The following is a 144179-nucleotide window of genomic DNA, read 5'->3' as shown; positions in this document are numbered from 1 at the left end:
CTACACATGCAGCTACAGGGTCGAGGCTGTGTCTGCTGAAGTTGGCGAGGCAGTGTCAACCCTGGGCGTGAACCTGGTGCCTGGGAAAGCAAGGCCCAAGAGGCACCAACTCTCCCACAACTCTTCTTCCCTGACACGAGAGAGTGAATGCCTAAACCCATGTTGAGGAAGCAGCAGCAAAGTGCGGTTCGCACCGCACTGAAAACCTCTGTGAAAGCTCAGCATTCTCTGGGATATCAGAGTCGGTTCTGTGTGCTGGTGCTGCTTGCCTGAGACTAGTCTGGGCAGCGCTGTGGGAGAAACCCGTATAGAGGGAAACACTCTTTGCGAAGACATCCCCTCTGCTCGAGAGAGAAGCGTGGTCGCGCCTGTGGGAAGAGTCTTAAGGAAAGGGACACGCCAGTCACAGAGCTCCCCAGGAGCATGTCTGGGGAAGATGCAGCACGCTGACCTGGGAGAAGAGAAAAGCAGTTGACACTGCTGTCAGGAAACTGACGCTAAGCAGGAGAGTCTCCCCACTGAGAACAGTGGGCTGGTGGCAAGAAATGTGTTACCCGCTCCCTCTCGGGAGACAGAAGTATGGCTGCTAAGGAGATACGAGGGGAAGACTAGGGCAGGGTTGCGTGCTCCACTCTGAGTAAGGAGTCTTGGCAAAAGGCTGGTCTGTCCTGTTCCTCAGGGCCCAAGTGGAGAGCAGCTTCTTTGCTGCCTGTCCCTAGGGCAGACTTTGGTAGCCACCAGGCTCCTGACCCTGAACTCGCAGAAAAAGTTGCCTGGAGGAACAGACAGTCAGCTACCGTATTCCTCCAGAATGGGGTAGCATTTGCGCAGGCATGAGTGTCCAGGGAAGGGGAGGGGACATTCCCCCACAGGCGGCTTCCCAACCCAGGGCGCTGGCAGTGTGCAGTGCTGCTGTTGCCACTCCTCTCGTCTGGGGAAGGTACAGGCCTGTTCCTGAGTTTGCCTTAATGCCAGAGGAAAAGGCCAGGCCTTGGCTAAGCCGGGAGATGGCCATCTGCGCAGAGTGCCACCCTGGGCGACGCACGCGGAGACAGGGTCGAGGCTGTGTCTGCTGACGTTGGCGAGGCAGTGTGAACCCAGGGCGCAAACCTGGTGCCTGGGAAAGCAATGCCCAAGAGGCAACAAGTCTCCCGCTACTCTTCTTCCCTCACGTGAGAGTGCAATCGCCCAAAGCCTTGTTGAGGAAGCAGCAGTGAAGTGCCATTCACGCCAAGCCGTAAACCTCTGCAAACACTCAGCATTCGCTGGGAAATCAGAGTTGGTTCAGTGTGCTGCTGCTGCTTGCCTGAGACTAGTCTGGGCAGCGCGGTGGGAGAAACCTGCATTGGGAAACACTCTTTGCGAAGACTTCCCCTCTGCCCAAGAGAGAAGCTTGGTCGCGCCTGAAGGAAGAGCTTTAAGGAAAGGGACACGCCAGGAACCACGCTCCACAGGACCATGCTGGGGAAAGCGCAACACTCCACCCGGGGAGAAGAGAAAAGCTGTTGGCATTGCTGTCGGGAAACTGACGTGAAGCAGGAGAGCCTCCACTCTGAGAACAGCAGGCTGGTAGCAAGACAAATGTCACCCGCTCCTTACGTGGAGAGACATAAACCTGGCTTCTAAGGAAAGACAAGGGGACGACTAGGGCAGGGGCACGTGCTCCACTCTGAGAAAGGAGTCTGGGCAGAAGGCACACCTTTCCTGTGCCTTGGGCCCAAGGGAAGAGAGCTTTTGTCAGCCTGTCCTTAGGGCAGACTTCAGGTTGCCACCAGGCTCCCGACACTGAACTTGCAGAAACAGCTCCTTGGAGGAACGGGCAGTCAGCTACTGTCCTCCTCCAGGATGGCTAGCATTTGTGCAGGCATGAGTGTCCGGGCAATTAGAGGGGACATTCCCCCACAGGCTGCTTCCCATCCCAGGGTGCAGGTGGTGTGCAGTGCTGCTGTCTCCTCTCCTTTGTCTGGGGAAGGTACAGGCCTTTTCCGAGTTCGTCTGAACGCCAGAGGAAAAGGCCAGGCCCTGGCTAAGCCAGGAGATGGCCGTATGAGTAGAGTGCCACCCTGGGCGAGGCTCGCAGAGGCATTGTCGAGACTGGATCTGCTGACGTCGGCGATGCAGAGTGAACCCAGGCGCAAAGCTGGTGCCTGGAAAAGCAATGCCCAAGAGGCAACAACTCCCCCGCTACTCTTCCTCCCCAACATAAGAGTGCAATCGCCCAAAGCTTTGGTGAGAAAGCAGCAGTGAAGTGCAGTTCACGCCAAGCCATAAACCTCTGCAAACACTCAGAATTCGTTGGGATATCAGAGTCCGTTCTGTGTGCTGCTGCTGCTTCCCTGAGCCTAGTGTAGGCAGCACAGAGGGAGAAATCCGCATCGAGCAAAACCGTCTTTGGGTGGACATCCCCTCTGCCCGAGAGAGAAGCGTGGTTGCGCCTGTGGTAACAGACTTAAGGTGAACAAAAAGCCTGTCACCGCATTCCCGAGGAGCATGTCTAGGTAAGGCGTACCACACCGCCCCGGGAGAAGAGAGGAGCCCTTGGCATTGCTGTCGGTAAACTGACGCTAAGCAGGAGAGCCTGCCATCTGAGGCACGGCAGGCCAGTGGCAAGACAAGTCTCACTCACACCCTGTGCGGAGAGACAGAAGCCTGGCTGCAAAAGAGAGACAAGGGGACGACTAAGGCAGGGGCGCGTGCTCCACTCTGAGAAAGGAGTCTGGGCAGAAGGCAGGCCTGTTCTGTGCCTTGGGCCCAAGGGGAGAGCAGCTTTTGGCCGCCTGTCCCTAGGCCTGACCTCAGGTTGCCACGAGACTCCCGATACTGAACTCGCAGAAACAGCTACCTGGAGGAACTAGCGGTCAGCTACCGATATCCTCCAGGATGTCGTAGCGTTTGCACAGGCATGAGTGTCCAGGCAAGAAGAGGGGACATTCCCCAACAGGCGGCTTCCCAACCCAGGGCACAGTCACTGTGCAGTGCTGCTATCACCTCTCCTTTCATCTGGGGAAATCACGGACCTTTTCCGAGTTCAACTGAACACCAGAGGGAAAGGCCAGACCCTGGCTAAGCTGGGAGATGGCAGTCTGCAGAGTGCTACCCTGGGCGATACATGCTGCTGCAGGGTCGAGGCTGTGTCTGCTGATGTAGGCGAGGCAGTATGAACACAGGGCAAGAACCTAGTGCCCGGGAAAACAAAGCCCAAGAGGCACCAACTCTCCCACAACTCCTCTTCCCTGACGCGAGAGAGCGAACGCCCAAACCCATGATGAGGAAGCAACAGGGAAGTGCGGTTTCCGCCGCAGTGAACCCCTCAGTGAAAGCTCAGCATTCTGTGGGAAATCAGAGTTGTTTCTGTGTTGCTGCTCTTTGCCTGAGGCTAGTCTGGGCAGCGCGGTGGGAGAAACCCGCATTGGGCGAAACACTCTTTGTGAAGACATCCCCTCTGCCCAAGAGAGAAGCGTGGTCGCGCCTGTGGGAAGAGCTTTAAGGAAAGGGACACGCCAGTCACCACGCTCCCCAGAAGCATGTCTGGGGAAGGTGCAGCACTCCGCCCGAGGAGAAGAGAAAAGCCCTTGGCATTGCTGTGGGAGACTGACGCAAAGCAGAGAGTCTCCCCTCTGAGAAGAGCGGACTGGTGGCAAGACAAGGGTCACCCGCTCCCTACGCGTTTGACAGAAGCCTGGCTGCTAAAGAGAGACAAGGGGACGATTAAGGCAGGGGCGCGTGCTCACTCAGAGAATGGAGTCTGGGCAGAAGGCAGATCTGTCCTGTGCCTTGGGCCCAAGGGGAGAGCAGATTTTGGCCGCCTGTCCCTAGGGCTGACCTCAGGTTGCCACGAGACTCCCGACAATGAACTCGCAGAAACAGCTCCCTGGATGAATGGGCGGTCAGCTACCGACTTCCTCCAGGATGTGGTAGTTTTTGCACAGGCAGGAGTGTCCGGGCAAGATGAGGGGACATTCCCCAACAGGCGGCTTCCCAACCCAGGACGCGGGCGCTGTGCACTGCTGCTGTCACCCACACCCTGTGCGGAGAGACAGAAGCATGGCTGCTAAGGAGATGCGAGGGGATGACTAGAACAGGATCGCGTGCTCCACTCTGAGTAAGGAGTCTTCGCAAAAGGCAGGCCTGTCCTCTTTCTCTGGGCCCAAAAGGGAGAGCAGCTTCTGGGTCTCCTGTCCCTAGGGCAGACTTCGGGTAGCCACCGGGCTCCTGACCCTGAACTCACAGAAACAGCTCCCTGGAGGAACGGGCAGTCAGCTACCGTCTTCCTCCAGGATGTGGTAGCGTTTGCGCAGGCATGAGTGTCCGGGCACGGAGAGGGGACATTCCCCCACAGGCGACTTCCCATCCCAGGGCACAAGCAGTGTGTAGTGCTGCTGTTGCCTCTCCTCTCGTCTGGGGAAGGTACAGCCTGTTCCCGAGTTTTCCTGAATGCCAGAGGAAAATGCCAGGCCCTGGCTAAGCCGGGAGATGGCCGTCTGCGCAGAGTGCCACCCTGGGCGACCCACGTAGCTGCAAGGTCGAGGCTGTGTCTCCTAATGTCGGCCTGGCAGTGTAAACCCAGGGCGCAAACCTGGTGCCTGGGAAAGCAATGCCCAAGAGGAATAACTCTCCCGCTACTCTTCTTCCCTTACACGAGAGTGCAATCGCCCAAAGCCTTGTTGAGGAAGCAGCAGTGAAGTGCAGTTCAAGCCAAGCTGTTAACCTTTGCAAACACTCAGCATTCGTTGGGAAATCAGCATCCCTTCTGTGTGCTGCTGCTTGCCTGAGCCTAGTCTGGGCGGTACGGAGGGAGAAACCCGCATCAAGCAAAACTCTCTTTTGGCGGACATCCCCTCTGTCCAAGAGAGAAGCATGGTTGCGCCTGTGGTAACAGACTTAAGGAGAACAAAACGCCTGTCAGAGAGTTCCCCAGGAGCATGTCTGGGTAAGGTGCACCACGCCACCCCAGGAGAAGAGAGGAGCCCTTGGCATTGCTGTCAGTAAACTGACGCAAGACAGGAGAGCCTGCCATCTGAGGCACAGCGGGCCAGTGGCAAGACAAGTGTCACCCACACCCTGTGCGGAGAGACAGAAGCCTGGCTGCTAGTAGGAGAAGAGGGGGCGACTAGGGCAGGGGCACATGCTCCACTCTGAGAAAGGAGTCTGGGCAGAAGGCAGGTCTGTCCTGTCCCTTAAGCCCAAGGGGAGAGCAGCTTTTGGCCGCCCATTCTTAGGGCTGACCTCAGGTTGCCAGCAGGCTCCTGACCCTGAACTCGCAGAAACAGCTCCCTGGAGGAACTGGCAGTCAGCTTCCATTTTCCTCCAGGATGTGGTAGCGTTTGTGCAGGCATGAGTGTCCGGGCAAGGAGCGGGGACCTTCCCCCACAGGCGGCTTCCCATCCCAGGGCACAGGTGGTCTGCAGTGCTGCTGTTGCCACTCCTCTCGTCTGGGGAAGGCACAGGCCTGTTACCGAGTTCGCCTTAATGCCAGAGGAAAAGGCCAGGCCCTGACTAAGCCGGGAGATGGTGGTCTGCGCAGAGTTCCACCCTGAGTGAAGCACGCAGCTACAGGGTCGAGGCTGTGTCTGCTAACATCGGCGAGGCAGTGTGAACCCAGAGCACAAACCTGGTGCCTGGGAAAGCAATGTTCAAGAGGCAACAACTCTCCAGCTACTCTTCTTCCCTTATGCGAGTGTGCGATCGCCCAAAGCCTTGTTGAGGAAGCAGCAGTGAAGTGACCTTCACGCCAAGCCGTAAACCTCTGCAAAACTCAGCATTCGCTGGGAAATCGAGTCTGTTCTGTGTGTTCCTGCGGCTTGCCTGAGCCTAGTCTAGGTAGCGCGGAGGGAGAAACCTGCATCGAGCGAAACCCTCTTTGGGCAGACAACCCCTCTGCCCGAGAGAGAAGCGTGGTCGCACCTGTTGTAACAGACTAAAGGAGAAGAACAAGCCTGTCACTGCATTACGCAGGAGCATGTCTGGGTAAGGCGCACCACGCAGCCCCGGGAGAAGAGAGGAACCCTTGGCATTGCTGTCAGTAAACTGACGCTAAGCAGGGGAGCCTGCCATCTGAGACCCAGAGGGCCGGTGTTAAGACAAGTGTCACCCATACCCTTTGCAGAGAGACAGAAGCCTGGCTGCTAAGGAGAGACAAGGGGATGACTAGGGCAGGGGCGCGTGCTCCACTCTGAGAAAGGAGTCTGGGCAGAAGGCAGGCATGTCCTGTGCCTTGGGCCCAAGGGGAGAGAGCTTTTGGCCGCCTGTCCCTAGGGCTGACTTCAGGTTGCCACAAGAGTCCCGAACCTGAACTCGCAGAAACAGCTGACAGGCAGTCAGCTACCGTCTTCCTCCAGGATGTGGTAGCCTTTGCACAGGCATGAGTATCCAGGCAGGAAGAAGGGACATTCCGACAAGGGCGGCTTTCTAACCCAGGCTGCGGGCGGTGTGCAGTGCTGCTGTCACCTCTCCTCTCATCTGGTGAAGGCACAGGCCTTTTCCGAGTTCGACTGAATGCCAGAGGAAAAGGCCAGACCCTGGCTAATGTGGGATACGGCAGTCTGTGCAGAGTGCCACCCTGGGTGCCTGGGTGACGCACGCTTCCGCAGGGTCGCGGCTGTGTCTGCTGACCTCGTTGAGGCTGTGTGTACCCAGGGCGGGAACCTAGTGCCCAGGAAAGCAAGGCCCAAGAGGCACCAACTCTCCCACAACCCTTCTTCCCTGACGCGAGAGAGTGAACACCCAAACCCATGTTGAGGAAGCAGCAGCAAAGTGCGGTTCGCGCCACACTGAAAACCTCTGTGAGAGCTCAGCATTAGCTGGGAAATCAGAGTCAGTTCTGTGTGCTGCTGCTGCTTGCCAGAGCCTAGCCTGGGCAGCGCGGTGGGAGAAACCCGCATAGAGCGAAACACTCTTTGCGAAGACATCCCCTCTGTCAGAGAGAGACGCGTGGTTGCACCTTTGGAGAGAGCCTTAAGGAAAGGGACACGCCAGTCACCACGTTCCCCAGGAGCATGTCTGGGGAAGGCACAGCACGCTGCCCAGGGAGAAGAGAGAAGCCGTTGGCATTGCTGTCGGGAAACTGACGTGAAGCATGAAAGCCTCCCGTCTAAGAACAGCAGGCTTGTAGCAAGAAAAGTGTCACCCTCTCCCTGTGCGGAGAGACAGAAGCCTGGCTGCTAAAGAGATCCGAGGGGACGACTAGGGAAGGGGCGCGTGCTCCACTCTGAGAAAGTCCCCGTCCGGGCAGAAGGCAGGCCTGTCCTGTGCCTTGGGCCCAAGGGGACAGCAGATTCTTGGCCGCCTGTATCTAGGGCTGACTTCGGGTTGCCACCAGGCTCCCGACTGTGAACTCCCAGAAACAGCTCCTTGGAGGAACGGACAGTCAGCTACCGTCTTCCTCCAGGATGTGGTAGCGTTTGCAGAAGCAGGAGTGTCCAGGGAGGGGGGGCATTCCCCCACAGGCGGCTTCCCATCCTGGGGCGCGGGCTGTGTGCAGTGTTGCTGTCGCCTCTCCTCTCGTCTGGGGAAGGCACAGGCCTGTTACCGAGTTTGCCTGAGTGCCAGAGGAAAAGGCCAGACCCTGGCTAAGCCGGGAGATGGCAGTCTGCACAGAGTGCCACCCGGGGCGTTGCATGCTGCTACAGAGACGAGGCTGTGTCTGCTGACGTCAGCGAGGCAGTGTGAACCCAGGGCGCCAACCTGCTGCCCAGGAAAGGCCCGAAAGGCACCACCACTCTTCTTCCCTTACGCGAGAGAGCCAACGCCCAAAGCCTTGTTGAGGAAGCAACTGCGAAGTGCAGTTCACACCAAGCCAAAAACCTCTGCAAAAACTTTGCATTCGCTGGGACCTCAGAGTCTGTTCTGTGTGCAGCTGCTGCTTGCCTGAGCCTAGTTGGGGCAGCGCGGTGGGAGAAACCCGCATAGACCGAAACCCTCTTTGTGAGGACATACCCTCTGCCCGAGAGAGAAGTGTGGTCGTCCCTTAAGGTAAGGGACACGCCTGTCACCGCGTTTCCCAGGAGCATGTCTGGGGAAGGTGCAGCATGCCGCCCTGGGAGAGGAGAGGAGCCATTGGCATTGCTGTCGGGAAACGGACGCGAAGCAGGAGAGCCTCCCCTCTGAGAAGAGCGGGCTGGTGGCAAGACAATTGTCACCCGCTTCCTGTGCGGAGAGACAGAAGCCTGGCTGCTAAGGAGACATGAGGGGACGACTAGGGCAGGGGCGCGTGCTCCTCTCTGAGAAAGGATTCTGGGCAGAAGGCAGGCCTGTCCTGGTCCTCTGGGATCAAGGTGACAGCAGCTCCATGGCCGACTGTCCCTAGGGCAGACTTCAGGTTGCCACCAGGCGCCTGACCCTGAACTCGCAGAAATATCTCCCTGGAGGAACGGGCAGTCAGCTACCGTCTTCCTCCAGGATGTGGCAGCATTGGCGGTGGCAGGGGTGTTCAGGGAAGGAGTGGGGACAGTCCGCCACAGGCTCCCCATCCCAGGGCACTGGTGGTGTGCATTGCTCCTGTCGCCTGTCCTCTTGTCTAGGGAAGGCACAGTTCTATTCCCAAGTCCACCTGAATGCGAGAGGAGAAGGCCAGTCCCTAGCTAACCAGGGAGGTGGCATTCTGCGCAGAGTGCCATTCTGGGCGATGCATGCTGCTGCAGGGTTGAGAATGTGTCTCCTGACCTCAGCGAGGCTAGGTAAACACAGGTTGCGAACCTGGTACCCGGGAAAGTAAGGCCCAAGAGGCACCAACTCTCCCACAACTCATCTTCCCTTACGCAAGAAAGTGAACGTCCAAAGCCTTGTTGAGGAAGCAGAAGCGAATTGCAGTTCACACTGCGCCAAAAACCTCGGCGAAAGCTCAGCATTCGCTGGGAGATCAGAGTCAGGTCTCATAGGCTCCTGCTGCTTGCCTGAGCCTAGTGTTCCGCAGCGCGCTGGGAGAAACCAGCGCAGAGTGAAACCCTCTTTGCCCGGACATCCCCTCTGCCCAAGAGAGAAGCATGGTTGCGCCTGTGGTTACAGCCTTAAGGGACACGCCTGTCACCGCACACCCCAGGAGCATGTCTGGGGAGAGCGCAGCACGCCGCCTCGGAAGAAGAGAGGAGCCGTGGGCATTGCTGTTGGGACACTGACACAAAGCAGGAGAGCCTGCCCTCATAGGAACAGCAGGCCGGTGGCAAGACAAGTGTCACCCACTCCCTGGGCGGAGAGACAGAAGCCTGGCTGCTAAGGAGACACGAGGGGATGACTAGTGCAACGCACGTGCTCCATTCTGAGAAAGGAGTCTGGGCAGAAGGCAGGCCTTTCCTGTGCCTCTAGGCCCAAGGTGACAGCAGCTCCTTGGCCACCTGTCCCTAGGGCAGACTTTGGGTTGCCACCAGGGGCCCGACCCTGAACTCGCAGAAATAGCTCCCTGGAGGAAAGGGCAGTCAGCTCCCGTCTTCCTCCAGGATGTGGCAGCATTGGCGATGGCTGGGGTGTCCAGTAAAGCAGCGGGGACAGTCCCCCACAGACTCCCCATCCCAGGGTGCAGGCGGTGTGCAGTGCTGCTGTCGCCTCTCCTCCCATCTGGGGAAGGCACAGGCCTGTTCCCGAGTCTGCCTGAAGGCGAGAGGAAAAGGCCGGTCTCTGGCTAACCTGGACGATGGCAGTCTGTGCAGAGCGCCAGCCTGGGTGACGCACACTGCTACAGGGTTGAGGCTGTGTCTTTTGACATAGGCGAGGCAGTTTGAACCCGGGGCGCGAACCTGGTGCCCAGGAAAGTAAGGCCCAAGAGGCACCAACTCTCCTGCAACTCTTCTTTACTTACGCGAGAGAGCGAATGCCCAAAGCCTTGTTGAGGAAGCAGAAGCGACGTTCTTGAGGAGCCGAAAACCTCTGCAAAAGCTGAGCATTTCTGGGAAATCAGAGTCGGTTCTGTGTGCTGCTGCTGCTTGCCTAAGCTTAGTGCTCCACAGCGCGCTGAGAGAAACCAGCCCAGAGAGAAACCCTCTTTGCCCAGACAGCCCCTCTGCTTGAGAGAGAAGCGTGGTCACGCCTGTGGTAACAGCCTTAAGGAAAGGGACACACCTGTCACCTCGCTCCCTAGGAGCATGTCTGGGGAGAGCGCAGCACGCCGCCCAGGGAGAAGAGAAGAGTCGTGGGCATTGCTGTCCAGAAACTGACACAAAGCATGAGAGCCGGCTTTCTGAGGCACAGAAGGACGGTGGCCAGACAAGTGTCACCCACTCCCTGTGTGGAGAGAGAGAAGCCTGGCTGCTAAGGAGACACGAGGTGATGACTAGTGCAGCGCACGTGCTCCACTCTGAGAAAGGAGTCTGGGCAGAAGGCAGGCCTAAACTGCTTCTAGGCCCAAGGTGACAGCAGCTTCTTGGCCACCTGTCCCTAGGGCAGACTTCGGGTTGCCACCAGGCACCCGGCCCTGAACTCGCAGAAATATCTCCCTGGAGGAACGGGCAGTCAGCTCCTGTCTTCCTCCAGGATGTGGCAGCTCTGGCGGTGGCTGGGGTGTCCGGGGAAGGAGCAGGGACATTCCCCCACGGGCTCCCCATCCCAGGGAGCGTGCAGTGTGCAGTGCTGCTGTCTCCTCTCCTCTCATCTGGGGAAGGCACAGGCCTGTTCCCAAGTCTGCCTGAACGTGAGAGGAAAAGGAGAAACCCTGGCTAAACCGGGAGATGGTAGTCTGTGCAGAGTACCATCCTGGGTGATGCATGCTGCTGCAGGGTTGAGGCTGTGTCTCCTGATGTAGGTGAGGCAGTGTGAACCCAGGGCGCAAACCTGGTGCCCAGGAAAGCAAGTTCCCAGAGGCTCCACCTCTCCTGTAACTCTTCATTTTCGTGAGAGAGCGAAACCCAAAGCCTTGTTGAGGAAGTAGCAGCAAAATATGGTTTGCGCTGCGACGAAAACCTCTGCGGAAGATCAGCATTCACTGGGAAATCAGAGTCGGGTCTGTGGGCTGCTGCTGCTTGCCTGAGCCTAGTGCTCCACAGCATGGTGGGAGAAACCAGCCCAGAGCAAAACCCTCTTTGCCTGGACATCCCCTCTGCCTGAGAGAGAAGTGTGATCCCGCCTGTAGTAACAGCCTTAAGGAAAGGGACACGACTGTCACTGGGCTCCCTAGGAGCATGTCTGGGGAGAGCACAGCACGCCGCCCCGGGAGAACACTGGAGCCGTTGGCACTGCTATTGGGAAACTGACTCGAAGCAGGTGAGCCTTCCCTCTGAGGCACAGCGGGCCGGTGGTAAGCCAAGTGTCACCCACTCCCTGTGTGGAGAGAGAAACCTGGCTGCTAAGGAAACACGAGTGGACAACTAGTGTAGCGCGCGGGCTCCACTCTGAAAAAGGAGTCTGGGCAGAAGGCAGGCCTGTCCTGTGCCTCTAGGCCCAAGGTGACAGCAGCTCCTTAGCCACCTGTCCCTAGGGCAGACTTCGGGTTGCCACCAGGAGCCTGACCCTGAACTCACAGAAACAGCTCCCTGGAGGAACAGGCAGTCAGCTCCTGTCTTCTTCCAGGATGTGGTAGCGTTGGCGGTGGCAGAGGTGTCCGGGGAAGGAGCAGGGACATTCCCCACAGGCTCACCATCCCAGGGCGCAGGCAGTGTGCTGTGGTCCTGTCGCCTCTCCTCCCGTCTCGGGATAGCACAGGCCTGTTCCCGAGTCCGCGTGAATGCGAGAGGAAAAGGCCAGGCCCAGGCTAACCCAGGAGATGGCAGTCTGCGCAGACTGCCACCCTGAGTGACACATGCTGCTGCAGGGTCGAGGCTGTGTCTCCTGATGTCAGCGAGGCAGTGTGAACCCAGGGCGTGAACCTAGTGCCAGGGAAAGCAAGGCCCAAGAGGCACCAACTCTCCCGCAACTCTTCTTCACTTAACGCAAGAGCGAACGCCCAAAGCCTGTTGAGGAAGCAGCTGCGAAGTGCGGTTTGCGCTGCGCCGAAAACCTCTGCAAAAGCTCAGCATTTGCTGGGAAATCAGGTTGGGTCTGTGGGCTGCTGCTGCTTGCCTGAGCCTAGTGCTCCTCAGCGCCATGGGAGAAACCAGCCCAGAGCGAAACCCCTTTTGCCCGGACATCCCCTCTGCCCGAGAGTGAAGCGTGGTCACGCCTGTGGTAACAGCCTTAAGGAAAGGGACATGCCTGTCACTGCGCTCCACAGGAACATGTCTGGGGAGAGCGAAGCACACTGCCCCAGGAGAAGAGAGGAGCTGTTGGCATTGCTGTCGGGAAACTGACGTGAGATCCTGTCCCCTGAGGCACAGTGGGCCGGTGGCAAGAAAAGTGTCACCCACTCCCTGTGCGGAGAGACAGAAGCCTGGCTGCTAACAAGACATGAAGGGATGACTAAGGCAGGGGCTCATGCTCCACTCTGAGAAAGGAGTCTGGGCAGAAGGCAGGCCTGTCCTGTGCCTCTAGGCCCAAGGTAATAGCAGGTCCTTGGCCACCTCTCCCTAGGGCAGACTTTGGGTCGCCACCAGGTGCCCGACCCTGAACTCGCAGAAACAGCTCCCTGGAGGAACGGGCAGTCAGCTACCATCTTCCACCAGAATGCGGCAGCGTTGGCGGTGGCAGGGGTGTCTGAGGAATGATAGGGGACAGTCCCCCACACGTTCCCCATCCCAGGGCGCTGGCGGTGTGTAGTGTTGCTGTCGCCTCTTCTCTCGTCTGGGGAAGGCACAGGCCTTTCTGAACGCAAGAGGAAAAGGCAAGGCCCTGGCTAACCTGAGAGATGGCAGTCTGCACAGAGTCCCACCCTGGCAGTTTCTCGTTTGGGTTCCAGGTCCCTGTGAAACGATGGTGTCTCGCTGAATCCCACTGTCGCACCAATGGCGCTGGCAGCACCCTCAGGTCCCTTGTGTGGTGGCCCATGTCGTCAGGGTGTGTGCACTTTCCTCTGCATCTGAGAGAAGGCTTTGGGCTTTATGGGAATGTGGAGCTGACAGAGTCCCCTCCATGAAGCTCGTTTAAGGAGCTGAGGGGCTGGCACCTTGTTCTGTGCTTCTCGGTGTCATGACCGCTTCTCTCTTCATGGGACAGAGTGGAGCTTGCTGGCCAAATGCTTTGTCCTATTGCAAAGAAGTGAACTGGCTCTGCACTTCAGCGCCCATGTTGGGTAGGCTTCCTGGCTCAGGGAGCCCACAGAGAGGTTGGCCTAAAGGCCTGAGTCGCTCTCACATCGTCGCCGCGAGCTGGGTGTGCAGCAGTGTGCTTTCCTAGCATTTGCTTCTGTGGGGCCGACCGCCAGCATGCTTCAGGCTGAGGGAAGCAGGGCTGCTGTCAGAAGTCCCACCGTTCCCTCAGATCTAGTGTTTTGGTTCGGCTTTGGGTCCTGCATTATGGGCGCAGCAAGAGGCACTTTCAAAGCCCTTGTGTGGGGCTTCCATGAGGCCCAGGGAAGGGTCTGACTTCTTGGATGCCCACGACTCGAGGCCCGGCACGCAGCCTTCCTTAGGCTTCAGCCCCAATCCGCCATGCCTACTCCTTTTCTCTTCATGAAAGAGGCCTGCACAAAAAGGCAGCTCGGCTTCAGGCTTCTTTTTCGGAGGTAAGGCTGTGGTGCTCACTTGAGGTTTCCTGGCTAAGCTTTGGAAAGGCATCCTTCTCCATGGAGCGACATGTGCAGGGATGGTGCTGGCATTCCACCCTGACTTGTTTCTCACAAGGAGGTTGAGGGGCTTCACTACGGGTGTACCCACACCGTCCGAGTCGGCACACAACTTCCCCATGGTCAACGCGAGGCGATGCTGCACAAGAGGTCGACCACATAGCCCGGGAGGGCTCGACTGATTTAAGCAGGTCACCTTCACCCCATTCCAGGTTTCACTCTTCGCACACGTTGTTCGGGGGAGGACCTTTTTCCCCAAGCATGGTATTGCTTTGAATCAGGGCCTCACTGTCTGTTCGGCTTCCAGGTCCCTGCGTGAAATGACCATGACTCCTTTAAGCCCGCTGTTGCACTAAAGGTGCTGGCGGCACTCACAGGTCCCTGGGATGGAGGCCTAAGTCATCACGGTGTGTGCACTTTCCTCCGTGTCTGAAAGAAGGCTTTGGGCTTTAGGGGAATGCGGAGCTAACAGGGCCCCCTACGTGAAGCTTGTTCATGGAGCTCAGGTCTTGGCGCCTTGCTCTGTGGTTCCCGGTGTCACCGCCTTTTCTCTCTTCATGAGATGGAGTGGGGCTTGCTGGGCAAGTGCGTCGTCCTGCAGCAAAGCTGAGGAACTGGCTCTGTGCCTCCACTGCCCATTTCCAGCAGGCCTCCCAGCTCAGGGCGCCCCCTGAGATGTTGGCCTGAAGGTGGGAGTTGCCTTCCTGTCCTCTCTGAGAGCTAGGTGTGCAGCATGGTGCTTTTCTAACACTTGCTTTCGTGGGGCCGACCACTGGCAGTTGTCAGTGTGAGTGAAGGGGGCTGCTGTCAGAAGACCTACCGCGCCTTCAGATCTAGAGTGTTGGTTTTGCCGTGTGTCCTGGGTCATGTTCGCAGCAGGAGGCGCTTTCGACGCCCTTGTGCAGGGCTTCTGCGTGGCTGATGGTATGGGCTGCCTTCTCGGACAGCCCCTGAACCGAGGCCTGGCAGGCAGCTTTCCTTAGGCTTCTGCCCCAACCCGCAGGGCCCACTCTTTCTCTCTTCTCAAAAGATTCCTAGACATGAAAAGCAGCTCAGCTTCAGGCTTGTTTCTTGGAGGTAAGGAGGTGGTGCTCCCTTGAGGGTTTTAGGCTAAGCTTTGGAAAGGCAGCCTTCTCCGTGGAGCGACGTTTGCGGGGGCGGTGCTAGCATTCCATCCTGACTTGTTTCTCACAGGGAGGTCGAGGGGCTTCATCTCAGGCGTTCCCACACTCTTGGAGTCGGCACACTGCTTCCCCGTGGAAGATGCGAAGTGCTGCCCCACGAGAGGCCAGCCCCAAAGCCCGGGCGGTCTCCACTGAGGCAGCGGGTTAGTTTCTCTCTCATCCAGGCTTCAATCTTCACGCAGGTCATTCGGGGGAGGTCGTTTTTCCCGGAGCACGGTGTTGCTTTGAATCAGGGCTGCGCTGTCTCATTTGGCTTCCAGGACCCTGTGTGAATCAACCATGTATCCCTGAAGCCCGCTGTCGCATCAGAGGCGTTAGCAGCACCCACAGGTCCCTGGGGTGGTGGCCCAAGCCATCAGGGTGTGTGCATTGTCCTCTGCATCTGAGAGAAGGCTTTGGGCTTTAGGGGAATGCGGAGTTGACAAGGCCCCCTGCGTGAAGCTCATTCAAGGAGCTGAAGGGCTGGCGCCCTGCTTTGTGCTTCTCGATTTCACCACTACTTCTTTCTTCAGGGGACACAGTGGGGCTTGCTGGGAAATCAGTCATCCTGAAGCATAGCCGTGGCACTGGCTCTGGGCTTCCACCCTCATTTCGGGCAAGCCTCCCGGCTCAGGGCGCCCCCAGAGAGGTTGGCCTGAAGGCCAGCATCACCGTCCTGTTCTCTCCACGAGCCGCGTGTGCAGCATGGTGCTTTCCTAATGCTTGCTTCCGTGGGGACGACCACTGGCGTGCGTCAGGCTGAGCGAACAGGGGCTGCTGTCAAAGTCCTCCCGCACCCTCAGATCTAGAGTGTTGGTTCTGCTGTGGGTCCCGCCTCACGGTCGCAGCAGGAGGTGCTTTCGATGCCCTTGTGTGGGGCTTCTGTGAGTCCGAGGGAAGGGGCCACCTTCTTGGACAGGCCCTGACTGGAGGCCTGGTAGGCAGCCATCCTTAGGCTTACGCCCTTACCCACCAGTCCCACTCTTTCTCTCTTTGTGAAAGAGGCCTGCACGTGAAAGGCAGCTCGGCTTCAGGCTTGTTTCTTGGAGGTAAGGCTGGGTGCTCACTTGAGGTTTCCAGCTAAGCTTTGGAAAGGCATCCTTCTCCGTGGAGTGACGTGTGCGGGGATCGTGCTGGCATTCCATCCTGACTTGTTTCTCACAAGGAGGTCGAGGGGCTTCACCTCGGGCATTCCCACACCCTTTGAGTTGGCACACCACTTCCCCTGGGCGAGGCAAGGCGCTGCCCTGGGACAGGTCGGCCCCACAGCTGGGGCTGTCTCGACTGAGGTAGCGGCCGTCTTTTTCTCTCATCCAGGCTTCACTATTCATGCATGTTGTTCGGGGGAACACGTTTTTCCTGGAGCATGGTGTTGTTTTGAATTCAGGACCATGCTGTCTTGTTTGCCTTCCAGGCCCCTGCGTGAATCGACTGTGGCTCCCTTAAGCCCGCTGTCGCACCAGAGGTGCTGGTGGCAACCACAGGTCTCTGTGGTAGAGGCCCAAACCGTTAGGGTGTGTGCACTTTAGTCCGCGTCTGAGAGACGGCTTTGGGCTTTAGGGAGAGAGGCTTGTACCTCGCGTTGTACATCAGGCAGAGGCTCACAACCTGGACGAATTTCAAGATGTGCACTAGAGGGCCCTCCTCCAGCCACACCAGGGGTTTCCAATTTGAAAAACAGCACATTTCCCTCAGGCTAGAGTCCTGTAAACCTCTGGGGCCCACACAATGGCTACCCAGAGTCCTACCTGAAGGCTGAGTGCAGGGCTAGCGTTCGCCTAAGGGCCAGTTCTTGCATGAAGGCCTTGTGGCCGTGGCGGGGGCGGGGGTTGGGAATATCACCGCATTGCTGAGTTTCAGGTTCAGGGCTCGAGTCCAGAGTCCAGCAACACATGCGGGTCCAAGTGGCAAGGTTTCCGTCTCTGTTCCTGACTGAATGTGTGCAGCTTCGGTCAGGAGCACCAAATCCTTTGTACCCTCAGAACTAGGGTTCAGGCTCGGGAAGTTTCAGAGACACCGAGAAGGGCAGGGTTACACCCCAGGAGGTGGTACGAGTCTATCCGATGCTAGTGCGGAGACCTCCTCTGAGGGCTGTGTGGAGGGCGCCCTAGCATTCGTGTCAGGCCCGGGGCTGAGGTTGAGAGGAGCTCCATTGTCATTCTTGTTCTCCACAGCGCTGTGGTTTAGACTTATGATTGAGTGGAACCAAGCAGCCCGTGTACTATGACTGGATTCTCAGAGTCAAGTCGATGGCCCTTTCTTAGGCTCTCCCTTGGCCTTCCGTAAGTGCTCCCTTCTTCAGGAATGAAGAGGGCAGCAGAAAGACTGGTTTGCTTGCTCCATGGTTGTTTCTTGGGGCTGATGAGATGGCACCTTTAAACGTCCCCATTCCTTTCCAGATGCAAGTATCTTCAGAAAGAAGAGCTTCTGTGAAAGATGCTTCCTGCTTCCTCCACGAACTTGTTTCTCAGGCAAGAGGCTGACCCTGGCCTTACACTTTTAGTCTTTTGCAGGGCTTCCTTCCTCGAGCAGGATCGTGGTCCAGGGACTGTTTCTCAGCACTGCTGTATGTATCTTAGAGTAGGCCTGAAGTCACTTTCCTACAGCTTAGAGGCAGACCTGCATGCACGGGGCTGTCTTCATGACACAGAATGACAGCTATAAATGCACTGGCCACAGGCTGGCTCCTCAGAGCTAAGGGCAGGCCCCTTGAATCCTACTTTCATGCACATTTCTGAGAATGCACCTAGCTTCAGGAAACTACAGACGAGGTCAAAGGTGCATCCTCTGCACACGTGGTGCTCAGAGGTACATCAATGGGGCTTTTCCTTGGGTTTCTTCCCTCCCCCTCTCATTCAGACACTCACGCGCACCTCACATGCACCCCATGCGCATGTGTGTGCATGCGTGCGCGCACACACACACACACACACACACACACAGGTTCATGCTTCTGTCGTCCAGAAGCTATAGGGAAGTTGAAGGATGGTTTGTGTCCAGTGCTGTTAGTTCTAGTGAAATGCACGGCACTTTCCTTAAGCGTGAACACCCATCCCTGAAAACATTTCTATCTTTGGGAATCCAGATGCTGGTTGGGAGGTGCGTTCTCCACACACTTGCTTCTCAGAGTCCAGAATAGGACAATATCCTTACACTCTCAGCCCCGCTTTAGAGCACGGTCCCATCTTGGAGGGCAGAAGACGTTGGTGGACAGACGGTTTCTCCACAGTGCTTCCTAGAGCCGTGTGTACGGCCCTTTCTGTATCCTGTCACACACTTTTGAAAATGCTCCCATCTTCAGGAAAAGTGCCTGTGACCTAGAAAACAAAATGGATGTCCTCCTGGATCCTGATAAATTAGCAAGACTGAAGTTGGAAGAGGTAGAACATCGGAACCTAGCAGGAGCCCAGCAAGGAAATTGGAGCAGTAATCCTAAAGCGCCCTGAAAAGCAGAGTCTGGGTGGCACCGCAGCGGCATTGTTCCAACCATGTGGAAGTGGAAACCAGAACTACTGTAGGATGCAGTTTCCAAAGGGAGAAACATGGAATAAACTCGGTCTTCCGAGGCCAGCCTTATCTTGACCCCCAGACGATGGCAAGAGTCTCCCAGACGGGCCTCCTGGAGGCCTTCATTGATGGGTAGCACTAGGAAGAGCAGCTGGTTTACCAATGTGGCCTGCAGGATAAGCACCTTGGCTTCCCCAGGGGGAGAGTCGTCCCAGGAATCCTGGTCTCCAGGAACATCCCCGTTGATTGCATGTCACACAGCTTGGGATGTGTGGGTTCTTGCCTGATTGCCCTTACATGGCCTGACTGGGCAAAGTCAGTTGGAGCCTCACAATGAGGGTTTGGGTCCGGGCATGACTACTTCCAGGCTCGGGGTTTGGGTGAAATTGCTGAAGATGGAGGGGCTTATGTGATAGCTGTGTAGAATCCTGTTATGAAGGCTGATTGTAGGGCTTCCTTAGGGATAGAAGCTTAGACAATAAGGTAGACATCAGGGGACGGCTCATAGCATTGCTGACTTTCAATATTTAGGCTCTATTCTTGTCATCCAGCCACACCAGGTTGTTTCAGTTTTTGAAAAATAGCACGGTTTTCCTTTGTGTTCTCTACTGATTTCAGGTAGCATACAGGTCAGGGAAATCCATGGCACTCTCTGAACATCGGTTCGGGGAGGTTACTTGCACAGTCGGGTGTAAGGATAGGGTTCCTCTCCAAGCGATGGTAGAGTTTATCCTATAGCAGTGTGGAGAGCTGCCCTGAGGCCTGAGTGGAGGGTGAGCTTTTGGGTGAAGCTCAGGATTAAGGTTTCTACTTAGGCTCTATGTCCACTGTGGCCTCTGGGGTCCAGTTTTCGCCAGAATCCAGTGTGAGCTCTAGCTTGCTGGGTCATCCATGGCCTGGTTAACTTTTTCATTCTTGGGACATTTGTCTGTCAGCAGGCTCGTGTCCTTTTTGTCCATCATTCCTCCGTCTTTAGCATCCAGGTCAAGGAGAAGCAATGGTCATGCCTGGGGTTAGGGTGAGAAACGGGGTGTTGGGGGATGGTACATACCCAATCCAAGTGTGTGTGGAGAAGTGCTCTGATGTATGAGTCAAAGGTTGGCATTCTTTGGGAGCAGCCATCTTTTCATTTGTCCTCTGGGGAGAAGATCTTAGTGTTCCTGAGGTTTAAGGTCTTCGCTAGAGTCACAGCTTTCCTGCAGCACCCAAGAGCATTCCTATCACACAGTTTCAAATGACTTCTTTCTGGCCAGGTTATCCTGAGATAGACCAGCTCTCCAAAGTCCACTGGAGCCTTGCACTCACGGCACGTGTCCAAGCAGGGCTATGTCCATGCCAGTGTTCGGGTTAGAGTTCTGCAGACCTTAGAGGCCTGTAAGATGGCAGTCCAGAGTCCTACCTGAGTGCTGAGTGCAGGGTTGGCATTCGACCAAGGACCAGTTCTCCCATTAGGGCCTTGTAGTTGTTGGTGAGGGGGGGTCAAGGAACATCACAACATTGCTGAATTTTGTGTTTGGGGCTCAAGTCCAGTGGTCCAGCAACACCTGGGGGTTGAAGTGACAAGATTTCCATCTCTATTTCTGATTGTATCTAGTTTTGGTCAGGAATCCCAAATCCTTTCTACCCTCAGAACTAGGGTTCAGGCACAGGTAGTTTTCCAGACATAGAGAGGGTAAGGTTACAACCCAAGAGATGGGTGGAGTCTACCCAATACTATTGTGGAGAAATTGTCTGAGGCCTGAGTTGAGGGTGCACCAGCTTTAGGGTGCAGCTCAGGGTTGGCGTTGAGAGGAGTTCAGTTGGATTTTGGGTTCTCCACAGTGTTATGTCTTAGATGTAGGTTTAAGGCTGTTTCCCTGTGCTTCCTCCACAGGAAAGGCTTTTATCTCTGTGAAACACGATGTGAGTGAAAATATGCAACCTATGTACCACAGCTTGTTTCTCAGTGTCAAGTCTATGGCACTTTCTTATGCTCTCACCTGGCCTTTTGAAACTGCTGCCATCTTCAAGAAAGAAGATGGAAGCTAAAAGATGGCTTCGCTCTCTCCACTGTTGTTTCTTAGAGGTGAAAATATGGCACATTTTAAGCATCTACACTTCTTCTGAAACACAGTTATTTTGAGGAAAGAAGAGGTTAGGTGAAAGATACATTTTCCATGGACTTGTTTCTCAGAGTGAATGTGTGTCACTGTCCTTATGCTTTCAGCCCTTTGATGGGCTTCCTTCCTAGAGAAGGATGTTGGTCCAGGGTCTTTGTCTCAGCACTTCCATATTTTAGAGTTCACTTGAGGTTGCTTTCTTTTGGCTTTAACGCATACCTGTGTACATGGTGCTGTCTTCATGAGACAGGATGTCAGCTGTAAATGCACTGCGCATAGGCTGGTTCCATAGAGCTAAGGGCTGGACACTTGAATCATGCTTTCACGCACAGTTTTGAGATACGCCTAGTTACAGAAAACTATAGATGACTTCAAGGGTGTATTCTCTGCAGACTTGGTCTTTATAGTTATGTGCATTGAGCTTTTCTTTATGTCCCACACACACACACACACTCTTTGGGCCATGCTTCTGTCTTCTGGAAGATACAGGGAAGTTGATGTTTGTGTCCAGCGCTGTTGTTTCAAGTGAATGTATGGCACTTTCCTTAAACGTCAGCACACATCCCTGAAAACGCTTCTCTCTTCATGATCCAGATGTTGGATGGTGTGTTCTCCACACACTTGCTTCTCAGAGTTCAAAATATAGCACTTTCCTTATGCTTTCATCCCCGCTTTTAAACACACTTCCATCTTTGAGTCAGAAGATGTTCATTGAAAGAAGGTTTCACCACAGTGCTTCCTAGAGTTGACTGTACAGTCCTTTCTGTCTCCTGTCACACACACTTTTAAAAATGTTTCCATCTTCGGAAAGAGCGTGTGACGTGTAAGACAAAATGGATGACTTCCTGGAATCTTTTAAACGACCAAGACTGAAGTATGAAGAGGTAGGATATCGGAACTGATCAAGAGCCCAGCAAGAAAATTGGAGCATTAATCCTAAACCGCCCCAAGAACAAGTGTCTGGGGGCAGGTGTCTCTTCAGTGGAATTATACTAACTGTGTAGAAGAGGAAATAATAGCCATTCTACTCATTTGTTTTAAAAGAGAGAGACATGGGATGAACATTGCCAAACTTGTTTTTAGGAGGCCAGCATTACCTTGATCCCCCCAAAATGGCTGGATCTCCTTGGATGTCAGTGTTGAGATTGGCCCTGAGGTCTTCATTGAGGGGCAACATTAGGATGAGCAGCTGGTTTCCCTTGTGGCCTCTGAGAGATGCTCCTAGGCTCCCCCAGGTGTCGAGTCATTGCAAGAACTGTGTTCTCCAGCAACATCCCTGGTGTTTGCATATTGTACTGTTTAGGATGTCAGGGTTCTTTCCTGATTGGCCTGGAAGGGCCCATCTGTGCAAAGTCCATTGGAGCCTTGGAACTAGGTTTCAGGTCCTGGCATGACAATACCCAGGGGCAGAGTTTAGGTTAGATTCTGAAGATGGGAGGGTCCCATGCTATGGCCGTGTAGAGTATGTCCTGAGGCCTGAGTGTAGGGCTGGCTGCAGGGAAAGAAGCTCAGACATCGGTTTGTAAATCATAGGGAAGCTCACAACGTTGCTGAGTTTCAAGGCTTTGCTCGAATCCTGATGGTGGCTGGTTTGAAAAATGGCATGGTTTCCCTTTATTTCCTGGACTGGTTCATTTGGCATTTGACAAGACAGGGAAATCTCAGATTCGGGTGAGGTAAGTTGCACAGCCAGGGCTAAGGATAGGGTTCCTCCCTAGGCAATGACAGGACTCTATCCAACAGCAGTGTGGAGAGCTGCCCTGAGGCCTGAGTGGAGGGGGAGCTTTTGCGTGAAGCTCAGGGTTAGGGTTTGGTCTCAGGGATGAGGTACATTATGGTATTGAGGTCCTCGTTTTCACCAGAATGTGCTCTGAGCTCTATCTTAGTGGTTGTCTGTGGCATGACTAGCTTCTGCATTCTTGGGGAATTTGCCCAGCACCAGTCTTGTGTCTTTTATGTCCATTGTTCCTCAGACTTAGCATTTGGGCCCAGAAAGAGCTGTGGCCATGGCTGGGCTTTGGTTGAAAATCGGGAAGATGGTAAGCACCTATTCCAAGCTGGTGTGGAGAAGCATCCTGTGTGCTGAGTTGAGGGTTGGCATTAGGGTGAGCCTCTGTCTTCCCATTTGGGCTCAAAGGAGATGCTTCTATTGTCCCCAAAGTTTATGGTCTTCACTAGAATCGGGGTCTTTCAGTTACATCCCTGGGGCTTTCCTATCACACAGTTTCAAATGTCTTCCTTCTTTCTGGGTTAGCCAGCATATACCAGCTGTCCAAAGTCCACAGGAACCTTGCAACTAGGGTTTGGGTCAGGACAGGGCCACATCCAGGGCTAGGTTTCAGGTTAGGGTTGATGGGATGATAGTCCAGAGTCCTATCCTGAGTGCTAAGTACAAGGCTGGCATTCACATGAGGTCTGGTTCTCATGTTTGTGCCTCGTGGTTGGGGGTTTCAGAGAAGGTCACAATGTTGCTGAGTTTCAGGTTTGGGGCTCGAATCCTGTGGTCCAGCAACACTTTGAGTTGCAAGTGGCACAGTTTACCTCTGTGTTCCTGACTGATTTTTCTAATATTGGTCAGGGGCCCCAAATCCTTTCCACCCTCAGAACTAGGGTTTCAGGCACAGGAAATTACACAGACACAGAGAGGCATAGAGTTACTCACCTGGAGATGGTAAGGGTCTATCCAACACTAGTGTGGAGACCTCTGGGGCCTGAGTTGAGGGTGAGCTTTAGTGTGAGGCTCGGGGTTGGGGTTTAGAAGAGCTTAGTTGTATTTCAACTAAGGTTGACAAGGTTTTGTTTTACATTTAAGTATATGGCCATTTCCTTTGCTTCCACACATACATAGGAAATGTTTTTGTCTTTATGAGAGTGGAAAGATGCAGCCTATGTACCTTGACTTGTTTCTCAGAGTCAGGTCGATGGCACTTTCCTCATGTTCTCACATGCCCTTTTGAAAATGCTTTAATCTTCAGGAAAGAAGATGGAAACTGGAAGACAGGTACACTCCAGGGTTGTTTCTTAGAGGTAAGTATGTAGCTCTTTCCTTACACATCCACACTCCTTTCTAAACACACCTATCTTCAGGTAAAAAGAGTTTACTTGAAAGATACATTTTCCAAATATCTTCTCCCATTCCGTGGTTGCCTCTTTGTTTTCTTGACTGTTTCCTTTGCTGTGCAGAAGCTTTTGATTTTGATGAAGTCCCAAATGCTTATTTTTGCTTTTGTTTTCTTTCCCTTTGGAGACATAGCTTGAAAGAAGTTGCTGTGACTGATATCGAAGAGATTACTGCCTATGTTCTCCTCTAGGATTCTGATGGATTCCTGTCTCATGCTGAGGTCTTTGCAAATGACAGTACAGACAAAAGGCTGATTTCCAGGATCTATGAAGAACTTCTCATACTCAACACACACAAAACAGAGAATCATATCAAAAAATGGGCAGAAGATATGAAGAGACACTTTTCCAATGAAGACATACAAATGGCTATCAGACACATGAAAAAATGTTTATCATCACTAGCCATCACGGAGTTTCAAATTAAAACCACATTGAGGGGGACAAGATGGCGGGGTACTAGGAAGAGGCGTCTTTTCAGCTGGTACCCCAAAGTGAGCTGATTACCCACCAAAGAACTCTGATCACCCATGAAATCAGCCTGAGATCAGAATTATACACGTCTGGATCTCTACAGGGGCAGAAGACGCCAGTGAGCAGGTAAAGCGGAATGGGAACAGCGGACTGAGATCGGAAGATAAACAAAAGGGGGAGGGAGCCACCAGAGGCGACCGGTGGGAAAGTAATACCCCGATACGAGCGAGAGTGCCCTGCGTCTGGGGACCAGCATTAACTCGGAGACTGGTTGAAAGCACTCCAAAAGAGCAAAGGATCGCGGGGGGCAAACTGTGGGAATCGGGGCGGCTAGGGACAGGGGCTTGAGTCCCCGGTCCCAGACGGCCTCCCCGGCGCGGAGGCAGAGAGAGTGCGGCGGAGAAACCGGCTCCTGGTCCCTAAGCCGCCAGCGCGCCCCAGAGCGCGGGGTTCCGGCTCCTGTGAGGGGATGGGAGCCGGTCTGCAGAACGCGCGCTAGCCCTACCACAAAGCTTGAGATGCGCGTGCACGTCGCTCCAGCTCTCCTGGGTTTCTAAGGCCCTGGGGCGCTTCTAGACCCGGGCCATTGTTTCAAAGTCTAAGCCTCGCGCCCGCGAAACTCTTCCCCGGACAGAGGCGCGCAAAAGCCCAGCCTGCGGCTTACGGACCAGCGCCCCGTTCTCAGTGCCCCAGACGCGCGCCCGACCCACAGCCGCCTCTGAAAAGAGGTGCGCGCAAGCCAGGCACTCCCAGCCCCGGCCAGCGGCAAAATCTCAGTGTGCGATCGCTGCTTGGAACCTCTCTGGCGGTCAGGAGCTCCCAGACAGCCGCCACTGCCTTGGCTTTGGGGACGAGCAAAAGATCCTGCGCCCCCAGGGTCTTTAACTTGGAACCTGCACTGCCAGCATCCAAGGGGGAATTTATTCAGCTTCTGCACCCAGACTGAGGCTTCTGAGACGGAGATCAGGAAGTGTTCCAGGGTGCACCTTGACTGCACCAGAGTTGATACATCCAGCTACATCTGTTCAGTCTTCTCCCACCAAAATGACTAGGAGGAGGAATGCCCAACAGAAGAAAAATACAGAGGATGGACCTTCCGCAACAGAGCTAACGGCTATCAACATAGACAATATGTCGGAAAGAGAATTCAGGCTAACAATTATCCAGGCAATAGCTAGGTTGGAGAAAGCCATGGATGACCAAACAGAATTGATTAGAGCCGAACTGAAAGCGACCAGACAGGATGTTCACAATGTTAGGGCGGAGCTTAAAGCTACCAGGGAGGAGGTCCACAATGCTCTCAATGAGTTCCAATCCAATCTAAACTCTCTCAAAGCTAGGGTAACTGAGACAGAAGATAGAATTAGTGATCTGGAAGACAAACAGATAGAGAGAAAGGATCAGGAGGAAGCCTGGAACAAACAGCTTAGATCCCACGAAAGCAGAATTAGGGAAATAAGTGATGCCATGAAGCGTTCCAACGTCAGAATTATTGGAATTCCTGAAGGGGAGGAGAAAGAAAGAAGTCTAGAAGATGTCGTGGAACAAGTCCTTCATGAAAACTTTCCGAATCTCGCGAATGAAACCAGCGTTCATGTACTAGAGGCTGAACGGTCTCCACCCAAGATTATACACTCCAAAAAAACATCACGACACCTGATAGTCAAATTGAGAAATTATAATTGTAGGTATAATCTCTTGAAAGCTGCCAGGGCAAAGAGGCTCCTTACTTACAGAGGGAAGCCCATCAGAATAACGTCAGACCTGTCCACAGAGACCTGGCAAGCCAGAAGAGGCTGGCAAGATATATTCAGGGCACTAAATGAGAAGAACATGCAGCCAAGAATACTTTATCCAGCAAGACTGACATTCAAAATGGATGGAGAGATAAAGAGTTTCCAAGACCGGCAAGACTTAAAAGACTATGCAACCACCAAGCCGATACTGCAGGAAATATTAAGGGGGGTTCTATAAAAGAGGAAAAATCCCAAGAATAGCATTGAACAGAAATATAGAGACAGTCTACAGAAAGAAAGACTTCAAAGGTAACTCGATGTCAATAAAAACGTATCTATCAATAATCACTCTCAATGTGAATGGCCTCAATGCACCCATAAAACGGCACAGGGTTGCAGATTGGATAAAACGACAGGACCCATCCATATGCTGTCTACAAGAGACCCATTTTGAACCTAAAGATACACGCAGACTGAAAGTGAAGGGGTGGAGAAGCATCTTTCATGCCAATGGGACTCAAAAGAAGGCTGGGGTAGCGATTCTCATATCAGATAAATTAGACTTCAAACTAAAGACTGTAGTCAGAGATACAGAAGGACACTACATAATCCTTAAAGGGACTATCCACCAAGATGATCTAACAATTGTAAATATCTATGCTCCCAATATGGGAGCAGCCAATTACTTAAGAAAACTGTTAATCAAGATAAAGAGTCATATTGATATGAATACACTAATCGTAGGTGATCTTAACACGCCTCTTTCAGAATTAGACAGATCATCGAAGCAGAAAATCAATAAAGAAACAAGAGCATTGAACGACACATTGGACCAGATGGACCTCATAGATATATACAGAACATTCCACCCTAAAACAGCAGAATACTCATTCTTCTCAAGTGCACACGGAACCTTCTCCAGAATAGACCACATACTGGGTCACAAATCAGGACTCAGCCGATACCAAAAGACTGAGATGATTCCCTGCATATTCTCAGATCACAATGCTTTGAAACTGGAGCTCAATCACAAGGAAAAGTTCCGAAGGAACTCAAACACCTGGAAGCTAAAGACCACCTTGCTTAAGAATGCTTGGATCAACCAGGAGATCAAAGAAGAACTGAAACAATTCATGGAAACCAATGAGAATGAAGACACTTCGGTCCAAAACCTATGGGATACAGCAAAGGCGGTCCTAAGGGGAAAATATATAGCCATCCAAGCCTGGCTCAAAAAAATTGAAAAATCCAGAACACACCAGCTGTCTCTACACCTTAAAGAACTGGAGGATCAACAACAAATCAAACCAACTCCACACATAAGAAGGGAAATCATCAAGATTAGAGCTGAGATCAATGAGGGAGAAACCAGAGATACAGTAGAACGTATCAATTAAACTAGAAGCTGGTTTTTTGAAAGAATCAATAAGATCGATAAGCCACTGGCTACACTAATCCAAAAGAAAAGAGAGAAATCCCAAATTCATAAAATTATGAATGAAAGGGGAGAGATCACAACTAACACCAAGGAAGTAGAAACAATCATCAGAAGTTACTACGAACAGTTATATGCCAATAAGCTTAGCAACCTTGATGAAATGGATGCATTCCTGGAAAAATATAAACTACCAAAATTGAACCAGGAAGAAATCAACAACCTGAATAGACCAATATCTAATAACGAGATTGAAGCAGTGATCAAAAATCTCCCAAAAAACAAGAGCCCAGGACCTGACGGATTCCCTGGGGAATTCTACCAAACCTTCCAAGAAGAAATAACACCTATTCTCCTGAAGCTGTTTCAAAAAATTGAAGCAGAAGGAAAACTTCCAGACTCTTTCTATGAAGCCAGCATTACCCTGATCCCCAAACCAGGCAGGGACCCTACGAAAAAGGAGAATTTCAGACCAATATCACTGATGAATATGGATGCTAAGATTCTCAACAAGATCCTAGCCAACAGGATCCAACAACACATTAAAAAGATTATCCACCATGATCAGGTGGGATTCATCCCTGGGCTACAAGGATGGTTCAACATTCACAAATCAATCAATGTGATACAACAAATTAATAGGAGAAGAGAGAAGAACCACATGGTCCTCTCAATTGATGCAGAAAAAGCATTTGACAAAATCCAACATCCGTTCCTGATTAAAACGCTTCAAAGTATAGGGATAGAGGGAACATTCCTGAACCTCATCAAATCTATCTATGAAAGACCCACAGCAAATATCATCCTCAATGGGAAAAAGCTTGCAGCCTTCCCGTTGAGATCAGGAACAAGACAAGGATGCCCACTTTCACCACTCTTGTTCAACATAGTATTAGAAGTCCTAGCAACAGCAATCAGACAACAGAGAGAAATAAAAGGTATCCAAATTGGTAATGAAGAAGTCAAACTCTCTCTCTTCGCAGATGACATGATTCTTTATATGGAAAACCCAAAAGACTCCACCCCCAAACTACTAGAACTCATACAGCAATTCAGCAGCGTGGCAGGATACAAAGTCAATGTGCAGAAATCAGTGGCTTTCTTATACACTAACAAGGAAAATACAGAAAGGGAAATTAGAGAATCGATTCCATTTACTATAGCACCAAGAACCATAAGATACCTGGGAATAAACCTAACTAAAGAGGTAAAGGATCTATACTTGAGGAACTATAGAACACTCATGAAAGAAATTGAAGAAGACACAAAAAGATGGAAGACCATTCCATGCTCTTGGATCGGAAGAATAAACATCGTTAAAATGTCTATACTGCCTAGAGCAATCTATACTTTTAATGCCATTCCGATCAAAATTCCACCGGCATTCTTCAAAGAGCTGGAGCAAATAATCCAAAAATTTGTATGGAATCAGAAGAGACCCCGAATCGCTAAGGAAACGTTGAAAAACAAAAATAAAGCTGGCGGCATCACCTTACCTGATTTCAAGCTTTATTACAAAGCTGTGATCACCAAGACAGCATGGTACTGGCATAAAAACAGACACATAGACCAGTGGAACAGAGTAGAGAGCCCTGATATGGACCCTCAACTCTATGGTCAATTAATCTTCGACAAAACAGGAAAAAATATACAGTGGAAAAAAGACAGTCTCTTCAATAAATGGTGCTGGGAAAACTGGACAGCTATATGTAGAAGAATGAAACTCGACCATTCTCTTACACCGTACACAAAGATCAACTCAAAATGGATAAAAGACCTCAACGTGAGACAGGAATCTATCAGAATCTTAGAGGAGAACATAGGCAGTAATCTCTTCGATATCAGCCACAGCAACTTCTTTCAAGATACGTCTCCAAAGGCAAAGGAAACAAAAGCGAAAATAGACTTCTGGGACTTCATCAAAATCAAAAGCTTCTGCACAGCAAAGGAAACAGTCAAAAAAACAAAGAGGCAACCCACGGAATGGGAGAAGATATTTGCAAATGACAGTACAGACAAAAGGTTGATATCCAGGATCTATAATGAACTCCTCAAACTCAACCCACACGAAACAGACAAACACATCAAAAAATGGGCAGAAGATATGAACAGACACTTCTCCAATCAAGAAATACAAATGGCTATCAGACACATGAAAAAATGCTCATCATCATTAGCCCTCAGGGAGATTCAAATTAAAACCACATTGAGATATCACCTTACACCAGTTAGAATGGCCAAAATTAACAAAACAGGAAACAACATGTGTTGGAGAGGATGTGGAGAAAGGGGAACCCTCTTACACTGTTGGTGGGAATGCAAGTTGGTGCAGCCTCTTTGGAGAACAGTGTGGAGATTCCTCAAGAAATTAAAAATAGAGCTTCCCTACGACCCTGCAATTGCACTCCTGGGTATTTACCCCAAAGATACAGATGTCGTGAAAAGAAGGGCCATCTGTACCCCAATGTTTATAGCAGCAATGGCCACAGTCGCCAAACTATGGAAAGAACCAAGATGCCCTTCAACGGATGAATGGATAAGGAAGATGTGGTCCATATACACTATGGAGTATTATGCCTCCATCAGAAAGGACGAATATCCAACTTTTGTAGCAACATGGACGGGACTGGAAGAGATTATGCTGAGTGAAATAAGTCAAGCAGAGAGAGTCAATTATCATATGGTTTCACTCATTTGTGGAGCATAACCAATAGCATGGAGGACAAGGGGCGTTAGAGAGTAGTAGGGAATTTGGGTAAATTGGAAGGGGAGGTGAACCATGAGAGACTATGGACTCTGAAAAACAGTCTGAGGGGTTTGAAGTGGCGGGGGTGTGGGAGGTTGGGGTACCAGGTGGTGGGTATTATAGAGGGCACAGCTTGCATGGAGCACTGGGTGTGGTGAAAAAATAATGAATACTGTTTTTCTGAAAATAAATAAATTGGGAAAAAAAAAAAAAAAAAAAAACCACATTGAGACTATGGACTCTGAAAAACAATCTGAGGGGTTTGAAGTGGCGGGGGGTGGGAGGTTGGGGTACCAGGTGGTGGGTATTATAGAGGGCACGGCTTGCATGGAGCACTGGGTGTGGTGAAAAAATAACGAATACTGTTTTTCTGAAAATAAATAAATTTTAAAAAACCACATTGAGATAACACATTACAACAGTTAGAATGGCCAAAATTAGCAAGACAGGAAACAACATGTGTTGGAGAGGTTGTGGAGAAAGGGGAACCCTCTTACACTCTTGGTGGGAATGCAAGTTGGTGTAGCCACTTTGGAGAACTGTGTGGAAATTCCTCCAGAAATTAAAAATAGAGCTTTCCTATGACCCTGAAATTGCACTAGTGGGTATTTACCCCAAAGATAGAGATGAAGTGAAAAGAAGGGCTCTCTGTACCCCAATGTTTATAGCGACATAACTGTTGATAATTTCTGATGATTGTTTCTATTTCCTTGGTGTTAGTTGTGATCTCTCCCTTTTCATTCATGATTTTATTAATTTGGGCCATCTCTTTTTTTCTTTTTGATTAGTTTGGCCAATGGTTTATTGATCTTATTGATTACAAAAAAACAGCTTCTAGTTTCATTGATGAATTCTACTATATCTCTCATTTCTATCTCATTGATCTCTGCTCTAATCTCGATTATTTCCCTTCTTGTGTGGAGTTGGCTTAATTTGCTGTTGATTCTCCACTTCTTCACGGTGTAAAGACATCTGGTGTATTCTGGATTTTTCAGTTTTTCTGAGGGAAGTTTGGATGGATATGTATTTTGCACTTAGGACCGCCTTTGCTATATCCCATAGGTTTTGGATGGAAGTGTCTTCATTCTCATTGGTTTCCATGAATTATTTAAGTTTTCTTTTATTTCCTGGTTGATGCAAGCATTCTTAAGCATGGTGGTCTTTAGCTTCTGGGTATTTGAATTCCTTCCAACCTTTTTCTTCTGTTTGATTTCCAGTTTCAAAGCATTGTGATCTGAGAATATGCAGTTAATAATCTCATTCTTTTGGTATTGGTTGAGTCCTGATTTGTGACCCAGTATGTGCTTTATTCTGGAGGAGGATCCATGTGCACTTGAGAAGAATGAGTATTCTGTTCTTTTAGGGTGGAATGTTCTGTATATACCTATGAGGTCCATCTGGTCCAAATTGTCATTCAATGCTCTTGTTTCTTTATTGATTTTCTGCTTGGATGATCTGTCTATTACTGAGAGTGGTGTGTTAAGATCTTCTACTATTAATGTTTTCATATCAATATGACTTTATTTTGATTAACAGTTTTCTTATGTAATTGGTTGCTCGCATATTGGGGGCATAAATATTTACAATTGTTAGATCTTCTTGGTGGATAGTCCCTTTAAGAATTATGTCATATGGACCACATCTTCCTTATCCATTCATCTGTTGAAGGGCATCTTGGTTCTTTCCATAGTTTGGCGACTGTGGCCATTGCTGTGGTCCATATACACTATGGAGTATTATGCCTCCATCAGAAAGGATGAATACCCAACTTTTGTAGCAACATGGATGGGACTGGAAGAGATTATGCTGAGTGAAATAAGTCAAGCAGAGAGAGTCAATTATCATATGGTTTCACTTATTTGTGGAGCATAACAAATAGCATGGAGGACAAGGGGCGTTAGAGAGGAGTAGGGAATTTGGGTAAATTGGAAGGGGAGGTGAACCATGAGAGACTATGGACTCTGAAAAACAATCTGAGTGGTTTGAAGTGGCGGGGGGGTGGGAGGTTGGGGGTACCAGGTGGTGGGTATTATAGAGGGCATGGCTTGCATGGAGCACTGGGTGTGGTGAAAAAATAATGAATAATGCTTTTCTGAAAATAAATAAATTGGGAAAAAAAGAATTATGTCATATCCTTCTGTATCTCTCACTACATTCCTTAGTTGAAAATTTGATTTATCTGATATGAGAATCGCTACCCCAGCCTTCTCTTGAGGCCCATTGCCATGAAAGATGCTTCTCCGTCCCTTCACTTTCAGTCTGGATGTATCCTTAGGTTCAAAATGGGTCTCTTGTAGACAACATGTGGATGGGTCCTGTCGTTTTATCCAGTCTGCAGCCCTATGACATTTTATGGGTGCATTTAGGCCACTCACATTGAGAGTGATTATTGAGAGATACGTTTTTATTGACATCCTGTTACCTGTGAAGTCTTTGTTTCTATAGATTGCCTCCATATATTTCTGTTTAATGATATTATTGGCTTTTCCCCTCTTTTATAAAACCCCCCTTAATATTTCTTGCAGTGCCGGCATGGTAGTCACATACTCTTTTAAACATTGCCAGTCTTGGAAGCTCTTTATCTCTTCATCCATTTTTAATGTCCGTCTTGTGGGATAAAGAATTCTTGGATGCATGTTCTTCTCATTTAGTGCCCTGAATACATCTTGCCAACCTTTTCTGGTTTGCCAGGTCTCTGTGGACAGGTCTGATGTTATTCTGATGGGCTTTCCTTTGTATATAAAGAATCTCTTCCCCCTAGCTTCTTTCAAGATCTCCTGTCTGAAATTATGATTTATAAGTTTCACAATCACGTATCTTGAGGTATTTCTAGATTCTATGATTTTGGGGGCACACCTTTCTGCCTCTCAGACAGAAACGCTGGTTCCATTCCCTAGATTGGGAAAATTTTCATGGAGAATTTGTTCAAACCTACCCTCTAGTCTTCTTTCTTTCTCCTCCCACTCAGGGATTCCAATAATTCTGACTTTGGAACGTTTCTTGGCATCATTTATTTCCCTAATTCTGTTTTCATGGCTTCTAAACTGTTTGTTCCTCCTGATCCTTTTTCTCTATCAGTTTGTCCTCCAGATAACTAATTCTATCTTCTACCTCAGTTATCCTAGCTTTTAGAGAATTTAGATTAGATTGGAACTCATTGAGAGCCTTGTTAACATCATCCCTGTTGGCTTTCACTTCTGCCCTAATCAAGTCCATGTTGTTATTAATGGTTTTCTCCAACCTAGCTATTGCCTGGATAATTGTTAGCCTGAATTCCCTTTGCAACATACTGTTTATGTCCATATCCAAAAACTCTGATGGAGAAGGCCCAGTCTTTAAATTTTTCCTCTGTTGGGCATTCCTCTTCCTAGTCATTTTGGTGAGAGATGGCTGAACGGATGTGTAGCTGAATGTATCAACCATGATGCAGGCAAGGTGCACTCTGGAATGCTTCTGAGCAATCGAGAACCCTCAGCAAAAAGAAAGAAAAAATAAAAGAGATAGAGAGAGAGAGGGGGGAAAAAAAGGAAAGAAAAAAGAGAAGGCCCAGCCCAAATGAGTCCCAAAGGTAAGATTTATAAAGTATAAAAACAAAACAGACAAACAAAAAGAGTGACAAAAGTAGATAAGAGAAAATAAATGAATAAATAAAAAGAACCCAGTTGAAATGAACCCCAAGTATAAGATTTATATACTACCAGAACAAAAACAAATACGCAGAAACACTGAGAGAAGAAAAAGATGGGAGGGTGGTTATAATTTCTCAGTGTGGGCCAGGAAGGTTATTTTGAGTCTTCCTGGATGTATCTTGATATCTTTGTTAAAGGACTCAACTTTCCTGAGATAAAAGGGCATTAAAACTGGTTTACATATAGGGGTAGCATTGACTGGGAAAAAGGGATTACTTAAAGCTTATCTCTATATGAATTTTAAAAATAAAATAAAATAAAATAAGAAACAGAAAAGCAAAAGAAAAACACAGGTATATGTATCAAAAAAAGTTCAGGTTAAAAGGTTTTTATGGAATTTGATGTACCGAAAATCTCATTGTGATGGTAAATAGGTTAAAAACTTACATTAAAAAAAATGAGGGGCACCTGGGTGGCTCAGTGTGTTAAAGCCTCTGCCTTCGGCTCAGGTCATGATCCCAGGGTCCTGGGATCGAGCCCCGCATCGGGCTCTCTGCTCAGCGGGGAGCCTGCTTCCCCCCTTTCCTCTCTCTCTGCCTGCCTCTCTGCCTACTTGTGATCTCTATCTGTCAAGTAAATAAATAAAATCTTAAGAAAAATGAGAAGAACCAGAATAGTGGAAACAAATTAAAAATAAAAGTTGTATCTATGAAGTAATGGTGGTTGTCCTATTGTTTTGTTTCTGTTTTTTTTTTTTTTTTTGGTGGGGGGGGAATCTGGATTTCTGTGGGAGGAGCCTGCCCCATGGTTTTTCAGGTAGTCTTTCTAGAGTTGAGTCCTCCTAACCCATCAAGGGGCTGGGCTCTGAGGCAACCAGTTTTTTAGGCTTTGGTTCTCTGGAGGTTTTTTTGTGCGGTTTTTTGTTTTGTTTTGCTTTTGTTGTTGTTGTTTGTTTTTTCTCCCCTTGGCAGCTTCTGGTTGTTCTTTGGGGTTTAGAAGAAAGCACACTGCATCCAGATCTCCATCTCAGAGAGAAGCCTCAGTCTGTTCCCCTCTGGGTGCTCCAGAGCACATAAATTCCCCCTCTGCCACTAGAAGAGCACGTCCCCAGTTACAGTCTCTGGGGTCACATAAACTCCCGCTTGTACCCAAAACACAAGAAATACTAGCCACAGTTGTCTGGTCAGGTCCAGACCTCCAGGGAGGTCCCAACCAGAGAGAGCACTGAGATTTTCATGCTGGCCCAGGCTGAGAGTGTTCAGAATCTCCCAGCCCTAGAGAGCGCTGGCTAGTGCCTGCATGGACCTCTCTCAGGGGAGGGTGTGGAGCATGTCTCAGACCCTGGTCGTGCAGTGTGTGTGCAGAGCACAAAAGGCTGTGGTTCTAGAGAGTGCCAGCTGGCGTCCACACCAGACTCCTTCATGGGCGCCACTACGTAAACGCTCTCAGGCATGCTGTTGGCTCAGGGACAAAGACCTGGCTTCTTCACTAAGCTCTTCGGTTTCCTGCCAGTGGTAGCTGTCCTGGGTTCCTGGGCTTAAGTCCCTGTCCCTAACCGCCCAATTCACCAATTTCCCCTTAAGATCTTTTGCTTTTTTTTTTTAAAAATATTTTATTTATTTATTTGACAGACAGAGATCACAAGTAGGCAGAGAGGCAGGCAGAGAGAGAGGAAGGGAATCAGGCTCCCCGCTGAGCAGAGAGCCCGATGCGGGGCTCGATCCCAGGACCCTGGGATCATGACCTGAGCCGAAGGCAGAGGCTTTAACCCACTGAGCCACCCAGGTGCCCCTCTTTTGCTCTTTTTGAGTGCTTTCAACCAGACTCCGAGTTAATGCTGGTCCCCCATCACAGGGCAAGCTTGTATTGGGGTATTACTTTCCAATGGGTCACTTCTGGTGTCTCTCTATCCCTTTTGTTTATCTTCCGGTATCAGTCCTATGTTCCCACTCCACCTTACCTATCCACTGGTGTCTTATGTCCCTGTAGAAATCCAGAAGTGTATAATTCTAATCTCAGGATGATTTCATGGGTGATCAGAGTTCTTTGGTAGGTAATCAGCTCACTTTAGGGGACCAGTTGAAACAGTGCCTCCTACTTCTCTGCCATCTTGCCTCCTCTGGCCCCATGCTCACTTTTTAACATGAATTTTTTCCACACATATTTTTTCTTTTTCTTTATATGTGGATAGATATATATAGATGTAGATATAGATATAGATATAAGCTTCAATGTAGTCATTTTTCCCTATTCAATACTATATATAGTATTGAATAGGGAAATAGGGAATATATATAGTATTGAATAGGGAAATAGGGAATATATAAAACACCAGTTTTAATTTACCTGTATCTTTGGGAAGTAGTATTCTCTAACAAAGAGTAAAAAATACACCCAAGAAAAACTGAAACACTACCTTGTACACATCAAGGAATTATAGGCCCCTTCTCTACGCCCATCTTTTTTATTTCTTGTGGGTTTTTTTTTGTTATTTGTTTTGTTTTGTTCTGTTTGTTTTTGTACTTTGTAAATCTGATTCTTGGGTTTCATTTTGGCAGGGTTGGTTTTTTTTGTTTTTTTTTTTTTTTTTTTTTTTTTTTTTTTGTGATAGCTTCCAATTGCTCTGAAATTTCCCAAGGTGCACATTACCTAGATTGTGGTTGATATTTTTGACTGTGCATCCCCTCAACCACAACACAACAGAATTATTAGGAGAAGAAACTCCCAGCAAAGAAAAGAACCTGAGACGATGGCCTCTCCCGCAGACTTAATGGATATGGATATAAGCAAGATGTCAGAAATAGACTTCAGGGCAACAGTTATGAAGAAAATAGCTAGGCTGGAGAAAACCATTAATGGCAACATACAGTCTCTAGGGGCAGAAATGAGATCTAATAAGGCCAAACTTAAAAATCCTATAAATGACATACAGTGTAAACTAGATACTCTAACAGCTAGGGTAAATAAGTCAGAAAAATGAATTTGTAATCTAGAAGACAAACTGATAGAAAAGAAGGAACAGTAGGAGGTTTGGAACAAACATCTTAAAATTCATGAAAACAGAATTAGAGAAATAAATGATGCCCAGCAATGTTCCAATGTTATAATTATTGGGATCCCTAAGAGGGCGGAGTGAGAAGGAGGACTAGAGGATATATTTAAGCAAATTGTGTGGAGAAGTTCCCCAATGTGGGGAAAGAAATGAGCATCCGTGTTCTAGAGGCAGAGATGACCTGTCCCAAGGTCGAAAACAGACCAACATTCAGGCATATAATAGTTAAAGTCGCAAATCTCAGAACCAAAGAAACCATCTTAAGGGAAACCTGGGGGAAAAGACTTCTTATGTACAGAGGGAGAAATATCAGAATAACATCAGAAGTGTCCGTAGAGCCTAGGGAAGCCCAAAAGGGCTAGCAAGACATATTCAGGATACTAAATGAGAAGAACATGAAGTCAAGAATACTTTTTCTGGCAAGACTGCCATTCAGAATGGATGGATAGATAAAGAGCATCCAGGACCAGCAGAAACTGAAAGAATATGTTATCTCTAAGCCAGTCTTGCAAAAAGTATTAAAGGGGGTTCTATAAAAGGACAAAGACCCCAAGAGTAATATAGACCAGAAATTTACACAATCTATAGAAGCAAGGACCTCACAGGCAACATGATGACAATAAAATTGAATCTTTCATTAGTCACTCTCAACGTGAATGGCCTAAATGTTTCCATGAAATGGCACAAGGTTGCAGACTGGATAAAAATACAAGACCCATTCATATGCTCTCTATGAGAGACTCATTTTGAACCTAATGATACATCCAGACAGAAAGTAAAGGGATAGAGAACCATTTTTTTCATGGCAACGGATCTCCAAAGCAAGTGGGTGTACCAATTCTCATATCAGATAAATTAGATTTTAAGCTAGACTGTAGTTAGAGATACAGAAGGGCACTATATCATTCTTGAAGGGTCTATCCAGCAAGGGGATCTAACAATTGTAAATATTTATGCTCCCAAAATCAGAGCAGGCAACTACATAAGCCAGCTGTTAACCAAAATAAGAGACATATTGATAATAATATGTTAATAGTAAGATACCTCAACTCTCTACTCTGAGCAATAGAAAGATCATCTAAGCAGAAAATATACAAAGAAACATGAGCTTTGAATGACACATTGGACCAGATGGATTTCATATGGAGTGTTGGACTTCACAGAACAGATGGACTTCACAGAACATTCCATCTAAACAAAACAAAACAAAACATCAAAAGCAGAATACTCATTCTTCTTTGATGTATATGGATATTTCTCCAGAATAGACCATGGGCTGGGTCACAAATCAATATGAAAAGGTTGAGATTATTCCCTGCATATTCTCAAACCACAATACTTTGAAACTAGAACTCAATCACAAGAAAAATTTTGGAAGAAATTCAAACACTTGGAAACTAAAGACCATCCTGCTTAAGAATGTTTGGGTCATCAGAATCTTAGAGGAGAACATAGGCAGTAATCTCTTTGATATCAGCCACAGCAACTTCTTTCAAGATACGTCTCCAAAGGCAAAGGAAACAAAAGCGAAAATAAACTTCTGGGACTTCATCAAAATCAAAAGCTTCTGCACAGCAAAGGAAACAGTCAAAAAAACAAAGAGGCAACCCACGGAATGGGAGAAGATATTTGCAAATGACAGTACAGACAAAAGGTTGATATCCAGGATCTATAATGAACTCCTCAAACTCAACCCACACGAAACAGGCAAACACATCAAAAAATGGGCAGAAGATATGAACAGACACTTCTCCAATCAAGACATACAAATGGCTATCAGACACATGAAAAAATGCTCATCATCATTAGCCCTCAGGGAGATTCAAATTAAAACCACATTGAGACATCACCTTACACCACTTAGAATGGCCAAAATTAACAAAACAGGAAACAACATGTGTTGGAGAGGATGTGGAGAAAGGGGAACCCTCTTCCACTGTTGGTGGGAATGCAAGTTGGTGCAGCCTCTTTGGAGAACAGTGTGGAGATTTCTCAAGAAATTAAAAATAGAGCTTCCCTACGACCCTGCAATTGCACTCCTGGGTATTTACCCCAAAGATACAGATGTCGTGAAAAGAAGGGCCATCTGTACCCCAATGTTTATAGCAGCAATGGCCACAGTCGCCAAACTATGGAAAGAACCAAGATGCCCTTCAACGGATGAATTGATAAGGAAGATGTGGTCCATATACACTATGGAGTATTATGCCTCCATCAGAAAGGATGAATACCCAACTTTTGTAGCAACATGGACGGGACTGGAAGAGATTATGCTGAGTGAAATAAGTCAAGCAGAGAGAGTCAATTATCATATGGTTTCACTTATTTGTGGAGCATAACAAATAGCATGGAGGACAAGGGGCATTAGAGAGGAGTAGGGAATTTGGGTAAATTGGAAGGGGAGGTGAACCATTAGAGACTATGGACTCTGAAAAACAGTCTGAGGGGTTTGAAGTGGCAGGGGGGTGGGAGGTGGGGGTACCAGGTGGTGGGTATTATAGAGGGCATGGCTTGCATGGAGCACTGGGTGTGGTGAAAAAATAATGAATAATGTTTTTCTGAAAATAAATAAATTGGAAAAAAAAGAATGTTTGGGTCAGCCAGGAAATCAAAGAAGAACTTAAACAATTCATGTAAATCAAAGAAAATGAAAACACATTGGTCCAAAACTTATGGGATAAGGCAAAGGCAGTCCTAAGGGGGAAATACATGCCATCCAAACCTCACTAAAAAAAAAAAAAACCAAAAAAGTCCCAAATTCACCAAGTAACTTTGCACCTTAAAGAACTGGAGTAAAAACAACAAATAAAGCCTAAGCCATGCACAAAAATGAAAATAATAATGTTTAGAGTGGAGATAATTATCTATTGACAAATTGATCAAATATCAATTATTAAAGAATTAATAAGATTGATAAACCACTGGCCAGACTTCTTCAAAGGAAAAGAGAAAGGATCCAAATTAATTAAATTATTAATGAAAGGGGATAAATCATGACTAATACCAAAGAAATAGAAACAATCATCAGAAATTATTATGAACAACTATATGCTAATAAATTAAGCAACCTAAAAGAAATGGATGCATTCCTGGAACCAAGACTGAAACAGGAAGAAATTGACAACCTGAATAGACCAATATGTACTAATGAGATTGAAGCAGTGATCAAAAACCTCCCAAAAAACAAAAGTCCAGGACCTGACGAATTCTCTGGGGAATTCTATGAAACATTCAAAGAAGAAGCACTACCTGTTCTCCTGAAGCCATTTCAGAAAATAGAAACAGAAGGAAACCTCCAGACTCTCTATATGAGGTCAGCATTATCTTGATCCACAAACCAGACAAAGACCCAATCAAAGAAGAGATTTTCCCCAAACCAATATCCCTGATGAATATGGATGTCAAAATTCTCAGTAAGATTCTATCTAATAGGATCCAATAGTACATTCAGTGGATTATCCACCACTACCAGGTGGGATTTATCCCTGGAATACAAGGGTGGTTCAACATTCACAAATCAATCAATGTTATATATAGAGAGAACCATACAATCCTCTAAATTGATGCATAGAAAGCATTTGACAAAATACAGCATCCTTTCCTGATTAAAACTCTTCAGAATGTAGGGATAGAGGGAGCATTCCTCAATTTCATAAAATCCATTTCTGAAAAGCCCAGAGTGAATATCATTCTACATGGGGAAAGCTGAGAGCCTTTCCCTTAAGATAAGGAACATGACAAGGATGCCCCCTCTCTGCACTATTGTTCAACATAGTATTAGAAGTCCTAGCAACAGCAAACAGACAACAACAACACAAAATAAAAGTAATTCAAATTGGCAAATAGGAAGTCAAATTCTCTCTTTGTAGATGACATGATACTTGTGGAAAACCCAAAATACTCCACCCCCCAAATTTCTAGAACTTGCACAGCAATTGAGTAATGTGGCAGGATACAAAATCAATGCACTGCAATCAGTTACTTTTCTATACACTAATATTTTAACTGTAGAAAGAGAAATTATGGAATCGACAACATTTACAATAGCACCAAAAATCACAAGATACCTTGGAATAAACATAACAAAAGAGGTAAATGTTCTATACTCTAGAAACTACAGAAGACTCATGAAAGACATTCAAGACACAGAAAGATGGGAAAGCACTCCATGATCATGGATCAGAAGAATAAACACTATTTCCATGAGCAGTCTATACTTTCAGTGCCATCCTGATCAAAATACCAACTGCCTTTTTCAAAGTGCTGGAACAAACGATCCTAAAATATTTATAGGACCAGAAAACACCATGAATCACCAAGGAACTGCTGAAAAAAAAAAAAAAAACAAAGCTAGGAGCATCACCTTGCCTGATTTCAAGGTATAATACAAACATGTGATCACAAAGACAGCATGGGACTGGCACAAAACAGACACATAGATCAACTGAACAGAATAGAGAGACCATGTAGGGACTCTCAACTCTGTGGTCAACTAATCTTCAACAAAGCAGAAAAAAATTTCCAGTGGAAAAAAGTCTCTTCAATAAATGGTCCTGGGAAAATCATGCATCTATAAACAGAAGAATGAATCTCTATCATTCTCTTACACCATACACAAAGATAAACTCCAAATGAATGAAAGGCCTCAATGTGAAATAGGGATCCACCAAAATCTTAGAAGAGAACATAGGCACTAACTTCTTTGACATGGGCCACAGTAACTTCTTTCAAGACACATCTCCAGGGCACCTGGGTTGCTCAGTTGGTTGAGCGACTGCCTTTGGCTCAGGTCATGATCCCGGGATCAAGTCCCGCATTGCGCTCCAAGCTCCACAGGGAGTCTGCCCTTACCTCTGACCTTCTCCCCTCTCATGCTCTCTCTCAGTGTCTCTCTCTCAAATAAATAAATAAAATCCTAAAAAAAGACATGTCTCCAAAGGCAAGGGGAACAAAAGCAAAAATGAACTTTTGGGACTTCAAGATCAAAAGCTTCTGCACATCTAAGAAAACAGTAAAAAAAAAAAAAAGACAAAGAGGCAACCCATAGAATGGGAGAAGATATTTGCAAATGACACTACAGACTAAGGGTTGATATCTAAGATCTATAAAGAATTCCTCAAACTCAAAACCTAAAAAGCAAATAATGAAGTCCAACAATGGGCAGATGACATGAACAGACACTTCTCCAAAGAAGACATGCAAATGGATAACAGACACATGAAAAAATGTTCATCATCATTAGCCATCAGGGAGATTTCATTCAAAACCACATTGAGATAACACCTTACAGGAGTTAGAATGGCCAAAATTGACAATGCAAGAAACCACAAATGTTGGAGAGGTTCTGAAGAAAGGTGAACACTCTTACACTGTTGATGGGAATGCAAGGTGGTATAGCCACTTTGGAAACAGTGTGGCGGTTCCTCGAAAAGTCAAAAATGGAGCTACCCTATGACCCAGCAATTGCACTATGGGGTATTTACCCCAACGACACAGATATAGTGAAAATAAGGGGCACACACATACAATATTTATAGCAGCAATGTCCACAATAGCCAAAGTATGTAAAGAGATGAGATGTCCATCAACAGATGAATGGATAAAGAAGATGTGGTCCATATATACAATGGAATATTACTCAGCCATCAGAAAGGATGAATACCCAACTTTTGCATCAACATGATGGAACTGGAGGAGATTATGCTAAGTGAAATAAATCAAGCAAATACTTTCAATTATCATATGGTTTTACTTATTTGTGGAACATAAGGAATACCATGGAGGACATTAAGTAAAGGAAGGGAAAAATGGAAAGGGGTGAAATAAGGGGAAGTGAAAACTATGAGAGAAGCTATGGACTCTGGGAAACAAATGGAGTTTTAGAGGGGAGAGCAGGGGGGAATGGGTTATACCAGTGATGGGTATTAAGGAAGGCAAATATCGCATGGAGCACTGGGTATTATACACAAGCGATGAATCATGGAACACTACATCAAAAACTAATGATATACTATATGGTGACTAACATAACATAAAGAAAAAAAAATGAAACAAAATTTTACAACCTACGAAACTATCTAAATAAATGAGTTTTAAATAAAAGTTACCAAAAATGTAACAAATATAGAAAGTATATATAAATAAAAGTTTTAGAAATAATAAAATTTTAAAATATAGTTGGAAAAATTAAGAAAATAAGAAAGAACTAAGTTAAAGAAAGCTGGATCCTATTTCCCCTAGAACTGAAGCTCACAGCACTCTGTGATTAGTATACTTGGTGTGAGGGAGTTTTTTATGTTAGCCTTCTGGGTTAGGGGACTGTTGTGCTGATTCTCAGGTGGAGTTGTTTTAGTGGAAATGTGACTCCAAGCCCAGGGTGCTCGTTTAATATAAGGATCTCTTTCCTTCACAAGGTGGGCACTCTTTCCTTCCCTGAATTCTTTCAGGGCTGATGGCATGATGAATATAGGTTTATCTAGCTCTCTATCCCTGGAGCTGAAATTTCTTGACCAAACTCTTCAGTGCACTCCCTTAGAAGAGCAATTAATCACTCTTGTGTCCCTATTCTCCACGAACACCATATTCACCCTGCCCGTGTCTGATCCCATCCATCTCAGGTGTGTGACTGAACTCCAAAACTCTACATTTTATGACTCCCATGGCACAGACCCATGCTGCCTCCCCCCAGGGGAGGGTCTTGCCATGCTTTTCTCACTGGCCAGCCCATCCCAGGCAAAGTTCACAGGACCACACAGCGGTTTGCTGTCCATTGCAAAAGAGTTCGGGGTCCTGTCACCAAGACCTGCTTCTCTCTGCCTGCCTCCCTGCCACTATTACTGGGAACACTGAAGCACTTTCATACCACATTCTTATTTTGACCCAGGGGATCTTCAGCCCATCCCATTACACCTGGGATTTCACTCCAGTTTGCCACCTAAGCACCCCCAAGCCAGGCACGTCCCCCATAGCAGCAGACTTCTAAAAGTTTGGATTTTGCACTCTTTTGCTTATAATACTTTGTACAACCTCCATAATCACCTTTCCTCCCTGTTGCCATATACACAGATATGTCTGCCCCAATCAACTTCTGCATCTCTTACCTTCCATAGAGAGGTTTCTTTTCTACTTGTAGACTTGTAGTTTTTGTTCTCTCAGACCTCCAATTGATCTCTTGGGTGTTCAGACAGATTTGATAACTATCCATCTGTGTTTGTCGAATGAGACAAACTTAGGGTCCCCCCACTCCTTTACTATCTTAACTCCTCTCCTGGAGTTCAATAATTTTTTTATGTAAAAAGTCAAAGTCCTCACCCTGAGAAGTCAAATGTTATTGACATTTGACAGTGTCTTCTGCAGGGCAGGATGGACACTGGAAGGTAGATGTTGCTTCCAAACTAAGCAAAATATGCATGTGAGAGGAAAAGTGTGATCTAGGAGGCATTTGGAGTTAGTCATGCATCGTAGGATCAGAATGGCAAGAACTAATCTGTCTGAACCTCATCCCTAACCATCCCACAACACTACCATAGTTCTAGAAATGTTTTTAGAGGCTCCAGTAATGCAGTTTAGGGTAATTTTCTCCAACAACATCCTTCCTTCCTTCATTTAATCCCTGTTTCCCACCTACCCCAACATTTCCCATCCTGCCCCCACCCATTTGGGATGCAGCAGTAAGAGCCGATGGGAATAACTAAGAGTAGCCACACTTAAATCTGTTCCTTCTCAACCTCTACCTGTTTTCCCTTGAGCCTAGTAAGACTTCCCAAAGACCATTGAGGTGAGGTGGAGCTTATCTGTCTTTTCCTAACTGATTTCAACAATAATTACAAGGAAAGCTTCAGCTACTGCTGATCAAACTTCAGGAAGGGCCAAGGTAAGTGTTTTCTCCTGAGCTTATTGTCCTGATTGCCCTAGCCCTTCCTCTGTGCATGTGCCATTACTATCCAGTTCTAACACCTATCTTTTGCCTCTCTGTTCTTAATATAAATATTTTTCAATTTACTTTGAAATATAGTATGTATACCATATATTTAAGTCTTTTGTAATATTATTTAGTATATTCAGTGGTGTATAGTATATTCACAGTTATATAACCACTACTACTACCTAATTTTAGAAAATTTTCATTACCACAAAAGGAAACCTGGTACACATTAGGAATCATTCTCAATTCCTTCCTCCAAACCCTGCCTAACCAATAATCTACTTTCTATCTCTATGTATTTGCCTGTTCTGCACACTTCATATAAATTGAACCAAACAATGGCCTTTTGTGAGTGGCTTTTTTCACTTAGCATATTTACAAGGTTCATCCGTATTATTGCATATATAACTTAATCACTTTTACTGCCAAAAAAATATACCATTATATGGACATGCCATATTTGATTTATACACTTGTCAGCTTATGGATAGTTGGGTTGTTTAAACTTTTTAACTATTAAGAATTATTTTTGTGAGGACACATTTTAATTTCTCTTCTGTATATACTTAAAATGAAACGCAAGTTCACATGGTAACTTTATGTTTAACATTTTGGGAAACTGCCAGACTTCTTTCCAAAGTGGGTGCACCATTTTTTATTCCTATCTGCAATTAATTTAGTCTTTCTAGGAATCTCCATTTCATATGGATTTTATCTAATTTGTTGGCATGCATGGGTTGTTTATAGCATTCCTTTCTAATTCTTCATATTTCTGTAAGGTCGATAGTAACAACTGTTCTTTCATTCTTGATTTTAGTAATTAGAACCTTTTTCTTTCCCTTGGTTGCTCAGGGTGTGTCAATTTTGCTGATCTTTTCAAAGAATCAACATTTGAGTTCATTAATTTTCTCCATACATTTTCTTTTCTCTATCTCATTTATTTCTACTGCAGTCTTTTATTTCCTTCCTTCTCTTACTTTGGGTTTATTGTGCTTTTCTTTTTCTTTTTTTTTAAGGTGAAAAGATAGGCTGTTGACCATAGGCCTTTATCTAGAGGTTGTTGATCTTAGGCCTTTATCTATTAATATGAGTACTTACAATTATAACTTTCCTTCTATGCCCTGCTTTACTGTATCCCATATGTTTTAATGTGTTGTGTTTTCATTTACATTGATATGAAAGTATTTTTCTAATTTTTATTGTGATTTATTCTTTTATCCTTTGTTTTTTCAAAAGTGTGAAGTTAATTCTAATTAAAATCTATTGTGGTCATAAAACATACATGGTATTATTTCAATTCTTTGAAATTATTAAGGCTTTTTGTGGTCTAACATATGGTCTATCATGATGAATGTGTCATGGACCCCTGAGAAGAATGTGTTTTATGCATTATTGGGTAAAGGATCCTATAGATTTCTGTGGGGCTAGTTGATTTATAGTGTTGTTCAAGTCTTCTCTTTACATGTTGATCTGCCTAGTTGTGCTATACATTAGTGAAAATGGGATATTAAAGAATGTATTATTGTTGGATGGTCTATCTCTCTTTTCAATTCTTTTTTTGTCTCATGTATTTTGAGACTCTTCTGAGGTGCATATATGTTTCCAATTGTTATCTTTTTGATGAATTGAACATTTTATCATAAAATATCCTTTTTGTCTCTAATAACTGCTTTTGCCTTAAAGTCTATTTTGTCTGATGAGTGCAGGCATCCCAGTTCCCATGTAACTCTGTGCATATTATGTCTTTTTTCCACCATCTTTTACTTTTTAGTGTCTTTGAATCTAAATTGTCTTTCTTCTAGACAGTTTATCATTGGATTCTGGGATTCTGTTTTCCTTGCCTTTCACTTGGAGGTTCTAATCCATTTACATTTAATGTAACTACTGATAAACTAAGACTTACAATTGCCATTTTGCTATTTGTTTTCTTTGTGCCTGGTCCTTTTTGTTCCTCTATTTCTCCATTTCTGTTTTTTGGGGTGTGTTAAATATTTTCTAGTGAACAGTTTTAATCCCTTTTCTTACACTATTTTTTAGCATATTTTTATTGTTTCTGTGAGGATTACATTAACATCTTTTTAAATTAATTTATTTATTGTCAGCATAACAGTATTCATTATTTTTGCACCACACCCAGTGCTCCATGCAATCCGTGCCCTCTATAATACCCACCACCTGGTACCCCAACCTCCCACCCCCCCCACCACTTCAAACCCTAAGATTGTTTTTCAGAGTACATAGTCTTTCATGATTCACCTCCCCTTCCAATTTCCCCCAACTCCCTTCTCCTCTCTAACTCCCCATGTCCTCTATGCTTTTTGTTATGCTCCACAAATAAGTGAAACCATATGATAACTGACTCTCTCTGCTTGACTTACTTCACTCAGCATAACCTCTTCGAGTCCCGTCCATGTTGCTAAAAAAGTTGGGTATTCATCCTTTCTGATGGAGGCATAATACTCTATAGTGTATATGGACCACATTTTCCTTATCCATTCGTCCGTTGAAGGGCATCTTCGTTCTTTCCATAGTTTGGCGACCGTGGCCATTGCTGCTATAAACATTGGGGTACAGATGGCCCTTCTTTTCACTACATCTGTATCTTTGGGGTAAATACCCAGGAGTGCAATGGCAGGGTCATAGGGAAGTTTCATTTTTAATTTCTTGAGGAATCTCCACACTGTTCTCCAAAGAGGCTGTACCAACTTACATTCCCACCAACAGTGTAAGAGGGTTCCCCTTTCTCCACATCCCCTTCAACACATGTTGTTTCCTGTCTTGCTAATTTTGGCCATTCTAACTGGTGTAAGGTGATATCTCAATGTGTTCTTTTTTTTAACTTTTTTTTTAATGTCTTTTCTTTTTCCAATTTATTTATTTTCAGAAAAACAGTATTCATTATTTTTTCACCACACCCAATGCTCCATGCAAGCCGTGCCCTCTATAATACCCACCACCTGCTACCCCAACCTCCCACCCCCCCCGCCACTTCAAACCCCTCAGACTGTTTTTCAGAGTCCATAGTCTCTCATGGTTCACCTCCCCTTCCAATTTACCCAAATTCCCTACTCTTCTCTAACGCCCCTTGTCCTCCATGCTATTTGTTATGCTCCACAAATAAGTGAAACCATATGATAATTGACTCTCTCTGCTTGACTTATTTCACTCAGCATAATCTCTTCCAGTCCCGTCCATGTTGCTACAAAAGTTGGGTATTCATCCTTTCTGATGGAGGCATAATACTCCATAGTGTATATGGACCACATCTTCCTTATCCATTCATCCGTTGAAGGGCATCTTAATGTGGTTTTAATTTGAATCTCCCTGATGGCTAGTGATGATGAACGTTTTTTCATGTGTCTAATAGCCATTTGTATGTCTTCATTGGAGAATTGTCTGTCCATATCTTCTGCACATTTTTTGATATGCTTGTCTGTTTTGTGTGTGTTGAGTTTGAAGAGTTCATTATAGATCCTGGATATCAACCTTTTGTCTGTACTGTCATTTGCAAATATCTTCTCCCATTCCGTGGGCTGCCTCTTTGTTTTCTTGACTGTTTCCTTGGCTGTGCAGCAGCTTTTGATTTTGATGAAGTCCCAAAAGTTTATTTTCGCTTTTGTTTCCTTTGCCTTTTGAGACATATCTTGAAAGAAGTTGCTGTGGTTGATATCGAAGAGATTACTGCCTATGTTCTCCTCTAGGATTCTGATGGATTCCTGTCTCACGTTGAGGTCTTTTATCCATTTTGAGTTTATCTTTGTGTACAGTGTAAGAGAATGGTCGAGTTTCATTCTTCTACATATAGCTGACCAGTTTTCCCAGCACTGTTTATTGAAGAGACTGTCTTTTTTCCACTGTATATTTTTCCCTGTTTTGTCGAAGATTATTTGACCATAGAGCTTCGGGTCCATATCTGGGCTCTCTACTCTGTTCCACTGGTCTATGTGTCTGTTTTTATGCCAGTACCATGCTGTCTTGGTGATCACAGCTTTGTAGTAAAGCTTGAAATCAGGTAACGTGATGGCCCCCATTTTATTTTTGTTTTTCAACATTTCCTTAGCGATTTGGGGTCTCTTCTGATTCCATACAAATTTTAGGATTATTTGCTCCAGCTCTTTGAAGAATACCAGTGGAATTTTGATCGGAATAGCATTAAAAATATAGATTGCTCTAGGTAGTATAGACATTTTAACAATGTTTATTCTTCCGATCCAAGAGCGTGGAATGGTCTTCAATCTTTTTGTGTCTTCTTCAATTTCTTTCATGAGTGTTCTGTAGTTCCTCGAGTACAGATCCTTTACCTCTTTGGTTAGGTTTATTCCCAGGTATCTTATGGTTCTTGGTGCTATAGTAAATGGAATCGATTCTCTAATTTCCCTTTCTGTATTTTCATTATTAGTGTATAAGAAATCCACTGATTTCTGCACATTGACTTTGTATCCTGCCACATTGCTGAATTGTTGTATGAGTTCTAGTATTTTGGGGGTGGAGTCTTTTGGGTTTTCATATATAGAATCATGTCATCTGCAAAGAGAGAGAGTTTGACTTCTTCATTGCCAATTTGGATACCTTTTATTTCTCTTTGTTGTCTGATTGCTGTTGCTAGGACTTCTAATATTATGTTGAACAGAGTGGTGAGAGTGGGCATCCTTTTCGTGTTCCTGATCTCAACGGGAAGGCTGCAAGCTTTTTCCCATTGAGGATGATATTTGCTGTGGGTCTTTCATAGATAGATTTGATGAAGTTCAGAAATGTTCCCTCTATCCCTAGACTTTGAAGCGTTTTATTCAGGAAGGGATGTTGGATTTTGTCAAATGCTTTTTCTGCATCAATTGAGAGGACCATGTGGTTCTTCTCTCTTCTCATATTAATTTGTTGTATCACATTGATTGATTTGTGAATGTTGAACCATTCTTGTAGCCCAGGAATAAATCCCACCTGGTCATGGTGGATAATCTTTTTAATGTGCTGTTGCATCCTGTTTGCTAGGATCTTGTTGAGAATCTTAGCATCCATATTCATCAGTGATATTGGTCTGAAATTTTCCTTTTTGGTAGGGTCTTTGCCTGGTTTGGGGATCAGGGTAATGATGGAGTCATAGAAAGAGTCTGGCAGTTTTTCTTCTGCTTCAATTTTTTGAAACAGCTTCAGGAGAATAGGTGTTATTTCTCCTTTGAAAATTTGTTAGAATTCCCCATGGAATCCATCACGTCCTGGGCTCTTGATTTTTGGGAGGTTTTTGATAACCGCTTCAATCTCATTACTAGATGTTGGTCTATTCAGGTTGTCAGTTTCTTCCTGGTTCAATTTTGGGAGTTTATAGTTTTCCAGGAATGCATCCATTTCATCTAGGTTGCTTAGCTTATTGGCATATAACTGTTGATAATAACTTCTGATGATTGTTTCTACTTCCTTAACGTTTGTTGTGATCTCTCCCTTTTCATTCATAATTTTATGTATTTGAGCTTTCTCTCTTTTTTTTCGGATTAGTGTCGCCAATGGTTTATCGATCTTATTGATTCTTTCAAAAAAACCAGCTTCTAGTTTCATTGATACGTTCTACTGTTTCTCTGGTTTCTACCTCATCGATCTCAGCTCTAATCTTATTTCCCTCTTATGTGTGGAGTTGGTTTGATTTGTTGTTGATTCTCCAGTTCTTTAAGGTGTAGAGACAGCTGCTGTGTTCTGGATTTTTCAATTTTTTTGAGGGAGGCTTGGATGGCTATGTATTTCCCCCTTAGGACCACCTTTGCTGTATCCCATAGGTTTTGGATTGAAGTGTCTTCATTCTCATTGGTTTCCATGAATTGTTTCAGTTCTTCCTTTATCTCCTGGTTGATCCAAGCATTCTTAAGCAAGGTTGTCTTTAGCTTCCAGGTGTTTGAGTTCCTTCAGATCTTTTCCTTGTGATTGAGCTCCAGTTTCAAAGCGTTGTGATCTGAGAATGTGCAGGGAATAATCCCAGTCTTTTGGTATCGGTTGAGTCCTGATTTGTGGCCTATGTGTCTTGATATGTGGTCTATTCTGGAGAAGGTTCCATGTGCACTTGAGAAGAATGAGTATTCTGTTGTTTTAGGGTGGAATGTTTTGTATATATCTATGAGGTCCATCTGGTCCAATGTGTCATTCAATGCTCTTGTATCTTTATTGATTTTCTGCTTTGATGATCTGTCTATTTCTGAGAGAGGCGTGTTAAGATCTCCAACGATTAGTGTATTCATATCAATATGACTTTTTATCTTGATTAACAGTTTTCTTATGTAATTGGCTGCTCCCATATTGGGGGCATAGATATTTACAATTGTTAGATCATCTTGGTGGATAGTCCCTTTAAGGATTATGTAGTGTCCTTCTGTATCTCTGACTACAGTCTTTAGTTTAAAATCTAACTTATCTGATATAAAATTCGCTACCCCAGCCTTCTTTTTAGGCCCCTTGGCATGAAAGATGCTTCTCCATCCCTTCACTTTCACTCTGGGTGTATCTTTAGGTTCAAAATGGGTCTCTTGTAGACAACATTTGGATGGGTCCTGTCGTTTTATCCAGTCTGCAACCCTGTGCTGTTTTATGGGGGCATTTAGGCCATTCACATTGAGGATGATTATTGATAGATATGTTTTTATTGACATTGTGTTACCTTTGAAGTCTTTCTTTCTGTAGATTGTCTCTATATTTCTGTTCAATGCTATTATTGGGCTTTTTCCTCCTTTAAAGAGGCCCCCTTAATATTTCCTGCAGTATCGGCTTGGTGGTTGCATAGTCTTTTAAGCCTTACTGGTCCTGGAAACTCTTTATTTCTTCCCCTATTTTGAATGTCAGTCTTGCTGGATAAAGTATTATTGGCTGCATGTTCTTCTCATTCAGTACCCTGAATATATCTTTCCAGCCCTTTCTGGCTTGCCAGGTCTCTGTGGACAGGTCTGACATTATGCTGTTGGGCTTTCCTCTCTACGTAAGGATCTTCTTTGTCCTAGCTGCTTTCAAGAGGCTCTGCCTACAATTATAATTCTTCATTCTTACTATTAGGTGTCTCGAGGACTTTCGACAATCTGTAATCTTGGGGGGAAACCTTTCTGCCTCTAGTACATGAACTCTGGTTCCATTCACGAGATTTGGAAAATTATCATGAAGAACTTGTTCCACTGTATCTTCTAGATTTCTTTCTCCTGCCCATTCAGGGATTCCAATAATTCTGACGTTGGAACGTTTCATGGCATCATTTATTTCCCTGATTCTGTTTTCGCAGCTTCTAAGCTGTTTGTTCCAGGCTTCCTCCTGATCCTTTCTCTCTATATTTTTGTCCTCCAGATCACTAATTCTATCTTCTGTCTCAGTTACTCTAGCGTTGAGAGAATTTAGATTAGATTGGAACTCATTGAGAGCATTGTGAAGCTCATCCCAGGTAGCTTTCAGCTCTTCCCTAATATTGAAAACATGATCTCTGGTCGTTTTCAGTTCAGCCCTAATCAATTCCGTTTGGTCACCCATGGCTTTCTCCAACCTAGCTATTGCTTAGATAATTGTTAGCCTGAATTCTCTTTCAGACATATTGTCTATGTTGATAGCCATTAGCTCTGTTGCAGAAGGTCCATCCTCTGTATTTTTCTTCAGTTTGGCATTCCTCTCCCAGTCATTTTGGTGAGAGATGGCTGAACGTGTTAGCTGGGTGTATCTACTGTGGTGCAGTCCAGGTGCACCCTGGAGTGCTTCTGAGCAATCAGGGTTCCCCACCCAAATGAGAGGAAAAAGAAAAGGAAAAGAAAAAATGACAGAGGGAGAGAGACAGGAAAGAAAGGTGAGATAAAAGAGAAGGTTCAGCCCAAATGGGCCCCAAGGTAAGATTTATAAAGTATACAAACAGACACAGACAAACAAAAGGACTGATAAAAGTATATGACAGAAGATATTTGCAAATGACAGTACAGACAAAAGGTTGATATCCAGGATCTATAATGAACTCCTCAAACTCAACACACACGAAACAGGCAAACACATCAAAAAATGGGCAGAAGATATGAACAGACACTTCTCCAATCAAGACATACAAATGGCTATCAGACACATGAAAAAATGCTCATCATCATTAGCCCTCAGGGAGATTCAAATTAAAACCACATTGAGATATCACCTTACACCACTTAGAATGGCCAAAATTAACAAAACAGGAAACAACATGTGTTGGAGAGGATGTGGAGAAAGGGGAACCCTCTTCCACTGTTGGTGGGAATGCAGGTTGGTGCAGCCTCTTTGGAGAACAGTGTGGAGATTCCTCAAGAAATTAAAAATAGAGCTTCCCTACGACCCTGCAATTGCACTCCTGGGTATTTACCCCAAAGACACAGATGTCGTGAAAAGAAGGGCCATCTGTACCCCAATGTTTATAGCAGCAATGGCCACAGTCGCCAAACTATGGAAAGAACCAAGATGCCCTTCAACGGATGGATGGATAAGGAAGATGTGGTCCATATACACTATGGAGTATTATGCCTCCATCAGAAAGGATGAATACCCAACTTTTGTAGCAACATGGACGGGACTGGAAGAGATTATGCTGAGTGAAATAAGTCAAGCAGAGAGAGTCAATTATCATATGGTTTCACTTATTTGTGGAGCATAACAAATAGCATGGAGGACAAGGGGCGTTAGAGAGGAGTAGGGAATTTGGGTAAATTGGAAGGGGAGGTGAACCATGAGAGACTATGGACTCTGAAAAACAATCTGAGGGGTATGAAGTGGCAGGGGGGTGGGCGGTTGGGGTACCAGGTGGTGGGTATTATAGAGGGCACGGCTTGCATGGAGCACTGGGTGTGCTGAAAAAATAATGAATAATGTTTTTCTGAAAATAAATAAATTGAAAAAAAAGAAGGTATAAAAATAAATGGGGTTCATTAAACAAAGGAGTGGTCCTGACTGCATAAAAAAAAAAAAGACAGAAATACTGGCTGAAGAAAAAGATGGGAGAGTGGTTGTAAATTCTCAGTGTGGGTGAGGAAGGTTGTTTTGATTCTTCCTGGATATATCTTGATATCTTTGTTAAAGGACTCAACTTTCCTATGATAAGGGGGGATTAGAAATTGGTTTACCTATAGGGGTGGCATTGATTGGGGAAAGGGGATTACCTTGAAGTTTAACTCTATATGAATATTAGAAAATAAAAATTAAAAAAAGAAATAAACTAGACTAAACTAAACTAAAATAAAAAAAAGAAATTTAAAAAATAGAAATGCAAAAGGAAAACACAGGTGTATGTATCAAAAAGTTCAGGTTAGAAGGTTATTATGGAAGTTGATGTACTGGACATATCACTGTGATGGTAAATAGGTTAAAATTATCTATATAATAAAAAATTAACTATATAAAAAATGAGCCAGAATAGTAGGATCGAATTAATAATAAAAATTGTCCTATGAAGTAGTGGTGGTTGTCTCTTGTCTTTTTTTTTTTTTTTTGTCCTTTCACGGTTGGTTTTCTGGGGGAGGGGCCTGCCACGTGGGTTTTCAGTCAATGATGTTCTCTCAGTTAAATCCCCCTGCCCCCCTCAAGGGGGTGGGCTCTGAGGAAACTGTTTTCTTCAGGCTTTAGTTCTCTGGAGGTTTTTATATTTTTTCACTTTTGTTTTTCTCTGTCGCCTTGACTGCTTTTGATGGTTTTTGTAGGTTTAGAGGAAAGCAAACTGCACCCTGACCTCCCTCTCAGAGAGAAGCCTCAGTCTGGCTGCAGAGCCCAAATAAATCCCCCCTTTGCTGTTGGCAGAGCAGGTTCCCAGTCGCGGTCCCTGGGGACTCAGGATTTTTTGCTTGTACCCAAAATCACAGCAGCAGTGGCTGTCTGGGCAGCTCCAGACTGCCAGAGAAGTTCCAAGCAGTGATTGCACACTGAGATATTTCCGCTGGCCCTGGCTGGGAGCTCCTGGTCTACCCGGCTGGCGCCTGTTTGCACCTCTCTCAGGGAAGGGCGCGGGGCATGACTCGGACTCTGCTGTCATGGCAGGGCACTCTCGTGGGGACTGCAAAAAGGCTGTGCTTCTGTTGGCTGGTGAGGCTCTCAGCCCCTCATGGGAGCCAGGCGCCAAGCACTTTCAGGCGCGCTGGTGGTTCAGGGACTGAGACCTGGTTTCTCTGCCACACTCTCTCTGGCTCTGCGCCAGGGGTGGCTGTCCTGGGTCTGGGGACTTAAGCCCCAACCCTAACACCCTGATTCCCGCAATCCCCCCCCTCCGTGATCCTTTGCTCTATTTGAGTGCTTTCTACCAGACTCCCGAGTTAATGCTGGTCCCCAGGTGCAGGACACTCTCGTATTTGGATATTACTTTCCAACGGGTCGCCTCTGGTGGCTGCCTCCCTCTTTTTTTTTTATTTTTTTTTAAGATTTTATTTATTTATTTGATAGAGAGAAATCACAAGTAGGCAGAGAGGCAGGCAGAGAGAGAGAGAGGGAAGCAGGCTCCCTGCTGAGCAGAGAGCCTGATGCGGGACTCGATCCCAGGACCCTGAGATCATGACCTGAGCCGAAGGCAGCGGCTTAACCCACTGAGCCACCCAGGCGCCCTGCCTCCCTCTTCTGTATCTTCCCATATCAGTCCGACTTTCCCACTCCGCTTTACCTGCCCACTGGCGTCTTCTGCTTCAGTAGAGATCCAGACGTGTATAAGTCTGATCTCAGGCTGATTTCGTGGGTGATCGCAGAGTTCTTTGGAAGGTAATCAGCTCACTTTAGGGTACAGGTTGAAAGGGTGCCTCCTTCTACTTCCCCGCCATCCTGTCTCCCCGGATTACATTAACATCTTAACTTTAAACAATCTAAAATGGATTAATACCTACTTCATTTCCACAGAATATTTTTCTCCAATAAAACTCCAATTCTTCCCTTCTCTTTTGTGCTGTTACTGTCATGCAGACTACATATTTAAAAATTATCTGCCATCACAGGTGTTGTATGTGAATGATAAATCACTAATTTTACACCTGAAACTGGTATTGAACTTAACTTGAATATAAATAAAAACTTGAAAAAATTATCTGCCATGAGCACAGTTTTATAACTACTGCTTTGTGTAGTTGTATTTTACACCATTTGGAGAAGGAAAATGTTACAAATAAAAATACATTTTACTGTCTTTATATATATATATATATATATATATATATACACCCATGTATATATATATATATATACACACCTATGTATATATAAATGATATATATACATTTATTTATGTATGTATATATATCTATGTATATATAAATGATATATATACATTTATTTATATATATTTATTTTTGTATATATTTATTTATTTATGTATATATTTATTTATATATTTATTTGTTTGTTTTAAGATTTTCTTTATTCTTATTTATTTATTTGTTTTAAGATTTTCTTTATTTGTTTGACAGATGGAGATCACAGAGAAGCAGGCAGAGAGAGAAAAGGAAACAGGTTGCCTGTTGAGCACAGAGCCTGATGCAGGGCTCAGTCCCAGGACCCTAGGATCATGACCCAAGTCGAAGGTAGAGGCCTTAGCCCACTGAGCCACCCAGGCACCCCTATATAATATTTATTATACATATATGTATACATTTATTTATTATATCTATATGTATATATACATATACCTATGTATATATTTTATTTATTAGTGATCTTTATTTTTTCATGTGGAATTGCATTACTCTCTGAGTCTACTTATCTCAACCTATAGAATTTCTTTTAGGAATTTGATTTTAACTTTATTATTTTTTTAATTTTCAAAATAAAAGATAACTATGAATAAAATAAAATTTAAAAAGATAGCTATGGAATATAAGGATCATAATCATAGTGTGCTCATTCTTCTATTTCTTGTGTTTTTTAAATATGCACATATATCAGATTAAGTATTTATGGTGATCACATGTGTTTGTTTTAAGCATAAATGAAGAATATAATCCCCAGTGGAAGACATGTGAAAGATTAGATATTTTGCTATGACTTCCTATAACTTATATGAATGAGTTTGCTATTCGAAATTTCTTCAAATTCTTCACCATTTATGTTTTAGATTCTTTATTTTCTTACAGAGAATCTCGACCATGATCCTCCACGGGAATGTTAGAGTAAAATTTATTATATATAATTTCTGCTACTCTGTATAAATTTTTACATTCTATGTTTCCAAATTCACTCTATATAATGTTATTGGAATAACAGAATGATCTCTAAGAGAGAGTGGGGAAGTAGACAGATAATATCTGCTTAGAAAGGGCTCACTACTTTTGGAGGAAAATCAAAGACCTTAGGATAATATTCATGAATTCCTAACCAAACCTACTTTTACAGCCTTTTGTACTTACAACATCAAATCCATCCTATGCTCAACTGAACCACACTACTAATGCTTCTCCCAAAAATAGTGGAGCAGAGAAATGATGTGGGGGAAAAGGGACCTGAGAGCAAAGTGAAAAAAATGTTTCATAGTAAATATATGTTAAAATGTAGTAATTCTCTTGAAATTAATACAATACTATGTATTAATTATACTTCAAAACAAATAACAATATTTTAAAAATATAGTTTTCATTCTGTATTAAAAAAAAAGAATTTCTTTTAGTTTTTTTCATAGGGAAGATGAGATAAAGACAAATTCTCTTAATTTTTTTTCATTAGGGGAAGTCTTAATTTCTCCTTGGTTTTGAAGGATATTTTGTCTGGACATAGAATTCTTGGTTGACATATATTTTCTTTTAGCACTTGGAATATGTAATCCCACTGCCTTCTGGTTTCAATGGCTTTTCAAGAGAGTCAGCTGCTATTTTTTTTAGACTCCTTGTATATCACAAGTTCTTTATTTTTTTTCTTGCTGCTTTCAAGAAGATGCTCCCTTTGTCTTTATCTTCTGATAGTTTTAATATGATTTGCTTCACTCTGAATCCTTTAGAGTTTATCCTACTTGGAGTTTGTTGTGTTTCTTAGTTTTAGATTGTTTTTCAGCAAATATGGAAAGTCTTTTATCACTTTTAATCAAATAATCTTTCTGTCCCCTTCTTTCCTTCGGAGTCTTCCCCTTATAAGCATAATTGTATGTTTGATGAGGTCTATGAAGCTCTATTCATTTTTCATCAGTGGTTTTTCTTTTTGTTTCTCAGACCGAGTAATTTCAATTGACCTATATATTGGTTTCCTATGGCTGTTGTAACAAATTACCACAAATTTTGTGACTTAATTTCAAAAATTTACCTTTTAACAGTTTTGGCCAAAAGCTGAAATAAGGTTGCTATCAGTGCTATGCTCCTTCTGGAAGTTCTATGGGAACACCTATTTTTGTCCCTTTCAGCTTCTGGTGGCAGCATTCTTTGGCTTCAGATTGTAGCACTGTAATCTCTGCTTCCCTTTTTACATCTTCTCCTGTGTATGTGTGCATGAGTGTGTTGGTGTTTGTGTGCAGTCTCCCTCTAGAATCTCTCTTATAAGAACATTGCAATAACATTTAGAGCCCAACAAGATATTATCTCAAGATCCCAAACTTAATCACATCTGCAAAAACTAATTTTCCAAATAATTTAAAAGTTACAGGTTCCAGTGATAAGAACAGGGGCATATCTTTGGAGCCATTAACAATACATCCCAATATTTAAATTCACTGATTCTTTTCTTTGTCAGCTCAAGTCTGTTATTGAGGCCCTTTATTGAATTTTTCATTTTGGTTGTTGCACTTTTCAACTCCAGAATACATATTTTGCACCTTAAAATTTTTTGGTGTCCTTATTGATATTCTCTATTTGGGGAAACACTCTTCACATAATTTCCTTTAATTCTTCATTTATGGCTTCCTGCAGTATTTTGAACATATAGCCTATTTAGTCTTTGCCTACTAAACCCAATCTCAGAGAATTGTCCTCAGGGACAATTTGTATTAACTTCTTTTTTCCCCTATGTATGAGCTATACTTTTCCTGTTCTTTGCTTTTATCACTTTTGTTGTTGTTGTTGTTGAAAATTGGCCATTTTGCATGAGACAAAATGGCAACTCTAGATATCAGAATCCTTTCACCCCTCAGGATTTGTTGTTGTTGCTATTCTGTTGTCGTTGCTACTGATGTTATAATTGTTCTATTTAGTGAGTTTCCTTGACTAATTCTGTACATTTTGCATTCGCTGTTATATATGTAACTCTGCTCAGTTAGCTTAATGGTCAGCTAATGATTGAACAGAGATTTCCTTAAATTCTCTGAACCAATAAGCCTGTCATCCTTTATTGTGGACCTCTGTGTGTGCCTCGATGTACACCTTAAATGTTCTGGCAAGCAGATCACAACTCAGTCTTAGCTCAACTTCCTGCTTGTGCAGAGCCTCGAGGACAACAAATGATGACAGCTTCTGGTCTCTTATTTCCTGGACAAACATACAGGCCTGCACATGTACATGTCCTTCTAAATGCCTAGGCATATACTGGAATTTTTCAACGCTCACTACAGGCATCTCATTACACAAATTTTCTTATTTTGGGCAACTTTTTATTTGATCCAACTAGTATCACTGCCTCAGGCATCTGCAATATTAAAAAAAAAATGCAGTGACTGGTTCGAACAAATGTCTTGGGGGTGTAACTTTGCCTAATGAGCAGAGGGTCTGAGTCAGGTCAAGTAATGACAAGCCCTATGAATGGTGATTTTCTTTCTTTCTTTTTTCTTCCTTTCTTTCCTTTTTAAAATGAAAGGATTCCCTCCTTTTTAAAAAGATTTTAATTAATTATTTGACAGAGAGAGATCACAAGTAGGCAGAGAGGCAGGCAGAGAGAGAAAGGAAGAAGCAGGCTCCCTGCCAAGCAGAGAGCCCGATGCAGGACTCGATCCCAGGACCCTGAGACCATGACCTGAGCTGAAGGCATAGGCTTAACCCATTGAGGCACCCAGGCGCCCCTGAATGGTGATTTTGTAGGGAAATTCCTGACACATAAAATGACAACTTTCTTAGGGTTTTTTGGAGGAATTTCAAACTCACTCTACTAAGTTGTTTGCTTTCATAGATACCAAGTTTGTGATGCTACTAGTTCTCAAGGCTACCACAGAGAACATGACTGACTGTGGCCTGGAAATGGGATAGCTTGGTCAAATAAGGATTTAAAAAACTTGCTTCTTTTTATCTTTTTTAAAAAGTGGGCTCTATGCCCAGCATGGAGCACAACCCAGGGCACAAACTCATCACACTGAGATTAAGACCCGAGATGAAATCAAGAGCTGGCTGCTTAACCAAGGTGCCCAGGTGCCCCTCAAAAGATTTGTTTCTTAAAGAACTTTAATCCAGGGTGTGTGGGTGGCTCAGTCAGTTAAGTGTCTGCCTTTGGCTCAGGTCATGATCCCAGGGTCCTGAGGTTGAGTCAGGTATCCTGCCCCCCCCACTCAGCAGGGAGTCTGCTTCTCCCTCTTCCCCTCCTCCCCATATGTGCTTGCTCTTTCTTTCAAGAGCAAATACATAAAATCATTAAAAAAAAGCTTTAATCCACAGAAAAGTTGGTAGAACTTCACCAAAGCTTATGGGAACATCAAGGCCATAATTGACTTATCCACTTTCTCAGATATGGTGAGATACTTGGAATATTACATCAAAATCAGACATGCACCAAACTATACCAAAGAAGGGATCAGAGATCCACACAGTAGCTCTACATACAGGAGGCTTCCTCAAAGAGGGCTCACAGAAATGGAATTTCCCATTGAAAATACAACCTAATCACTCTCCCTTTCACCAATTCACTCATGAGTGTATGATAACCATGAGTTATGTGTGCAGTGTGTGTGTGTATCTGCAAGCAAAATTTTCAGATGAAATTATTGTTGGGTAAGTATGCAATTGTTTCCATAGGAAATTCAGCCTGTATTTTGTTGTCATTTGGCAAAATAAAAGTTAATATTTAATTTTTCTTTGGCACAAGTCAGTGATGTAAGTGATAGGCAGGAGCAGCAGAAGTTGTTTTCAGATAAGGAAGGCTGCTACATCAAAGAGGTTGTTGATGGATTCTATATAGTTTCAGAGAGCAGAAAAAGAAAGGCTCATAACAAACTCAGAAAAAGCTACCAGGAACAGATATCAGTTCATATTAAGAATATGGCTTTTGCATCAGGGAGATTCAAATCAAAACCACATTGAGATACCACATTACACCAGTTACAAAGCCAAAATTAACAAGACAGTAAACGTGTGTTGGAGAGGATGTAGAGAAATGGGAATCCTCTTGTGCTGTTGGTGGGAATGCAAGTTGGTGCAGCCAACTTTGGGAAACAGTATGGAGATTGCGTAAGAAATTAAAAATAGAGCTTCCTTATGACCCTGCAATTGCACTACTGGGTATTTAACCCACGGATACAGATGTAGTGAAAAGAAGGGCCATCTGTACCCCAATGTTCATAGCAGCAATGGCCACAGTCGCCAAAGTGTCAAAAGAACCAAGATGCTCTTCAACAGATGAATGGATAAGAAAGATGCGGTCCATATATACTTTGGAGTATTATGCCTTCGTCAGAAAGGGTGAATACCCAACTCTTGTATCAACATGGACGGGACTGGAAGAGATTATGCTGAGTGGAATAAGTCAAGCAGAGAGAGCAAATTATCATATTGTTTTGCTTATTTGTGGAGCATAAGAAATAACATGGAGGACATGGGGGGATGGAGAGGAGAAGGGAGTTGGGGGAAATTGAAAGGGGAGATGAACCATGAGAAACTGTGGACTCTGAGAAACCATCTGAAGGTTTTGGAGGGATGGGGGGGTGGGAGTTGGGTGAGGCTGGTGGTGGGTATTATGGAGGGCATGTATTGCATGGAGCACTGGGTGTGATACATACACAATGAATTCTGGAACACTGAAAAAAATTTTAAAAATAAATAAAAATTAAAAAAAAAGAATATGGCTTTTGGGGAGTTTAGACAGCAGAGGTGCAGGTGATCCTAATTTTGTCTGGTTCCTGGAATTCAACTAGATATTTATCAAATTATTCTGAACACCTGAAAAATCAATTGGATATCTAAGAAATAAATTGGTAAATTCTACAAATAAGAAACTGACCACTTTTTCCAAGATAGGAGGTGAAGAGATGTGAATCCAGGATGATTTTCAGAAGATAAACCATGGAGGGAAGGGAGCCTGCTTAAGGAGATTACCAGAAAGTATTACAAGCAGCAGAAGCAAAATCAGAACTTTTATAAGTCTGCTAAAGTTGGGGATGTCCCTGGCATAAAGGTCCGTGGGTGGCAAAGTGGGCCAAAATCCCACGTGGGACAGTATGGACTCAAGATCCATGGGGTCACAAAAAGAATGGGGGAGCCCAAGTGCAGCAGAGTTTCAGGCATCAGATTGGAGGAGCCAGGTGAAAAGAGCTAGTCTAGGTGCAGACTTTCTGCTTGGTATTGCCATAAACTGCAAACTGCTGCACAGTCATGCAACCACTCTCCCAGCATGGGTCCAGCCAAAGTCAGAAGTGTGGTGAGAACCCCCTCCATCCCTAGGGAGGAATGAAATGAGTCCAGGCCACAAGAGTCTGAAAAGTCTGCAGAATGGAAACTGGGTTGTTTGTGTGCCTGAGATAAAAATGTTCAGTCATAGGCTGGATGAAAACAGAGTTAAGATGGAAACCTGGTAGACAAGACAATTGCTTCTCTATGAGGGCTCACTGAAGAGTGAGGGGAGTGAACTCAGGATCTAGTTTGTTGTTTTGTTCTGTTTTACTTTTTGTTTGACTTAAAAAAATTTTGTTTCCTTTTGGTTTGTTTTGTTCCTACTTTTCTGTTGTTATTTCTGTCTTTTCTCTCTCCTTCATCTATTCATTTCTGGACATAATAAGATGGAAAAACTTACCAAAAAAGAAAGAACAGGAGGTCATACTCACTGCCAAGGATTTAATCAACACAGATAAAAAAATGTCTGAATTAGAATTTTAAAAAAAGTTTATAAAGACACTAGCTGGGCTTGAAAAGGCATAGAAGACACCGGAGAATCCCTTATGTAGAAAGAAAATAACTAAAATCTAATCAGGCCAATATTAAAAATGATATTACCGAAATTCAATCACAAATAAAGGCTCTAATAGGGAGAAGAGGAAAGGCAGAAGAGAGAGTCATTAATATAGAAGATAATATAATGGAAAATAAAGAATCTATAAAGAACAGAGAAAGACAACTAATGGATCATGAAGGTAGACTTCAAGAACTCAGCAATTCCATAAAGCCAAACAATACTTGGATAATAGGGGTCCCAGGAGATAGAGTGAGAGAGAGGGACAGAAGATTTCTTTTTAACATTTTATAGATAAGAAGTTCCCTAAGTTGGGGAAGGAAACAGGCATTCCAGTACAACAGGCACAGAAAACCTCCTTTAAAAATAAATAAAAATAAATCAACATCTCAACATATAGTAGTGAAACATGCAAATTTCAAAGATAAAATGAAAATCCTAAAAGTACCTTGGGACAAGAGGTCCTAAACTTACAAGTGTAGAAACAGAATGCTGTCATCAGACCTGTCCACAGAGACATGGCAGGCCAGAAAAGACTGGCATGATATATTCAACATAAGATATTGGAAACATATGCAGTTAAGGAGACTTTATCCAGCAAGGCTGTCATTCAAAATAGGAGAGATAAGAGTTTCCAGAATAAATAAAAACTCAAGGAATTTGTGAACAGTAAATATTAACAAGAAATATTATAGGGGATCCTTTGAACAGAGAGAGAGCTCTAAAGTAACAAAGATCAGAAAGGAAAAGAGAAAGTATAAGGAAAGAGCAACTTTACAGGTAACACAATGGAACTGAATTAATATAATTCAATAATCACTCTGAATGTAAATGGACTAAATTATCCAGTCAAAAGTTATAGGGTGTTGGGGTACCTGGATAGTGCTCAGTTAGTTAAGCTTCTGTATTTGAGTCAGGTAGGAATCCCAAGGTCCTGAATTGAGCCCCACTTTGAGCTCCTTGCTTGGTGGGGAGACTGCTTCTCCCTCTACTCCCTTCTCATTCTCTCTCTCACTACCTCTGTCTTTCACTCAAATAAATAAGTAAATCTTTAAAAAATACACATAAAAATAATGAATGAATTAATTAATGATATAGGGTATCAGATTGGATAAAGAAGCAAGACTAATCAATATACTATATAGAAGATACACAGTTTAGACAAAAGGCACCACCAGATTTAAAGTGAGGGTGTGGAGAACAAATAAAAGTGCAAATGGACTTCAAGAGAAAGCTGAGGTGAACCATGAGAGACTATGGACTCTGAAAAACAGTCTGAGGGGTTTGAAGTGGCGGGGGGGTGGGAGGTTGGGGTACCAGGTGGTGGGTATTATAGAGGGCACGGCTTGCATGGAGCACTGGGTGTGGTGAAAAAATAATGAATACTGTTTTTCTGAAAATAAATAAATTGGAAAGAAAAAGAGAAAGCTGAGGTAGCAATCCTCATATCAGACAAATTAGGTTTTAAGCAAAAGACTGTGGTAAGTGTTGAAGTGGGCCACTATATCATACTTAAAGGTCTATCCAACAAGAAGATCAAACAATTATACCTATTTATGCTCCTAACATGGCAGCAGACCATTATATCAACCAATTAATAAGCAAGTAAAAGAAACATATTGATAAAAATACAATATTAGTAGGGGACATGAACACCCCATTCAGAGAAAAGGATAGGTAATCTAAGCAGAAGTTCAACAAAGAAACAAAGGATTTGAATGACACATTGGACCAGATGGACTTCACAGATTCATACAGAGAATTTGATCCTAAAGCAACAGAATACACATTTGTCTTGAGAGCACAGGAACATGCTGGAGAATAGATCACATACTGGGTCATAAATCAGGTCTCAACCAATACCAAAAGATTGAGATAATTGCCTGCATATTTTCAGACCACAATGCTTTAAAATTGAACTCAATCACAAGAGGAAATTGGAAAGAACACAAGCACTTGGAGGCTAAAAAGCATCCTACTAAAGAAAAGATGGGTCAGCCAGGAAATTAAAGAACTTAAAAAATTCATGGAAAAAAATGAAAATATAGCTGTTCAAAAACCTTTAGTCTAGAGCAAATGTAGTCCTAAGAAGGAAATATATTGCAAAAACAGCCTCTCTCAAAAAATTAGAAAACTCTCAAATACACAAACTAAACTTAACCTAAGGAATTGGAGCAAGAACAACAAATAAAGCCTAAGTCAAGCATAAAAAAATGAAAGTATAATAATTAGAGCAGAAATCAATGGAATGGAAACCAGAACAGTAGAACAGAATAAGGAAACTAGAAGCTGGTTCTCTGAAAGAATTAATAAGATTGATAAGCCCATAGACAAAATTTTCAGAAGGAAAAGAGAAAGGACCCAAATTAATACAATCATGAATGGAAAAGGAGAGATCACAACCAACACCAAAGAAATAGAAACAATTTTAAGAACATATTATAAGCAAATATATGCCAACAGATTAGGCAATTTGGAAAAAATGGACGCATTTCTGAAAACTTACAAACTACCAACTCTGAAACAGGAAGAAATAGAAGATCTGAACAGATCCATAACCAGCAAGTGAATTGAAGCAGTAATTAAAAACTTACCAAAAAACAAGAGTGCAGGGCCAGATGGCTTCACAGAGGAATTCTACCAAGCATTTAAAGAAGAAATAATACCTATTCTATTGAAGCTGTTTCCAAAAATAGAAATATAAGCAAAACTTCCAAAGACGTCTAAGAGGCCAGAATTACCCTAATCCCAAAACCACACCAAGACCCCTCAAAAAGAATTACAGACCAACATCCATGATGAAAATGGATGCCAAAATTCTCACCAAATTATTAGCCAATAGGATACATCAGTACATTAAAAGGACTATTCAACACAACCAAATGGGATGTATTCCTGGGATGAAAGGGTGGTTCAAATTTGCAAATCAATCAACATAATACATCACACTAATAAAAGAAATAACAAGAAGCATATGAATCTCTCAATTGATGCATTGATGCAGAGAAAGCATTTGACAAAATACACTATTCTTTCTTAATTAAAACTCTCTACAGTGTAGAGATAGAGGGAACATATCTCAATATCATAAAAGCCATCTATAAAAAGCCCACAGCAAATATCATTCTCAATGGGGAAAAACTGAGAGCTTTTCCCTTAAGGTCAGGAACAGAACAGGGATACTCACTCTCACCATTACTGTTCAACATAGTACTAGATGCCATAGCCTAAGCAATCATACAACAAAGAGAAATAAAAGGCATTCAAATTTTCAAAGAAGTCGAACTCTCTTCACAGATGACATGATATTTTATGTGGAAAACCCAAAACACTCCACCACAAAATTTCTGTAACTCATACAAAAATCCAGCAAAGTGGAAGGATATAAAATCAAGGCACAGAAATCAGTTGTATTTCTATGTACTATAATGAAACAGAAGAAAGAGAAATTAAGGAACTGGTCTCATTTACAACTGAACCAAAAACTTTAAGAACCTAGGAATAAACCTAACCAAAGAGGTAAAAGATATGCGCTCTATAAATTACAGAACACTTATGAAAGAAATTGAGGAAGAAACAAAGAAATGGAAAAACACTACATGTTAAGGGACTGGGAAAAAATATTGTTAAAATTTCTATGCTACCCAAAGCAATTTACATATTCAATGAAATCCTTATTGAAATAACATCAACATATTTTTTCACAGAGCTGGGGCAAATAATCTTAAAATTTGTATGGAACCAAAAAGACCAGAATAGCCAAAAGCATGTTGATACCAGGTGGTGGGTATTATAGAGGGCACGGCTTGCATGGAGCACTGGGTGTAGTGAAAAAATAATGAATACTGTTTTTCTGAAAATAAATAAATTGGAAAAAAAATAAATAAGTAAAATATTTAAAAAGAAAAAGAAAGCCAATGCTGGCGGCATCACAATGCCGGACTGTAAACTACATTACAAAGCTGTGGTCATCAAGACAGCATGGTACTGATACAGAAAGAGATACATAGATCAATGAAAAAGAATAGAAAGCCCAGATATGGATCTCAACTCTATGGTTAACTGATCTTTGACAAAGCAGGAAAGAATATCAAATGGAAAAAAAAGACAGTCCCTTCAATAAATGACACTGGGAAAATTGGAATGCAGAAGAATAAAACTGGACCATTCTCTTACATCATACAAAAAGATAAACTCTAAATGGATGAAAGACCTGAATGTGAGACAGGAATCCACCAAAATCCTAGAGGAGAACACAAGCAGTAACCTCTTCGACATCAGCTGCAGCAACTTCTCTCAAGACACTATCTAAAGGCAAGGGAAAAGAAGCAAAAATGAACTATTGGGACTTCATCAAGTTAAAAACCTTCTGTACAGCAAAGGAAACAGTCAACAAAAGTAAAAGCAATGTGTGGAACTAGAGAAGATGTTTGCAAATGACAAATTTACAGTTAAAGGGCTAGATCTATAAAGAACTTCTCAAACTCAACACCAAAAGAACCCCAAATAATCCAGTCATGAAATGGCCAGAAGACATGAACAGACACTTCTCCAAAGACGTGTCTCCAACAAACACATGAAAAAATGTTTCACATAATTTTCCATCAGGGAAATACAAATCTAAGGCACAATGAGATACCACCTCACACCAGTTAGAATGGCAAAAATTACCAAGGCAAGAAAAAAAACAAATGTTGGAGAGGTTGTGGAGAAAGGGTAACCCTCTTACACTGTTGGTGGGAATGTAAGCTGGTACTCCGGAAAACAGTATGGAGGTCCCTCAGGATGTTAAAAGTAGAGCTACCATATGACCCAGCAATTGCACTACTGGGTATTTACCCCAAAGATACAGATGTAGTGAAAAGAACGGGCACCTGCATCTCAATGTTTATAGCAGCAATGTCCACAGTAGCCAAACAGTGGAAGAAGCCAAGATGCCCTTCAACAGATGAATGGGTAAAGAATATGTGGTTCATATATGCAATGGAATATTACTCAGCCATCAGAAAGGATGAATACCTACCATTTGCATAGATATTGATGGAACTGAAGGGTATTATGCTAAGTGAAATAAGTCAAGCAGAGAAAGACAATTATCATATGGTCTCATTCATATGTTGAATATAAGAAATAGGGCAGAGGAGATTATGCTGAGTGAAATAAGTCAAGCAGAGATATTATTATCAATTCTCAACCAATTATCATATGGTTTCACTTATTTGTGGAGCATAACAAATAACATGGAGGACATGGGGAGATGGAGAGGAGAAGGGAGCTGAGGAAAATTGGAAGGGGAGGTGAACCATGAGAGACTATGGACTCTGAAAAACAACCTGAGGGTTTTGAAGGGGCGGGGGTTGGGAGGTTGGGGGAACCAGGTGGTGGGTATTAGGGAGGGCACATATTGCATGGAGCGCTGGGTGTGGTGCAAAAACAATGAATACTGTTATGCTGAAAAGAAATTTAAAAAAAGAAATAGGGCAGAGGACAATAGGGGAAGGGAGGGAAAACTGAATGGGAAAAATCAGAGAAGGAAACAAACAATGGGAGACTCTTGAGTCTGGGAACAAAACTGAGGGTTGTGGAAATGTAGGTGGGTGGCAGAATGGGGTAACTGGGTGATGGGCATTAAGGGCATGTGAGGTGATGAGCAATGGGTTTTTCATGCAACTGATGAATCATTGGACATTATATCAAAACTAATGATGTTCTAGATGTTGGTTACTTGAATTTAAATAAAAAAACCAAATACCATTGTCATTTTTTCACAGAACTGGAAACAACAATCCTATAATTTGTATGGAAATAGAAAAGACTGAATAAGAAAAGTAAAGTTGACAAGGGGCGTTAGAGAGGAGTAGGGAATTTGGATAAATTGGAAGGGGAGGTGAACCATGAGAGACTATGGACTCTGAAAAACAACCTGAGGGTTTTGAAGGGGCGGGGGTTGGGAGGTTGGGATACCAGGTGGTGGGTATTATAGAGGGCATGGCTTGCATGGAGCACTGGGTGTGATGAAAAAATAATGAATAATGTTTTTCTGAAAATAAATAAATTGAAAAAAAAAAGAAAAGTTGAAAAGGAAAACCAAAGCTGGAAGCATCAGAATTCCCCACTTCAAGTTGTATTTCAAAACTGTAATCATAATGAGTATATGGTACTAGGACAAATACCAACCCACATATCAATAGAATGTAATTGAGAACCCAGAAATGGACCCTGAACTCTATGGTGAACTGATCTTCAACAAAGCAGGAAAGAATATCCATTGGCAGAATGAAAGTCTCTTCAACAAATGGTGCTGTGAAAATTGGACAGCTACATGCTGAAGAATAAAACTAGACCACTGTACATAAAGGGCTAGTATTGAAGATCTGTGAAGAACTTATGGAACTCAACACCCCAAAAATAAGTAATCTGGTCAAAAAATGAACAGAAGACATGAACAGACATTTTCCAAAGAAGCCAACAGACATATGAAAAAATGGTCAACATCTCTTGGCATCAGGGACATACAAATAAAAACCACAGTGAGATACTACTCACACCAATCAGAATTGCTAAATTTAAGAGTTTAGGAAAAAAAAGATGCTTGTGAGGATGGGGAGGAAGGGGATCCCTCTTACAGCCTTTTTGGGAATGCAAACTGGCACAGCCACTCTGTAAAACAGAACGGATGTTCCTCAAAAAGTTAAAAATAGAGCTACACCATGACACAGCACCTGCAGTACTAGGTATTTATCCACACGGTAGAATCAGTAATTTGAAGTGGCATCCCAATGTTTATAGCAGCAATGCCCACAATAGCCAAAATATGGAAATAGCCCACTTGTCCTTCGGAAGATGAATGGATAAAGATGTCATTTATATATATATGAATTTCATATATATATATATATATATATATATATATAAAATGGGATGTCATTCATATATATATATATACACACACACATGCATATATACGTATGTGTGTATATGTACATATATATGTGTGTTTGTATATGTGTATGTGTGTATATATACATATATATACATACATATATATATATAATGGGATGTCATTCAGAAATCAAAAAACGAAATCATGCCATTTGCATGGACATCAGTTGAAGTAGAAGGTGAAGTGCTAAGCGAAATAAGTCAGTCAGAGAAAGACAAATATCACACAATTTCACTCATATGTGAAATTTCAGAAACAAAACAGCTCAACACAGGGGAAGGGAAGGAAAAATAAAATAAGAGAAAATAGAGAGCAAGGCAAACTGTAACAGATGCTGAACTCTAGGAAACAGACTGAGGGTTGCTGGAGGGGAGATTGGTGGGCAGAAGGCAAAATTGGTGATGGGCATTAAGGAGGGCATTAATGTAATGAACCCTTGGTGTTATATGCATCTGATGAAGCACCAAATTCTACCCAATCACTAAATTCTAAACCAAGAATATAGTATATGTTAACTAAATTGTATTTAAATAAATAATTTATATTTAAAAATTTATATTTAAATATAAATTAAAAATTTATTTTTTAAAAAAAGATAGCTAAAATTAACAACTGAAGAAACAACAGATTTTGGCAAGGATGCAGAGAATGGAGAGCCCTCTTACACTGTTTGGAGGCGGGTAATGCAAACTGGTGCAGTATGGAGGTTCCTCAGAAAGGTAAATTGGAACTACCATGTGACCCACAAGTTTCCCTACCTGGTATTTAACCAAAGGATACAAAAATAGTGATTCAAAGAGGTAAATTCACCACAATGTTTACAACAACACTATCCACAGTAGCCCAAATATGGAAACAGCACAAATATCCACCAATGGTTGAATGGATAAAGATGATGTGGTATATACATTTAATGGAATATTAGCCATAAAAAAGGAAATCTTGCCATTTACAATTACATGCATGGAACTAGAGTGTATTATGCTAATCAAAATGAGTCAGAGAAAGAAAAATACTACGATTTAACTCATATATGGAATTCAAGAAACAAAACAGATCAAAATAGGGGAAAGGAAGGAAAAATAAAATAAAATAAAATTAGAGAGGGAGGCAAATACTAAGAGACTTGTAAGTATAGGGGAAAAACTCATGATTGCTGGAGGGGTTGTGGGTGGGGGGATGTGGTAAATGGGTTTTAGGCATTAAGGAGGGCACTTGTAATGAGCATTGGGTGTTAAATGCAAGCGATAAATTACTAAATTCTACCCCTGAAACTAATACTACATTATGTGTTAACTTGAATTTTAAGTCGAATTTTGAAATAAAAAAAATGAAATATGGTAAGAAAACACAAAACTTCAAGTTAAAAAAAATCATCCCCACTGTGTCAAAAATGTAAAGAAGTCCTCAGACTGGGTTATTCCAAGACTGGAAGACCAGAGTTCTAGTTGTGGTTTTAGTTGCTCTTAACTTGCTTTGTGACTTTGGTCAAGTCCATTCCCCTCTCTGGGTCTCATCTTTAAAATATGGATGATAGTAATACATGCTGTACTAGCAGTACAGGGTATTAACATAAGTATATAAGCATCAAGAGAATGTAGAAAAGGTGCTTGAAGTGTAAATAATTTTACCATGCAATTAACTTCCTTTACTCTCCTCCTTCTCAACCTTTTCTCTATCTTTTTTTTCATTTTTTAAAGACTTTATTTATTTATCTGAGCCTGAGAGGGAGAGATCATGAGCAGGGGGAAGGGTAGGGGGAGCAGGGAGCCTGATGTGGGACTTGATTCCAGGACTCTGGGATCATGACCTGAGCTGAAGGCAAACACTTAACCGACTGAGCCACTCAGGTGCCCCCCAAATTTTCTCTCTTGCCCATCCCCATTGTCTTCTTATTTCACTCTATTTTTAATTCCTTCTCTCTTTTAATTCCATTTTGCTTTAAGCAGGTCTCAGATTTCCTGCCAGTAGTGTCGTTAGGTAGAAGGAACACAGCCTTAGAGTAAGAGGGACCTGGGCTGTGCATTTTTCTTAGTTGTTGGGCAATTAATTTACCTCCTTGAGCCACAGTTTCATCATTTATAAAATGGGCACAAATAACACCTTCCTTGCAAGGTTGTTGGGAATTGTGGTGGATTGTCTGCAGATATGGCCAGCAATCTCTCCCATCTCTGACAAGTATGTAGCCCTTCCCGTTAGGATATTCCCCACTTCTTAAATCTGGGTTAGCTGTGTGACTTGTTTAGACTGCTATAGTGCAGCAGCAGTATTGCTATATCACTTTCTGGTCTTATGCCACAAAAGGCTCTGTTTTTTACCCTTTGGAAGCCTGGCACCACATGAAAAAATATGACTAATCTACTTAGAAGAGAGGCCAAAATGAGGGGAGGCTGTGGAGGATAAAATACTAACAAGGCATGCGGAAGACTGGGCAGCCCAGCTGAGGTGCCAGACATGAGAGTGTCGACATCATGGATCTTTCAGACCTAGCCAAGCTGTCTGAGGCAACATCACATGCAATATAAATAAGCTATTCCTAGCAAGTCTTGTACAAATTGCAGATCATGAGTGGCTTTAAAGCCACTAAGTTTTGGTTTGTTTCACAACAATAGATAAATGAACCAAGGAAACTAAGTAAGGTAGTAGAACCCCACTGAGTGGCTAACAGGTGTAGATGCTCAACACGTGATTGTTCCTTCCCATTCAGAAGCATCTCTGGGAAATGGCTATCTATTTAGTGGTGTGAAAATTGACTTTTAGAATTAACACATCTGACCTCCAGTGTCCAAGGATGCAGAGCAATTAACCACCTCTCATATACTTATAGGGACCTACTGAGGCCTATACAGGTTAGGATATACCCCCAGTCACACAGCTGAGTGTCCTCCCTTTGCCCACAGTGAGCCCAGGCTACCTCAAAAGCATGCTCATAGATAAACAAAATCTGGGGTGATGACATAATATCAGGTAAGAAAAATAGTATTTCTTTGACTAGTCATTCAATCTATCTGAAGGAAATTAACACTTATTGAGTATTTACTATGCACCTAACATCTCTTACAATAGCCCCAGAAGTGGGTATTATTATATTCTTCATTTTCCCCATGAGGACACTGAGGCACAGAGGCATTTTGGTCAGCTAATGGGTTACTGGGAAGCTATGGGACTACTTAATGTACAGGAGGTTAATTAGGGAGGCCTTGGAATTAACACTTGTAGAGGAGAAACATTAGAGAAGGCAAGGTTGAGCAGAGGGTGCTGATGAACTACAGTCCAGTCTTAATGGAAACCTCAGTCCACCCTATGGAGAACTCTGAAACTAGGATGGTCTTGCTCTGAAACTACAATGGTCTTTCACTGTTGTTCCCTATTATATCTCTATGGGGAACCAGGCCATTGTATTCTTGCATCGGTCACTGGATTCCTAGACCTTAATTTCTAGTTTAGAGATATTTCAACTACTCCTATCATCAAGCCATCCCAAAAGGGAGAATGGCTTAAAGAAATAAAATGATCATAGAGAAGAGTAGAAACATATGGGCTCTAGAATCAAATCTGGATTCAAATCTTGAAATTTCTCTTTAGTTCTTTAAAGCCCAGTTACTTAATCAGTTATTTAACTTATTTATTTATTTAAGTTATATATGTATGTATGTATGTACTTAAGTTATTTAGTATCTTACCAGTTATTCAACTCTGGGCAAGTTATTTAATTTCTCTGTGCTTTGGTTTACCTTTTTGGAAAATGGTAATAAAAATACTTAGCTTGAAAGGTTGTTTTAAAAATTAAATACAATCATGTACATAAAACATCTTGCAGAGTTCTGGCACAGTGTAAATAGTGAATAAATGAGAATTATAACAATAATAAATTATCGTGCACTGGTATGTTTGGTTCCCTTACTTACAGGGTTGAGTGAGTAAAAGTTAAGAGCTACCCAGAAAGGGAAAAGTCACTGATCTTTTCTATTACTTGGTACTTACAGACAATTGTCAGCATTCACTTCAATGAACAAATGTTTATTTAAAAGAATTTGTACAGACATAACACTCTTACTTTCAAAGAGTGGAGGAACTTTTTATAGTATGAATAAAAAAAAAACCACTGGGGCAACTTAAAACTACAGTTAAGAAAGGAAGGGAAAATACCCGCTTTCCCCAGTCAGGGACTGAGACTTGGATCTAAAGACAAGCCCCATCTCTGTCCTTTAAGTCTGAGAGTGACTTGACTAGCGATCTGATTTTGGTAGAGAGGAGAACTGAAGGCCTGGGGAGTCCAGTGCCTTTTCTTTTATAAGGGAAGGCCACCAACAGAATCTATTGGAAAGGGGATAGCCTGCAGCTGACCTGAGCTGAGGCTACCTTACCTTACATAAGAGGGCAGACTCAAGAGAGGGAGAGATGAATGGAAGGGAAGTCCCACCCTTTTACATATGTAAAATGGTCAGCACTCACTTGAATCTCAACTCATGCCTCTAACCCCTAGGATATATCATTGAGTAAATGCCAGAATAATGGTTTTGAACAAAAATGGTATTGAACATTTGGTAAAACAGATGTGCTGGGCCCTTCTCATCCTAAGGTTTCCCTACGGTAGAGCCCAGTGATTTAGGCAGCAAGTTATTTAGGACTTGAGAGGAAACTTCTGCCACTGATTTGAAAAATGAAGGCAGGCCTCAGGATCTCTGGACACACAACCTGTGTTTGAGAACTTCAGCATATCTGGGGGACTGGCATGGAAGTGAACTCCACAATAACAGCCAAGCCTCCCAAATGAATGAAAAGGAGGGCTTGTCCAACTTTCCTCTGGGCCTTGCTTAGATGAGATGAAATTAGGGGGCATATGAGGAAGATATATACACCAAGTCTTCTGGAAAGTCCAGCAAGAAGACTGTTGTCCCTTCAGAGCCTAAGGCAAAAGTACAGGGAGGGGGCACACTGGAGCCTTCACCTGAAAAAAGGTCCTCCTCCAGACCTCAACCCTTAGGCCCCAGGCCTCAGACACAAGAGGAGAGAATCATATCTGGGCCTTCTGCCCTTCCCTCAGCTTCGAACAGGGCAGGGATTAAAATGTGGGTGGGAGAGAAGGGCTCATCAGATACACTGTCACTGGCACCTGAACCATATCTCTTCTTAAGTCAGAAACCCCAAGAGAAGAAAGAAATAAGAACAAAGTGAGAGGGGTCGTGCTTCCATCACATCAAATAGGAAACTCAGTAGAGTTGGGGTAGGGTGGTTTCAAATCAGGACATTAATCACTCTGGCCAAGAGGAAGGGTTATGGTAGCAGAGCTCTATGTGTTCTCCATCCCTTCATTCGTCCTGCTTCCGTTTTGGCTTTTTGGGGTTCCGGGACCTGCTTTTGGCTTTGCACAGAGGACATATAGGTGCATTTCGATGAATTTGTTGATGACATGACAAGCAGGCCTGGTGGAAGAACACAGGATAAAGAAAGTTAGTAATTAGATTCTTCTAGACAATGGTTCAGCTTTCTGATCCCCAAGGGTCCAGAAAGAAATTATGACTTCCCAACAGGAAGAGATTACTACTACTTCTCAACAAGTGAGACCCAAGTAAAGAGGTCAGTGCCAGATGTAAGGGAAGTAAAGGTTATAAGGAGATGAGGGTCAAAGAGAGTTATTGAGGTAAAATATCCAGAATTTGGAAATAAGACAAAATGAGAATTACATAGCATTTTAACATTATATTGGAACATGGACCAACAGGCCCTATTAAGGATTATTTAATTCTCTAGGATAGGTATCAGTAAACTTTCTCTGCAAATGCCAGGAGAGTAAATATTTTAGACTTTTCAGATTACATTGTGTTAGCTGCAACTACTCAACTATAATTGTTCTACATGAAAGAAGTTACAGATAATACATAAACACACACACAAAAAACATGTGTATATGCCAGTAAACCTTTATTTATAAAAACTGGGAGCAAATCAGACTTGGCCTGGGGGTTCTAGTTTGCTGACCCCTGCTCTAGGAGACTGTCCCTTTGTTTGACTATTTACTACTGATCAGGGCCCAAACTGTGACTTATGCTAATAAGCTACAAATGGTTTTTGCCCAGTAGAAATGCAGAATATTTCTGTTCCAAAGAAAAGATAATCACAAAGGTTATAGTTTATTGCCCTGTAGGACATCAACCAGTTCTGTATTTAATTTTGCAAACTTAGTTCAGCATTCCTTTCCTTTTGTTACTATATAGTTATCTGTTTCTCAAATGCTTTTGGAACGAGTTTTGTAATCCTGATGACTACCTCATTAACAACACATTGTCACTATATATTTGCACAGGTCTTATTTCTAACTTTTAAAAATTACGCTTAGGAGAGCCACCAACTTTCCTGCATTGTAGCCCCTTAGGGAATATGAAACAATAAAACGAGATGGTCTGCTATAGCATGTAAACACCAACCCTTCCTCTGTGTCCCAAGCAAAGGCTACTTTAGAAAGGCACCAAATTGGTAACTACAAAGCCCCAGTCCTAGCCTTCCATGGGGCTCCATGAAGATACTTTGCTTCCTCCACAACCCCTAGCCAGTTCACTTACCTTCATAGGTGGGGGCTGCTGCCTAAAGGTGGCTGTCTGCCGAGTGTCCTGCTTTCTAGCCACTTGGAGTTGCTGGGCAGCAGCGGCTGCAGCGGCCAGAGACTCAGGGATGGGGGGCTCCTGAGGCTCCGTCTGCCACTCCGCTTTCTGCTTCTCAAAGTAACTTTGGAGATGAAAGACATTAGCTGGATCATTCTGAAAGCAAGGATAACCTTGCCCCTCTTATAGACTCCATACCACAGAACCAAAGGGGTTGGGCTGTGGCTCACTATAGAATTTCTGCACACTCCCCAGGACAAGGTTCTTCTCATTGGGTATCTGGGCCATTGTCTGCTGGGAAGGGTAATCTTCCTTCTCCTTGGTTTTGACAGATCCAGAAAATAAAGACTACCAGGGCTAGCAAAGTCCTTAAAGGGCATTTGCCTACTGTTCATCCCATGAACCCTTACAATAGTCTCATTAAGTATCCTCAGGCCTTTGTTGACATACTTCTAGGAATATGATGCTCACCACTTTCACAGGCAGCCTGCCCTACTTTAAGAAAGTGTGCTTCTTTCTACTGAATTGAACTCTCTCTGTAAGATTAGTGTAGTTCTTAATTCTGGGTCTTAAGATGAAGCTGCAGGCTAGCCCCTGAAGACCATAAATGCCCAGGCTTCTATGTTTTCAAAGGTTTCTAGACGCCCCTCTTAGACCTTGACTTGCGAGGTGACCTGAGTCACACGCATGCGCGCGCGCGCGCACACACACACACATACACAGTTATAGACACAGTCTTGTGTTATCAAAATTGCACAAAGAATTTTAAAAATTACCTGGTAATACTAGTCTAATCATCCTAACTTTGATACACAGAGACTTGCCCAAGGTCATAAAATGAGTCCGTAACTAACAGGCCTGAAGCTAGGACTGTGTTACATGACTTTTAAATAAGGCTTTATGTGTACATATGCACCTCTGTATTTTTGTGTGTGTATGTGTTTGTATGTGTATGTGTTGTGTGTAAGTTACAGGGACAGGAAATAGGCAGCTTACTCCAACGAGAGCTTCTCCTCCTCTTCACATAGGTCAGGGAGCCTCTGCAGGCCTAGAGTCATGCGTAGGGCATCAACATGTTCCTTCAGTGGCTTATACTCATCATGTAGCCGCCGGGTAGACTCTAGCAACTTATTTAGGTCATTCTCAGACTGTTTGATGGTGTTTTCCATCTGGAACACAGAGTGAGGTAGGTACAAAGAAAAGACACTATCATTCTCTGCAAGGCTCTACAGCTAAGTGAATAAAATAGCCCAGGCCCCAGATCCAGACCAATCTATGGTCAAGTCCTTCATTTACCATGTATTTATTCTATGTGGCTCTTGTCAAGCCTTGTTTTTTTTTTCATCTTTATAAGATGATAACAATAGTTTCTACATCTCTAATCCAGACTGATTTGAGTAAACAGGGAATATTCTCCATTGTCTCTGTGATCTGAGAAACAATAAACTTGAGAAAACTCACTGCCTGGATTGGAAAAAGAATAATAGTATCTACCTAATATAAATCTTATAAAGATTCAGTGACTGAATTTATATCAAGCTCTCAGTAAAGGGGCTACTGCAGAGTAAACTCTCAATAAATGTTAGTTATTATTCAAATATAGCACCTTAAATGAGCACTTAAGAGTTCATTTAGTCCATCCCACCATCATTTTACTGATCAGAGAATTGAGACTCAGAAAGAAGAAACTTCCCCAGAGAAATGCTTCTTAGCGGGAAAGCATAGACAAGACACAGGGCTTAAGCTTCCAAGGCTGGTTTTCAAAATGTAGTCACCAAATCAGCAGCATTAGCATCATCTGGAAACTCATTAGGAATACAAATTCTTAAGCATGGCCCAAGATATATAGAAATCAGAAATCCTGGGGTAGAGTCCAATAATCTATGTTTCAGGAACCTTTTCAGGTGAACTGGATTCATGCTTAAGTTTGACTTCCACTGGCTTAGATTTTCAGCCCCTTTGTGACTAATACTTTGTTATTTGTATTGGATTTGTATACTCTGTTAGCTGGCAGCAGCTCATGAAACCCTGGAATCCTGTGATCTTACGATAGAAAATACCAAGTACCTACTATCCAAATCATAGTCCTATTTCCTTTAAGATCCCAGGCTTGGCAATGTGAGAAAATAAGTATTGCCATAGAAATAAGTTTTCCAAGAATAATAAAAACTCCTTCAAATGTAATTTCTTTTTTGTTTTAAAGATTTTATTTATTTATTTGACAGGCAGAGATTACAAGTAGGCTGAGAGGCAGGCAGAGAGAGAGAAGAGGAAGCAGGCTCCCTGCTGAGCAGAGAGCCCAATGTGGGGCTCGATCCCAGGACCCTGGGATCATGACCTGAGCTGAAGGCAGAGGCTTTAACCCACTAAGCCACCCAGGCACCCCTCAAATGTAATTTCTAAAAAAAAAAAGAAAAATGTTTCTCATTGTCCTAGGCTCTAAGGATTGGAGAGGACTTTATAAGTCAACACTTCCATTTTTCCTCCTGGTGCATCAATTCTGTAGCCCAGACAGGTGATCATTCAGACTATCCTTGAATAACTCCAAAAATTGGGGAACTTATCACCTTAGCAGGCAGTTTATTCCCCTGTTTCAGGCATATCCAAAAGAGAAACTCTAATGAGGGGGCTACACTTTAGTAGGCTGACAAGGATTGTTTAACTTACTTGGAAGATTTGGAGCCCTTTGAGCTAGACCTCAGAGGCAGCTGCCTGCTCTGCATTACTCCAAGGCTATCTCTCAACTCCCAGACTCCCAGGATAAGAACACATTAGTGCTGAAAGAAACCTTAAAGGTGACTAAATCCCTGTCATAGTAAAGTGAGAAAATGGGGCCCAGGAGAAAAAGGGACTTGTCCAGTGATATATGGTCAGTCAGTGACAGAGCCAGAGCTAGATCTCGAACTCCTGGATTCTTCCATTCCATCACAACCGATGCTTACTTCCCCAAGTTGGCCTCAGCCACATCTCAAGCAGAGGCCATAGTACTCACTACTGTCTATTCCTCAAAGGGCCCAGAGGTAGGCTTTGGGAAGCCATCCACATACCACGTTGATATCAGCATGGATCAGTCGGAGTTCCTCCACATGGGCCATCTTCTCCTGTAGCAGCAGGTCCATCTCCTGCTTATATTCCTTCAGGTGCCTCTCCTCTGATTCAAGGGCCTCAAACTCAGCCTTCAAACGTGACTTGATCTTCTCCATCTGCAGAGTCTTGTTCCTACAATTACCAAAAGCAAGAAACAGACGAGCAGGAAAAGAGAGGAAAATGGGAATGGAATATGGACTTAGGCCCTCAGCCAAGTCTATTTTTCTAAGCCATCTTTCTAAGCCTTTTTTTTCTCCAGGCAGATCTAACCTAAAGTCTCCCCCAAAAGTAGATCCTTTATTCTAAGATTGAAGGTCAGTGGGTCTCAAAAGGAGATAATATTATGGTTTTTGTTATTAGACTGATTCAAGAGAGAGCACTATTGGCAAGTAGTGGGCAAGGGCCAGAGATGCTAAATAGACTCTCAGTGCACAGGAAAGTCCCACACCACAAATAACTCCCACCCAAGATGCTAAACATGACCCTTGAGAAACTTTTAGAGGAGCATTGTCCATTAAATTTTCTACAATGATGGAAATGTTCTATATCTATACTTTCCCATACACTAGGCACATGTAGATACAGGGTACTTGAAATGTGGCTAATTCAGCTGAAGAATTGAATTTTGAATTTTATTTAATTTTAATTAATTTAACTTTAAATCATCACATGTGGTTAATTGGACAGCACTGCTCTACAGGGTCCACTCCTCTCTTCCAGAAGAGGAAGGGTAATGGAAAAACTATAGTTCATTTCTTTTCCTAAAAAATAAAACCTGTATATGGTTGTTAAATCCCAATTGTATACTCTCTGGTTTAGTAATCGCACACCTGTGAATTTATTCTAAGGAAATAATTAGAGGAAATAAAAAGTTAATACACAGGAATACTCATTCTGGACTATGAGCAAAATTGCAATATGTAGGAAGCCATTAAAAGAATCACAATGAAGACTTGTGACATGGAAAATGTTGAAGATATACTCAATTAAAAAGTATATACAGTTAGGTTGAATTTTTCAAAGTATACATGCACAAAGTATACTGGCACAGTTTCAAAGACCTTTAACACCATTTGAAGCCTGCCTAAATGAAAGAGCCACAAAGCTTTGGAAGGAGGCTCCTATAGAGCACATGGTTTTCCTCCCACTGGATCTCTGTGCTCTCTGGTTTTTAGGTACTGCCTAGCTGTTATTCATCACTCAGGTTTAGCATCTCCTGTCCTATGCATCAGTACTTGGCTTTCATCTTTGCTCCAGCCCATCCCATGGGTGCTCTTGCTCTACACACTAGACACTGGCCTCTGGCTTTAGCCTGTTTTTGTCTTTAGTTTCTCTCTCCTGTGGATACTGCCTTAAGAGGTGACCATCAGTGGTGCAGAACCACAAAGAGTACTGTATTATGTGGATAGGGCAATGGGAGAAAATTTTTTCTTTATTCAAAACTTCTTTTCATATTATTATATTTTGTTACCTTAGGAAAGGGTAAAAACGTTGGGTGTTATTATCCTATTTGTAAAAGAAAAAAAGAAAGAAATTGAGGTTCGGATATTAACTTCCCCAAGACCACAGAACTAGTAAATGGGATGTAAACACTTGAATGCAGGGCTCTCTAATGCCACCCACTATTCCACACTGCCTAAGTGGGGTTGCCCAGACTAAACAGCATAAACATATTGAGGGTTCTTGGTATACCTGTTCAACTGTCTTGCAAAGGAAGAAACTGATTTGTATTGGTCAATTAACTAACTATTTCGAGTCCCTCCTATCTAGACATCCATTTTCTTCCTCTAGATTACATGCAGAACAATCTGAATTTCACCTATCCTTATCCCAATTTACAGATAAGAAACTAATGAGATTCAAAGTGATACCGTATATCACACTAAGTCGTAGAGCCAGTTTGTGGCAGTGCTCACCCTACAACCTTTTTGTGTATTAAGCACAGCAATATTAGGAAGGGAACACAAGCTTTAGATTCAGATAAATCTGTGTTCTGCCCTTGATTGGTTATTTGTTTTTAGACAACAATAATAACAGTTGTTATATGCAACTGATGAGTTCTTGAACACTACAACTGAAACTCATGATATACTACATGTTGGTTAATTGACTTTAAATTTAAAAAAGGGGGGGCAAGATGGTGGGAGAGTAAGGGACCTCAGTTCATCTAGTACCTCATATTTAGCTGTATATCTATAAAACCATTCTAAACACACATAAATTCAGCCTGAGATGTAAGAAAATACATCTGGAACTCTACAAATGGAAAAACAACAGCTTTTTGCAAGGTAGGAAGTGCAGAATCATGAATCTTCAGGAAATGTTGGAAGATAAAAAGACAGGGGATGGAGCCTCCATAAGCTGGCTACCAGAAGTGCAAAAATCAGAACCATTAGAAACCTTCTCCAGGGAGAGACATCCCTTTCTGAAAAGGGAACAGGGATTAAAAGAGCAGAATTTTACATGCATCACTGTGTTCTCAGGATACCAGAAACAAAGAAAAACAGGGCTGCCTGATCTGAAAGAGTGTCCAAGCAGTGGAGTGGGAAAACTGGTTATGGTCAGTGAGCCCAGAAGGGACTCTCAGCTCCAGTTACCATAAACTGCAAGGCAGACCAGTAGGGAGACTGTTCTCTTCCTAAGCACCCTGAAAAAGACTGCGACATGTACGCCATTTAACATTCCTGGGAGTGACAAAACAGCTGAGCCTATGACTGAGCAACAGCTCTCAGGGCAGTGGTGGTCCCAGAAAGGGTAGTAGGATGGCACCCAACTGTGACCTGGGAGCAGTGAAGCAGGCATGCATGCAAGCTCCCAGTAGCTCACAGTTGCAGACACAAAGTGAAGTGTTGCTCATGGACCCTGGGGGATCTCCCCAGGATAACTGCAGTGGGGGCGAACGATGAGAGTCTGTGAGTTTGTTGAACACAGAAGTGGAGATGGTTTGACTTGGAGGGCTTACTAAAGAAGTATGGTTGACTTGGAGAGTTTACTGAAGAGGGACCATGATCTTGCAGCTCTGGGCCAGAGATCCTGGCACAGCTGGTTTTGTTCTGACCTTCTGCAGAGGTGAAGAAAGCCACTAGGGAATAAAAGCCACACAGAAGACCAGCTAACCTTAAGCCCATCCCCCTGACAAGGGGTGGGGTAACTCCACCCAAGCAAGACACTGGAAAGCCAAAACAGCAGGCCCCTCCCCTTGAAGACAGACAGGAAGAACTGGTGAATGACAGGCTTATATGACTGACAGGACTGTAAAACTCCAGCACCAGGGGAAAACAATATATTGAGTTCCAGGTGTTTCCTCCCAAATCATTTATCCCTTAGTCTAAAATTTTGTATTTCTTATTTTTATGAACATTTTCCCCATTGCAACTAGAGTTTTATTTTACCAACTTATATTTTTAAATTACCTTTTAACTTTTCCCCCCTCACATCCACATTTTATAGATTTATGCCTTACTCTAGTCCTTTTTTCACTATAGCCAAAATTCAATCAGGAACAAGAAGATCACAATGCTTTGTCTACCCTATGAGATTATAGTATCTACCCCCCCTTTTTATTGTTTTGGCTCATCTTGGGTTTATTTCCTTTTCTTTGATGGCTTCAAACCACTCCACATTTTTTCCAGGGTGAATACATCTTGGCTCATGGTTGATATTTTGGACTCTGTTCATTCACTCAGCCATCCTTCCCTGGGCAGAATAAAGGAAAGAACCAGAGGCAGTGTTCTCTGCAACAGAGCTAATCGATATGGATATAAGCAAGATGTCAGAGATAAAATTCAGGATAGCAGTCAAAAAGTTAAAGGCTAGGCTTTGAAGAGTGTAAATGAAAATACAGAATCTCTAAGGGTGGAAATAAGATCTAATGAGGCCAAACTATGCTATGAATGAGATGCAGTTTAAACTGAATGCTCTAACAGCTAGGGTAAATGGGACAGAAGAGAGAATAAGTGATCTAGAGGACAGGCTAATAGAAAGGAATGAAGTGGAGGAAAATAGAGAAAGACAACTAATTGCCCATGAAGGAAGGCTTCAGGAATTTAATAATGCCTTGAAAAAAAACCAATGTCCAAATTACAGGGATCTCAGAGGAGGTGGAGAGAGAATCTAAAAGGTCTATTTGAGCAAATTATTACTGAAAACTTCCCTAATCTTGGGAAGGAAACAACCATTCATGTCCATGAGGCAGAGAGGACCCCTCTCAAAATCAATAAAAATAGATGAACACTCTGACAAATAATAGTGAAGCTTGCAAATCTTAAACCAAAGAAGCTATGCTGAGAGCAGCTAGGGAGACATTTCTTATGTATGGAGAGAGGAACATCAAAATAACATCAGACCTAACCACAGAAACCTGGCAAGACAGAAAGAGCTGGAAAGACATATTCAGGGTACTAAATGAGAAGAACATGCAACCAAGAATATTTTATCCAGCAAGGCTCTCATTCAGAATGGAAGGAGAGATAACGAGTACCCAGGACACTCAGAAACTGAAAGAATATGTGACAACCAAGCTAGCCCTGCAAGAAATAGGAAGAGGGACCCTGTAAGTGAAGACACAACCCATGAGTAATATAGACCAGAAATTTATACAGAAACAGGGACTTTGGGAGAGGGGGGCATGATGGTGACTGAGTGGAGGACTTTATTTCATCTAGTTCCTCAAGTATAGCTGGATATCTATCAAACCATTCTGAATACACATGAATTCAACCTGAGATGTAAGTAGATTTATCTGGATCTCCACAAGCAGAAAAATTACTACTTTTTTTTAAAGTAGGAGGTGTGGAATCTCGAATGTTTGGGGAAAATATCTGAAGAGAAGCAGAGTGGGGAGGAAGCCTCCACAAGCCTGCCACTGGAAATTGATATAACACTGGAGCAAAAAACAAAACAAAACAAAACAAACCCTTGGAAATCTGCCCTAGTGAGAGGCACCCCTTTCTGGAAAGGGCACAGGGGGTGAGTAGGGCTGAATTCTAGGTGGACCATTGTGGTTTCGGGGTTCCAGAAGAGTCAGGAAGAATGGGAGAGCCTAAACCAATGGAGTGCTTAAGCAATGGAATAGGGGGACTGGTTGTGTTCAGGAAGCCCAGAGGGGGCTTTCATCTCTGAACACCATAAACTGTGGGGCCAACCTGTTAGGAAGGCCGCCCTCTGCCTGACCATCCTGAAAAAGACTAAAAGGTGTGGGCTGTCAAACATCTTAGGGGAGATATAGAACTGCTTGCACCCATGACAAGGACAGATTTCAGGGAAGAGTGGCCTATGAGGAGACGCTGGGGCCACCCAGGGGTGGGGCAGCACACAGTGTCATCTAGGAACTGCAGAGGAGGGTGCACATGCGAGCCCACAGCTGCTGGCAGTTGTGGAGTCACATGGTGCAGAGGTGCTCACAGGTTCCCATGGCTCCCTTGGGAGAAGAGCACCTGGTGGGAATCACGGGATTCAGCAGTTTGGTACATAAAGACCTGCTCCCATGACTGGGCAATAGCATTCGGGGCAGTGTGACCCCCAAGGGACACTGGGGCAGCACACAATATAACCTGGGAGATGTGGAAGAGGGTGCACGTATGAGCCAATGGATGTTACCAATTGCAGAATCACAAAGCAGATACTTGCAGGTCCCCATGACTCCCCTGGGAGAGGTGGGGTAGGCACGAATTGCATGAGTGTGTAGAGTCTGGTACATGAAGTGGTGGAGAAGGACTGGCCTGTAGAATTTGATGGGGGTGAGGGGTGGACCTCAACATTGCAGCTCTGGGCCGGAGATTCCTGAAAGGCCACATTTGTTGTGACCCTCTAAAGAGAAGCAGAAAGATGACAAGGAATGAAAGCTATGCAGCCAATCCACTCACATTAAGCCCATCCCCCTGATAAGGGATGGGACAACTTCACCCAGGAAAAGACTCCTGAGAAGCTAAGAAGCATACCCCTCACCCAGAAGGCAGATTATGAATGATGAGCTTACTTGCCACAATACTGTAAAATTCCAGTGCCAGAGGAAAATAATACAGGGAGCTCCAGGTGTTTCCTCCTGGCTCACTCATATTTCAGATAAAAATTTTACATTTCATTTTTAGTTTCTTTTCTTATTTTTTCTTTCCTTTTTTTAACCCTGCTTCCATTTCAAAAAGATTTGTATTTTCCAGCCTATATATTTTTTTCCAATTTATTTATTTTCAGAAAAACAGTATTCATTATTTTTTCACCACACCCAGTGCTCCATGCAAGCTGTGCCCTCTATAATACCCACCACCTGGTACCCCAACCTCCCACCCCCCCGCCACTTCAAACCCCTCAGACTGTTTTTCAGAGACTATGGACTCCAGCCTATATTTTTAAGTCACTTAACTTTAATTTTCCTTCCCTATATTTGTTTCTATTTTTATTTTTATTTCTATAACTCTTATTTCTATTTTCTATATATTTTTATAGATTTATGCCCCATATAAGCCAGTTTTTCACTCTATTCAATTTTATCTTGGTATACATGTAAGTTCTGATTTCTTTGCAATTTTGGGAAATAGTGTCTTCTAACACACTGACCAAAAATCAAGCAGGAACAGCCACATCCCCTGCTCTGTTCACATTGAGAGATTATCTTTTTCCTGATCCCCTCTTTATTTTTTCTCTTATCTCTTTTCTTTTTTATTGTTTTGGATCATCTTGGCTTTGGTGGCATATCTGTGGTAGTTTCTACCACTTCAGATTTTTTTGTAGGTGCATTTTGCTTTGGTTGTGGTTGATATTTTGGACTCTGTACATTCCCTCAACCATCCCTCAACAGAATAACTAGGAGAAGGAACTCCCAAAAAAGAAAAGAGCCAGAGACAATATGCTCTGCTACAGATCTAAGGGATATGGATACAAGCAAGATGTCAGAGATAGACTTCAGGGTACCAATTATGAAGTCAACAGCTAGGCCTGAGAAAAGCATTAGCAGCAAGAAAGAATCTCTAAGGGCAGAAATGAAATCGAATCAGGCCAAATTAAAAAAAAAATCCTATGAATGAGATGCAGTCTAAACTGGATACTCTAACAGTCAGTGTAAATGACACAGAAGAACAAATAACTGACCTAGAAGATAAGCTGATAGAAAGGAAGGAAGCTGAGGAAGATAGGGATAGATAGCTAGAAGCCCATGAGAAAAGACTTAGAGAGATCAATGGCACCATGAAACATTGCAATGTCAGAATTATTGGGATCGCTAAGGGGGTGGAGAGAGAGAGAGGGATAGAAGATATATATGAGCAAATCATAGCTTAGAACTTCCTTAATTTGGGGAAGGAAACAAGCATTCTTGTCCAAGAAGCAGAAAGGACCCCTTCCAAATCAATAAAAACAGACCAACACCCCAGTATATAACAGAGAAACTTGCAAATCTTATAGGGACAGAAGCTATCTGGAGAACAGTTAGGGGTAAGAGATTTCTGACATACAGAGGGAGGAACATTGAAATAACATCAGACATATCCACAGAGACCTGGCAAGCCAGAAAGGGCTGGCAAGACATAATCAGGGTACTAAATGAGAAGAACGTGCAGCCAAGAACACTCTATCCAGCAAGGCTGTGATTCATAATGGGCAGAGAGATAAAGAGCTTCCAGGGCAGGGAGAAACTGAAAGAATATGTGACCACCAAGCCGGCCCTGCAAGAAATATAGTGGGGAGTCTGTAAAAGAAGAATGTAGACCAAAAATTTACAGAGACAATCTACAGAAACAGGAACTTTATAAGCAATATTATGGCACTAAATTCATCTTTTAATAGTTATTGTCAACATGAACAGACTGAAAGCTCCCATCAAACAGCACAGGGTTTCAGATCAGATCAAAAAGCAGGACCCATAAATGCTGTTGTTTCCTTATTGATTTTTATCTTTGGATGATCTATTACTGAGAGTGGTGTGTTAAGATCCATCTATTAATGTATTTATATCAATATGAGTCTTTATCTTGATTGATAGTTGGCTTATGTAGTTGGCTGCTCCTGTATTGGGAGCATAAATATTTACAATTGTTAGATCTTCTTGGTGGATAGACCCTTTAAGAATGATGTAGTGTCCTTTTGTAACTCTGACTACAGTCTTTAGTTTAAAATCTAATTTATCTGATATGAGAATCGCTACCCAAGCCTTCTTTGCAGGCCCATTGGCATGAAAGATGGTTCTCCATCCCTTCATTTTCAGTCTGGATGTATCCTTAGGTTCAAAATGGGTCTCATGTAGACAACATATGGATGGATCCTATCGTTTTATCCAATCTGCAACCCTATGCCGTTTTATGGGAGTGTTTAGGCGATTCACATTACAGAGTGATTATTGAGAGATACGTTTTTATTGACATCATGTTGCCTGTAAAGTCCTTGTTTCTAAAGATTGTCCCTGTAAATTTCTGTTCTATGACACTCTTGGGTTCTTCTTCTATAGAACCCCTCCCCCCTTAATATTTCTTGTAGTGCCAGCATGGTGGTCACATACTCTTTTAAACCTTGCCAGTCTTGGAAGCTCTTTATCTCTCCATCCATTTTGAATGTCAGCCTTGCTCAATAAGTATTCTTGGCTGCATGTTCTTCTCATTTAGTGCCCTGAATATGTCTTGTCAGCCCTTTCTGACTTGCCAGATTTCTGTGGACAGGTCTGATGTTATTCTGATGGGCCTTCCTCTGTACATAAGGAATTTTTTTCCCCTAGCTGCTCTCAAGAGCTTCTAAAATTATGATTCATCAGTTTCACAATCAGGTGTCCCGAGGTCTTTCAAGATTCTATGATCTTGGGGGGTAGACCTTTCTGCCTCTAGGACATGAATGCTGGTTCTGGAACATTCCCCATATTGGGACAATTTTCATGGAGAATTTGTTCAACTCTATCCTCTAGTCTTCTTTCTTTCTCCTCCCCCTCAGGGATTCCAATAATTCTGAATTTGGAACATTTCATGGCATCATTTATTTCCCTAATTCTGTTTTCATGGCTTCTCAGCTATTTGTTCCAGGCCTCATCCTGATCCTTTTTCTCTATCAGTTTGTCCTCTAGATCACTAATTCTATCTTCTGCTTCAGTTATCCTAGCTGTTAGAGAATTTAGATTAGATTGGAACTCGTTGACAGCAATTTTAACTTCCTCACTGGTGGCTTTCACTTCTGCCCTAATCGAGTCCATGTTGTCATTAATGGTTTTCTCCAACCTAGCCATTGCCTGGATAATTGTTAACCTGAATTCCCTTTCCAACATACTGTTTATGTCCATATCCAAAAGCTGATGGAGAGAGCACAGTCTCTGAATTTTTCCTCTGTTGGGCATTCCTCCTCCTAGTCATTTTGGTGAGAGAGGGCTGAGGGTATGTGTAGCTGAATGTATCAACCATGATCCAGGCAAGATGAACTCTGGAATGCTTTGAACAATCAGGAGTCCTTGCCAAAAAGAAAGAAAAAAGAAAAAGAGAGAGAGAGAGAAAAGAAAAAGAAAAGAAAAAAAAAGAGAAGACCCAGCCAGAATGAGCTCCAAAGGTAGGATTTATAAGGCATATGAACTGACACAGACAAAGAAAAAGACCAACAAAAGTAAATGACAAGAAAAGAAGAACCCAGCCAAAATGAAGCCCAAGTATAAGATTTATATCATACCAGAATAAAAACAAGTACACAGAAACACAGATAGAAGAAAAAGATGGGAGGGTGGTTATAAACCCTCAGTGTGGGCGAGGAAGGTTATTTTGATTCTTCCTGGGTGTATCTTGATATCTTTGTTAAAGGACTCAAATTTCCAGAGATAAAGGGGGATTAAAACTGGTTTATATATAGGGATAGTACTGATTAGGGAAAGAGGATTACCTTTAAGTTTTCCTCTAAATGAATATTAAGAAAAATAGAAAAGCAAAAGAAAAACACAGATATATGTCTCAAAAAAGTTCAAGTTCAAAGGTTATTATGGAATTTGTTGCATTGAACCTCTCATTATGATGGTAAATAGGCTAAAAATAAAAAAAAGAAAAATAATAAGAATAATGTTAATGAATTAAAAGAATAAAAGTTGTATCTGAGAAATATACAGGTTTTAGGGCAATACTCGGAGCTTAATATCTTCTTTCCCCTTAATATTGGGGTTTTACAGTTTTATGGGGACCCTGTGGTGGTTGTCCTCTCATTTTCTTTGGCTGGCTTTCTGGGGGAGGGGCCTACTGCGTTGTTTTTCAGGCATCCTTGCTTGGGTTGAGTTCTCCTGCCCTCTAAGAAGGGGCTGAGCTCTGAGGAAACCGTCCTTTCAGGCTTTTGTTTTCTGGACGTTCCCTATACCTGTTTTTTGTCTTTGTTTTTGTTTTTTTGTTTTTTCATTTTTTCCCCCCTTGGTGGCTACAGTCAGTTCTTTGGAGGATTAGAGTAAAAAGCAAACTGCACCCAGACCTCCACTTCAGAAAGAAGCCTCAGTCTGTTCCCCTCTGGATGATTCACAGCACACAGACTCCCCCTCTGCCACCTCCCACAGGCAGAGCACATCCATAGCCACTGTCTCAGGGGTCTCAGGATCTCCTACTTGTCTCTGTACCCCTGTGCCACCAAAGCTGCGAGCAATATTGGTACAGGGATCCTGCTTCCGGTGGCTGCCTTTGCTCTCTGGGCAGATCTAGACCGTCAGAAAGATCCCAACCAGGGATAGCAGTGAGATCTTCATTCTGGCCCTAGCTGGGAGTGTTCAGACACTTGGCCAGTCCTAGAGACCACTGGCCAGTCCTAGAGACCACCGTGCCCACACGGACCTCTCTCAGGGGAGTGTGTGGAGCATGACCCAGGCCCTGGTCGGTCACACAGAAGGCATGCACAGTGAAAAAGGTTGTGATTCTAGAGAGCGCTGACTGGTGTCCACTCAGACTCTCTCATGCCCACCTGGGGCTCAGGGCCCATGGCCTGGAGGCTTTGCCGCACTCTCTCTGGCATGAGTGGTCACTGGCAATAGCTGTCCTGGGTCCATGGGCTTAAGCCTGTGGTCATAACTGCCTGATTCTTCCAGTTGCCCCTTAAGACCTTTTGCTCTTTTTGAGTGCTTTTACCCAGACTTCAAGTTAATGCTGGTCCCCAATCATAGGGCACTGTCATATTGGGGTATTACTTTCTAATGGATGGCCTCTGATGTCTGCCTCCCCCTTCTGTTTATTCTCAAATATAAGTCTGATTGTTCAAACTCCACTGCTTTAACTCACGACTGGTATCTTCTTCCCCTGTAGAGATCCAGAAGTGTATAATCCTACATCTCAGGCTGATTTCATGGATGTTCAGAGTATTCTGATAGATAATCAGCTCACTTTAGGGGAAAAGTTGAGACAGCATCTCCTACTTCTCTGCCATCTTGCCCCCATCCCTATTTTCATTTTCTTTTTTTTTAAAGATTTTATTTATTTATTTGAGAGAGAGACAGTGAGAGAGAGCATGAGCGAGGAGAAGGTCAGAGGGAGAGGCAGACTCTCCGTGGAGCTGGGAGCCCGATGCGGGACCCGATCCCAGGACTCCGGGATCATGACCTGAGCCGAAGGCAGTCGTCCAACCAACTGAGCCACCCAGGCGTCCCTATTTTCAATTTCTTAAGGAATCTCCACACTGTTTTCCAAAGTGACTGCACCAACTTGCATTCCCTGCAACAGTGTAAGAGGGTTCCCCTTTCTCCACATGCTCTGAAATACATGTTGTTTACTGTCTTGTTAATTTTGGCCATTCTTATGGCATAAGATGATTTTGATTTGAATCTCCCTGATGGCTAATGATAATGAATATTTTTTCATATATCTGTTAGCCATTTGTATGTCTTCCTTGGAGAAGTGTCTGTTCATGTCTTCTGCCTATTGTGTGACGTGATTATCTGTTTCTTGCCTGTTGAGTTTGTGGAGTTCTTTAGAGATCCTGGATATCAATCTTTGTTTATAGTGTCATTTGTAAATATCTTCTCCCATTCCGCGGGTTTCCTCCTGTTGACTGTTTCCTTTGCTGTGCAGAAGCTTTTGATCTTGATGAAGCCCCAAAAGTTCATTTTCGCTTGTTTCCTTTGCCTTTGGAGACATATCTTGAAAGAAGTTGCTGTGGCCAGTGTTGAAGAGATTAATGCTTATGTTCTCCTCTAGGATTTTTGATAGATTGCTGCCACACATTGAAGTCTTTTATCCATTTCGAGTTTATCTTTGTGAACGGTGTAAGAGAATGGTCAAGTTTCATTCTTCTACACATAGCTGTCCAATTTTCCCAAAACCATTTATTTAAGAGACTGTCTTTTTTCCACTGGATATTTTTTCCTGCTTTGTCAAAGATTATTTGACCATAAAGTTGAAGGTCTGTATCTGGGTTCTCTACTCTGCTCCACTGGTCTATGTGTCTGTTTTTGTACCAGCACCATGCTGTCTTGGTGCTCACAGCTTTGTAGTAAAACTTGAAAACAGACAACGTGATGCACCCAGTTTTGTTTTTCTTTTTTGGGTTATCTGCTGGTTCCATACAAATTTTAGGATTATTTGTTCCAGCACTTGGAAAAATGCCAGTGGATTTTTGATCAGGATGGCCTTGAAAGTATAGTTTGCTTTAGGCAGTATAGACATTTTAACAATGTTGATTCTTCTGATCCATGAGCATGTCATGAAACTAGAAGGTGGTTCTTTGAAAGAATCAATAAGATCTATAAACTATTGACCAAATTGATCCAAAAGAAAAGAGAGAGAACCCAAATTATTGGCGCAGTGGGTTAAGCCGCTGCCTTCAGCTCGGGTCATGATCTCAGGGTCCTGGGATCGAGTCCCGCATCAGGCTGTCTGCTCAGCAGGGAGCCTGCTTCCTCCTCTCTCTCTCTGCCTGCCTCTCTGCCTACTTGTGATCTCTCTCTGTCAAATAAATAAATAAAATCTTAAAAAAAAATTATAAATGAAAGGTGAGTGGTCACTATTTTTTGGGGGGGGGTGGCTAGAGGGGGGGCGGTGGACGGTGGCACCGGGGCTCCCTATTCCTCCCTGGAGAGCCTGGTGCTGTGGCTAGGAGACCACCTCCCACAGCCCACTGGGAAGCCCTTGCCTTTCCCTGTCCCAGGGAGGTGAGGACACCAGCCCAGCCATGAGACAAGACAGTTTATTTCAGACTCAGCCTCCACTCAGGCCCAGGGTTCCAGGGGTGGGCTGGCCAGGCAAGAACGTGTCATTGCCCACAGTGCCCGCGGCCACCGGGCCGAGGGGCTGCACAGCAGTCTCCCTCCCTCCCTCCACAGCGGGGCAGTGGACTCGGGTCCGCCAAGCAGCTCCTTTCTGTGTTATTGCATCTCTACGCTTGTTAGAATCAAAGGGAGCTGGGTGAGGTGGGAGGGGCGGTCTACGGGGGCAGGACAAGCGCAGCTGCCGGGCAGGTCCTCCTTGACCACCGCCCCGATCCGTGGCCTCCCTGCCAGGCTCACCTCATCACGACTAACACCAAGAAATAGAAAGAATCATCATAAATTATTTTCAAGAGTTATATGCCAATAAATTAAGAAACTTAGAAGACATGGATGCATTCCTGGAAACACACAAACTTCCAAAACTGAATTAAGAAGATATTGACAATTGAATAGACCAATATCTAGTAACAAGACTGAATCAGTGATCAAAAACCTCCCTAAAAACAAGAGCTCAGGACCTGAAAGATTCCCTGGGGAATTCTACCAAACATTCAAAGAAGAAATAATACCTATTCTCTTGAAGCTGTTTCAAAAAATAGAAACAGAAGGAATACTTCCAGACTCTTTTTATGAAGCCAGCATTACCCTGAGCCCTAAACCAGGAAAATAACCCACCAAAAAGGAGAATTTCAAACTAATATCTGATGAATATGGATGCTATGATTCTCAACAAGATCTTAGCTAATGGGACCCAACAGTACATTAAAAATATTATCCACCATGACCAGGTAGGATTTATTAATGGGAGGCAGGGGTTGTTCAACATTTCCAGATCAATCAATGTGATAGAACAAAACAATAAGAGAAGAGAGAAGAACCACATGGTCTTCTCAATTGATGCAGAAAAAGCATTTGACAAGTTACAGCATCTGTTCCTGATTAAAAATCTTCAAGGTATAGGGATAGAGGGAACATTCCTCAACTTCATAAAATCCATCTATGAAAGGCCCACAGCGAATATTATTTTCAATAGGGAAAAGCTGACAGCCTTCCCTTTGAGATGAGAAACACAACAAGGATTCCCACTCTCACCACTCTTGTTCAACGTAGTACTAGAAGTTCTAGCAACATCAATCAGACAACAAAAATAAATAAAAGATATTCAAATTGGCAATGAAGTCAAACTCTCTCTCTTCACAGATGACATGATACTTTATACGGAAAACCCAAAGACACCACCCACAAACTACTAGAACTCATAGACCAATACAGTAATGTGGCAGGACGCAAAATCAATGCAAAGAAATCAGTTGCCTTCTTGTACTCTAAGAATGAAAATATAGGAAAGGGAATTAGAGAATTGATTCCATTTACTATAGCACCAAGAACCATAAGATACCTAGGAATAAACCTAACCAAAGAGGTGAAGGATCTGTACTCGAGGAACTACAGAACACTCATGAAAGAAATTGAAAAAGACATAAAAAGATGGAATATGATTCCATGCTGATGGATCAGAAGAGTAAACATTGTTAAAAAGTTTATACTGCCTAGAGCAATCTATACTTTCAATGGCATTCCAATCAAAATTCCACCAGCATTTTTCAAAGAGCTGGAACAAACAGTCCTAAAATTTGTATGGAACCAGAAGAGATCCTGAATTGCTAAGGAAATTGTGGAAAAGAAAAACAAAACTGGGTGTATCACATTGTCTGATTTCAAGCTTTACTACAAAGCTGTGAGCACCAAGACAGCATGGTGCTGGTACAAAAACAGACACATAGACCAGTGGAGCAGAGTAGAGAGCCCAGATACAGACCTTCAACTTTATGGTCAAATAATCTTTGACAAAGCAGGAAAAAATATCCAGTGAAAATAAGACAGTTCCTTCAATAAATGGTTTTGGGAAAATTGGACAGCTATGTGTAGAAGAATGAAACTTGACCATTCTCTTACACCGTTCACAAAGATAAACTCAAAATGGATAAAAGACATGAATGTGAGGCAGGAATCCATCAGAATCCTAGAGGAGAACATAAGCAGTAACCTTTTCAACACTGGCCACAGCAACTTCTTTCAAGATATGTCTCCAAAGGCAAAGGAAACAAAAGCGAAAATGAACTTTTGGGACTTCATCAAGATCAAAAGCTTCTACACAACAAAGGAAGCAGTCAACAAAATAAAAAGGCAACCCTCGGAATGGGAGATTTTTGCAAATGGCACTACAAAGGGCTGATATCCAAGATCTATACAAACTCGTCAAACTCAGCACACACAAAACTGAAGATCACGTTGCACAATGGGCAGAAGACATGAAAAGACACTTCTTCAAAGAAGACAGACAAATGGCTAACAGACATATGAAAAAGTGTTCCTCATCATTAGCCGTCAGGGAGATTTAAATCAAAAAGATACTGAGATATCACCTTACACCACTTAGAATGGCCAAAATTGGGGCACCTGGGTGGCTCAGTCGGTTAAGCGGCTCCCTTCGGCTCAGGTCATGATCCCAGGGTCCTGGGATCGAGCCCCGCATCGGGTTCTCTGCTCAGCGGGGAGACTGCTTCTTCCTCTCTGCCTACTTGTGATCTCTGTCTGTCAAATAATAAATAAAATCTTTAAAAAAAAAAAAGAATGGCCAAAATTAACAAGACAGTAAACAACATGTGTTGGAGAGGATATGGAGAAAGGGGAACCCTCTTATACTACTGGTGAGAATGCAAGTTGGTGCAACCATTTTGAAAAACAGTGTGGAGATTCCTTAAGAAATTAAAAATAGAGCTTCTGTATGACTCTGTAATTACACTACAGGGTATTTACCCCAAAGATACAGATGCAGTGAACAGAAGGGCCATCTGTACCCCAATGTTCATAGCTGCAATGGCTGCAGTCGCCAAACTGTGGAAAGAGCCAGGATGCCCTTCAATGGACGAATGAATAAAGAAGATGTGGTCCATATATACTATGGAATATTATGCCTCCATCAGAATGGATGAATATCCAACTCTTGTATCAACACGAACGGGACTGGAAGAGATTATGCTGAGTGAAATAAGTCAAGCAGAGAAAGTCAATTATCATACGGTTTCACTTATTTGTGGAGCATAAGAAATAACATGGAGGACATGGGGAGATGGAGAGGAGAAGGGAGTTGAGGAAAATGGAGGGGGAAAAGAACCATGAGAGACTGTGGACTCTGAGAAATAAACTGAGGGTTTTGGAGGGGCATGGGGTAGGGGACTGGGTGAGCCTGGTGGTGAGTACTATGAGGGCTTATGTTGCATGGAGCACTGGGTTTGGTGCATAAACAATGAATTCTGGAACACTGAAAACAAATTAAAAAAAAAAAAAAAGCAGGACCCATCCATATGCTGTCTACAAGAGACTCACTTTGAGCCTAAAGAAAACTCCAGATTGAAAATAAGGAGATGGTAAACCATTTATCATGCCAACTGACCTCAAAAGAGACCTGGGGTAGCAATCCATTTATCAGACAAATTAGATATTAAATGAAAGGCAGTAGTAAGAGATGTAAAAGTACACCATATCATATTTAAAGGCTTTATCCAATAAGAAAATCTAACAGTTGTAAATATCTATGCCCCCAATATGGGAGCAGCCAATACAAACTGTTAACTGAAATAAAGAATCATATTTATAATAATACATTAATCGTAGGAGAGTTCAACACTCTACTCACAGCAATGGATAGATCATGTAGGCAAAAGATCAATGAAGAAACAAGACCTTTGGGGACGCCTGGGTGGCTCAGTTGGTTAGGCAGCTGCCTTCGGCCCACGTCATGATCCCAGCGTCCTGGGATCGAGTCCCACATCGGGCTCCTCGCTCGGCGGGGAGCCTGCTTCTGCCTCTGCCTGCCATTCTGTCTGCCTGTGCTCGCTCGCTCTCCCCCTCTCTCTCTCTGACAAATAAATAAAAAATCTTTAAAAAAAATTTAAAAAGAAACAAGACCTTTGAAGGACACATTGGGCATGATGGACTTTGTAGATATATACAGTACATTTCATTCTAAAACAAGAGACTACCCATTCTTCTCAGGTGCACGTGGAACCTTCTCCAGAATAGATCACGCACTGTGTCATAAATTAGGTCTCAACCAATACCAAAAGATTGAGATTATTCCCTACATATTTTCAGACCACAATGTATTGAAACTGGAACTCAAGCACAAGGAAAACATTGGAAGGAACACAAACACTTGGAGGTCAGAAAGCATCCTGCTAAAGAAATGTGTGGGTCAAACAGGAAATTTGATGCAAACACATGAGAATGAAAACACATCACTTCATAACCTATGGGATACTGAAAAGGAAGTCCTTAGAGGGAAGTACATAGCCATCCAAGCCTCTCTCAAAAAATTAGAAAAATTCCAAATGCACAGTCTAACATTACACCTAAAGGGTTTGGAGAAAGAACAGCAAATAAAGCCTATACCAAACAGTCAAAGAGAAGTAATAAAGAACAGAAATCAATGAACTAGAAACTGGAAGAATAGTGTAATAGAAAAACAAAACTAGAAGCTGGTTCTTTGAAACAATTAATAAGATTGATAAAACTCTGGCCAGAATTATCCAAAAGAAAGAGAAAGGACCTAAATTAGTAGAACCATGAATGAAGGAGGAGATATCATGACTAATACCAAAGAAATGGAGGCAATTAGTAGAAATTATTACCAACAGCTATATGCCAACTAACTAGGCAATCTGGAAGAAATGGATGTAATCCTGGAAATGTATAAACTAAAACAGAAAAAAATAGACAATCTAAATAGACCAGAGCCAGTAATGAAATTAAGGCAGTAATCAAAAACTTCCTAAAAAACAAGAATCCAAGGCCAGATGGCTTCCAAGGAAAGTTCAGCCAAACACTTAAAGTAGAAATTATACCTTTTCTACTGAAGCTGTTCCAAAAAATAGAAATAAAGCTTCCAAACTCATTTATGAGGCCAGCATTACCTTGATCCCCAAACCAGACAAAGACCACACCAGAAAGGAGAATTACAGACAAATATGCCTAATGTACCTGGATACTAAAATACTCAACAAGATCCTAGCCAACAGGATCCAACAGTATATTAAGGAGATTATTCACCACGACCAGGTGGGATTTATTCCAGGGATGAAGGGTGGTTCAACATTTGCAAATCAATCAACAAGATAGATTAACAAAAGAAGAGACAAGAGGCATATGAATCTCTAAATTGATGCAGGAAAACATGTGACAAAATACAGCATCTTCTCCCGATTTAAATTCTTCAAAATATAGGGATAGAGAGAACATACCTCAATATCACAAAAGGCATCTATGAAAAGCCCATAGGAAATATCATTCTCAATAGGGAAAAACTGAGACCTTTTCTTTAAGGTTAGGAACATGATAGGGATGCCCATTCTCACCACTACTGTTCACCATAGTGCCAAATGTTCTAGCTTAAGCAATCAGACAAAAAAATAAATAAAAGGCTCTCAAATTGGCAAAGCAAAAGTCAAACTCTCTCTCTTCACAGATGACATGAGACTTTATGTGGAGAACCCCAAAGATTCCACCCCCCAAATTATTAGAACTTATACAGCAATTCAGCAATGTGGCTGGATATAAAATCAATGCACAGAAATCAGTTGCACTTCTATATATGAACAATGTGACTGAAGAAAGATAAATTAAGGAATTTACTCCTTTATAATTGCACCAAAACCATTAGATACCCAAGAATAAACCTAACCAAAGAGGTAATGTATTTATATTCTAAGAACTACAGAAGACTTATGAAGAAATTGAGGAATACAAAGAGATGGAAAAACATTCCATTCTCATGGATTGGAAGGATAAACATTGTGAAAAGGTCTATGTTGCTCAAAGAATCTACACATTAAATGCAATACCTATCAAAATACCATTGACATTTTTTGCAGACCTGGAAGAAATAATCCTAAAATTTATATAGAACTAGAAATGAATGTTGAAAAAGAAAAATAAAGCTGGGGCATCACAATGTTTGACTTCAAGCTATATTATAAAGCTGTGATAATTAAGACAGCATGTACTGACATAAAAAGAAACACATCGATCAGTGGAATAACATAGATAACCCAGAAATGGACCCTCGAATCTATGGTCAACTAATCTTTGGCAAATTAGGAAAGAATATCCAATGGAAAAGGACAGTCTCTTCAATAAATGGTGCTGGGAAAATTGGATAGCCTCATGCAGAAGAATTAAACTTGTCCATTTCTTGCACGATACACAAATGTAAAATCAAAATTGATGGAAGATGTAAATGTGAGAAAGGAATCCATCAAAAGCTTAGAGGGGAACACAGGCAATCACCTCTTCAGCATCAGCGACAGCAACTTCTTGCAAGATATGTCTCTAAAAGCAAGAGGAGCAAAAGCATAAATGAATTATTGGGACTTCATCAAGATAAGTCTTCTGCACGGCAAAGGAAACAGTCAACACAACTAAAAGGCAACCTACAGAACAGGCAAAGACATTTGTAAATGACATAACAGATAAAGGACTGATATCCAAGATTTATAAAGAACGTCTCAAACTCAACACCCAAAAAACAAATAATCATATTATGAAATGGGTAGAAGACATGAATAGACACTTCTCCAAATAAGACATACAAATAGCTAAAAGAACCATGAAAAAATGCTCCACATCACTTGTCATCAGGGAAGTGCAAATCAAAACCACAGTGAGATATCATTTTATACCAGTTAGAATGCTAAATTTAATAAGACAGGGAACAACAAATGTTGGAGAGGTTGTGGAGAAAGGGGGACCCTCTTACACTGTTGGTAAGAATGCAAGCTGGTAGAGCCACTTTGGAAAACAGTATGGAGGTTCCTCAGGATGTTAAAAGTAGAGCTACCATATGACCTAGGAATTACACTACTTTTTATTTACCTTAAAGATATAAATGTAGTGAAAAGAAGGGGCAACCGCATCCCAATGTTCATAGAAGCAATGTCTACAATAGCCAAACTGGAAAAAAGACAAGATGTCCTTCAGCAGATGAATGGATACAGAACATATGGTTTATATATACCATGGGATATTACTCAGCCATCAGAAAGGATGAATTCCTACAATTTACATCAACGTGGATGGAACTGGAGTCAATTATACTAAGTGAATAAGTCAATCAGAGAAAGACAATTACCATATGGTTTCACTCATATGTGGAGTATTATAAGTAGCACAGAGGATCATAGGGGACAGGAGGGAAAATTGAATGGAAGAAATCATAAAGTGAGACAAACCATGGGAGTCTCTTGACTCTGGGAAACAAACTGAGGGTAGAGGAAGGGGAGGTGGATGGGGAAATAGGACAACTGGGTGATGGGCATTAAGGAGGGCATGTAATGTGATGAGTTTTAGGTGTTGTACACAACTGATGAATTACTGAACACTATATCTGAAACTGTTAATGTAGTATAAGTTGGCTAATTGAATTTAAATTTAGAAAAAGTAGTAGATGATCAGGAAGAGCATTTGAGGTAGTAATGCAGGAAGGAATGGCAGACACAGAGTGAAAAAGTGTGATCTCAGAATTTCCTCTACAGTAAAATTATAATGGCAAAAAAAGGGGGACCCTTAACAGTTTTTTTTAATTTAAATTCCTGAACACACTGTCTCATGAAAAACTATGGGATGAGATGCAGAATTCAATGGAAAAACACAACAAAGGGATCTAATATAGTCTGAGGGACACTGCAGAGTCAAGAGGGCAGTCAGGGGATGCTTCCCTGGGAATCTGTGGATGTGACATTAAGCTAAGACCTGGAAAATGAGTTGGAGATAGCTGGTAAGTGCAGGTCGTCACAGAGGAAAGCAGTCCAGGCAGAAAAAACAGCATGGGCAATGTCCTTGGAGCACAAAAGAATATGGCACACTAGAGGAATTAAACAAAGGTCAGTGTGGGTGGAGTTTTACTATAAGAGGGAGGGGGTCTGAGATAGAACTAGGATGGATGCCAGAACGTGGCCTGGAGATTGAGGATTTGGGACTTTTATTTTTTGGAAGAGGTAGAATCATTGTAACATTTCAAGCATCAGAAGAGTGACATAAATCTAATTATCTCACTTTACTTCTTGCAGCCTTAACTTCCTCATTAGTAACACAGGAATAATAATAGCACCTACTTCACTGGTTATGTGGTGAGGGTTAAATGAGCCAAGACATGTAAAGTTCTCAAGCAGAGTGTGTGGCACTTGGTGAGGAGTGAACAAATTATAGTGCCCTTCTCTTCCCTCTCTGCCCAACTCTTCTGCTATGGTTATCTCCCACAGTGGTTTTAACGTTATTATAAAAACCTACAATGAATAGGGTCTGTGTGTGTGCATGTGGGTGTGTGCATTTGTGTGCATGTGCATGTGTGTACATGTACTAGCATGAGAAGCAAGATATATTAACACTTGCTAAGATTATAATAATAATCATTACCATAAGCCACCTCCTAACGTCAACATAAATAATTTTATAGAACTGGGGTGATCCTTCCTATTTGTAAACAACTCAGGTAAGATGTCAACTACTAGTGAATGAAATCAGGGTGAGAGATCTCTCCCACTAACACTTCGTAGAAACCAGCATGGTACATCTTTCCCTGTTTGGATGAGTGCCTTTCATGTTATCCTCCCTCCTTCTTTCCTCCACGCTTAATTCTGCTTATGGAACCTCATGTTTTAAGGCAGGAAAGACACTACAGTCCCAGATTAGATCAAAATAAACCAAAGACTTTTCACCTGATTGGTTCATAGTCAAGTGCTCCCTGGAATTGGAAAATCAAAGGCAGAAAGTCTTCCTTAAAGTATCAGTGTTATTTCCTTTTTCTGAGAAGGAGGGCTGTCCCCAGCAAAATGGCAGCTCCATCATTTGGGTATGAGGCCCAGGGTAACCACGATGTCTGCCTCTATCCATGGTGTTTTGGAGCTTTTTGTAATTGTCGATGCCTTGCAAGAAATAGCAAGGACTAGAAACCTTGATTAAGGGGCAAAAGGGCCAAGTCTCCTATTTAGAGAAAGGAAACAGAGTTATGAAAATGGGTTTCAGAAACAGCCTCTCTTTAATGCTGTTTCTTTTTTTTTTTAGATTATCTATCTGTCTATCTATCTATCTATCATCTATCAATCATCTTCTATCTACCATCTATCTATCATCTATCTATCTATCTATTTATTTATTTTAATTTATTTTATTTATTTTCGGCACAAGAGTATTCATTATTTTATCACCACACCCAGTGCTCCATGCAATCCGTGCCCTCTATAATACCCACCACCTGGTACCCCAACCTCTGACCCACCTGTCAATTCAAACGCCTCAGATTGTTTTTTAGAGTCCATAGTCTCTCATGGTTCACCTCCCCTTCCAAATTCCCCCAACTCCCTTCCCCTCTATAACTCTCCATGTCCTCCATGCTATTTGTTATACTCCACAAATAAGTAAAACCATATGATAATTGACTCTCTGCTTGACTGATTTCACTCAGCATAATCTCTTCCAGTCCCGTCCATGTTGCTACAAAAGTTGGGTATTCATCCTTTCTGATGGAGGCATAATACTCCATAGTGTATATGGACCACATCTTCCTTATCCATTCATCCATTGAAGGGCATCTTGGTTCCTTCCATAGTTTGGCGACCGTGGCCATTGCAGCTATAAACATTGGGGTACAGATGGCCCTTCTTTTCACTGCATCTGTATCTTTGGGGTAAATACCCAGGAGTGCAATGGCAGGGTCATAGGGAAGCTCTATTTTTAATTTCTTGAGGAATCTCCACACTGTTCTCCAAAGTGGCTGTACCAACTTGCATTCCCACCAACAGTGGAAGAGGGTTCCCCTTTCTCCACATCCCCTCCAACACATGTTGTTTCCTGTCTTGCTAATTTTGGCCATTCTAAGTGGTGTAAGGTGATATCTCAATGTGGTTTTAATTTGAATCTCCCTGAGGGCTAATGATGATGAACATTTTTTCATGTGTCTGATAGCCATTTGTATGTCTTTATTGGAGAAGTGTCTGTCCATATCTTCTGCACATTTTTTGATATGCTTGTCTGTTTTGTGTGTGTTGAGTTTGAGGAGTTCATTAATGATCCTGGATATCAACCTTTTGTCTGTACTGTCATTTGCAAATATCTTCTCCCATTCCGTGGGTTGCCTCTTTGTTTTATTGACTGTTTCCTTTGCTGTGCAGAAGCTTTTGATTTTGATGAAGTCCCAGAAGTTTATTTTCGCTTTTGTTTCCTTTGCCTTTGGAGACATATCTTGAAAGAAGTTGCTGTGGCCGATATCGAAGAGATTACTGCCTATGTTCTCCTCTAGGATTCTGATGGATTCCTGTCTCACATTGAGGTCTTTTATCCATTTTGAGTTTATCTTTGTGTACGGTGTAAGAGAATGTCAAGTTTCATTCTACAGATAGCTGTCCAGTTTTCCCAGCACCATTTATTGAAGAGACTGTCCTTTTTCCACTGTATATTTTTTCCTGCTTTGTCGAAGATTATTTGCCCATAAAGTTGAGGGTCCATATCTGGGCTCTCTACTCTGTTCCACTGGTCTATGTGTCTGTTTTTGTGCCAGTACCATGCTGTCTTGGTGATCACAGCTTTGTAGTAAAGCTTGAAATCAGGTAGCGTGATGCCCCCAGTTTTATTTTGTCATCTATTTATTACTTGAGAAAGAGCAAGAGAGAGAGAGCAGAGAGGGAAAGAGAGAGGGAGAAGCAGACTGTGGCGAGTTCATCTCAATCTGATCCCAGGACCCTGAGATCATGATCTGAGCCGAAGGCAGACATTTAACTGAGCCACCCAGGCACCGCTCTTTAATGCTATTTCTAAAGTCTGTTTCTGTGGGAGGAATCTAGCCCAGGCTTTAGTGGAGGGACAGCAGTGTCACTGTGGCTTTGCTGGTATACTATCGTTACCTCTCAGCAGTGATATACCAAGGGCAGGAAAGTGGAAGCAGTCATTCCTGGGTGCAGATAATAGAAGGTACATTGTGTGTAGAGATTTAAAAGTAATCATAGAACCAACTAAAGCTGGTCTGCTCTTTTTTATCACAATGGACTGACAATTCTAAATAATGCCCACTAAAGGACATCTGTGCTGATTCTAGTTATTGTAAATTATGAACAAAGCTGCTATGAATATCAATGTAGAAGTTTTAGTGTGACCATAGTTTTCATTTCTTTAGAATAAATGACCAAGACTGAAATTGCGGGATTGTCTGGTAATTACATGTTTATTTTTTCTAGTAACTTCTAATCTGTTTTCCAGAGTGGCTGTACCATTTCACATGCTCACCAATCATGCATGAGTGATCCAGTTCCTCTACCTGGTCAGCCATTTTACTTGAGCTGTTTCAGTAGGTGGTGATACCTCAAAGTGATCTTTTTTTTTTTCCTTAAGATTTTGTTTATTTATTTGACAGGGAGAGAGGGAACACAAGTTGGGGGGGTGGGAGAGGGAGAAGCAGGCTTCCCACTGAGCAGGGAGCCTGATGCAAGGTTTAATACCAGGACCCTGGGATCATGACCTGAGCTGAAGCCAGACACTTAACAACTGAGTCATCCAGGTGCCCCCCTCAAAGTGATCTTAATTTGCAGTTCCCTAATGGCTAGTGATGTTGAACATCCTTTCATATAATTATTTGTCAACTGTATATCTTTTTCCATAAAATGGCTATTGGTGTTTATGCCTTTTTTTCCCCAATTTATTTATTTTCAGAAAAACAGTATTCATTATTTTTTCACCACACCCAGTGCTCCATGCAAGCCGTGCCCTCTATAATACCCACCACCTGGTACCCTGACCTCCCACACGCCCGCCACTCAAACCCCTCAGATTGTTTTCCAGAGTCCATAATCTCTCATGGTTCACCTCCCCTTCCAATTTACGCAAATGCCCTTCTCCTCTCTAACGCCCCTTGTCCTCCATGCTATTTGTTATGCTCCACAAATAAGTGAAACCATATGATAATTGACTCTCTCTGCTTGACTTATTTCACTCAGCATAATCTCTTCCAGTCCCGTCCATGTTGCTACAAAAGTTGGGTATTCATCCTTTCTGATGGAGGCATAATACTCCATAGTTTATATGGACCACATCTTCCTTATCCATTCATCCGTTGAAGGGCATCTTGGTTCTTTCCATAGTTTGGCGACCGTGGCCATTGCTGCTATAAACATTGGGGTACAGATGGCCCTTCTTTTCACGACATCTGTGTCTTTGGGGTAAATACCCAGGAGTGCAATTGCAGGGTCATAGGGAAGCTCTATTTTTAATTTCTTGAGGAATCTCCACACTGTTCTCCAAAGAGGCTGCACCAACTTGCATTCCCACCAACAGTGGAAGAGGGTTCCCCTTTCTCCACATCCTCTCCAACACATGTTGTTTCCTGTTTTGTTAATTTTGGCCATTCTAACTGGTGGAAGGTGATATCTCAATGTGGTTTTAATTTGAATCTCCCTGAGGGCTAATGATGATGAGCATTTTTTCATGTGTCTGATAGCCATTTGTATGTCTTGATTGGAGAAGTGTCTGTTCATATCTTCTGCCCATTTTTTGATGTGTTTCTCTGTTTCGTGTGGGTTGAGTTTGAGGAGTTCATTATAGATCCTGGATATCAACCTTTTGTCTGTACTGTCATTTGCAAATATCTTCTCCCATTCCGTGGGTTGCCTCTTTGTTTTGTTGACTGTTTCCTTTGCTGTGCAGAAGCTTTTGATTTTGATGAAGTCCCAAAAGTTTATTTTCACTTTTGTTCCATTTGCCTTTGGAGACATACCTTGAAAGAAGTTGCTGTGGCTGATATCAAAGAGATTGCTGCCTATGTTCTTCTGTAGGATTCTGATGGATTCCTGTCTCACGTTGAGGTCTTTTTTTGGTGTGTGTGTGTGTACCAGTCCCGTTTTTTTTTCAATTTATTTATTTTCAGAAAAACATTATTCATTATTTCTTCACCACACCCAGTGCTCCATGCAAGCCGTGCCCTCTATAATACCCACCACCTGGTACTCCAACCTCCCACCCCCCCACCACTTCAAACCCCTCAGATTGTTTTTCAGAGTCCATAGTCTCTCATGGTTCACCTCCCCTTCCAATTTACCCGAAAGCACATACCCTCCCCAATGTCCATAACCCTACCCCCCTTCTCCCAACCCCCATTTTTAATTGGATTATTTGTTTTCTAACAGTTGAGTTTTAAGAGTCTTTATATATCCTAGACATAAGTACTTTGTCATATATGTGGTTTGCAAATATGTTCTCCCAGTCAGTAGCTTATGTTCCACATCTTACTCAGGTTTTTAGCAGAATATTAAAAAAATTTGAAGTCCAATTTATCAAATTTTTCTCTTATAGATAATGCTTTGGTGTCAGGTCTAAGGCTCTTCACCAACCTCCAGGTTCTGCATATTTTCCCTTATATTATCTTTTAAATTTTTTATAGTTACATTTATATCTATGAGCAACTTTGAGTTAATTTTTGTATAAAGTGTGAAGTTTAGGCTGTGATCCCCCCCCCCTTTTTGTTCTTGCTTATGGATATCCAATTGCTCCAGCGCCATTTGTTGTAAAGACTGTTCTTCCTATGTTGGATTATTTTGCATCTCTGTCAAAAATCAGTTAGCCATACTGTGTGGGTCAATTTCTCAGTCCTCAGTGTTGTTCATCTATGTGTCTATCCCTTTGCCAATACCATATAGCCTTGATTATTGCAGCTATTAGATCTAGGACTTTTTTTTTTACATTTCTGTTGTTTTCAATTTATTGGGATTTCCTGCATAGACAATTATGTTATCTGCACACAAGGACAATTCCATTTCTTCCTTTTCATTTGTAGGGTTTTTTTTTAATTTTTTGACTAATTGTCCTGTCTAGAGCCTCTAGTACTATACTGAGTAGCAGTGCTGAGAATGGACATCCCTACTTTCTTCTTGGCCTTGGAGGGATAGCATTATACTTCTTTCACAATGAAGTATAATGTTAACTATCTGGAAAGTTTTTAATAGGTACACTTTATCAAGTTGAGAAAATTCTACCTTATTCTTAGCTTTCTAAGCTAAATTATCATAAATGTGTTGAGTTTTATCAAATGCAGTTATCTGTGTTAATTGAAATAATCATGTGACTTTTCTTTTTTAGCCTGTTAATATGATAAGTAACATTGACTTTTTTAGTAGCAAACCACCCTTACAACTCTGGAATAAATCCCAGTTAATTATGGTATATAATTCTTTTTATATATGATAAAATCTATTTGTTAATATTTTATAAAGGTTTTTTATATCCTTTGGGGAGGGTATGTGCTTTGGTGAGTGCTGGGAAGTGTGTAAACCTGGTGATTCACAGACCTGTACCCCTGGAGATACAAATATATGTTTGTAAAAAATAAAAAAAATTAAAAAAAAAGGTTTTTATGTCTTTATTCTTGAGTATGATTTTATTAATGTCAGAGAACACTCTGTTTTCCATTCTTTTGAATTTTGGGGACATTATTCTGTATCCTAGGTTAGGGCCTATGTGTCTTGGTACATAATCCATGGGCACTTGAATATATAACTTGTTTTTGGGTTAAGTGTTCTATGAATGTTAAGTAGATCCTGTTGCTGATGATATTATGGCATTCTATAACCTTGCTGATTTTCTGTCTAGTTCTACCAAATGACAGAGGAATGCTAAATTTTCAACTATAATTGGATTTATCTAATTTTTTTTTCCTTTTGTTCTGTCAGATTTGCTTCATGTCTTTGGGAATTCTTTTGTCTGGTGTACACCCACTTAGGACTACTATGTCTTTTTGGTGAATTGACACTTTTATCATTATGTGATATACCTCTATGTATGCAAAACTGGGGGCATCACGTTACCTGATTTCAAGCTTTACTACAAAGCTGTGATCACCAAGACAGCATGGTACTGGCATAAAAACAGACACATAGACCAGTGGAACAGAGTAGAGAGCCCAGATATGGACCCTCAACTTTATGGGCAAATAATCTTCGACAAAACAGGAAAAAATATACAGTGGAAAAAAGACAGTCTCTTCAATAAGTGGTGCTGGGAAAACTGGACAGCTATATGTAGAAGAATGAAACTGGACCATTCTCTTACACCGTAAACAAAGATAAACTCAAAATGGATAAAAGACCTCAATGTGAGACAGGAATCCATCAGAATCCTAGAGGAGAACATAGGCAGTAATCTCTTCGATATCGGACACAGCAACTTGTTTCAAGATATGCCTCAAAGGCCAATCTATACTTTTAATGCCATTCCGATCAAAATTCAACCGGCATTCTTCAAAGAGCTGGAGCAAATAATCCTAAAATTTGTATGGAATCAGAAGAGACCCCGAATCGCTAAGGAAATGTTGAAAAACAAAAATAAAGCTGGCGGCATCAAGTTACCTGATTTCAAGCTTTATTACAAAGCTGTGATCACCGAGACAGCATGGTACTGGCATAAAAACAGACACATAGACCAGTGGAACAGAGTAGAGAGCCCAGATATGGACCCTCAACTCTATGGTCAATTAATCTTTGACAAAACAGGAAAAAATATACTGTGGAAAAAAGAGAGTCTCTTCAATAAATGGTGCTGGGAAAACTGGACAGCTATATGTAGAAGAATGAAACTCGACCATTCTCTTACACTGTACACAAAGATCAACTCAAAATGGATAAAAGATCTCAACGTGAGACAGGAATCCATCAGAATCTTAGAGGAGAACATAGGCAGAAATCTCTTTGATATCAGCCACAGCAACTTCTTTCAAAATACGTCTCCAAAGGCAAAGGAAACAAAAGCGAAAATAAACTTCTGGGACTTCATCAAAATCAAAAGCTTCTGCACAGCAAAGGAAACAGTCAATAAAACAAAGAGGCAACCCACGGAATGGGAGAAGATATTTGCAAATGACAGTACAGACAAAAGGTTGATATCCAGGATCTATAATGAACTCCTCAAACTCAACCCACACGAAACAGGCAAACACATCAAAAAATGGGCAGAAGATATGAACAGACACTTCTCCAATCAAGACATACAAATGGCTATCAGACACATGAAAAAATGCTCATCATCATTAGCCCTCAGGGAGATTCAAATTAAAACCACATTGAGATATCACCTTCCACCAGTTAGAATGGCCAAAATTAACAAAACAGGAAACAACATGTGTTGGAGAGGATGTGGAGAAAGGGGAACCCTCTTCCACTGTTGGTGGGAATGCAAGTTGGTGCAGCCTCTTTGGAGAACAGTGTGGAGATTCCTCAAGAAATTAAAAATAGAGCTTCCCTATGACCCTGCAATTGCACTCCTGGGTATTTACCCTAAAGACACAGATGTCGTGAAAAGAAGGGCCATCTGTACCCCAATGTTTATAGCAGCAATGGCCACAGTCGCCAAACTATGGAAAGAACCAAGATGCCCTTCAACGGATGAATGGATAAGGAAGATGTGGTCCATATAAACTATGGAGTATTATGCCTCCATCAGAAAGGATGAATACCCAACTTTTGTAGCAACATGGACGGGACTGGAAGAGATTATGCTGAGTTAAATCAGTCAAGCAGAGAGAGTCAATTATCATATGGTTTCACTTATTTGTGGAGCATAACAAATAGCATGGAGGACAAGGGGCGTTAGAGAGGAGAAGGGCATTTGCGTAAATTGGAAGGGGAGGTGAACCATGAGAGACTATGGACTCTGAAAAACAATCTGAGGGGTTTGAAGTGGCGGGGGGGTGGGAGGTTGGGGTACCAGGTGGTGGGTATTATAGAGGGCACGGCTTGCATGGAGCACTGGGTAGGTGAAAAAATAATGAATAATGTTTTTCTGAAAATAAATAAATTGAAAAAAAAAACGGGACTGGTACACACACACACACACAGACACACACAAAAAGACCTCAACGTGAGACAGGAATCCATCAGAATCCTACAGAAGAACATAGGCAGCAATCTCTTTGATATCAGCCACAGCAACTTCTTTCAAGTTTTGTCTCCAAAGGCAAATGAAACAAAAGCGAAAATAAACTTTTGGGACTTCATCAAAATCAAAAGCTTCTGCACAGCAAAGGAAACAGTCAACAAAACAAAGAGGCAACCCACAGAATGGGAGAAGATATTTGCAAATGACAGTACAGACAAAAGGTTGATATCCAGGATCTATAATGAAGTCCTCAAACTCAACACACATGAAACAGGCAAACACATCAAAAAATGGGCAGAAGATATGAACAGACACTTCTCCAATCAAGACATACAAATGGCTATCAGACACATGAAAAAATGTTCATCATCACTAGCCATCATGGAGATTCAAATTAAAACTACATTGAGATATCGCCTTACACTAGTTAGATTGGCCAAAATTAGCAAGACAGGAAACAACATGTGTTGGAGGGGATGTGGAGAAAGGGGAACCCTCTTCCACTGTTGGTGGGAATGCAAGTTGGTGCAGCCACTTTGGAGAACAGTGTGGAGATTCCTCAAGAAATTAAAAATAGAACTTCCCTCTGACCCTGCCATTGCACTCCTGGGTATTTACCCCAAAGATACAGATGCAGTGAAAAGAAGGGCCATCTGTACCCCAATGTTTAGAGCAGCAATGGCCACGGTCGCCAAACTGTGGAAAGAACCAAGATGCCCTTCAATTGATGAATGGATAAGGAAGATGTGGGCCATATACACTATGGAATATTATGCCTCCATCAGAAAGGACGAATACCCATCTTTTGTAACAACATGGATGGGACTGGAAGAGATTATGCTGAGTGAAATAAGTCAAGCAGAGAGTCAATTATCATATGGTTTCCCTTATTTGTGGAGCATAACAAAGAGCATGGAGGACATGGGGAGTTAGAGAGAAGGGGTTTGGGGTAAATTGGAAGGGGAGGTGAATCATGAGAGACTATCGACTCTGAAAAACAATCTTAGGGGTTTGAAGTGGCGGGGAGTTGGGAGGTCGGGTACCAGGTGGTGTGTATTATAGAGGGCATGGATTGCATGGAGCACTGGGTGTGGTGAAATCATAATGATACTGTTATGCTGAAAATAAATAAATGAAAAAAAATTCTTTGCTCTGAAATCTACTTTATCTGATACTAGTACTTCCAGTCCTGTTTTCCTGATTAATGAACACATTGCATATCTTCTTCCACTATCTGCACTTTCAACATACATATATCTATATCTTGAAGTGAGTTTCCTGTAGATAGCATATAAATGGGTCACATTTTTAATTATCTTGGCTAATCAGTATCTAATTGCTGTATTTAGGTCATTATATTTAGTGTACTTATTGACAAGTTAAAACTTAAGTTGTATCAATCCATTTTTGTTTACCATTTGAAATTTTATTTGAGTCAGTCTTTTTTTAGCTTTGTCCTGTGTTTAATTAATTTTATTTCAGAGTCATATTTTGTCTATAGTGTTTCTTCTAAAATTTTTATTTATTTTTTAAATTTCTTTTCAGTGTTCCAGAATTCATTGTTTATGCACCACTCCCAGTGCTCCATGCAATACATGCCCTCCATAAATCCGACCACCAGGCTCACCCAACCTCCTCCCCTCCTCCCCTCCAAAACCCTCAGTTTGTTTCTCAGAGTTCACAGTCTCTCATGGTTCATCTCCCCCTCCAATTGCCCCCAAGTCCCTTCTCCTCTCCATCTCACCATGTCCTCCATGTTATTCCTTATGCTCCACAAATAAGCGAAACCATATGATAATTGACTCTCTCTCCTTGACTTATTTCACTCAACATAATCTCTTCCAGTCCTGTCCATGTTGATACAAAAGTTGGGTATTCATCCTTTCTGATGGAGGCATAATACCCCTAGTATATATGGACCACATCTTCTTATCCATTCTTCCGTTGAAGGGTGTCTTGGTTCTCTCCACAGTTTGGCGACTGTGGCCATTGGAGCTATGAACATTGGGGTACAGATGACCCTTCTTTTCACTACATCTGTGGGGTAAATACCCAGTAGTGCAATTGCAGGGTCATAGGGAAACTCTATTTCTAATTTCCTAATGAATCTCCACACTGTTTTCCAAAGTGGCTGCACCAACTTGCATTCCCACCAACAGTGTTAAGAGGGTTGCCCTTTTTCCACATCCTCTCCAACACATGTTGTTTACTGTCTTGTTAATTTTAGCCATTCTAACTGGTGTAAGATGCTAACTCTCTATAGCGTTTTTAACTTTATCTCTTTCTATAGTTTTTTAGTGGTTGCTCTAGGTATTACATTTCATAATTTTGTATTCTGTTGTGTCATCATTTTTTTAAATAAAAGATTTTATTTATTTATTTGACAGAGAGAGAGATCACAAGTAATCAGAGAGGCCGGCAGAGAGAGAGGGCAATGCAGACCCCCTGCTGAGCAGAGAGCCAAACCTGGGGCTTGACCCCAGGACCCTGAGACCATGACCTGAGCCAAAGGCAGAGGCCTAACCCACTGAGCCACCCAGGCACCCCTGTGTCATCATTTTATTGGTATGATAGTAGAAATATTATCTACCTTTATGCCCCTTTGCCTTCCACTGTTTATAACTATCTGAAATATTTCTTCTACATACATTTCTTCTACATACATACATTATTGCTTCCACCACCAGAAATAATTCAGAAAACTAAACAGGAGGAGGAAAATGTATTGTATTTTAATCACATATTATTCTTTCATTTTTTTTCTTTCTGGTATTTCATGTTTTGTTCTTCTTTTTCCTTTTAAAAATTCCCTTTATTTTAGGGTAGATATGGATATTTTTGCTACATATAAAATTTAGGGTTTGGTTATGGACTGCATGGTGTCTCTTAAAAATTCCCATGTTGAAGCCCTAACTCCCAATGTGAATGCATTTACTTTGAGGTCCTTAAGAAATTAAGGTTTAAAGAAGTCATAAATGTGGTACCCTAATCCAATTGGATTGGTCCTCTTATAAGAAAAGAGATACCAAAAATTGCTGTTTCTCTGAATGCACCAAGGAAAGGCCATATGAAGACACAGAAACAAGGTGGCAGACTGAAAGTCACAAAGAGAGCCTTCACACAAAGCTAGTTTGCTACATTTTGACCATAACTGCCTCCATAAGTGAGAAAATAAATGTCTGTTGTATAAGTCACCCAGTTTGTGATATTTTGTTGTAGAAGACTGAGCAGCTTTTGGTACTGCAAAGTGGGGTGCTACTTTTAAAAATACCTAAAAATGTGGAAGTGGCTTTGGAACTGGGTGATGAGTAGAGGCTGGACATGTTTGGGGTGCATGTTAAAAAAGCCCAGATTGCACTGAAGGGACTGTTGCTAGAAATATGGACATTAAAGGTATTTCGCATGAGTTGTCATAGAGAAAAGAAGACCATGCTTTTGGAAACTGGAGGAAAAGTGATCTGTGTTAGAAAGTGAAAAAAATAATGAATAATGTTTTTCTGAAAATAAATAAATTGAAAAAAAAAGAAAGTGGCAAAGAATTTGAATTTTGTTCTAGTGTTTTGTGAAAGGTAGTAAATGTGAGGAATGACATTGGATTTTTAGCTGAAGAGGTTTTTTTTAAAAGATTTTATTTATTTATTTGACAGAGAGAGATCAAAAGTAGGCAGAGAGGCAGGCAGAGAGAGAGAGGAGGAAGCAGGCTCCCTGTTGAGCAGAGAGCCCGATGCGGGACTCGATCCCAGGACCCTGAGATCATGACCTGAGCCGAAGGCAGCGCCTTAACCCACTGAGCCACCCAGGCGCCCCTAGCTGAAGAGATTTTTAAGGAAAATGTTGAATGTGAGGTTTGGCTTCTCCTTGTTGCTTATAGTTGAATGCAAGAGGAGAAGGAGAAACTGAAAGAATCATTAAGCAAAAAGGAACCAGAACTTGAAGATTTAGAAAACTCTAATTCTATCTGTATTGCAAAATATGATAAAACATGCTATGGAAAGAACACCAAGGATGTGCCTGGAAATCACTCTATGAGGAGATTACTTATCATTTTAATCAGGTATCTCAGTAGACTTCGGGAACAGAAATGAGATTACACAAGCACAGACACTGTCAGTATGGACCAAGGAAAGGAGAAATATAAAATAAAGTTTTTGGAACTCCAGGATTCTACAGGAAAAGACAATAGACTTATTTGACTCAAACATGCTTTATCTTTCAAGTAAAGGAAAGAATTATGCTGAACATAATTCAAAGATCATCAGGGCTGCCACTTGCACCACAGGCCCAGAACAGACCCAGGTGCAAAGCTGTTTTCTCCTCAGTTTCAAAGAGTGGGCTCCTCTCCTCAGTCTCAGAGGCCAGGATACCTCTGACTAGTGTTTCAGGAAAAAGGTGACTGCAAAGAGCTGTCAAGATGTGGCTGCCACAAGCAGCTGTAGGGGTGATGCTGTTCAAATTATCTAGCCAAAGAAGTTGCTTCTTGAGCCTTACTGGAACTTAACATGCTAGGTTTTGTACTTCATTGGAAACCATCAATCCGATCTTTTGGATTTCTCCTTTTTAAGAAGGGAATGTCCATCCTATACCTGTCCTACCACTATACTTGGGAAACAGATACTTTGTCTGTTTTCACAGATGGAGAGGAATTTTGACTCTGGATGAATCATACCACAGGACTTACCCAAACATAATTTAGATGAGATTTAGATGAGGTTATGTGCTCAGAATATATGCTTCAATGGACTAAGAGAGTTTGGGTTATGAGAAGGAATGAACAACTTTTACATGTGAGAAGAAAGTGTCTGGGGGGGGGGACACAGAGTGGGAATTAAGGAATGCATTGTGTCCTTATAAAATACATATATTCAAATCCTAACCCCCAAAGTGACAATATTTGGAGAGAAGATTTTTAGGGAAGCATAAGGTTAAATAAGGTCTTAACAGCAGATCACAAATCCAATAGTATTGGTGGACTTATACATAGAGGTAGAGATATGTGCACTGTTTCTATGCCCACACAAGAACAGAGGATAAACTCAAAATGGATAAAAGATCTAATCATGTGGGACGCCTGGGTGGCTCAGTTGGTTGGACGACTGCCTTCGGCTCAGGTCATGATCCCGGAGTCCCGGGATCGAGTCCCGCATCGGGCTCCCAGCTCCATGGGGAGTCTGCTTCTCCCTCTGACCTTCTCCTAGCTCATGCTCTCTCTCACTGTCTCTCTCTCAAATAAATAAATAAAATCTTAAAAAAAAAAGATCTAAGCATGAAACCTGAAACCATAAAACTTCTAGAGAGAGCATAGGTAATAATCTCTTGCACATCAGCCTTTGCAACATATTTATGGATATGTCTCCTCAGGTAAGGAAAAAAAAAGCAAAGTTGGGGTACCAGGTGGTGGGTATTATAGAGGGCACGGCTTGCATGGAGCACTGGGTGTGGTGAAAAAATAATGAATAATGTTTTTCTGAAAATAAATAAATTGGAAAGAAAATACTCTATTGGGACAATACCAAAATAAAAAGCAAAGGAAACCATCAATGAAGTGAAAAGGCAAACTACTAAGTGAAAGAAGATATTTAAAAATGATATATTATCAAATATCAAATATATTATCATAGAGGTTAATATCTAAAATATATTATCAAAGAGGTTAATATATTATCAAAAGTTATCAAAAATATATTATCAAAAATATATCTAATATATTATCAAAGAGGTTAATATCTAAAATATATAAAAAACTTATACAACTCAAGACACATAAAAAAGTAATTTGATTAAAATGGGCAGAGAATCTGAATAGCTAGACTCAGAAAGACAAGAAATAAGTGGTGAGAATGTGGAGAAAAAGGAACCTTTACACATTGTTATTGGCAATGTAAATTGGTACACTCACTGTGAAAAAATTTGTAGTTTCCTCAAAAAATTAAAAATAGAAATACCAAATGACCCAATAATTCGACTACAGGGTATTTCCACAAAGAAAATAATCATTAATTCAAAAAGATGTATGAACCCTGGTATTTATTGAGTTTTATTTACAACATCAAGAAGTGGGAGCAATGCAAGTGTGTACCAATAGATGAATGCATAAAGAAAATGTGGTATATAAATATATAATGGAATATAAATCAGTCATAAAAAGAAGGAGATACTGTCATTGTGACAACATTGATGGACCTAGAGGGCATTCAGCTAAGTGGAATAACTCAGACAAAGACAAATACCATATGATTCCACTCATATTGTTGGATCAAAAAATAAATAAAAGAAAAAACAGTAAGTATTAAAAACGGAGAACAAACTGGTTGGTACCACTGAAAAGATGGACAGGGGAAGCTGGGTGAAACAGATAAGAGGTATTAAAAAGTATAAAGTCTAGTTATAAAATAAATAAGTCATGGAGGTAAAAAGTACAGCACAAAAATATAATCAATAATATTGTAATGATGTAGTAAGGTGACAGATGGTGACAAAAATTACAGTAGTGAACAATTAGTAATGTATAGATGGTTGAATTACTCTGTTACATACTTGAGACTAATATAACATTATATGTCCATTATACTTCAATAATAAGTTAAAAAAGTAACAGTGACATAATGTCATAAAAATACACAAATGGAACTATGAAGCAAAAATGAAAGTCCAGAAGTAAACCCATAAATATATGGACAACTGATTTCTGACAAAGGTATAACAACAATGCCATGGAGAAAGAATGTCCTTTTCAACAACTGGTCCTGATACAACTGTATATGCACATGCAGAATATAAACAAACAAACAAACAAACTTTACTTATATTCTGCATCATATACAACAATTAAAGTGGATCATAGGACAATGTGTGAAACCTAAAAAAATAAGCTTCCTGGAAGAAAACTCAGAAGAAAATATTTGTGACACAAACATAGAGAAAGGTTTTGTGAATTTTTCTTGGGCAAAGATTACATTTTAGTCATCATAGTGGTGTAAACTACAAAGAATTATTACTTCACACCACTATGATGGCTAAAATGTCCTTTTATAGACACCCAGTTAACAAGTGTCAGGGAGGTAGAACAAGTGCAATCTTCATACACTACTTCTAGTGATGGAAATTGCCACAGCACTTTGGAAGACAGTTTCCAATGCCATTAAATGTTATATGTATGCTTATACTATGATCTAGAAATTCCACTACTAGGAATCTAATCAGGAGAAATTAAAATGTATTTCCATGCAAATAATCAACAAAGCTAAAAGGCAACATATGGAATGAGAGAAGATATTTGCAAATGACGTAACTAATAAGGGGAAGTATAAGATATATAATTATAAATCTCAGTACCCAAAAAAGCAAATAAACCAATTTAAAAATGGGCATAGGACATGAATAGATATCTTTCTAAAGAAGACATTAGAATGGCCAATACCCCTGTAGATAAAAATATATGTTTATAAAAAATTTAAAAAATTAAAAAAAAAAGAATGGCCAATAGACACATGAAAAGATGCTCAACACATCACTCATTATTAGGGAAATACAAATCAAAACTACAATAAGATATGACCTTGCACCTGTCAGAATGACTAAAATCAACAACACAAGAAACAACAGGTGTTGGAGAGGATGTGGAGAAATGGGAGCCCCCTTGCACTGTTGATGGGAATGCAAAGTAATGTAGCCACTCCAGAAGACAATATGGAGGTGCCTCAAAAAGTGAAAAATATAACTACCCTATGATCCAGCAATTACACTACTAGGTATTTACCAAAAGAATATAAAAATACTAATTCAGGGGCACCTGGGTGTCTCAGATGGTTAAGCATCTGCTTTCAGCTCAGGTCATGATCTCAGGGTCCTGGGATCAAGCCCCATGTCAGGTTCCCAGCTCAGCAGGGAGTCTGCTTTCCCTCTCCTTTTCCCTCCCCCTCTGCTTTCTCTGTCTCTTTCAAATGAATAAATAAAATCTTAAAAAAATACTAATTCGAAGGAATGATGCACCCCCATGTTTACAGAAGCATTATGTACAGTAGCCAAATAATGGGAACATCCCAAGTGTCCATCAACTGACGAATGGATACACACACACACACATACACACACACAGACACACACACACACACACACACACACACACAGAGGAATATTACTTATCCATATAAAAGAATCGGAGCACTGGGTGTGGTGCAAAAATAATGAATACTGTTATGCTGAAAATAAAAAATAAATAAAAAAAAGAATCAGATCTTGCTATTTGTAAGAACATGGATGGAGCCAGAGTGTATTATGCTAATGAAATAAGTAGTCAGAGAAAGACAAATACTACATAATTTCACTAATATGTGGAATTTAAAAAAACAAAACGAAGGGAAAAAGGAGAGAGGCAAATCAAGAAACAGACTCTCTGTGGAGATTAGAAAGAGAGAGTAGAGAGGAGCACAGGGGATCACACAAGGAAAACACTTGTCCAAAGACATTGACTGGGAAAACAAGAGGGGCTGATTTTTTTAGTGTTTGTTTGTTTGTTTGTTTTTTTCCCAACCAGCAGAGCTCAAAGACCAGAGTTTTAGTGGTGCATGGTGTAGCTGGTATATAGCATTGAGGACACATCAGTGTTCCTGCAGAGAAGGCAGTCAGGCAGATGGCAGCACCTCAGGATTTCCCAAGACACACTGGGAGAGACAGTTCCCCCTTCTTGGAGCACATATGAGAAAGTGCCTCTCTGGGGACAAAGGAGCTGGTGGGGACATTACCCTCCCCTGCACCTCAGCATAGCAGAGAGACATCTGCTGAGGGTGGCTAACCCAGACACTAGCCGCTTAGCAAAGCCATTTTCTTTGCTCCAAATTCCATGTGCCTGAGCTCTGGCGCAACTGCCTTTTTGGGTCAAATCTGCATCAATCCCAGGATAGTAAGACCCTCCCGCAGAAGACCAGCATAAGTCCCCTCCATGCCAGGTCTTTAAACTTTGGAGTTTTAAAACTCAGCTGGCCTGGATGGGATAACCCAAACTGCGCTGCACTTCTCCAGACAAGCAAGTGACCTAGATACAGAGTGTATAAGCAGTGACCTGAAAAATGCTTAGGATGCTTGAGGCAAATTTATTCACTCTTCTAGGAGGGCTTCCCTGACAACAGTGAACATGAATTAACCTCTCTGAAGACAAGCTGGCTGGCACCACTTCTTTCGCCTGTCCCTTAGCATAATCTAACTTGAATAAATAGCACAGGGTCAACACTGGAGGTCTAAACCTTGTCTCACCTGTGCTTTGCTGGTACTGCTTTTCTCAAGCAAGTGTGGCTGAGAACCAGTGCACTGGGACCCTCTCCCAGAAGACCAGCGAAAACTCCACCACACAGCCCATCACACACCATGTCTACTGGCCATAAAGTTCTGCAAATCTTCAGCACTGGTGGAAATAGTATCAGGTTTTTTTATAACAAGAAGACCAGAGCACACTTCATTTAAGACTCACCACACTCTGGCCAAGGTGCAAACACTCCCCACTGCAGGTAAGAAAAAAATGTGTAGAGGACTGACCTGATAAAGCAGTCATAACACAGCAGCAGAGTACATGCAACATACACAAGAGACAATTCCTGAAGAACAAGGCTCTGGACATTATATGACCTCTTCTTCATAAAGTCATTATTCACAGGAGCAGGAAACATAGCAGGCTTTCCTAGCATAGAGAAGATGACAAAGACCTAGACAAAATGCCAAATGGAGAAATTCATCCCAAAAGCAAGAAAAAGAAAACATAATCTCCAGGGATCTAATTGAAACAGATATAGGTGATATTCCTGATTCAGAACTTAAAGAAACAATTTTAAGGATACTAGCTGGACTTCAGAAAAGCATAGATGACATCAGGGAGATCAATGCCATAGAGATAAAGGAGCAAAAGATGAATCAGGTTGAAACGAAAAATGCAATAACCAAGATTCAAAACCAACTGGCTATAATGAACTCAAGGATGGAAGACTTCTTCCAAATAAATGATACAGAAAATAGAATTATGGAGAATAATGAAGCTGATCAAAAGAGGGAAATTAAAATTCTGCATCAGGAAAACAGACTTAGGGAACCCCAGAACTACATGAAATGTAATAGCAATCATATCATAGGAACCTCAGAAAATGAGGAGAGAGAAAAAGGGGGGCAGGTTTATTTGAGGAAGTTATAGCTGAACATTTCCCTAATCTGGAGAATGAACAGAATTCCAAATCCAGGAAGCATACAGAACTCTCATCAAAATCAAGAAAAGCAGGCCAACACCAAGATGTCTTTAGTTAAATTTGCAAAATATAGAGATTAAAAACAAATGAACGAACAAGCAAAAAATCAAGACTAAAAGCAACAAGGGAAAACAAGTCCCTAACTTACAAGAGAAGACAAGGTTAACAGCACACCTCTTCATAGAAACATGGCAGACCAGAAGAAAGCTATCCCGCAAGCCTGTCATTAACAATAAAAGGAGAGATAATGATTTTCCCAGACAAACAAAAACTAAAGGAGTTTATTACCACTAAAACAGCCCTTCAAGAAATATTAATGGAGACTTGCTGAGTGGGAAAAAGACTAGAAGGGGACAGAGAAAATCTCCAGGAATAATGACAGAACAAGCAATAAGATGGCACTAAATTTACATATATCACTAATTACCTTGAGTGTAAATGAAACAAGTGCTCCAATCAAAAGACATAAGGTGTAAGAATGGATACAAAACCAAGACACATTTTACATGTTGCCTATAAGAGACTCATTTTAGACCTAAAGACACCTGCAGATTAAAAGTGAGGGGATGGAGAAATACTTACCATGTTAATGGACATCAAAAGAAAGCTGGAGTAGCTACAGTTACATCAGATGAACTAGATTTTAAACTGAAGACTGTAACAAAAGACGAAGAAGGGGGGCATCTGGGTGGCTCAGTGGGTTTGGCATCTGGCTCTTGATTTTGGCTCAGATCATGATCACAGGGACGTGGGATCAAGCTGCAGGTTCTGAGCTGAGTGGGGAATATGCTTGAGATTGTCTCCCTTTCACTCTGCTCTCTCCCCCCTTGCACTTTCACTGTCTCTCTCTCTCAAATAAACAAATGAATAAATCTTTTCAAACAGAGATGAAGAAGGGCACTACATCATAATAAAGGGGTCTATGCAACAAGATCTAACAATTATAAATTGTTATCCTCCTGAATTGGGAGCATCCAATATACAAAACAATTAATAACAAACATAAAGGAACTCATTGGTAATAATGCAATGATTCTAGGGGAATTTAATAGCCACTTACATCAATGGACAGGTCATCTAAGCAGGAAATCAGCAAAGAAACAATGACTTTGAAACACACACTGGACCAAAGGGACAGAAAAGATATATTCAAAACATTTCATCCTAAAGCAGCAGGATGCATATTTGTAAAGTGCACATAGGACATTCTTTAGAATAGATCAAATACTAGGTCATGAATCAGGCCTCAACAAGTATAAAAAATTGACATCATAACATATATGTTTTCAGACCACAATACTATGAAACTTGGAAATCAACCACAAGGAAACATTTAGAAAGACCACAAATATGTGGAGGATAAAGAACACCTTACTAGAGAATGTGAAGGTCATTCAAAAAACAGAAAATTAAAGAAGAAACTTTAAAAATACATGGAAATAAATGAAAGTAAAAACAGGATGTTCCAAAACATTTTGGATGCAGCCACAGTGGTAATAAGGGCGAACTATACAGTAATATAGGTCTACCTCAAAAAGTAAGGTAAATTTCAAATATGCAACCTAACCTTACACCTAAAGGAGCTAGAAAGAGAAGAGAAAATGAGGTCTAAACCAAGCAGGGAAGGGAATTAATAATGACTGGAGCAGAAATAAAAGATGTAGAAACGACAACAACAGAAACCAGTAAAACAGATCAACAAAACCAGGAGCTGCTTCTTTGACAAAATTAATGAAATTGATAAACCCTTAGCCAGACCTATCAAAAAGAAAAGGGAAAGGAACAAACAAAGTCATGAATGAAAAAGGATTCACAACCAACATCACAGAAATACAAACAATTATAAGAGTATATTATGAAAACTTTATGTCAGCAAATTGGGCAATTGGGAAGAAGTGGATAAATTACAAGAAACATATAAACCACCAAAACTGAAACAGGAAGAAATAGAAAAACTGAAAAGACAACCAGCAAAGAATTTGAATCACAAATTAGTATCTCCCAACGAAGATAAGTCCAGGGCCACATGACTTCTCTGGTGAATTCTACCAAACAGTTATTATTTTTAAAGATTTTATTTGTTTATTTGAGACAGGGAGAGCAAGAGAGAAAAAGAGTGAGGGAGAAAGTATAAGAAATGGAGATGGACATAGAGAGAGGGAGAAGCAGACTCCCCAGTGAGCAGGGAGACACCAGGCTGGATCCCAGGACCCTGAGATCATGACCTCTGCCAAAGGCAGATGCTTAACTGCATCTTCTACCCAAGGGCCCCTTCTACCAAACATTTAAAGAAGAATTAACACCCATTCTTCTGAAACTGTTTCAAAACATAGAAATGGAAGTAAAACTTCTAAATTCATTCTATGAGGCCAGAATTGCCTTGATTCCAAAATGTGACAAAGACCCCACTAAAAAAGAGTATCACAGACCAATATCCCCTATGAACATGGATATAAAATTTCTCAACAAAATACAAACAAAATACGAGCAAATCAAATACAACAGTACATTGAAAGAATTATTCACTATGACCAAGTGGGATTTATTCATGGGCTACAGGGACAGTTCAATATTTGCCAACCAATCAATGTAATATAACACATTAAAAAAAGAAAGGATAAGAACAATCTCAATCAATAGATGTAGAAAAAGCATTTGACAAAGTATAACATCCATTCCTGATAAAAACCCTCAACATAGTAGGGATAGAAGAAACATATCTCCACATCATAAAGTCCATATATGAAGGACCCACAGCTAATATGGTTCTTAATGGAGAAAACTGAGAGCTTTTCCTTTGGTCAGGAACAAGACAGGACATCCACTATCACCACTGTTAATTTAACATGGTACTAGAAATCCTAGTTTCAGCAATCAGACAATAAAAATAAAAGGCATTAAGTTGGAAATGAAGTCAAATTCTCAGTCTTCACAGATGATGTGATACTTTGTGTGGAAAACAAAAAGCCTCCACCCCAAAATTGCTAGGATGGATACACGAATTAAGTAAAGCTGAAGGATACAAAATCAAGGTACATAAATCTGTTGCATTTCTATACACCAATAATGAAGCAGCAGAAAGAGAAACCAAGGAATCGATCCCATTTACAATTGCAACACAAACCATAAGATACCTAGGAATAAACCTAAGCAAGGAAGTAAAAAGATTTCTACTCTGAAAACTATATAACACTTATGGAAAAAAATGAAGGTAACACAAAGAAATGGAAAAACATTCCATGCTCATGGACTGGAAGAATAAATTCTGTTAAAATATCTATACTACCCAAAGCAATCTATACATTCAATGTAATCCCTATCAAAATATCACAGCATTTTTCAGTTAGAACAAATAATCCTAAAATTTGTATGTAACAGCAAAAGACCCTGAATAGCCAAAGAAATCTTGAAAAATAAAAGCAAGCTGGAAGCATCACAATTCGACTTCAAGCTATATTATAAAGGTACAGTCATCAACACATTATGGTACTGACACAAAAAGAGACACATAGATCAATGGAACAGAACACCCAGAAATGGACCCACAACAATGTGGTCAACTAATCTTTGACAAAGCAGGAAAGAATATCCAATGGAAAAAAAATGACAATTTCTTCAACAAATGGTGTTAGGAAAATGGGACAGCCATATGCAGAAAAATGAAACTGGACCACCATCTTTTACCATACATAAAAATAAATTCAAAATGAATGAAAGACATAAATGTAAGACAGGAATCCATCAAAATCCTAGAGGAGAATACAGGTAGCAAACTCTTTGACATTGGCTGTCACAACTTCTTACTAGACACGTCTCCTGATGCAAGGGGAACAAAAAAAAATTAACCAATAAGACTTCACCATGATAAAAAGCTTCTGCCCAGTGAAGGAAACAATCAACAAAACTAAAAGGTGACTTCAGAATGGGAGAAGATATTTTCAAGTGCCATATCTTATAAAGGGTTATTATTCAAAATCTATAAAGAATTTATCAAACACCCAAGAAACAAATAACCCAGTTAAGAAATGGAAAAGCGAAGACATTTTTCCAAAGAAGACATCCAGATGGCCAATAGACACATGCAAAGATGCTCAACACATTACTCACTATCAGGAAAATACAAATCAAAACTACAATGACATATCATCTCACACATGTCAGAATGGCTAAAATTAACAAAAGAAGAAAAAACAGGGACAAGAATGTGGAAAAACTGTTGATGAAAATGCAAAGTGGTGCAGCCACTCTGGAAAAACATATAGAGGTTCCTCAAAAAGTGAAAAATGGAGCTACCCTATGAACAAGCAATTGCAATACTAGGTATTTACCCAAAGAATACAAAAATACTAATTCAAAGGGATAATTGCACCCTGATGTTTTTTTTCCCAATTTATTTATTGTTTTAGTAACATTACCTACAATAGCCAAATTATAGAAACAGGTCAAGTGCCCACTGACTGATGAATGGATAAATAAGTTATGGTATATATAGGCAATGGAATATTGCTCATGCATAAAAAGAATGAAATCTTGCTATTTGCAATGATATGGATGGAGCTAGAGAATATTATGCTCAGTGAAAACTCAGTCAGAGAAAGATGCATACGTAATGATTTCACTCATATGTGGAATTTAAGAAACAAAACAAAAGAAGAAAGAGGAAAAAAGAGGGAGACAAACCAAGGATGATACTCTTAACTATAAAGGACAAAGTGATGGTTACCAGAGGGGAAGTGAATGGGAGGGATGGGTTAAATAAGTGATGGGGATTAAGGAAGGCACTTGTGATGAACACTAGGTGTTGTATGGAAATGTTGAATCACTATATTGTACACCTAAAACTAGTGTTATACTGTATGTTAACTAACTGGAATTTGAATAAAAACCTAAAAATAAAATATAGTTCCATACAATGACTTATATGCCTATGTTCAAAGAAACATTCATAGAAGCTGAAAAGTGAACACAACCCAAATATTCATTAATTGTTCAGCAAATGAACAAAATGTGGTACACCCACACAATGAAAAACTATTTGTCAATAAAAGGGAAAGAAACAGTAGCATATGTTACAATGTGTACAAAGCCTCAAAACCATCATACTAAGTTATATGCAAAGTCCTATAATGGCAAATCTATAGAAACAGAAAGTGGATTACTTGTTGCCTGAAGCTGTGGAGAATGGAGATCAATTTAAATTGGGCATAAGAGCTCTTTGTGGGATGAGAAAATGTTCCAAAATTGTATTGAGGTGATAGTTGTACAACTCTGTAAAGTAAAAGCCACTGAATTGTGGCCACCAAAAATGGATGTTTTCTACTGTATGTAAATTACAACTCAATAGGTCTGTTAAACATATATCCTCCAATGAATTTTTACTATACTCAGAATTAAATCTAAATTCACAACACTGTCTGAGCCCAAAGTCTAAGCTGTTTCTACTCTGTTCCTGTTTCTCCAGGAAATTAATGACATGTCAAAACCTTGTGTAAAATAAATAGATTTTTTATGGAGTTTGTCAATTGGGGTACCCAGGAGGACTAAGGATGGGGTTAACAATGAAACAAAGAATGCAGACATGTCACCCTTGTACACAATTGTCTTTACTATGCTCTTCAGGCTTATTATCTAATGCCCCACTTTCCATGCTCTGTCCAGTAACTGGGAAGTTTGGGCTAAGATTAAATAGACATCATGCTAATTTCCTTCTATTCACATATTCTATCAATCAAGTGGACAAAGAAAGTTTATTAATCAAGTACCAGTTGTTCCAACAATGTGCTGGATCCTGTGGGTGACTGATGAACAGAAATAAAATATAAAAGTGTGATCCAATGTAGAAAATAGAAAAAAAAATTGTAACTGTTATGGCTGAAATGGAAGCGGGACCACCAGAGTCCTTATTCTCTCTTCAAATCCAACTCTTCCTGACTCTATTAGTGGTTCATCATATACCTCCATGGAAATCCCAGGACTCCTCAGAACATATTTCAAAGCCACCAATAAAATTTATCCTCTTCATTTCAGAGATGAAGAAACAAATGTCCAAAAAAGGCAAAGAAGTAGCCCAAGAGAATGCAGCTATGGCCTTCCGGGTCCTCTAAATGTACAGAGTTACACATGAAGCAATTTAAGATTCAGATAATTATATACACAAGAGCTTTCTGGAGACTGGCACAGTTTCATACTTTTCTCCATCATAGTGCTTTGGCCATAAGCAGGGTTCAGCATTATATTTGGAGTGACAAAATGAAACCAAATAGGTAGTAAGTTTAGGGTACTGACTGAAATTTAAGTAGTCTCAAAGAAAGAAAGATATTACTGTGGGTGGGGGAAGATTTGATTCATTCAGTCAACATTTATTAGGAGTCTATAAGTGCCAGGAACTGAGAAGCAATTGGGTGTTCATTAAAGTTCTGTTTAATAATAGTAGGGGTGTGTGTGTGTGTGTGTGTGTGTGTGTATTATGTACCAGCAATGGTGCTAAGCATTTTATATGTCATCTAATTTCCCCATCATGATAGAATGAATAGGTATGTTTAGCTTCATTTTTACAGATGAAAATTCTGAGGTTGAGAGAACTAAAGTGGCTTGTCAAAGATCACAAAGCCAGGAAGTGGAGACTTGTGAGCCTAATCAGCTTTTCCACCATACCAAGGAACTTTCCTCATATGATAGATCTCAAGTGATAGAAAATAAGGCAATGGAAGTAAATCTTGTCCTGGTTTAGACACCAGTTTTCAGGGTGAAATTGGGCATATCATGGAACCTCCTGGAACCTTGGAAATTCTGCCTGAGAAGTAGAACTCCGTGAAGCCTCACACAGAGATCTCAGAAGACTTCATAAGGAAGAATCTGTAACATAATTGGCTTTACCAAGAGAGGAAAGCATCCAAGTCATTAAAGATGTGATTTTATGTGGAAAGTATTGTAATGAAATCCTCCAAAGAGAATAAAGTGCACCAGATGTGGCTGCAAAATCACAGGAAATCCACAATATACTTCTTTTATTTTTAATCCACAATCACTGGGGTGGATCCACTGGGTGGATTACCTAACTGTTGAACCAAGATACCTGAGCTCCCACAGCTATCCAAACAGAATCCTGAGTCAAAACAAAAACCAGTCATCTGGCTGACTTCTTTCCAATGGCTTTTTGCTGGATAACATGGAGTAGGAAGTGTAGAGAGGTTAATGGAATATCCATTCCTGGGCCAAACTTGGCAGGCTCATGTGTCATCCAGCTTTAGAGGTGACTTAGTCCTCACAAAACCCTTACTCACTCTTACTTACAATGCTTACTTACTTGCAAACCTTAGCCCTTACTCACACAGAAAACTGCACAGATTTGTTGATGAGCTACAAAAAATGGTGAGAAGTAGAGGCTCAGAATATATTATGTAGGTATATCCTACCAGGTCTTACTAATGCAGTGGTTTTCAAGTGTGATCCCTGAAACAGCAGTAACACTATTGCCTGGGAACTTGTTAGAAATGCATATGCTTAGGTTCCACCCTGATCTACTGAATCAGAGACTCTGGAGATGGGACCCAGCAATCTATTTCAATGGTCCTCCAGGTAGAGTCTGATGCAAAACCAGTGTGTTAATGTTTGATAATCACTATGCTAATGTTTCAATGTAGGGGGTCAGAGAGAGGGACAGATGAAGAATGATACCAGATTTGGGGGTGGGGAGACATTTACTACTGATGGAGCAGACTAGGAAAGGATAATGTTGCAGTGGGAGTGAAACTGAAAATTCTGTTGGAGCATATTTGAGATGGCAGTGACACATCCAATGGGGTTGGTTAAGTGGGAAGTTGGATATATGAGTCCAGAACTCAGGGGAGAATTCACAGCTATTCACCTTAATTCTAAGATCCTTGAGAACAAGTCTAATTCACCTTAATGGTCCCCACAGAATATACCAGTCTAGTGTATGACCCAGAACAAGTGGTAGATAAATGTCACTGAATGAAGAAAGGGGAGCAAGCTTTTCCTGCCTTCTCTAGTCTAGCTAGAACACTCCTTAAGCATCAAATGTTCTTCCATTTAATATTTATTTGCTCATCTGGGAAAACAGCTACTGTGAGAAAAGCAAATACCTTAGAACAGTTAAGTTTGAAGACTTTCTTACAGCTCACTAACAAATGTCAACTCTTTCCCATTCCCTTGGCTTGACTTGTCCATTCCTAAATTCCAGAGGTACCAGATCTCCTGTAACTGGCTATTGAGTGAGCACTAAGGTTGTGTCAGTTCTCAAGCCAGGTGACAGAGGAGCCTGCTGAAACTGCCACAGCAATGACTGAATGAAGGAAGGAATGAAAGAATATATATGCCAATTCAAAACTTGGCAACAGAATAACTTGTGTGCAACAATAAATCTCCCTATGGGAGCCCAAAAAGGTGGTGATCCATTTGGACTGCCAAATTTGGAAGGTTTTGGACAAGACCTATTCTAGGTCTACATTGAAGAATGAGTAGGAATTACAGGGTTGGAATGAGGGAAGGGCATTCGAAAAGGAGGGATTTACAATGGCAAAGGCCTGGGGGAGTGAAAGTGTGTAAGAGAGCAAGGAAAGTTCATGTAGATAAAAGATAGGCTGAATGAAAGGAAGTAGTAGCAGATAAGATTGGAAATGTGGATCTGGGCCAGACTGGCGAGCTGGGGCCCTGATCTTTCGGCTCTGGGGCTAGAGATTGGGACACCACCATTTTTGTTTTCATCCCTAAAGCAGCTCAGAAAGCCTTCAGGGAACAAAGCCACATAAAGCAACCTGGAGCAGCTTACACTGAGCCCAGCCCCCTGGAAAGGAGCAGTGCAACTCCACCCAGGCAAACACACCTGAAATTCAGTGCAGCGGGTCTCTCCCAGAAGACCAGCAGGAACATCAGGCAAATACCAAGGTTCCAGAACACACAGAACTGCAACACTCCAGCATCAGGGGAAAATAGTACATAGAATTTGAGGTTTTCCCTTCATGATTCTTTTAAAGTTTAAATTTTCCTATTCTTTTTTTCCTTTCCAATTAGTTCCTTATTTTATCAACACTTTGTTTTTAAGTCTTTTTTTTTAAAATTTCAGTTTTACCTTTACATTTTATAGATATAGTCTTCATTTTTTGCTTCCTTTCAATGTATTCAAATTATCTAGATAGATAGATAGATAGATAGATAGATCCCTGTAAAAAAACAGTATGGAGGCACTCAGTTGTCCTCCATTGGTGTGGTGTGGAGTGGGAACAGGCACAATTCCAGGACCACTCTTAGTGCCAGGACCTTACAAAGGGCAGTAACGTGAGACCCTCAGACTCCCCCTGGGAGGACTGCTGTGGGCATGCACCACACATTCTGCAGAGTTTGACATGCAAGAAAATGAAGACATTTTATCCCAGAGGGTTTACTAAATAAAGGGGACTGTAATCTCTCAACTCTGGAGCTGGAGAATGGGTCACGGCCATTTTTGTTTTTATCCTCTAAACAGGTGAGGAAAGCCTTCAGGAAACAAAAGCCACACAGAGGACCAGATCATATTTAGCCCATACCCCTGGCAAAGGGATGGTACAGAGCTTTCCAGGGAAAGTTACGTGAGAAGTACCACAGAAGGACCCTCCCCAGAAGATCAACTGGAAGAACAGGTGCAGGATATAAAATCAATGCACACAAACCAATTACATAGCTATATAATAACAATGTGATTGAAGAGAGAGAAATCAAAGAATTGATTCCATTTACAATTGCACCAAAAACTGTAAGATACCTAGGAATAAAAGTAACCAGAGAGATAAAAACTACAGATTGTTTATGAAATAAATTGAGGAATACACAAAGAGACAGAAAAACATTCCATGCTCATGGGTTGGAAGAACTAATGTTGTTAAAATGTCTATGCTGCCTAGAGCAATCTACACATTCAAAGCATTCCCTGTCAAAATACCATGTACCATTTTCACAGAGGTAGAACAACAAATCTAAAATTTTTATGGAACCAGAAAAGACCCTGAATCACCAGGGGAAGTTTGAAAAATAAAACCAAATCTGGGGGGCATCACAATGCCTGACTTCAAGCTATATTACAAAGCTGTGACCATCAAGACAGCATGGTACTGTCACAAAAAACAAACACATAGGTTAAAGGAACAGAAGAGAGATCAGAAATGGAACCTTAAGTCTATGGTCAACTAATCTTCAACAAGGCAGGAAAGAATATCCAATGGAAAGGGACAGTTTCTCCAATAAATGGTGCTGGGAAAATTGGACAGCCACATGCAGAAGAATGAAACTGACCATTCTCTTACACCATACACAAAGGTAAAACTCAATATGGATGAAAGACCTAAATGTGAAACAGGAATCCATCAAAATCCTAGAGAAGAACACAGGCAGCAACCTCTTCGAACTCAGCCACAGCAACTTCTTACAAGACACGTCTCTAAAGGCAAAGGAAACAAAACCAAAAATGAACTATTGGGACTTCACCAAGATAAAACTTTTCTGCACAGCAAAGAAAGAGTCAACAAAACTAAAATGCAACCTATAGAAAGGGAGAAGATATTTGAATATGACACATCACATAGAGGGCTGATATCCAAGATCTATAAACAACTTATCAAACTCAACACCAAAAAACAAATAATCCAGTCTAGAAAAGGGCAGAAGACATGAACAGACATTTCTCCAAAAAAGACAAAAATGACAAAGACCTGAAAAATGCTCAAGATCACTTGTCATCAGAAAAATACAAATCCAAACTGTAATGAGTTACCACCTCACACTAAATGAGTTACCACCTCACACTAGTCAGAATGGCTGAAATTAACAATATAGGAAAGAACAAATATTGGCGAGGATGCAGAGAAAGGGGAGCCCTCTTACACTGTTGGTGGGAATGCAAGCTAGTACAGCTACTCTGGAAAACAGTATGGATGTTCCTCATGAAGTAAAAAGTAGAACTACCCTATGACCCAGTAATTGTACTACTAGGTACTTACACCAAAGATAGAAATGTAGTGGGGGCACCTGTACTTCAATGTTTATAACAGCAATGTCCACAATAGCCAAATTGTGCAAAGAACCGAGATGTTGACAGATGAATGGATAAAGCAGTGACATACATATACAACGGACTATTACTCAGCCATCAGAAAGCATGAATACTTACAGTTTACATGGATGTGGATGGAACTAGGTGGTACTATGCTGAGCAAAGTAAGTTGATCAGAGAAAGATAATTATCATATGGCTTCACTTATATGCGGATTATAAAAAATGGCACACAGGGCTGTAGGGAAAGGGAGGGAAAACTGAATGGGAAGTCAACAGAGAGGGAGAAAAATCATGAGAGACTTAACTACAAGAAAGAAAGTGAGGCTTGGTGAAAGGGAGGTTGGTAAGGGGAAGGTTCAGTTGGGTGATGGACATTAAGGAAGGCACATGATTTGATGAGCACTGAGTGTTATACTCAACTGATTTCTTAAAAATAAGACAATGACATTTGTCATATCAATTGACTCTTCCTTTCATGAAAGATGTCTCTGTGGCATGTAATGTTGTTTGATACCATTTTACCCACAGACGTTCTTTCAGAATTGGAGTGAATCCTCCCAAACACTGCTGTTACTTTAACAACTAATATTTATATATTATTCTAAATCTTTTGTTGTTATCTCAACAATCTTTACAGCATCTTCACCAGGAGTAGATTCTACCTCAAGAAACCATTTTCCTTGCTCATCCAAGAGAAGCAACTCCTCATCTGTTAAGGTTTTATCAAGAGATTGCAGCAATCCAGTAAAATCTTCAGATTCTACTTCTAATTTCAGTTCTGTTATTTCTACTACATCTGCAGTTACTTCCTTCATTGAAGGCTTGTACCCCTCAAAGTCATTGAGGAGGGTGCAATTAATTTTATAAACACTTGTCAATGTTGATATTTTGACTACTTTCCATGAACCATGAGTGTTCTTAATGACATCTAGAACGAACATTTTCCAGAAGGTTTCTATTTACTTTGCCCAGATACATCAAAGGAATCATCATATGGCAGCTATACCCTTAGAAAATGTATTTCTTAAAGGTGGAATTACTCCTTAATCCATAGGCTACATAATGGATGCAGTGCTTTCAGAAATGGAAACAACATTAATTTTGATGTTTATTTCCATCTAAGCTCTTGGATGACCAGGCACCAATGAGTAGCACAATTTTCGAAGGAATCATTTTTTTTCCTTAATATTAGGTCTCAACAGTAAGCCTGGGAGGAGGGGCAAGATGACAGAGAAGTAGCAGACCCTGTTTCAACTGGTCCCCTAAAGTGAACTAAATATCTACCAGAACTCTCTGAAGACCCATGAAATCAGCTTGAGATGTAAGATTATCTTCTGGATCTCTAAGGGTGCAGAAGACATCAGTTGAGAAGTAAAGGGGAATGGGAACACTCAGACAGATATTGGAGGATAAACAGAAGGGGGAGGGAGCCACCAGAAGTGACCCATTGGAAAGTAATACCCCGATAAGAAAGTGCCCAGTGACTGGGGAGCAGCATTAACTTGGAGTCTAGTTAAAAGCACTCAAAAAGAGCAAAAGATCTTAAGGGGCACCTGGTGGAATCAGATGGTCATGGGCACGTGCCTTAGCCAATGATCCCAAGATGGTCACCAATGGAGACCACATGTGCCAGAGAGAGTCCGGCAGGGCCTCCAGTCCATGGGCCCTGAGCCTGAGACTTTCTGCTGCTTACACCACTGCTCAGCTGGGTGCACTCCCGCCCATGCCTAAGAGAGCCTGATGTGAGGGCCGGCTGGCACTCTCTAGGATGGCAGCCTTCCATGACTAGCTGTGCCTGAGAGAACCCAGCGGTATCTCCAGTCTGGATCCCTCAGCCGACAGCCTTCCCTGACTTGTGCAACTACTGGGTCTGAGCAAGCTCGGTGTGGGCCTGGACTCCAGACAGCAGTTCCAGCAAAGGCAGCAACCAGAAACGGGCTCCCTGGACCAATATTGCTCCTGGTTTTAGTGGCATGGGGGTGCAGAGACAACTGGGGGCCTTCAGGTGACCACTGGGATGGTGGCTGGGGGTTCACACCATCTGTGGGAGGTTGCATTGTTCAGTGGAGTTTGCAGAGGGGGAGTCTGTGTGTTCTGGATCACCCAGAGGGGAACATTCTGAGGATTTTCTTGGAGGCAGAGGTCTGGGTGCAGACAGATTCTTTGCTTTGATCCTCGGAAAAGCCACAGAACAAAGAACAAAAACCTGAAAAACCGTTTTCTACAGAGCCCAGCCCTTTGATAACCTGCAGGGTAACTCAACCAAAGCAAGACTGACAGGAGAATGAAGCAGCAGGCACCTGCCCCAGAAGACAAGCCAAAAGAACAAGAGGGCAACCACCACAGGGTATCCATAAAGCTGTAAACCCCAACATCAGGAGGAAATAACATATTAAGCTCTGGTATCGCCCTAAAATCTGTATATTTCATAGATACAACTTATATTTTTTTTAATCTCACAATTCATGTTCTTTTAATTTTTTTAACCTACTTACCATTAAAACTAGAGGTTTAATACAACATATTCCTTAATAAATTTTAAATTGAACTTTTTCATACATATACCTATGTATCTTTTTCTTTTTTTAAATATACATATAGATATAAGCTTCAAGGTAATCCTTTTTCCCTATTCAATACTACCACTATATATAAACCAGTTTCAATTTCCCTGTATCTTTGGAAAATTGAGTCCTTTAACAAAGATATCAAGATACACCCAGGAAGAAATGAAATAACCTTCCTTGCCCACATTGAGGATTTATAACCACCCTCCCATTTTATTCTTCTGTCAGTGTTTCTGTGTATTTGTTGTTGTTCTGGTATTATATAAATCTTATTCTTGGGTTCATGTTGGCTGGGTTCTTCTTTTTTTCTTGTCATTTACTTTTGTCATCTTTTTGTTTGTTTGTTTTTGTTCTTATACCTTATAAATCTTACTTTTAGGGCTCATTTTGGCTGATTTTTCTCTTTTTTCTCTTTCTCTCTCTATTTTTTTTTTCCTTCTTGGTAATGACTTGCGATTACTCTGAAACTTTCCAGGGTGCACCTTGCCTAGATCATGGTTGATATACTTAGCTTTACAACCCCTCAACCATCTCTCATCAAAATCAACACCCAACAGAGGAAAAATTCAGAGACTGTGCCCTCTGCCACAGAACTACTGGATATGGACATAAACAGTGTGTTGGAAAGGGAATTCAGGGTAACAATTATCCAGGCAATGGCTAGGTTGGAGAAAACCATGAGTAATAACATAGAATCTCTAAGGGTAGAAGTTAGAGCTGATCTGGCAGAAGTTCAAAATGCTATCAATGAGATCCAATCTAATCTAAATACTCTAACAGCTGGGATAACTGAATCAGAAGATAGAAGGACAAACTGATAGAGAAAAAGGATCAGAAGGAGGCCTAGAACAAACAGTGTAGAAGCCACAAAAACAGAATTAGGGAAATAAATGATGCCATGAAACATTTCAATGTCAGAATTACTAGGCTCCCTGAGGGGGTGGAGAAAGAGAGAAGACTAGAAGATATAGTTGAACAAATTCTGAACATGAAAATTTCTCCAATCTGGGGAGTGGAATAAATGTTCATGTCCTAGAGGCAGAAACACCTCCCAAGATCAACAAATCTAGAAAGGCCTCCAGAAACTTGACTGTGATGTTCACAAATCATAATTTTAGAAAACAGGTCCTAAGGGCAACTAGGGGGAAGAGATTCCTTATGTACAGGGGAAGGTCCATCAGAATAATGTCAAACCTGTCCACAGAAACCTGACAAGCCAGAAAGGGCTGGCAAGACATACTCAGGGCACTAAATGAGAAGAACATGCAGCCAAGAATACTTTTTCCAGCAAAGCTGACATTCAAAATTGATGAGATAAAGAGCTTCCAAGACTGGCAATGGTTAAAAGAGTATGTGACCACCAAGCCAGCACTATTAAGAGGGGTTCTATAAAAAAAGAAAGAATACAAGAGTGACATAGAACAGAAATTTACAAAGACAATCTATAGAAACAAGGACTTCAGAGGCAACACAATATCAATAAAAACTTATTTTTCAATAATCACTCTCAATGTGAACAGCCTAAATGCTCCTATAAAACAGCACAGGGTTGAAGACTGGGTAAAATGACAGGGCCCATCCACATGCTGTCTACAAGAGACACATTTGGAACCTAACCATACATCAAGACTGAAATTGAAGGGATGGAGAACAATCTTTCATGCCAATGCACCTCAAAAGAAAGCTGGGGTAGTGATTCTTATATCAGATAAATTAGATTTTAAGCTGAAGACTGTAGTCAGAGATAGAAAAGGAGACTACATCATTCTTAAAGGGTCTATCCACTAAGAAGATTTAACAATTGTAAATATTTATACCCCCAAAATAGGAGCAGCCAACTATGGAAGCCAACTGTTAACCAAAATAGTCATAATGACATGAATACATTAATTATAGGGGTACCTTAACATGCCACTCTCAGTAACACACAGATCATCCAAGCAGAAAATCAATAAAGAAACAAGAGCATTGAGTGACACATTGGACCAGATGTACCTCATAGATATACACAGAACAGCCCACCCTAAAACAACAGAATACTCATTCTTCTTGAGCACACATGGAACTTTCTCCAGAATAGACCACATACTGGGTCAAAAAATCAGGACTCAACTTATACCAAAAGACTGAGATTAATCCCTGCATATTCTCAGACCACAATGCTTTGAAACTGGAACACAGAAAAGTTTTGGAAGGGATTCAAACACTTGGAAGCTAAAGACCATCCTGCTCAAGAATGTTTGGATCGTCCAGAAAATCAAATAAAAACATAAACAAGTCATGGAAACCAAAGGGAATGAAGACACATTGGTCAAAAACCTATGGTATACAGTAAAAGCAATCCTAAGTGTAAATACATAGCCATCCAAGCCTCACTCAAAAAAAAAAAACCAACCTGAAAATTTCTGAATACACCAACTCTCTTTATACCTTAAAGAACTGGAAAATCAACAACAAATTAAGCCAACCCCATGCACAAGAAGGGAAATAATTAAGAAACTAGACTTAAATGAATAATTTAAATTAATTTTTAAAAATTAAGAAACTAGAGATACAGTAGAAAACATCAATGAAGCTAGAAGCTGGTTCTTTGAAGGAATCAGTAAGATTGATAAGCCACCGGCCAGACTAAATGAAAAGAAAAGAGACAGGACACAAATTATTAAAATTATGAATGAAAGGGGAGAGATCATGACTAACACCAAGGAAACAGAAACAATCATCAGAAATTATTATCAACAATTACATGCCAATAAGTTAAGCAACCTAGAAGAAATAGATGCATTCCTGGAAACCTATAAACTTCCAAGATTGAAACAGGAAGAAATTGACAACATGAATAGACTGATATCTAGTAATACTAGTTTCTTTTTTTTAGATTGAAGCAGTGATCAAAAACATCTCAAAAAACAAAAGCCGAGGACCTGACGGATTCCCTGGGGAATTCCACCAAACATTGAAAGAAGGGATCTGTACTTGAGGAACTACAGAACACTAATGAAAGAAATTGAAAAAGACAAAAAGATGGAAAAGTATTACATGCTCATGGATCAGAAGAATAATCATTGGGTGAGCCTGGTGGTGGGTATTAAGAAGGGCACATATTGCAGGGAGCACTGGCTGTGGTGCATAAACAATGAATCTTGGAACACTGAAAAAATAAAACTAAATTAAAAAAACAGTAGGGTTAAAATATGCAGTAAGCTATGTTGTTAACAGATGTGCTCTCATCAAGGCTTGTTGTTCCATTTATGGAACAACAAGGCAGAATAGATTCAGAATAGATTCACAATAATTCTTTTTTTTTAAGATTTATTTATTTATTTGAGAGACAGAAATCACAAGGAGGCAGAGAGGCAGGCAGAGAGAGAGAAGGAAGCAGGCTCCCCGCTGAGCAGAGAGCCCGATGTGGGGCTCGATTCCAGGACCCTGGGATCATGACCGGAGCCGAAGGCAGAGGCTTAACCCACTGAGCCACTGGAGCCCCCCCCCTTTTTAAAGATTTCATTTATTGGTTTGATAGAGAGAAAGACAGCAAGAGCAGGAACACAAGTAAGAGGAATGGGAGAGGGAGAAGCAAGCTTCCCACTGAGCTGGGAGCTAATGCAGGGCTTGATCTCAGGACCCTGAGATCATGATCTGAGCCAAAGGCTCAGACTGAGCCACCCAGGCACCCTGATTCAGGATAATTCTTAAGGGCACTAGAATCTTCAGAACAGTAAATGAGCCTTGCCTTCAACTTTAAAGTCACCAGTTGTATCAGCCCTTAACAAGAGAGTCAGCCTATTCTTTGAAGCTTTCAAACTAGTCATTGACTTCTCTCTAGCTATGGAAGTCTTAGAAGACATCTACTTCCAATATAAGGCTATTTAATTTACACTGAAAATCTGTTGTTTAGTGTGCTCACATTCATTAATTATGTTAGCTACATTTCTGGATAACTTGTTGCAGCTTCTACATCAGTACTTGAGCTGCTTCCCCTTATACTTCTCTGTTATGGAGAAGGCTTCTTTCCTTAAGCCTCATGAAACAGCCTCTGCTAGCTTCAAACTTTTCTTATGTAGCTTTCTCACCTCTCTCAACCTTCACAGAAATGAAAAAGGTTAGGGTCTTGCTCTGGATTTGGATTTGGCTGGAGGGAATGTTGTGGCATATTTTATGTTCTATCCAGACCACTAAAACTTTCTCCATATCAGCAGTAAGGTTGTTTTGCTCCCTTATCATCCACTGGAGCAGCATTTTCAACTTCTTCAAGAACTTTTCCTTTGCATTCCCAACCTCATTTACTGTTTGGCACAACAAGCCTAGCTTTTGGTCTATCTCAGCTTTTGACTTGCCTTCAATAAGTTTATTAATTTCTAGTTTTTTATTTAAAGTGAGAGATGTATTTCTCTCTTGAACACTTAGATATCACTGTAGACTTATTAATTGGCCTAATTTCAATATTGATATGTCTCATGGAACAGGAAAGCTCAAGGAGTTGGAGAAAGATGGAAAACAATTGGGCAGTTGAGCAGTCAGAACAGACATTTACTGATTAAGTCCATCATTTTATATGGGTGCAGTTCAGGGCAACCTGAAACAATTACAATAGTACATCAAAGATTACTAACCACTGATCACCAAAACAAATATAATAATAATGAAAAAAGTTAGAAATATTACAAGAATTACCAAAATATGACATGGAGACTTTAAGTGAGCAAATGCTATAGTAAAAATATTACACAAAATCTTGCTTGATGCAGGGTTGACACAAACATTTAATCTGTAAAAACAAATCAAAACTATCTGCAAAGTACAACAAAATAAGGTACCCCGTTTATACTTCCAAAATGTGTTTTCCTTTCTTAAGTGGGGAAAACTTGTGTATAGATATGTATGCACTAAGACCTGGGTGGATGTGTGCATATGAATGGCATGTGCAGGATAAGGAGATATTAGTATGCATTTGGGGAGCTGGTGAAGGGCTCTACTTCATCTAGTGGTGGTTGCACCTTGTCTGCCTCATAGCTTATTTTCTTCCCTCTTCTCCATCTCCTTTCTTTTGTTCTAATCTCCTTATCCCCTTTCTACATATCTGCATGCTCCCTTACCACCAATTGAAAGCCTAATGAATGGGCTGGCAAAACAGATCAGTGTGAGATTTGGGGCCTGTGGTCTGAAGCACAGTATTGGGAGTGTGGTTGAGATTGGGAGGAAGGACAGGGCTGGATATGTAGTCAGAGTCAGGAGTGGGGAATGGCCTGTGGTTGGAAAATCTATTCCTGAAACATTTTCCATTTCAAATTCTACCATCGGTATGCATGAACACTGAGTATGAATGTTTATTTCTGGTCCTGATCTGGGGGTCTGTCTAGCTTCCAGCTTATCTTAATTAGTTCTTTTGGTGATGTTGCCATCATCACTGCTACTTAAGCTCAGAAGTGACATTATTATTATTTTTTAACAGAAATAGGCTGCTCTGCTCATAACTTCTAGGGATTTGAGACTGTAAATAATAGTTAATGTATCAGCATTTGTTAAAATATGTATGCCATGTGAATGGGAGGGTATATTCTCTTTTCCTTTCCTAGCTCTATGACCATAAATAGGTTATATTACTTCTCTGAACCTCAGTGTCCTTACTGTATAATGGGGATAATAATTCCTACCACAGATTTTCACTAGGAAGAATAAATATAAATGAGCCAAGAGCTCTGAAATTAGATGATCAACAACAAATGTGAGCTCCTTTCTCCAGTTCCTTCTACCCCTTCTCCTACCCTACTTCTTTCCCCCTCCCATACATGTTTACCTTTCCCATGTGTGAACATCAAGTATGTATTTATAGTACTTTCCCCACTTTAAATTCTTAAACCAAGTGATGTAATCTCTGTATATTACTGCAAAATTGCCTAAAGCAAACTAATTTAAATGACTTTTGGGGCATACATATTTAGAATTGTTATGTCTTCTTGGCGGCTTGACCCTTTCTCATTATGTAATATCCCACTCTGTTCCTGGGATTTGTCTTTGCTCTGAAATCTGCTTTATCTAACATTAACATAGCTGCTCCTGGTTTCTTTTAATTAAAGTTTCCATAGTAATTTTTCCCCAACTTTCACTCTCAGCTTACCTATATCATTATATTTGAAGTGCATTTCTTTATAGATAACATATGGTTAATTTTTTTTTAATCCACTCTTTCACACCGGTGTATTTAGACCATTTATATGCACATAATTATTGATATGTTAAGGCTCAGCCTGCCATTTTAGTTACCTGTTTGTTCTACTTGGTTTTAGTTTCAGTTTTTGTTTTGGTTTTGTGCCCTGCTTTTCTGTGGGTAGCTTGAACACTTTTTAAAATTCCATTTTGACTTATCTATAATGTTTTTGAATGCATGCATCTCTTTGTACAGCTTTTTTTAGTTTCTTCTTATTATTACATTATGCATGCATAATTTATCACAGTCATCTAATGTCATCATTGTATCAGCTCAAGTGAAATATACAAACCTCACCTCCCTTTACACTCCTCTATTTGTGACATGAATATCTTAAATGTTTACATACACTGAGAACCACATGAGACAGTATGATAACTTTTGATGCAGTCATCAAGCATAATTCAGACAACTTAAGAGGAAAAGACTTCTCTTGTATTTACCCATGCTTTTTCTCACTGTATTCTTCCTTGTAAATGTCCTTTTATTGTTTATTTTGTATTTGAGGAACTTACTTTAGACATTCTTATAAAGTAGACCTCCTATTGATAAATTCCCTGCTTCAATTCACTTCAGAATGTCTTGATTAATCCTTTTATTCATATAGGACATTATCACTGGATATAGGATGTTGGGTTTCATTTGGAATTTCATTCAGGGTTCATGATTCTCTTCTTTCAATACTTGGAAAATTTGTGTCACTTTCTGCTAGGACCTCATCACTGACTGATGAGAAATCTGTTATTGTTTTCTAAAATCTTTCCCCTGAAGGTATAGATAAAGTGTTGTTTCTTTTTGGTTGCTTTCTAAATCTTTTCTTTGCCCTTTGTTTAGAAGGTTGATTATGATGTGTCTTGGTGTGAATTTTTTCACATTTTCCTGAGAGTGTTTGTTTTGCTTGTTGAATCTGGAGTTCATGTTCTTTGCTCAATTTGAGAAGTTTTAGCCACTATTTCTTTAAGTACCTACCTAGTCCTGATTCTTTCTCAGGATACTTGCTGAAATAAGCAATAGTGGGTCAATGAACTTTGTACACCAGGTGCTCAATAAATAATAGTTCCCTTCCCTTTATACCCTTGCAAAAGTAGAGATGCAACCTTTTAAAGGACAAAAAAAGCTCAAGTGCTTCCTTATACTCACATGTGTGAGTCTCATCAAAGACATTTACTCCAAGGGTTAAGCTTCTTGTTCCAAGGTCTTATTTCTTAAAGAGACACACTTGATATCCACATCATCTCCCCTAGGTTCCATGAAAGCCCTAAAGGGAGACTGTCCAACCCAGGCCACCCTCAGAATGAGGGTGGAAGCTGGGGTCCTGGATGGGGGACTTGTTCTGGCAAAGCAGAGTAGGTGAAGGAAAGCCTGCTACCAGCCCAAACAGTTCACTTACCTGACTACACTGTGATCTGATCAAGAACAACATCATCGCCTTGCCACAAGCTGTGCCTGGAAAGAAAGGGTCAGGACGCAGGCAACTCCCACTTTGTTGGCCAGCGCTTCACCTCTGGCGCCTCAAAGCTCCAGCTGAGCTCCCACCATCTGGCACAGCAACCACCTCCCCCGTCTCCATTGCTCCCATCCCCCTTACAGAGCAACGGGTAGGAGAGGAAGAAGGTGGTGAATGTGTGAATGCAAAAAATAATCACGCGCAAGTGCTAGCGGTCCTACTAGTCCCAGCCTGCCAGATACTTCTGCATCCTCAGCTCTCAGTCCCTGGCGGCCACCACCAGCCCAAATGCGCTGTTGCTCTCAAAAGGCTAGCCTGAGCTCTAGGTCCTGAAGTTAATGAAGCTGAAAAAATTCTTTACTCGGAAAGAGAAAGGAGTCACATACACCACGGAGCCAACAAACACTAAATAAATAAATAAATAAATATTTTTTAAAAAATGGATCTAAGAATGCCGTCCCCCAACTCCCACTCCAAGATGAAAAAAGCTGTCTTGGAACTACCACCACCACCACCACCACCACCCACAGCCCACTCCCACTCCACCCATGCCGTGTTCTCCCCAACCCCCATGTGTCTCCATCTGGCTTTCTCTCTGACATCTGGCAAATGGTCTCTCTTGGTCAGTCTCTCCGCTTGGTTCAGTTCCGACACTTTCCCCCCTCCCTCCCATCCTTGAATTCCGTGAATCTGTTCCTTTCCCGCCCCTCTCCACAAGTAGCTTAACAATAGATACTTTCTGTAGGTAACTCCGCTCTCTCCCTCCCGCAGCAGGGGGATTCTGGGGGCCTCAAGGGGTCTGAGGGGGCGCTGCAATGTTCCGCTTACCTGATCTCTTTAATGCTTTCCAATTTACACATGATTTCTTGCTCATCTGCCATGCTTTTCACTCTCAATTTCACGTCCCGAGAAATGTACAAACACACAAGACCAGGAATACAATAGACACGGCGCAACCAACGCCTCCGGGCATGGGGCTCTGAGTCTGTGCGGTAGGGATTCAAAGCACCTTGGGAGCTGTAGTCCGCAGCTCCAGGACCAGCCAGGCAGCCCACGGAGAAGCGGGACTACAAATCCCAGAAGGCCAAGCGAGATATGCCAGTTTCTCTTCCTGCAGTCACATTTTAGATTAATTTGTCACGGATAATTGTGTCAAAGGTTGTGAGGTGTTCAAGGGAATTAGGCTATTCGACTGGCCCCTGCGGAAAAAAATGGGAAAAAATACCCCAGAAGGCAACTGGAGAGATAAGAGACACACTCACTCACACCTTTCCTGGGGCCCCTATGCCTACACACTCCCAAAAGGTAACCAGGAGTCCCTAATTGGTGGATGCTGTCAGTCTGCAAAGAAACCCTGCAGAAGAATTCTCTTTTGAGATGTTGAAAGTACTGGCTGCAGCCTGGGAATTAGTAGCTTTGGCATTCAGATGGAGATGAGGGGGGTGGGATTAGAGAAGAGGCGGGAGAGGGAGGAGGGAGCAGCTGCTAAAGCTGGGGGAATGGGGGAGTGACCTAGTTCCTTTCAGTCCTCCATCCATTCTAAAAACAGTTACTGAGCTCAGATCTTTTTATTCTTTTCTTTTTCTTTTTTAAAATTCAATTTGGTGTAGTGTTCAATGATTCATTAGTTGTGTGTAAACTCAATGCTCATAAGATCAGGTGCCCTCCTTTATGCCCATTACCCAGTTACCTCATCCCCCACCCACCTCCCTTTTCCACAGTCCTCAGTTTGTTTCCCCGAGTCAAGAGTCTCTCATGTTTTTTCTCCCTCTCTGATTTCTTTCTATTTAGTTTTCTTTCCCTTCCACTATGATCCTCTGTTCTATTTCTTACATTACACATATGAGTGAAACTATATGATTATCTTTCGCTGATTGACTTATTTCATTTAGCGTAATCCCCTCCAGTTCTGTCTATGTCAGTGTAAATGGTAGGTGTTCATCCTTTCTGATGACTGAGGAATATTTATTGTACATATGAACCACATCTTCTTTATCTGTTCATCTGTTGAAGGATATCTTGGCTCCTTCCAGTTTGGATGTTGGGGACAGATTTTGCCAGTCAATGAAGGAGATACTGGTGGGGGGTGTAGTGGGGGGAGGTTATTGGGTGAGGCAAAAATAAATAAAAACAAGTCCTTAGCTTTGAGGAAAAGGAGACTGTAATGTGACCCATTAATTATAGTACAGTGTTCTATCATAATACAGGAATGGATATGGTGTAACCTGAGCAGAGAAGATGTAAATAGTTTTTAAAAGGTGACTGAGAGGGGCATCTGGGTGGCTCAGTGGGTTAAAGCCTCTGCCTTTGGCTCAGGTCATGATCCTAGGGTCCTGGGATAGAGCCTCAATTAGGGCTCTCTGCTCAGCAGGGAGCCTGCTTCCCTTCCTTTCTCTGCCTGCCTCTCTGCCTACTTGTGATCTCTGTCTGTCAAATAAATAAATTTTAAAAAAGGTGAGTGAGAATTTGCCAGACCATTGAGGAAGATGGACTTTTCAGGAGAAGGCACAACACATGAAGAAAGGAAAGAACAAGTAGGCCATAGTGTCGCAGTATAAGGTTCACGTAAGGGGTGTGGAGGTGGGAAAGAGGAGTGGGAAAAGTATTTAGAAAAGGTCAGCTGGGGCCAGAATGTGAAAGACCTTGAATGTCACACTAAAGAATTTGGACTTAATCATATAGGCACACATTTATTGAATACACATTTGTTAAATGCTTACTTGTGTGCCAAATAATGCCAAATGATTTTATGTTTCAAAGCATGGGAATAAGATTGGAGGGATGTCTTAGGGAGGTGACTCTAGAGGCAAAGTGAAAAAAAATGGTTTAGAGGTGATGAGAGTATGTGAGAAAGAGTTACTCTGAGAGCATAGGCCCAGAGAACCGGGCTTCAGACAAAAAGAGGACTTTGGTTCACTCCCAACTAAAGGTGAATCAGAACTCTCTATTTAGCCCTACTTTAAAGGCTTGTTGTGAGTATGCAGTGAAAACTTCCCCAATGGTACAGAATACAGGGTCTGATATTTTTTAGGTGCTAGAAAAAAGTTAGTGGAATATAAATCTCAGTACATCCTGAATGTCCACATTGATTTAAAGATATCTCTAGGCCGAGGGGGGGGTGGGGGAAGCCCTTCTCTTCTTTGGATCCTAGACATACCTTTCACAACAAAGAAATTCTTGGCAGTGTCACCCGATACTTTCTTTATGGTCTTGAAGATCTTTGTCATATAGTGCTACTAGCTAGCATTTGAAGACTCTACAGTTAGTTGACCACAAAGACTGGGTCTGAGCTACCCTACCATAGAGTCCAGAGTCAAGAATTGGCCCAAACCCTGTCTTATAAGAGGAAGGTAAACGGAACAGGTCCATGTAAATGCCTGGCCTGTATCAGCTAGTGTGCTGAGAGGCGCACGTGCAGTCACTTATTTCATCTTCAAAACCTCTATGAAGGTGGTAAGTAGATTCATCCCCTTTTACAAGGAAGAAAACTGACTCATATAAAGAAAATGGTTTGGC

General features: G+C 42.0%; 1 protein-coding gene across 3 annotated transcripts; it reads right to left on the bottom strand.

Annotated features, from left to right (window-relative positions):
• Positions 1–73391: 73391 nt before the first annotated feature.
• ZC4H2 (zinc finger C4H2-type containing) lies at positions 73392–141645 on the bottom strand. Of its 3 annotated transcripts, XM_044235299.1 has the most exons (6): positions 141492–141571; positions 140607–140662; positions 79042–79213; positions 76991–77163; positions 75956–76118; positions 73392–74818 (listed from the first exon to the last, which is right to left on the bottom strand). In XM_044235299.1, exons 3-6 carry the CDS (start codon positions 79195–79197, stop codon positions 74705–74707), a joined length of 606 nt encoding a protein of 201 aa, XP_044091234.1. In that variant the 5' UTR covers positions 79198–79213; positions 140607–140662; positions 141492–141571; the 3' UTR covers positions 73392–74704. The 3 variants fall into 3 exon arrangements, with proteins under 3 accessions (XP_044091234.1, XP_044091235.1, XP_044091236.1); XM_044235300.1 differs by lacking the exon at positions 140607–140662 and having other exon boundaries at positions 141492–141645; XM_044235301.1 differs by lacking the exons at positions 75956–76118; positions 140607–140662 and having other exon boundaries at positions 141492–141633.
• Between the last annotated feature and the right edge of the window lie 2534 nt (positions 141646–144179).

This window comes from Neovison vison, chromosome X, assembly GCF_020171115.1.
Source record: "Neovison vison isolate M4711 chromosome X, ASM_NN_V1, whole genome shotgun sequence".
Taxonomy (NCBI): Eukaryota; Metazoa; Chordata; class Mammalia; order Carnivora; family Mustelidae; genus Neogale; species Neogale vison.
The sequence above is the reverse complement of the archived record's forward strand: the minus strand, read 5'-3'. Positions and strand labels throughout refer to the sequence as shown.

Bases quoted from the DNA above. Each gene is read 5' to 3' on its own strand.
- ZC4H2 (XM_044235300.1), bottom strand. From the start codon at position 141,544: ATGGCAGATGAGCAAGAAATCATGTGTAAATTGGAAAGCATTAAAGAG. The intron at 79,214-141,491 runs GTAAGCGGAACA...TGGTAATTGTAG, and splicing joins GAAAGCATTAAAGAGATCAG to GAACAAGACTCTGCAGATGG. The intron at 76,119-76,990 runs GTAAGCTGCCTA...TCATCTCCAAAG, and splicing joins GAGGAGAAGCTCTCGTTGGA to TTACTTTGAGAAGCAGAAAG.